General features: G+C 35.5%; 10 protein-coding genes, 2 long non-coding RNA genes and 2 pseudogenes across 15 annotated transcripts; 9 read left to right on the top strand and 5 right to left on the bottom strand.

Moving 5' to 3' along the window:
* Positions 1-918: 918 nt before the first annotated feature.
* Positions 919-27933, top strand: LOC113503213 (proline dehydrogenase 1, mitochondrial). 2 transcript variants are annotated; one of them, XM_026885098.1, is made up of 12 exons: positions 920-1246; positions 16260-16381; positions 16812-16898; positions 18614-18691; positions 22138-22319; positions 22510-22574; positions 22987-23165; positions 24339-24618; positions 24885-25022; positions 25386-25496; positions 25746-25908; positions 26375-27933. In XM_026885098.1, the coding sequence occupies exons 1-12, from the start codon at positions 1040-1042 to the stop codon at positions 26578-26580; spliced, it is 1818 nt and encodes a 605-aa protein (XP_026740899.1). In that variant the 5' UTR covers positions 920-1039; the 3' UTR covers positions 26581-27933. The 2 variants fall into 2 exon arrangements, with proteins under 2 accessions (XP_026740900.1, XP_026740899.1); XM_026885099.1 differs by lacking the exon at positions 18614-18691 and having other exon boundaries at positions 919-1246; positions 26375-26580.
* A 4423-nt stretch (positions 27934-32356) lies between these two features.
* LOC113503214 lies at positions 32357-35145 on the bottom strand. The gene is made up of 5 exons (XM_026885100.1): positions 35006-35145; positions 34069-34800; positions 33643-33909; positions 32967-33230; positions 32357-32708 (listed from the first exon to the last, which is right to left on the bottom strand). The coding sequence occupies exons 1-5, from the start codon at positions 35108-35110 to the stop codon at positions 32481-32483; spliced, it is 1596 nt and encodes a 531-aa protein (XP_026740901.1). The 5' UTR covers positions 35111-35145; the 3' UTR covers positions 32357-32480.
* An 8855-nt stretch (positions 35146-44000) lies between these two features.
* Positions 44001-58637, top strand: LOC113503080. Of its 2 annotated transcripts, none has more exons than XR_003401405.1 (3): positions 44001-44175; positions 45907-45995; positions 57187-58637. It is a non-coding gene; the product is annotated as an uncharacterized LOC113503080 (long non-coding RNA). The 2 variants fall into 2 exon arrangements; XR_003401404.1 differs by having other exon boundaries at positions 57204-58637.
* On the bottom strand, positions 47266-49552 carry LOC113503076 (cytochrome P450 6B2-like). The gene is made up of 2 exons (XM_026884881.1): positions 47964-49552; positions 47266-47725 (listed from the first exon to the last, which is right to left on the bottom strand). Exons 1-2 carry the CDS (start codon positions 49333-49335, stop codon positions 47532-47534), a joined length of 1566 nt encoding a protein of 521 aa, XP_026740682.1. The 5' UTR covers positions 49336-49552; the 3' UTR covers positions 47266-47531.
* On the bottom strand, positions 53638-56732 carry LOC113503075 (cytochrome P450 6B7-like). The gene is made up of 2 exons (XM_026884880.1): positions 55091-56732; positions 53638-54817 (listed from the first exon to the last, which is right to left on the bottom strand). The coding sequence occupies exons 1-2, from the start codon at positions 56460-56462 to the stop codon at positions 54624-54626; spliced, it is 1566 nt and encodes a 521-aa protein (XP_026740681.1). The 5' UTR covers positions 56463-56732; the 3' UTR covers positions 53638-54623.
* Positions 58638-61663: 3026 nt separating the features above from the next.
* Positions 61664-63953, bottom strand: LOC113503074 (cytochrome P450 6B5-like). Its single transcript, XM_026884879.1, has 2 exons — positions 62390-63953; positions 61664-62139 (listed from the first exon to the last, which is right to left on the bottom strand). The coding sequence occupies exons 1-2, from the start codon at positions 63762-63764 to the stop codon at positions 61946-61948; spliced, it is 1569 nt and encodes a 522-aa protein (XP_026740680.1). The 5' UTR covers positions 63765-63953; the 3' UTR covers positions 61664-61945.
* A 5605-nt stretch (positions 63954-69558) lies between these two features.
* On the bottom strand, positions 69559-70143 carry LOC113503079. The gene is made up of 2 exons (XR_003401403.1): positions 70078-70143; positions 69559-69815 (listed from the first exon to the last, which is right to left on the bottom strand). It is a non-coding gene; the product is annotated as an uncharacterized LOC113503079 (long non-coding RNA).
* A 3884-nt stretch (positions 70144-74027) lies between these two features.
* LOC113503126 lies at positions 74028-74988 on the top strand (annotated as a pseudogene).
* Positions 74989-79765: 4777 nt separating this feature from the next.
* Positions 79766-82425, top strand: LOC113503071 (cytochrome P450 6B5-like). Its single transcript, XM_026884875.1, has 2 exons — positions 79766-81367; positions 81601-82425. The coding sequence occupies exons 1-2, from the start codon at positions 79906-79908 to the stop codon at positions 81792-81794; spliced, it is 1656 nt and encodes a 551-aa protein (XP_026740676.1). The 5' UTR covers positions 79766-79905; the 3' UTR covers positions 81795-82425.
* Positions 82426-83297: 872 nt separating this feature from the next.
* Positions 83298-88233, top strand: LOC113503078 (cytochrome P450 6B6-like). 2 transcript variants are annotated; one of them, XM_026884884.1, is made up of 2 exons: positions 83298-85582; positions 88183-88233. In XM_026884884.1, exons 1-2 carry the CDS (start codon positions 84211-84213, stop codon positions 88197-88199), a joined length of 1389 nt encoding a protein of 462 aa, XP_026740685.1. In that variant the 5' UTR covers positions 83298-84210; the 3' UTR covers positions 88200-88233. The 2 variants fall into 2 exon arrangements, with proteins under 2 accessions (XP_026740685.1, XP_026740684.1); XM_026884883.1 differs by lacking the exon at positions 88183-88233 and adding an exon at positions 86018-86863.
* On the top strand, positions 88229-90113 carry LOC113503077 (cytochrome P450 6B4-like). The gene is made up of 2 exons (XM_026884882.1): positions 88229-89663; positions 89873-90113. The coding sequence occupies exons 1-2, from the start codon at positions 88292-88294 to the stop codon at positions 90064-90066; spliced, it is 1566 nt and encodes a 521-aa protein (XP_026740683.1). The 5' UTR covers positions 88229-88291; the 3' UTR covers positions 90067-90113.
* A 7471-nt stretch (positions 90114-97584) lies between these two features.
* Positions 97585-99666, top strand: LOC113503073 (cytochrome P450 6B2-like). The gene is made up of 2 exons (XM_026884877.1): positions 97585-99002; positions 99364-99666. The coding sequence occupies exons 1-2, from the start codon at positions 97625-97627 to the stop codon at positions 99561-99563; spliced, it is 1578 nt and encodes a 525-aa protein (XP_026740678.1). The 5' UTR covers positions 97585-97624; the 3' UTR covers positions 99564-99666.
* A 3754-nt stretch (positions 99667-103420) lies between these two features.
* On the top strand, positions 103421-106062 carry LOC113503072 (cytochrome P450 6B2-like). The gene is made up of 2 exons (XM_026884876.1): positions 103421-104829; positions 105068-106062. Exons 1-2 carry the CDS (start codon positions 103452-103454, stop codon positions 105265-105267), a joined length of 1578 nt encoding a protein of 525 aa, XP_026740677.1. The 5' UTR covers positions 103421-103451; the 3' UTR covers positions 105268-106062.
* Positions 106063-110026: 3964 nt separating this feature from the next.
* LOC113502853 lies at positions 110027-113083 on the top strand (annotated as a pseudogene).
* Positions 113084-113976: the final 893 nt, after the last annotated feature.

A 113976-nucleotide genomic window follows, 5' to 3' on the forward strand; every position in this document is an offset into this window, starting at 1 on the left:
GATAAAGTAGAAATTGATTGGATCAAAACGCCATAAATATGGTGTACAAGTTCAATAGGACCGTTTATTCCAAGAGAAAATATTATTTTTTAGGGTATTAATCTTTAATTTTTTCTGTTTTGTTTCAGTTTGGTTGTATCGATTAAAACATGTGCTCATTTTGATCTGTTATTTTTCAGTACGTAGGTATACCTAAATACAATGGAGTGGTGATCTGCTCTGTTTCAGATGAGCAAAGTCTTTTACCTTGTTTCGGATTTAGTTGCGTAAAAAGACGAGGAAAATAGAAGCAATGGTTCCAATCATCTCTTATTCTCTCATTAATAGCAAATCTTAAGATATTGTTGGAATTGAAGGCATAACTGTTGCAGTGAAAAATAATAGCCTAAAGGGGACATTGAATTCCCAGACTGCAAGACTGGCAGCAAGTTGTAACCGCCTGGCAACTAGTTATGGAGTTAATGTCGCTGCATGTCGGCGAAATAAAAGGCATGAGTAATAACTCAAGTGCGAATGCCGAGAGCCGGTGGGTCGCGCTAGGTTCTTGAACCCTGACTAGCGCCTTACGTAACCTCCCCCCGTACACGTTATATAAACCTTATTTTCATTTTTATAGGTTAGCTGAACATTCTGCACGCGATGGAATTATATTTAGGAATACTGTAAAGTGTTCGATAGTATCGGCGGTTGGTATGCGCATTTTCGCCTCTGTTAGTATCGCGGAGAGAGGCATCTGCGTTGCATCGAGTGTTGTTTATTGCGCTGCTGTGCCCTTGAGTTCCGGTCCTTGAGGTTACCGCACAATGCTGTTTATAATGTCGCACGTCACGTCAGGCCCGCGTGCTGGCCGGCGCAGACGTCCAATCGCGGCGCTCGTCCAAGACACACCTCCGCGACGCTCCGACGGATTTAAAATTGGATCGGCTGCGCGCGCAGCCGCCTCGGTATCGAGCGGTGGACGTCAGTGTCAGTTGTCAGTTGTCAGTCGCGGTCGACGGGCGCGTGTTGTGTACGTGTTGTATTTCGCGGAGCTCCGAACATGGCTCTGCTCAGACGGCTTGCGGTGAACGCGCCCCGGAGTGTACGCGTGCTGTCCTCCTCGCCATCGTCGCGGGTCGACGATCTCGACCTCAACTTCAACAGCCCCAAAGATGCGTTCAAAAGTAAGAAGACGAGCGAACTGGTGCGGGCGTACTTCGTGTACCAAATATGCTCGGTCAACTGGCTGGTCGAGAACAATGATATGGTGAGTAGATCGATACGCGAATACTTCAGCTGTTAGCTTACGTAAGATCTGCATAATGTTTACTCGCCGGCAACCGTTCGGAACAGCTCGAAATTAACTTCGGTTCGCGTCCTTGCGTCTGTGTTACATCTAGTGATTGACGAACGTGTATTAGATTTACGTGCCGAGTCTTTTCTTAGATCTTTTTGTGTATGGAAACGTTGCTAAATTTGTTGCAACGGTGTGTTTGAGCCGCATATGACAAGTTAGCAGGATGGCATGTGGGTCGAAGAGGGCGAATCGAAGCGTGTTACCTAATAGTTAGGGGAATGAATGGGTGGAATGGATTTTTGATCGGTAGTTGCCGCGCATGCGTGCCGGCCGGCGGCCAGTTCCGGTGGCCCGCAGACTGTGGGCAGACGTCTGCGCCTTCACGGTCGGCCGGCATGTTCCTCACAACGTGTAGCTACTAGCGAGACGATATTAACAAACTCGAGAATTGCCTGATTATCACCGCGACAATATCTAATTACACGCTCAATGAAATCGCAATCGTACCTTTTAATGTTGAATAGGCGTCTTTATGTTATCGAAACATTGAATACCCACACACTATGTCAAGATTAAAGATTTAACGGTAGGTATTACTGTTGCAATTAGCCCGAAAAGTAATTAACAGTATGTAACATGTTGTAGACACTATCTGCAGTATTTAAATAACTCTTACCAGCAGGTATTTGAGCAGGAAACACCTGTAAATTTATTACTTTCGGTATGCGTAAAGATCATTCGTTTTTTCTTGTAACCACACTGGCTTTTTACTTCTAGAAGTGTTAGATGTTAGTACACATAGACTATTCAATGGGTCGGATACTAAAAGCTGTCCTAAAATAAACACTTCAGAATATTCTGTGAGCTTAAGATTTAGTATTGACAGTTGACGACTGGAAAATTTTACGACGAAACTACAAAATACAAAATTTCTCGCCAAAACTGATAGTAACATAGAAACAAATATATACGAAATGGTATGCATTCTTCCCATTCTTACATAAATGTGATGACCTCTGAGGTAACTTACTTACACGAATGTTAGACATTGAAACAAGAATATTTTAAACGGATTTGTTGCCGGCTTTTAGATGTCCTTGCAGATGTCATTGTAACAGGTAGACTAGAACACACAGAGGCAGATATACTTTTAAAATTGTTTTATTTCAAACAAGATCTGGTAAACAGTATAGTAGATGGGATGGGCCAGGCACTTAATGGCAAGAAAGGAGTCAGGTCTTGAAAAAGATATTCCTATAGATCATTAAGTCGCATGAGCTTCCTTTTTTAAACAATTTTTTTTATTAATAAAAATGAATCGATAGTTAGGAGTTTACGAGTGCAAAAATCAATACCTATGTTCTGTATAATATGAAACACTGATAAATATTGTTTCTATTCACCCTGCAATAAATATCTATCCAGACCTTTTTACCTGCTGCATTTATAAAAGACTAACTTTTCTCTAACATACTCTACATATTCAAATGATTTTAAGAATAATACCTACAATCACTAAACTATATCACTAGCAAATACCCCTTAGTAGTCTTGTCTGGAGTCAAAAGACACCTTTTCCCAGCCAGGAACAAATTTAGTTACTTAAATAGGATCCCTGAAATCAGCTCCGAAACCTAATCTTTAAACTACTGCTTCATTAATCCATCTTTACGTTAACACCGAGGTTTGACCCTGCGGCAATCGGTCATGGTCGTTATAAAACATTATCTCTTAATAAAGTGAGCTATCTTGCGACAGTATAATCCTTTTTACAGCCTCTATAACATTCCGCGAGATCTGGCAGTACTCTGGTTACACACGTGTTCACATTTAAGCAGGCAATTGGGAATTTCACGAAGATCATCTGGATGTCACATAAAGCTTAGGTATTAAAAAGGAAGGCTGTTATTTATAATTTCTTTTTACATTGAACAGTTAAATTAAAATAAAGTAGAAAACCCGTAATTAACTTACATCCGGGTAGGCTTATGTCTGAGGAGAGAAAAATTGGATTCTTCCCTTAATAAATCTAATTAGATTCTAGACTAATTGAGGACAGAATAAAACTTGCTACAGATACCGTCTTTGCAAAAATCCAATTTTTGAACATCCCCTTTGCAATTAAACTTGGTACCTACTTTACTTTTCTGCCTCCGTTCCGCTTATTTGTTTTTTTTACAGAATCAAAAATCACATCTTCTAGGAAAATGAATTCAAGTAATCTCTAGTTTTTATAGGTAATAAAGTCATATTTATTGCCCGATGAGTGCCAAAAACATGCATTGGCGTTTTGTAGAGTAATGACTATTACTATGTTTGAAAATGGATGCACGCAACGTTAGCTAGGAATTTATGTGTCTGCATGCAAAAGTAAATAATATTCACAGTAGCTTTATCCTCATGGATATTAGGGAATTAGTAACAATGTTTGTTACAAATTCCAGTTTATTGATGACAATTACTAGAGTAAGTTGGTGAGTATTTAGAAGGAAGGAAGGAAGAAGATGAATCAATCAAATCATAATTAAAATGTCGTTAGAGGTATCGAAGATCAAGGTCAAGGTGAAAAAGTGACTTCAATTAGTCTCTCAAGTTACCAAAAATAACTATTTTCCTCAGACCAACTAACTATACAAGAAAAGTCTTTAATCCGATTCAGGTGAAATCACTTAACTCCAAACATACAAACAGCTTTATCAATTCCCGTAAATGATTACAACAGTTATGCCAGGTATTATTTAAATATTTGCGAATGTTAACACACGTTTAGGAAGTGATGGTAATCGTAAAGTCAGACTTACGACAGACGAACCATTATCTCAGTTTTATTGTGACTAAAGTTTATTTAGAGATAAAGTGTTACAGCTTTATTGGATGTCCTTGTCAGTTCTGAGATTTGGAGTAATGTCTGCACATTTCGATTGTAAAGATAATGCAGTATAGGCACACTTATTAGTTTACTTTTTTTTCTTAAGTTATCATTGCAAGCTTTAATAAAGATGTCGAATGATGGTGGGGAAAATAAATCAATACTTTCTTCTTTTGAGGTTTTCATGTTTTATGTGAATAAGTAAATGAAAAGAAAATCTTAAATAATAGATAATTTATGTACAAAATAAACCACAGTCCCGGTTTAAAGACGAATAATGGCAATTTACAAAATTACCAGGCAAAAATACTTATCTGGTTGAGGAAAAACAGTTCATTGAACTAAGTTATATTTGAAAGAGCTGATACGTTATTAAAATTTTATGGCAAATAATGTTTATTATATTTATATTTCAATAAATAATTAATTAAACATTTATTATCTCTTTCCGAAGCTGACATATCTCGAGGATAATAAAATCATTTTGCATAAAGCTACTGTGAATATTATTTACTTTTTAAATATCTAATTGGAAAAACATTTTCAGTATTTTTTTTACCTTCTCCTAATTTTCCTATTGATACGAGCAACGGGTAAACCGATGTGACATACTTTATTTGCTATTTGTAGTAAAACGCTGATATATTGATGATTTTCCCTGGAGAAAGAGTTAATGATGAGCTCATTTGTTTTTTTTTTACTATACTAAAGCCACGACCAAAGGCACGTGTTAAATATAGTAAGATTTATAATTTTGATATCTTATTGTGAGCAGTGACTAATAATGTGACTAATTTCCATCTGATGGCAGACTATTGTTAAATAAAATACAAACCTGAATGTAAAATGGTAGATTCAATTGTCTACAGAGCGTAGTTTATTTTCTGTCTAAGACCCATTAAAAATTAATGAATTTAAAGTGTTGGCCGCACAAAAAACGTGTCTCAAAACCATCTCGCACATTTTTAGTAGTTTACTGACAAATGACGTATGCGATAGGAATACAACTGCCATTAACTAGGTATGCACCACGACCTCGCTCGGGTCAAACATGTTTATATTTCAGTCATTGTGTCCAGTTTTACTTACAATAAAATCACTATTAAATGCGATCGTTACTCTCCGGACGTTTGCAAAATGTAATGATTTTGTAGTCTGTCTTACTCTGAATACTGTTCACTCTTCACGTTGTCTGTTATGTTGTACGTTGTCTCGAGGTATCCTGATTTTTTGCCTACACAAATCATCAAGATCTGGAAAATGTTATTATTTAGTAACCAATTCTCATCGATTCACAAAAATACAAATGTAATTAATTACCTATTTTACCTACAATGGTGTACAATGTAGTAATTGGAGAAAGTCATTGGTGGATTGTCACCAGGAAAGAAAAAATATAACAAATAAAAAAGCAAGAGTAACACGACGATAGTATTCAAGAAATCTGATTATTTCCGCCCGCATATATGACATGTTTATTGATAAGAAGAAACATGGTAATTTCAATGAGATTAGCACTAAACCGCAAATAATTGAACTAAAAAGTAGCCCATAACCAGCCGTGAGATGGTAAAACCGATGTATCATGACCAAGCAACCTATGTACAAATGTTGCTCATTGTAATGAATAACCAATAACCAAAGAAACCTACTGCCTAGGTGTATATTAAAAAACCGTGACGGATCAATAAGATCACGTGACGGTGGATGTTATAATTATGCGAATTGAATTCACCCATGCTTTGCGGTGAACTGCCGACGCTGTATAAAGTTTTGCATGAAATGCCTGGCAACACAGGCGTATAGCTACTGTAGTAGGTTTAACATAGTAACAGAGTCACTGCACGCTAACCGTAGCGACGAGAATTTGACAGCAAAAAACATTTGGATAAATATCATAATGTTAACAGATGATCTACTATACTAAAGCGATCTGCGTGTTTGATTTCTAAAGAAAATAGTCGACGCACTAAAATAAATACATCCTGTGTACCTAAATAATAAAAGAAACTGGCAAGCGATCATAATAAAAAAGATAAATTATGAAGGCTTACAACACAACTTGATTACAGTTTACAATGCAAATCCAATTGTAGATAATAAAAAAATCAGGTAAAATCCAGTAAAAACAGATGTTTGCTGTCTGGTTCTAACTCAAGCAGATAAAAACCAGATTAGGTATATAAATCGTGACTATACGTATAAGTGTATTTGTTAGCACTTTTTTGTGGCAGATTAAATTCGTGTATTGACTGGCTGATTAGACAGTTGTCTTTGTCTGGCTGACAACAACGCCTAAATCGCAAGGCGGGAAAAATAAGGTGTCAGGTGATTACATTCCGAAGCAATGACTGATCACATCAAATTAACAGCTAGGAATATATTTGGGCTCTTTTTTTTTAATAAGCGCGGGAAATTTTTTGTCATAACCTACCAGTTTGAACCAAGTTCTTTTCTACCTACAAAAATTTGATGAAAATAATCACGATTCAAATTTAAGCAAGTGTGACATTGAAAAAGTCCGTGCTAACAGTTCTTATAAACAGACCAATAAACTTGTTACTTTGTTCAATTTATATCTGCTAGTAATACTTAGCTAGGATTTACGTTTAAAATTAACAGTTCAGAAAAATGGGTTTATATCATCAATTTTGTATGGGATGAAGTATGAGGACAGCTGCCAGAAACAGACTGATATTTTTAGGGACAAAATTTACAAAATAAACATAGTAAGACCATTTTATCAACAATCTACCTAAGATACCTCCACTCCTTAAGTGGTGTTTCACAAAACCTAAGATGTTTAATAAAATAAAACGAACGAACGAAAAAGAGTACATTGAAGTGAAGTATCCTCTTTTCTAAGGTTCATATTAAGATCTAGGCTCATCATAACATTAGTATTATGGCATGGATCAAATATCCCTTTTTGTTTTTTCCGCATTCATAAATTCACTCCGGTCACAATTACCTCGCGGCGGAACTCGATCATTTGCTCTCGGTGATTCTAACGACATACCTGCTGAGCATTCGTGAATGCTTTGCTTTGTCAAATTCAGCTAAACCAATCAAATATACAATGTATGTCGAGTTGTAGTCATTACATAATTATAATGTTGTTGATGGCTATGGAAACCAGAGATCAACTTAAATACAAGTGCTGCTCGCCAGAAGGGTCATTGAGTGATAGCATCCTAGCCGATTTCGGCCATGGCTTTAACCCAAAAGCAAGATTAATAGCCCTGCATTTTATTTTAAAAGCAATGTTTTACAGTGGCATTTGGAAGATTTTATTAACAGTTTAATAGTTGTGTTGCTTAAACTATTTATTCTGATTTGGTTCTCAAAAGAAAAATCTCTGCGACATGCAGGGGTGGATAAAAACGTGGGTCAACCACATCTTACATAACGAGAGTGTAACAGGCAATGAACTTCGCAGTCCCGATAAAACGCCTGAAACTGGTTTGCGAATGAATGAAGAATGTTAACCATCCATCAATTTTTTCTTCACACTGAATTTTGAGCTTACGGCTTTCAAGATAGAGTACACAATCCTTTGCAATTTTGAGTCTGAGATTGGAGACTGACTGTAAAGAGTGTGATGAGACGTATAGAAATAAAAACGTCGATGTAAAACCAATCTTATTATTTTTCCAAGTAGATTCCTTTTAGCTTGATTACATGTAGGGTTGTCACTATTCGCAACATGCTATTGTAGTGTTTTATCCTGGTCTATCGAGTATTTCTGACCTAGATTTGAACCGGTTAGCGAACAGAGCGGCACACATCATACTGTGGGTTTTTATGACCGGTAAGTTGACGCATGCGCAGAGGTAACGGTTCGCCACATGGTTGTTGGTCCCAATTCATCGGCTGTATCATGAAATAATTAACCTGTTCCTTAAATCTAAAACACACAAATGTGAATTGAAAATTAAAGTTTATAATTTCTAGAATAATTTGGTTCTAACCTTTTACTTAGTTAAGCCTTTTATACCATTGCCACGGCAAATCTGAAAATCAATAAATCTTTAGGTCACAATAACTCTTTAGTTAGCGTTAGGGATTGCGAATGTACTTGTGGTGACCTGTCTCAACGTGAAACCAGTTAACCTTAAAACCATAATGGTCTAGGGTCACGCATGAGTGGAGATGAAGAATTGATCCGTTTAAAGGGGTCATTGCACTTATTAGTATTGTAATCAGTGCGTGGATAAGCACTGTTTCTATGTTTTATGCCCTTGTATTATTTTACTTAACTACCGACGAACTACTCCTTTTTTATAAAGAAAATATTGAAAATGAGAGGGATCACCACAGGTGTCTCTCATGGGTTATGCTTTGGTCCTATCACAATGACTAAAAAAGAAATTGTGAATAATTAAAGGAGGAAATAATCTCCGTTATCTAAAACGTTTTAAAATTATTATTTTAATTGAATACTGGAAACATAAATGCCATTTTTTTAAGCTTATTCGAACGGCCGTAACAACACAGCCCATAATTTCGCTTTTGAATACCCAATGTTAGATGACTATCAAATAACCGATACAGTTTACATTAGAAAGAATTCGCGAGCACCGCACCGGGTCCGTCTCAGGGCGCACAATAGATTCTGATCAAACACTCACATCGGACGACGGCCGAACAATGCTGATAGCAAAACATTCATAGCACCTGATGTTCCCATACTAACTAATTAATAGTTCGTACCACGATCATTATTAATTTATTCGGTTGTTACTAAATTTGGAAAGCAGTCATTGCTTCAGGATAATCCAGCTGAATAAATCTGTTAAGAAAATTGACATTTTACTTAATTTGATAGAAAAAAAACTATGATGCTTTATTAACGGATAAATTATATCTTAAATCAAAAATGAATACTACTTAAAAAGTATGCAAAGTTTCCTAAAATGTACAATCACGTTTTATGTCATTTGGCCCAACTAGTTTTATTGCATCTTAATTTGCAAAGAAGCTGTTACGGAAACTTCCAAAGCACGCCAAAAACTGGTTTTACTTTATACTATTATTTGAATAGAGCTGTCGCGTATGAAATAGTCCCCTCCGTATCAATAGTCGTGAATCAACGGAAACTAAAATCAAAACTGTGAAGACGCGTGAGGGACTGTATAGGCACTTGTGGTTCCATTTGATCGATTTCGATTTCTATTCCATTTGTATTGAATTCTTTATTTTTCTCAACATGACGTGCCTAACATTGTATAATCTTTAGGTACATATTTATACTTCTATCACCACTATAATAGTTTCCCATCTTACTAAATACTTATTTATTTCAATCAATTAAGTCAGCCTATGGAGGCCTCCCCAAGATACAATAAAACACCCGATATCCCTTAGTTTAATTTTTGGCTTGGCATTGAGCTTATTTTTTATTTTCAATTACAGAGAACATTTGACTGCTTTAAAAAAAAACTTAGATATATTGAATTCTCCTATACTACTACTACTACTTCTACTCATCTCTTCCAACGTTAGTCCAGTCTCCGGTTAGTAATTCTAATATTTTCAACTTAGAAAATAGATTTAGCATGATTATGTAATAGAGTAATTAAGTCGTTGCGTAAAAGTCTACATTTACTCGCATTTACCTCGGCAACGCATTCTCCTGTATGTTTTTTACGGCAGATGCATTGCTTGGCATGCATTCTGACTGAATCTCTCCGTAGTTTCGGAATGTTTCGTTTGTTATGCCTTACGTAAAGCGTGTAATGTTATTCTTGGATCCTTTTCAAGAGCAGAACATGAAATGGCGGGGAATTAGCTGAATCTAAGTCTTTCAGCTACTTAAGAGATTCTGTCAATGAATTTAGTTAATCTTTTTAAATTTATATTTGAGTGCCATTAGTCGTTACATTTTGATATTACCTCTCTTTAAATAAATCATCTTTCCGTGATGTTATCTGATTTATGTATTAGTACACTGATTTAATTTGATTGCAAAAACGGTCCTAGCAAACTTATTATGAAATAGGTAACCCAAACTAAGGAGACAATATTTTTAATTAAGTGCTTATACGGAATAGCAATTAGCACACATACAAAGAAGCGTGCAAAGGAAAAACCGTCGTCTAAGAAAGGAAAACACAATTCAATAAGACTATTGTACATACATACTTTTATAGCGTTGGCTTCGAGAATAGCTTTGATCCGTCTAAAAGATAAAACCTCCACAGTCTCGACTCCTCTGAAGTTCAAAGTGTTTCTATTTCTAAGGGGATTTACCGTTTCGTTCTGGAGAATTTCTTACGGATTTAGACCATTGTTAGAGTTTCCATTAAATCAGGTAGATGAAACAGTTTTATGGGTTTGCGGTTTATTTATTAGCTAGTGTGGTTGTCGTCACATTTGCGACTTTGTTTTCTGATTGGATTACAGTATTGTTGTGGGAAATTATGGGTTTTAATAGAAAATCTACACGTGATATCTAGCATTGCACTATTAGTATTGTAGTCTTTGTCTCTGAGTAAAACGTCTTGTTCGTTTCAAGTTGGTACCTGTATTATCTGTATATGGTATTACTCTATCAAATATCAGGCTTAGCTCATCATACTTATTGGCTCTTTTTGTCAACCGCTATTCGGTTACCTAAGTTGGGGTTGGATTCCAGTCTTACAGGATGCAGCTTAATACCAGTGTGTCCATGCAGTGACTCCTTACCTGAATTTTTCAATCCTTACCTGGGCAACACGACATCTCTTAGTAAAAAAAATTAAACTTAATTTGTTAAGCATGGCAAAATCTATAAGGCCACTTTCAGGCTCTAATATAACATCGTTATGGAAAAGAACTGGCAAAATATGAAATATTAACAATAAACTAGTTTCAATAAAACATTAATGTAAGTCTTTGTTGTTTTGAATGTATTACAGTCATTCGTTATAAATATCATTAATTTCGTGTCAATAGATAAATAAATGATACGAACACACAATTGACGTCAATTTGTAAAAATCAACAAAATATCCAATAGAATTGCAAATTTGGATGTCAAACCTCCAAGTAATTGTATTGCCATGTGATATGTTCAATGCAAACTGTTAACGAGACATATTATTATGTCTACTTATTTTCATTGATTAATATAACATAAACATATACCATAATATATACTTATGTATAATGTTTGCACATATTTATAAAATGTATGTGACTTGAATGTTTTTTAAAACCCCTCGTGGCATCAGGATTGAATTCGCTAACGAGAGTGGTGTAGAAAAAATCAATGGTTCTTTATATTTTTGGATAAAAGTAAAAAAAAAACTTTATACGCGACAAAGCTAACTAATGTTTATCATATTATGCTTAACCAATAAATGTTCTCAAGAAGTGACGAACATGTTAAAATTGCATTTAGTTCAAGGCACAAGTGTTTAATGTTGTTCTTATCATCATTTTTGTTATATAACTCTTTGCTACAAATACATATTATGATATTATATATACGAGTATATAGGTTATGGTCGAAGTTTCCTTAAAACAGGCTGCGTCACTAGATAACGTGATAAAAATAGAAACAAAAAAGTACATTTGGCATCGATTCAAAAAGTATTCAATAGACGATTGTGGGCGCATATTTCCAATATGTATATTTTTCTTTTCAAAATGTTTAGTAAATGAGTTGCTTTTATTGTTCAGTAAAGCTTTTAATTGCTGTAGTGAATTTTAGAACTAAATTGATTCTACCGAGATATGTAATAAGATCAGTGGATACGTTGACTTTGTAATTTAAAATAAGGTTTTAGGCTTTACAGATCTGGTCTAGTCTATCAACAATGAAAAGCCTAATTGTAATTTGTTTAAATATTGATAATGTTGTTGCCATGCGTATACGACATATTCTCAAAAAAAATATTTGAGTTACCTCATGAATAAATTAACTAAATATAAGTTGACAGTAGACATGTCATGTTGTCTATTGTCACGGCATATTCCGCGTCCCGTTAAATACCGTCTTTAATTTATGATTTATCTTGGCTAGTAATGTGAGAATACTAGCAGGATTTTTATATCTGTAAAAATATAATACAGTAATTATATCTAATTTTTTTTTATGGTAAAACTCATATGTAATGACATTAATGTGTATATGTTTGTCACCTCTTCAAACCCAAACGGGTAGACCAATTTCAATCAATTTCTTGGTTTTTAAATTCTTATCATAAATTACAGGACCGTAAAACAAGCAGTACACGAAATATTAATGCTGAGCTGAATATGCCTATTAGATTAATGATTAATCTGTAGATACAATACATAAAGCATGGCTTCTGGTACGAATCACTCCGAAAATAGGCTAGTTCTCTAAACATAATTGTAAATATTTGTGTAATTTAGTACTAGACTAAGAAACTTATTCGGCGAACTGATTAAAATTGTAATATGTGTCTAGGGGATGTCCCGGAATACTTGCATTGTGAGCTATTGATATTCTTGGATCAATGTTTTATGTGGTTTGGTATCGAGAAAATTTATAATTTAGGGCGTGGTGGAAGTTGATGAACGATAAAATCTCAGTCTCAATTTTTTTTAATCCTTATATCGAATCTGTAAGATATATTATTTAAAGCAAAAAGTTCTTAATCAACATAGGTATCACTAATTGTTAAAACATCTGAAAGGAAAATTTTAAAACTCTCCCTTTGTTTGAAGAGAGGCCATCAATCTTCCTCGGAACCTTGTTTACTACTAACTGATACAAACATTTCATCACCAATGCTTTTTACGTAATTAATTGTTTGAGACGACACCGCGTCGCTATGCAAACTGACAATATTATTATTTGAACTATCGTCCATCGACTTCGATTCCTATGCCTTTGTCTTAATAGCGGTTCCTGCCTTATCCAGATAAAAAAAATGTCACTAATTGCGGGCTAGGGCAGGGAGAAAATTTTAGTAATTCCCTTCTTGCCTTAGCCACGTTTTGCGTTATGGAAACAACAACCTATTCCTACTCAAAATATCATGTGACTTTGTATACTCTTCCAAATACATGTGTTAATTAATCAACGATACCGATTATTGTTGTTAGTACAAAGCCCAAAAAAAATGTTTGTTCAGTTAATTTGATGTCCTTGTTTGGAACAACAGGCATCGTGTATCATCAGCTCTATAAGTAAGGTTGTCGCAGTCAAAGATACGAGACAAAAAACTGCCCGCCGTAGAGCGGCATCTCACTTCCACGACTGACGTTGTCTTATTCGAAAAGCCGGTTTTAGACTATTGTAACTTACTAGCTGTTTTCAGCGACTACGCACGCTAAAAATCGAAAATAATCAGCATATATAATCATTATAAAAATCTTATTTGTAAATTTAGGTTATAATATAATATAATATTCCACAACTTTCACACAAATCCATCTAGTCTCAAACTAAGCAGAGTTTGTATTATGAGTACTAGAAAACTGATAAACATACTTATATACAGAACAAATGATCGTGCTCATCACATAAACATTTGCCCTGGGTGGGAATCGAACCCACGACCCCCGGTATAGCAGTCAGGGTCACTAACCACTAGACCAACAGGCCCGTCGATCTGTGTTTGGCATATAGATCGTTTATATTTTATTTTGTATAAGAGGAACAAACATCCATACATACTTACCAACTTTCGCGTTTCTAATATTAGTTGGACTGACTATTTACTTCAGACGAAGCACGAAAGTTGTGTATCATTTCAAGATGGTATTTATGTATTTTTTGTTCATCTTTAGGTAAAGAACTTGATAATATAACTAATATAAGTTTAGCTCTCGATGCGATAATTGTTTGTCCGTGTAGTGTGAGCTAGTCGCGGTTTTCGTCAATGTGACTTTGAAAGGTCGCACCAAGGCCGCTCGGTGTGAACGATCTATCCGATTGGACAAGTGAACTATAATTAACTCGTCTGCATTGCATAATGTTTATGATCGTATTTTGTATTAAACATTAACATTTATTAATTGTCTTTTTTTACTCAATAATTCAAAATATAAATATAAAAAAAAAATATGTGGTATTATATAACCAGATTTTTCCTTTACTTTTTTTACAGAATAACCTAATGAAAAGTAGTGTGCTAGGTTTTGTTCAGTGATAAGATAGAACTTTAGAAAAATGTCCTTAGTTACTTGACTCACATAATACGAGATAAATTTCATAGAGTCAGATTTTTAAAACCTTAAGATAAATATTAGCTTAATCCTACATTGTAGCTTAATCTTTAAGTTTTGTAATTACTAATTAGCAAACAGTAAAAAACAACATATTATAATGAGATATTTTAAATGTGTACACAAACTAAACATATTGTTTTGCTGAATAGGAAGGAACGAATCTACTTTTATATTTATCGCTATAGCAGCTGCTTAATTATGGCCTGTTAAGTAGCCAGAAGCATCAAAACTAGTTTTATTTTATATTTCACGTTATTTTCCATCCAATGAGTCATTTTTGAGAAATGTAAATTTCTGCTAAGTATTTTGACAATCTCGAATTTTATTATTCACAACTAGATAAGCCAACAGTATTTCTTAATTTGATTCGAATTGTTTTTTTAATATTGAACGACTTTTGATTTACGTAACTTTGAAAAAAATGAACGACTTTAAATTAAATAAATATAAACATAAAGCTGTAAAGAGTTTTTTGTTTTAACGCCCGATTTAACAAAATATTTCAGTTATAGATTGCGCATTTCTTATGGAAGGGTGCAGGATATAAACCACCACGCTATGAATAATAGGTACTTATCCCACTAATATTATAAAGGCGAAAGTTTGTGAGTGTGTATGTTTGTTAATCCTTCACGTCAAAACGGCTGAACCGATTTAAATGATTTTTTTTATGGACTTACCTGACACCCTGGATTAACACATAGGCTACGAGAAATATTTTTTTAATAATTATTACGAGAAAATATCTTATTTCCTAACCACGCGGACGAAGTCGCGGGTAACAGCTAGTATTTTCATAAGTCATGCGGACAAAGTCATATGTAACAGCTAGTGATAAAGAAAATAACAGTTAAATGTTTTTTCTTCAAGTTAGACATTATAGTTTACAGTTGTTATTTGTTACAAAATAGGGTTAAACCTTGAAGACGTCCGTCGCACAAGAATTTAAATAATTATCGTAAACCACTTGGAATGATTGTATGCTAAAGATGCATAGTGTAAAGCTTCCAATATCATGGACTAACAGCGTGAGAACTAGTTTTTTTTTTCTACAAAACGCGTCTTATTTTATGCAAACATTTGCTCAGCTGGTTTGGACCACGTGGTTGAAACAGAATTCAAATTATTGTAAATTTTCCATTGTCTCTATGTACCATACCTAACAAAATAACTGACATACCTATATTATTATAAGTACCTTTTTAAAAAACATAAACTTGATCTGTGCTCCAAATCTGCTTTTTACAAAGACCGATGAATAATTACTGGAAATTTGAATAATTTTGACAATATTCGTAATAATTCGTATGTTCCTAAGCATTTATTTTGGTTCGGAAAATAAGAATAGTTTCATTTTAATCCATTTTCCATTACGTCTTCGGCCATTGTAAATAGCAAAATTGGGGCTCAGGTACATTCATGATAATGACTAAAAATTCAGAGGAAAAACTCGCGACTATTTAAATAAACAATTCTTTTGTATCTATTTTTAAATACCTTTACCTTAGTTTTCTCTTTCAGTATCTCAAGAGTAGGTATAATGAAGCTATTTTTACTTCATCCTTGCTTATGAAAATGCGGGTTATAATTAACATTAAAGCGTCGTAAAATAGCGTTTAATTATTGTTATGATGGTATGGTACTTACGATAGTTATAACAAGATTATAATCATTGCTAAAGCCTATAATTTAAATAAGTATCTGGGTTACATGTACAAGAAGTTTCGGACTTGATAGTCCTAATATTTTCAAATCGCTATAATAACAACTGAGCATCGCACCTATTCCCACAATATATTGAAATTATTTTTACCAAGTTCAATAGTTGAACAATTAACTATTCTTCTTTTGTTTCACTTATTAAAATATTGAAGTCCATTCTAAGCTAATTCTGAAGATTAATTTGGTATTATCCATTGTCCTCAGTTGATGAAGAGGCTGCGCCAGGTGGTCGGGCAGCGTCTGTTCGAGATGTTCATGAAGGCCACATTCTACGGCCAGTTCGTCGCCGGCGAGGACCAGAACACCATCAAACCAACCATCGAGAGGTGAGCAGCATCCTTCTTCGTTATTTTAAAATACTCGTAGTATATCATTTACAATGGAACTTTTTAGATATGTTTTGGGATATTCTCTACATGGGAAGAAGTTGGATACTGTCCCAAAATCGATATCTCGCCGTTTGTTGTGTTGGCAGACTTGACGACGACATTGTTTGCTGTTGTCATCGACTTGTGATTCATTGGCATAATTTTAGAGTTCGCCAACAAAACGGAAAAGCAAAATTGAAAGTAATAATTTGCTTGGCAACCTTTGGGCCTCCTCGCGCGTTCCTCAAACGACGCGACATTGTACTTACCCACAATATGGGGGAGGTTACTACTCGTTTTAAGCCAACTTCTATCGTAACAGAGAAATTATTTGAAACAGAAAACAAGTATTATAAGTATAATATTAATGAGTTTTATGTAATTCCAGATTGCGCTCCTTCGGAGTCAAGTCAATCCTCGATTACTCCGTGGAGGAGGATCTGTCACAGGAGGAGGCTGAAAAGCGAGAAGTGAGGTAAATAGCCTGAAATATTACATGGAATCTACCTTGAAAATCTTGAAGTTCTCCTGAGGAGTAACGTTCTACACTCTGGTGGCGTAATGGGATTAATCATCAGCTCCCAAATATTTAGCCGTTTAAATATTTCGCGTTTATTTCAATGTTGTAGTTATTGAGATAATCTATTTGGGGGTTTCCATATTACGATCTTCATTTTCGTGTGATCATTATGCTAAATTATTTGCCGTACACTCCGTTCATAGCAACTCATTTGTTACGTGAAAACCCCTAAAGACCTGATTACCATGTCTAAAATTCTACAACCGCCATGCTAAAACGAAGAAAACAAAACAATACTCGTTTAATTAAGTCTTCAAATGTTGTTCTTTTAATAAAGGCAGACGGCCTGCTTTGAATTTGCCGGCAGGTCTCTAAATTACGTTCCCGTTAGGTACGAGAAGTTATGAAAAGAATTGGTCGTTTAAAATATTATGATAAGAATTTTAATTAAAGTTCAGTCCTAAGCTTGCGTGACGAAAAATATGTTTCAATTAACATTTTGATTCCTGGCAACTTATGAAACCTTTTTGCTAATTATTTGTTAGTTTCCGATGCCCTTTTTGCTTCCCCATGGGCAATATTAGAACATTTTATTTTATTTTATGAAGTTTTTACTTTGTATTTTTCAGTTTTGTTACAATGTGTAGTACTGTAGTTGATTGTCAAAGCTACGGAAAACCGTGTCCATGTGTTTGTAAATTGCCCATAAAACGACTTTGTGGATGTTACCCGTCTTAATTAGATGTTTTATAACTCATCAACTGCATTTTTATGGGTCGTGTAATCTCTCATGTCCTGTGTAGTGAAGATTTAAAAGTTATTGTTTTAATCTCCGCAAAACTATAAATGCTTACTATTCTTGGAGTCATTTCATAAAGAGAAGAGGAAGCATGACGTAGAAATGCAAAAAAGAATTGCATAGGGTTTGCAAAATGGAGACAATTGAATAGTTTCCTGAAATTAAATACTGGTTTTTTAATCATTAAAATAATGTAGGAACAAGGAATAGATCGTAACGACAACGATATGCCGCTATCAAGATATTAACAGAACATCTATACAAAACAAAACAGTTCTCACTTACTACATTTACACTAGAGCTCGGCTCTTAACGTATAAGTAGATTAGTTTTAATGAAATGCGTGTAGTAAGTATTGTAATTTGATAAGGTATTTAGTCAAAGGTATTCATGATACGAACAATTTCACAGGCGAAGCGGGATATCTCGGTTCTGCTCGCTTCGTGTTCTCATTGACAATGAGTATCATTGTTTCTCTTGTTGTGATAATCTGAAACAGCCTTCTGACACTTTGTAAATAGCTACGAAGATAAATCACGAGTCACCAATTATGTAATCGGTTGCTATGTGCTTCACGTGTCTTCGATGTTGTTTTGTCAATAGCTTGCATCTATTTTTAATTTTTTTATCTTTTTACTTCCTAATTTTCCGTATTTTCTTTTTAAGTTTTACCGTCGCATTTATAAAACTTGGCAGAAATGCGGTGTGGAATGAAAAGTAGCTAGTAGTAGCGACTTTGTATTTCTAATTTAATAATAATAATAAAAGGGACTAGTTTTTCAATTACACTTTTGCTTTTAATAAGTTTTTATTTTGTATTTTTTATACTTACTTAATATATTTTTATTAAATTGTTCCCACCTTATTTCAGTGGCAGTTTGAACAGTGAACAATTGACGGAATTGCTAAAACATGGCACAGGAAATTTCCAAGAATTTATCCTTACCGGGTTTTATTTTTTTTCTTTTATCATTTCACTAGTTTGTTGTAGCTTGACAACAATATTGGACCTTATTTGACGCACTTATCACTGTTTTAGTGATGGCTATCAGTCATGAATGTTAACGACAGGTCTGAATATATTTTTGTCATGTTATGGTTCATTATGTGTCATGTGACGTCACTGGCCATACTTATGACGTAGACGTTTCATTATGGTTGACCTTCGCGTTTTGTTTCCATGTTTCATGATTGCTCCATTATTTTCTTATTGCATTTTAGTTCGTTCATTGTTCTTGTAAATGGTTTCTATGAAGAGCCTTATGTTGGTTGACTTGAACATTTTATTATTGAGTATTAGACAAGAATTTGTCTTTAGCGTTAAAGTAAAACGATTTTGTTAGTCATTAGTATAATTAGAGTTTTTTGTTGCAATTTATTAGTCAAATTATTTTTTTACGTTTTCAAACCTTGTCCCATTTTTAAACAATGTCTTTGTTATTTATAAGGTTAGTTTTTTTTACCAAATGGACCGGTTTTATTTGGTAGGTATACCATGTACGACACATCACGTCAAGTAATTATGCTGAACCGTTCCGAGATAGGGCTTCATTCAATTCATGTCAGCAAATGAGAACAGTCGTATCGACGTACAATTTCTGTGTACATTTAAATGAATGGCGACTTAAATAGGTGTGCATCCATTAAGTACTATATTTATGACTGCATAATTATAACTTGATGTTAAGTTTTTTTCCCAGCTATGAAGTATAAATTCAGAAAAACTAGAATTAAATATTTCTTCAGTTAGTTTTCTGATGATAAAGTTTTCCCCTACATCGGTTTAACGATTCTTTTCTTACTTTTCCAGAATCTTCGTTTTCTTTAACTGCACTTTGCCAAAATATTACGAAGCTCATTGTCAGTTGCGCCCTTCAAACTATCTGAAGCTGTTAAACAGTTTAAAAAGGTGTTTAGTAGGTAGATTGATTTTACAGATTAACAGACCTTGGTCGCTAAGGCGATTAAATGGTATCAGCACAAATCTCAGATTATCCCTTTTCATTTGCTATAGTAGTTAAATCTGTCTGTGTTGTCTATGGATTCAATAGAACGCTATGAAATGATAAATACCTGAATATCTTCTCTTGTAATACAATTTTTTTATTCGTTTTCAGATTAAATTTAGTCGACAGATAGATGATAGGTAAATCAACTTAGAAAGTGTAACACAGTTAAGATGACCTAGATACGTCAAGAGTTTCAGCTGAGGATGCAAATATGAATTAGTCTTTTAAATCCAACCTATTTTGTACTTTATGCCGCAGAAAACTAGGTTGATATTGAACCGAACAAAAAAACGGTAACGGTGCCAATAATTTGACAGTGAAAGTGGATTTTCTAGAAGTTTATTTTTAAATAGATGATGTTAGTCATTTGTTGAAAAATGTAGGTTAACGAACGATGTGGCGTGATCGAACAATAGGCGACCATGTTTTAATAATAGGCCTGAGTAGTTATGTAATTATGTATGGAGCGATATTATTAGTACAGGATCCTTAAAATAAAATCCATTTAGAATATGTTTTGGAATTTTCGGGTCAATTATGGACTTATTCAGAGCCATTCTTTTTCCTTTTCCCTTGTGTCAAACAACTGAGTTAAGGCCGCCTCCAAATCCTTCCACGAATCTCCAACCCACGCCACCTTGAACGAGTAACAGATCAGCAGAAGATAAAATTAAATTTATGCGGCAACTTAGATATTTGATGTGGATTACTATCTTGGAAGAGCTGAAGTGTCTCAAGGGAAACACGAGTTTGTGTGTCCCATGAGACCATCTAACTCCTCCACTATCAGTCACTTCAAATGCCAATAAGACCGCGCAGATAATCCTAACTATTCTGATTGCGGTACTAGGAATTGTAAGCCCCAATCAATTAGTCATACCTACAGAGTGAGATCGAAAGTGGATCTAACGTGAGCGGTGATTAATAGGCAATGAAAGTGTCTGCGAGGTGATCCATGCCAATAGTTCTTGGCGAGGGCCATTGATAAATTGATAGGATATAATATTAATGGTAGTTTGGCTAAAGGGTAATGACACTGGATCAATTGGGAGCAGTATCATGCAGTTTTCTTAGATAACCAAGTCAATCAAAGGAAGTTATAATTAATGCCCAAAAGTCTGAACAAGTTGTGACAGTATAAAGGCAAAGTGTGTTACTTTTATGACGGATTTCATGAGAAATTATGGAGTATAAGCATCAGGTTATACTCATGTTAGGTTCAGGAGCCCTATCACCTCTGAGAGAAATAGAAATTGATGTAGTTATGAAAGCGAGAGGCTGCACTACACGGTGTAGATAGGTAGACCGATATCCCACTTCTTCTATTTACTTAAGATCTAGATTCGATGCGTGTGCCAGGTTCAAACATTTTTTCAGTTGTATTTTCTTAGATGTAGGTCCTTTGTGTAAGTGTTCTGAATAAAGTTGCCAAAATAAGAATTGGAACATTTTGAATAATGAATGGGCTTAGATGTTTTAGTAGATAAGATTGTTGATCAAAGTTGTTGTTGTTGTTGATTTTCAAAGAATAATAAATAATAGGACAAGTAATTATACCAAAATCACACAATTTCGCACTTAAACTTTTAGGCAATGACTTAATCCTGATCCAATGAATGAAAATACAGAATATTAAGAAATTTTTGAACAATTAGCGAGTTGGCATCTATACATCATATCCCTAATTAACTAAATTGTATGGTTGTGTGTGGTATGCCGTGTTCAAAGCATGTCCAGCAATTAGCATCCCTCGATACTAGATCTCCCTTCAAAGTGGCTTCTTGACTGGGTTTTGTGAAGTAGTTACTTTCATAAAACGACGTTATGAGGAAATCTCAACACTGTATATAGATATTTACAGTGTCGTTTTTACATTATTATAATGATTATCGGATTTCACATGTAGTTTTGAAATTTTTATCGACATGAATCATTTACCTTTACTTTAGAAAATATATTTTTTTACATTTGGTACTGTCATGTACTTAGAGCATGATGTGATATTTTTTTTTTTAAATGGATTTATGAAAACTATGATTGATAAATTGCGAACAAGATGGAACTATATTAGTTTATCTATTACCAATTCTGGATCAAATTATAAGTATACTTATACAGGGACAAAAATACAAACTCTTGGAACACCACACCTTTTTTTTCTAAATTGGACTTTATCAATGTATCTACGAGTAAATGGACAAAACAATCTTTAAGGACTTCCGAGATGATCGCACAACTGCTTCTCAAAATTTACGTGTTTACGGATGGAACTTATGACCGATGGAACTGGACTTAAATTTGATGGTCTTTCAAATAAAACTCCGTCCCGGGAGTCCTTTAGACCTTCTTACCAAGACATACTTAAAACCTTGTCGGGAATTTCCAGCGCCTCGATATCAGCGTGCGGTGACAAGCAGGAGGAGGGTCAGCTAAAGCAGTACCACGTGGAGCAGCGGTTCGCGGACCGGCGGTACAAGGTCACCAGCGCCAGGACTTACTTCTACCTCAATGAGGCCTCCTGCGAGAAGAACATGGAGGCCTTCCTCAAGAGTATCGATGCTGTGGCCGGTGAGAATGAAGTCATTATTTTTATATCTTGCCTGTCCTGCAGACAAAACGCTTTCTCTAATTTTCTATTAATCCCGATCCATTCTGTTGTATACTTAATACACAATTTTTAATACTCCTCTTTGATCATCAGAAAAGTGATATTAATATATTTTAACTGTTTTAATGTATGCTTTGTTTGTATTTCCAGGCATCACCAAGAGCACCGGATTGATGGCTATCAAGCTCACGGCTCTCGGAAGGCCGCAGTTACTTGTAAGTTTTTACACTTTTGATCCTTGTCAATATTTTTTAAGAGTCATTAAGTCGTCTAATGATACGATGTTCGATGATAGTTTTACGCAAATACACAATTCTAAATTTATTAAGATTTACTTCTATCCCTTATTGCATAGCTTGTATAAATAAGATGCCAAAAACTAAATGCAAGGACTACATTATCTTATAGCTTGAAAATTAAAAAAGCATATTTAGCATAAGCAAGCCTTATGACAAAATGAAGAAATCGAAAAAAATAAGATTACTGTTACGGACAAAATCTCTTCCTCCCTTAAAAAATCAAGTGTCTTTGTGCCAAAAGTTTACCGTATCTAATTAGTAATTTCGGACATGCTCGTAGCATCCTTCTTGCATAATTCACAAATTCACTCAACATTTATAATTCCAGCTGCAACTGTCAGAAGTGATCATGCGCGCCCGCAACTACATGCAGCAGATTGGCGGCGGCACCGGCAACGTCCTCACGCACCACAAGACCATCGAGGACTTCCAGCGCTACTTCGGAGACCACAGCAGCAAGCCGCAGGTGCAGGAGTTCATGAAGAAGATCACCTCGGATAAGGAGGGGTACGTACGTCCAGGATTACTGTTGTTACTTCTTTGTTAAGATGATTTGAGCGATTGTTTTTGATTTTGCATGTTAGGGTTTTATGAACAGTAGTGCCAAGTTTATAAGTTACTAACGGGAGTATTTAAATGATTGTTGTTTAAGTTATGTTGTAAAATGTAGTAATCTCTATATTGACGCTTGATGGCAACTTTTTGGCCATCGTCCTTGTTGAAAACGGCTGTGTGCCTCTTGATAGAAAAACAAATTTCGCTTGATGTTTCATAAAAATGTGCAACAGCAAGCAAGCTGATTTTGAAGCTTTGTTATCATTATATATAACCTTGTGACTAACAAATCACTTTGAATTAAAATAATTTGAGATTTGATCTTGTGAAATATGAGTACCGTAACTTATGAACTTATGATTCTACTGTTCTCCAATAGATGCACCTGTGCACAATAATCTTGACTTATTCTGTGCAAATACATGCAGTATACGAACTGAGCTATTTGGTAATTTCAGCGTGGTCCACATATTCCCGTGGGACCGGTCAGTGGGACGTCTTTTAACATTTGTAAGGGTTGTCTCGTAAATGTTGCTAGCACTGTATCGTCCGTGTGATCCTATGTCTATCGTTTTCAATCCTTCGCACTCTTTGCAAAGTAACAAGTGAAAACTGACTTTCCTTTCGTTGTACATAGCTCTGCTACCGCTTGATGGAGTGTTTTTGAAATGGTTGTTGTAACTCAAGAGTGCAAAAATATGCCATTTACGTTTTGGTAGGACCTGAAAAAAATATGTGTGCAAATATAATGATTTATTTTATATCAGTCTATTTACAAAGGTTTATTCATTAAGCTATTTTGAAAACATCTACGTTCCTCATTCCGTTGCAGCGTTTGTTGAATAAACGAGCGACTGTGATAGCTAAACTTAATTTAGCCAATTTTTATGATTCAAAATGTTTTTTTTTTCATCCCTGCTCAATCAATCAAAAGGATTAACAAAATCTACAAAAATGTAATTTCTTCAATATTCAATATTTTTCAATCTCATCCAGCATTCTATGAAAAAAGTTTTTGTTTGTAAATCCTGATAAAGCTATCAAACTTTTGCTGCTAAATACTAAAACCCTCGTGTGTCAAACCTTTAAAAGCTCTAAGACTAATAAACCTGCCTTCAATTCCAGTATCGTCCACCTGTTCCCGTGGTCGAACATTCTGGACGAGGACATGAACCTGTCGGACTCGTTCCGCGTGCCCGACCCCAAGACCGGTCAGATGCGGCGCCTGATCTCCCAGATCTCGCCCAAGGAGGAGGAGATGTTCCGGAACATGCTGCGTCGCCTCAACCACATCATCAGGATCGCGAACGACGCCGACGTGAGGATCATGATCGACGCCGAGCAGACGTACTTCCAGCCAGCTATTTCTAGGATCTGTTTGGAAATGATGAGGAGATATAACAAAGTGAGTGTTTTAAAGTTATTTCGTAAAACACAAGGACTTATATTTTGATTTTATGCGATTATGACTATTATGAGAGGCATTTAAGATGTTTAATAGAAAGATTTCAAAACGTAAATACGTCACTATATTTTATTTTCATCTTCAACAACATTCTTCTCACATGGATTGTGAAAATGTGGGCAGTCTTTAACAACATAGCTACAATGCGCCTTTTCTCAATTGGCGATTACTTTCACAAAGTTTTCAGACAAGGTTCTGGTTTCCAGGATAAATTCCTAGTGTTCAACACGTACCAGACGTACCTGAAGAACACGTACCAGGAGATCCTAACGGACCTGGAGCAGGCGCAGCGCCAGAACTTCTACTGGGGAGCCAAGCTCGTGCGAGGCGCATACATTGAACAGGTACAATCATTATAAAAATCAACAATATATATAGTTTATAGACTTGATGCTTTAAAGCATTTACATAAAAAATTGAACATCTGGATGAGGATCGTACAATACAGAAGAATATAACGGGAATAGTGGAGGCCTATACCCAGCAGCGGGTGATTCCAACGTCGACAAGTTGATATAGTTAGTCGTAGAAGTTCATTCTCTTCTCACCAAAAAGGGAACTTACAGCTAGTGTTTTTAATGGAATCTGATTGTGCTTTATACATCTGTACTCGTCATAGGTAATACTGATGCGAAAACAACCGCTTCCGAAATATGCTATTATTTTTGTTCGCTTTCTTCCCTTCATTGTATCCTCGTGTTTCGCAGGAGCGTGCCCGTGCGGCAGCGATGGGCTACGAGGACCCCACGTGCGAGTCTGTGGACGCGACCACCGTGTCCTTCCACAAGTGTCTCAAGGAGATCCTCAGCAGGGTCAAGGTATTAGTTAAATTTATTGTAGCGATAAGGTCTTTGGGCCTGTCATCTAAGCTTTAAGTAATGTTCAGTTTTGGAAGTAAGGCGGTACTCTACGACCTGTTGGGCACTTCCACGATTTCACAACTGCAATACTATTTTTAGGTAGTTTAAACTGACACTCAAGCAACAACAAGAATAGGCCTTAATATATATCCATGAAAATTCAGTACGTGACATGTAAGATTAATAATGTTCATTTTTCATCTCCAGGGCCCCAACAAGGAGCGCCTGGGTATCATGGTGGCCTCTCACAACGAGGACACGGTCCGGTACGCCATCCAGCTGATGAAGGAGCACGACATCAAGCCTGAGGACAAGGTGGTCTGCTTCGGCCAGCTGCTCGGCATGTGTGACCACATCACCTTCCCGCTAGGTAATAGGCCTTAACCTCGTCATTTCAAATTCAAATTCATGGATGACATGTTTATCTACGCGCCATAATGATTAATTATCATCTATACGACCTTTTTTTTGGATTTGGTGTGGTATACAGGGAGCCCATCACTATCAGTTTAACTGAGGCTGTTGGACTTGTTTATGCGAAATGGTGCACTACACGGCTATTTACTATTATTATTTTATTATATTTTTAGACTACTGCACAAATTCTGTGCAAAAGTCTTACTTTAAGGGGTGGTTGTAGGCACATCGGTACCTACTATTTCTCTTCTCGAAACTTTTTTTTACAGCTTGATTATTAGAAAATAAAGTATGTTTTTTCGGGGTGAGGCATAGATGCGATGTGGTTAACTTTTAACGATGTTAAGAATCCCACGTTACTTAGCTGCAAGCTAGTCTCTCTAATTGTCTTCCTTATATTATTGTTTGTTGGTCCTCAGGCCAGGCCGGCTACTCGGCCTACAAGTACGTCCCGTACGGGCCGGTGGTGGAGGTGCTGCCGTACCTGTCGCGGCGCGCCAACGAGAACCGCGGCTTCCTCAAGAAGATCAAGAAGGAGAAGAAACTCATCCTCAAGGAGATCGTCCGCCGCGTCGCCACCGGACAGATGTTCTACAAACCCGACGGGCACTACACGCCCGTGTAAATATACACCTTCATGCCCACGTGTTATAGTCTAATTTACTTTGCGGGATGTAAGAGATGCTATCGTATGCGGTGTGCGATCGTAGACTTCTAGTCGCAGGGTTCAGTTGTTGCGTTCTCAGTGCGGGGTGATTGTGCGGAGCGAGTCGATGCGATTTATCGATAGAGTGCGAGATTAGTTTTGACACCACATACGGAACTTAATCGATATAAAATCGATTCCGATTCGGTGTATCGATACAATCGCACCGAGTCGGCTCTTGTAGTAGACTGTGATTGATTGTTGGTAATTCGGTCGGCTAGGAAGTCCTTAATAAAACCTATTTCAAATAGATGTTTCTAATCAGAACACATCTCTGTGTATGTATTATTTTACTGTTAAAGGTAATTCAATCGAGTTTGGTAAATATAACTCTGGTATCGTAATCTCGTCTATGAATAATGTAATATTAACTCTTTTTATAAGTTTATTTATCATGCTCTTTGAATACCAAATCTTTAGGCCTAGAAACGATCATTTGAAAAAGGTTTTAAGTATCGGACGAAGTAAGAAGGTTGCAAGTAAATGGAAACTAAAATCGTAATTAAAATCAAGAATAAAACAAGGTTATGTTATAAATATGTACAAAGAGTCATAACTAAGCAATTAGTATGATATCGAATTGTTTAAAACACCCTTAAAATACGGAAAAAGGGTTTCCTATAAATAATATATCATCCAAATAATATTAACCAATCGTACTTAAATGTACCTACTCAATCTTGTATTTATTCACAAAAATGTTGTAAATATGTAACCTAAACTATAAAGTGAGCATTATTTGCCAGCCCTTTTTGAATCTGTAATCTCATAGCTATGTAATGGCAAACTGGTTTCTTTGACGAAAAGAGACAAAAAGTGGCCCTTAATGAAAGCGGGCCAAACTCCTGGCTGAGATATATCTGCCCCTTTCTCTTACACGGCAGACGTGTACGTGAACTTGTCAGGCTGTAATGCATGTTTATTTGTCCCAACACAACTAGCTCAACAACACCTGAAATTTTGACATATAGCAACACTGACATCAATATCAAAAATCGAATGAGGAAGTCAAAATGTTGTGAACAGTATTGATTGTTTATGCTTCAGTATTTTATTTAAATATCGTATAATTATTTATCAACGCTTACTTTTAGAATAAAATCGAACTTAGAATCGCTGTTAAAATGTAGAATGTTAATATATTTAAAGATAATGATAATACCGAGATGTGTTGCGTTCGTCCTTTAAATTTAAATTATGTAATAAATATCTGTAGGACAGGAATTTGTAATTACAATAGAATAGTTATGAATTAAAGGAAACAAAAATTAATATTTTTTTTCTGTTTTAGGAGGGATCCGTAAATTCCAATGACGCAAATAACTGGAATAAGGACTCTTTCCCTTTTTTACTTTTTTATGCATTATGGATATCTCATACTGATAATGGCCTATTCGTCATGGAATGGCAATCTTTGAAGGCATTTACAAACAACACATCCACTTTGAAAATTGTAAGTTTTTCAGGTGGACTGATTCCTGGTGAAATCATTATTCATATAAAACTAGTCAGAACAAACTAGTTTACTATGAAAGCTAAAATGCTTAAATATACTAAGGCGATAAAATAATGCATTTTCATAGTTCCACGCGTAATTGTCTTAAGATGTAATCGAGTTTTATGTTATTTATTGTGTATTATAGGTAGCCCCCTGTTTTGTCCAACGCTGGGTTTTGCAGTCAAACCAACAAAAAATAAATTATGTTATGAACATGTACCACTGAATGTACTGTAAATAACCCGTTTTATAAGTTAGCTGCGGTATTATTGTACGTGTTCTGTCTATGATTTCGCAAGTATTTTGTCGTTTAAAAATTTACAAGTTTCATGGAGCAATAATAATAAAAATTGTGAATAAATGACTCCTATCGTGTTCGTTGCAATTTTTATGAGTTATTTGAAATAATACCGTGGCATAGATCAGTTCCTACAACTTAGTTAGGTACTTAAAATCAAGTCCTATGTTTTACACAAGTCGACGCCAAGTTTAAAAGGTAGCAGAGTTGTGACGTCACTCGTCTGCGCCGCGTAATAAAAAGCAAATGTTTTCTTTTGTTAAATTAGTGTTATGTAACAATCTCATGCAGCCATTTTAAAAATGGAATGCATTTAGAGTTTAGTTCTGAAATTGTGTTTTGTTTTTTTAAACGTTTATTTCGTCCATGGTTTATTTATTAATTTGTAAGCTGTTTATAATTTTCCTTGCGCTAATTAATTATTATTGTGATGCTATTTTTAGATTATTTTACGGATAGACTTTTAATAAAGACAAAACTTGTTTTGATATTTTTCTTTTATTTTTATGTTCTCCTCTTGGTACCTTTTTCGTTATTTTAAATTTTAATATGGCGGAATTAACTTACCTATATCACCGTGACGACTTAAGATAAAATATATGTGCCTACAGTTAAACTCTTAATCTAGGTATGAACTTTACATGACTCTACCGTAAATGCATCGGTTAGGCTGTTATCCTATCTATCTACCTACCCAACGAAAAACGAAAGTTCCAATAAAACTTATTTGTTCCAATGATAATAGAATTACTTTATGTCAATTACCTATAATTATAAGTACCTAATTAATGTTTTTAAAAAAGTCGTGTAAACCGATTGCTTGCCGTCAACTGAACGACTGAATTAGACTGATCGAAACCTTTTCGGAACTGTTGACATCATGGTCACGGACTAAAAGACAATCGACAATTTTAGAAAATCTTTTCTTGTGTTACTTTTTTATTATATTTATTGTATCTACTTTTTAACAGCTAGTTATTAATCGAAAATTATCGCAGACAATAATAATAGTGTGTTGTTAGTATTTTATCCTTATTATTAAAGGATGGCAAAGATGATTTCTACAACTTTGCTATTGTATTTCACAAGGCGCTTAACTTGCGGCTTCTAGGTCTCGTGCGTCTGTATCATCGTTACGAGTTGTGATAATACTTATCGTAATTTTGTAAGAAAAAAATGTAACGAAATAAAGCAGCCCCTGAAGAAAAATCAGTGTATATCTGAGTATAATTCATATGTTGGGTGTAATTTCCTGTTTTTATGCATCAATCTTTTCAGAATAAATTTTCTTGGTAAAAACCTCATTAATTTATTGTAGGAATTATCTTTGTCGTTAGTGCTATTATAAATCGTACTTGTATCGAGTTTAATGTGCCCTATTTCGTGGTCGTCAACAGCTAATAAATTGTTTCCTAAATGCCGCCATTTTCAAAAATTGTCGTCAAATTGCTTTGCAACAATTAATTATTTTAGTTGCAATCCGCTTCCTTGACAATTTTATTGAAACAGATTAAGTTTTAAAGTCTTTTTTTAATGTCTTATAATTTTGTGACGACTTGTAATGGGGATCCTAGTATTAGATCAATGGAAAATAAAATAATGTGTTAATGTTGAAATGATGTTTTATTTTATCCCTTAATCCAAGAGTTTTATTGCATAACAACCAGCTTCTAATGATAAATAGCTTCTTGTTTAAGTATTTCTCGGATTGAATTAATTAAGCGGGCGCGCCGTATGTGTCGTAGGTGAAAGTCAAAGTTGAAGAGGTAGGTATATTTAGTGTATCTCCTACAAATAATTAATTGTAACTGATACTTCGTGCATTCCCAGTCTTTGGTGGTTTGCCTGTGCGTATTCCACTACTTTTAAGGGTTTATTCAACAATGGGAAAACTTAAACTGTTGAAAAATGAATAGAAAAAGTCAAAATATTTTCAGTCAACAATGATTTATTCTCATATTCGTCATCAATACATCTTTATTCTAACACTCACATCCAACATCGTAATTAGTGCATACCCAACTAATATTGTCACATTCATATTATATGACATTTAGCCCTTCGTAATTCAGGTAACTCCAGTCTTCCATACCACACATAATAAGACTAAGACATAAGTTTGTATAGCCTTAGTTGGATATCGAAGACCTAAGTTGCCTAGTGTACAAAGAGGCATTTTAACAAATATTGTTTACAATATTTGCTTTTTACAACCACTTAGTATGCTAAAGTAATGCTTCGTTTACACAACGATACTCTATGCTGATGGATTCTGCTTGTTAGCTTGTGGATCCATGACGGTGAAATATATGATATTGGAGGTCTGCTCAGCCAGGGTTTTTTAACAGAATCGTAGGTGTATTTTTACAAGTCCACACGCTCTCGCTAAGCAGTTCAGTAGCAATTATTTGGAGAAATAATACGGTTATATAGAGCACTTATTAGAAAACACTAAATAGATGCAGTGTCGATGTGTAAACGAAGCAAAGCCAGTGCAATTTCAAGAGTACTGGCGCGTCATCTGAACAGACTTTCTGATAAATAACAGCGTCTTGGAATTAAACTTTAAGACTCTGCTATTAATAATCATATCTACCAATAGTCTGAATTTTCTGTCAAAAATCTTCATTGGATTTCATCAAACAAATAATATTTTCTTTTTGTGATTTTCGTAGCTTATAGAAATGAGTTTATTTTGGGCTTTTATTGAATAATATTTTACTATATATACTGTTTCAATTTCTGAAATATTTATACAACCAGATATCAAGACGAAACGTGCTCCATAATCCATTTCCGAGCCATCAGTCTAACACCTTCCAACGATATCCTAACACTTATAAAACATTGACTTGTGAAGTCAGTCGAGTATCAATAGGTATTAAAATAAATATATTTGATTATAAAACAGGTTGGTAGACAGTAGATAGGTATATTGGTACTTTGGCTACAACCAGACATTGTAAAGCTTTCAATGGGTTCAACATTTTGGGAACAATACCTTTTCTCTTTTGTTTTTTCTTTGCTCATGACTGAAGAATTAGCGTGAATCAAAATGACGCAATCAAATCCTTCTTGGTTCAAATACTGTTTGTAGTTTCTAAAGTCTGTTTTATGGCAAGTGTTGGTGTAACTAACAGTTTTGTTGTGTTCCCAATGCCTGGCTGCGCCACATTTATTAAGACGATCATGGGATGGAAACGAGGGGGGATCAGGGGTAAATCTACCTAACAGGTCAGTTTTAGGTAAGAGTGTAGTAACATTATATTATTATAATTATTTTCAAATATTATCATTATTTTCAGTATGTCTAAGAGATAAAGGCTCGTTTCTCATGCCCATGACCGAGTACAATGACGCAGGCTATCATTTAAAGGTTTAGTACAAGTTGGAAAATATTATATAAGGGGCACATTAAACATTATCCTGCGCCAAAAATACAAAAGAGTTATCAAGAAGTGTCACTTAGTTTAGAACAACGGCAACGTGCTGATGTAGACAAAGTCTTTGAACGTGAATGTCAATTACACACTTATGACGTCACTAGTGGTTTGATTAGTGAGAGCGACGTTAACTGATGACGTGGCACGCGACGTCAGGCACGTCGGGGTCGTCGACCGGGTCTGACGCGGGTGCCAGCGCTGACAGCTGCGTCGCTGTAGGTCTTCGCTAGGACCTTTGGCGGTTCGCGTCACCTGAAACGATCATAATATGTATATTTAGAATTTAGTGCTTCTCTTTAAGACTGAAGTGGTCTCGAAGGATATCAGTGTGCTAGTGAAATTATAGGAATAGATATTCCAGAGAATATCGAGATAAAAACTATTGGCGTAGCTTGTCTTTTCAACGGAAAAGACAAGCTACGCCAATAGTTTTTATTCACCATGAATGAAAAAGCAATACATTTGCGGTCTTCTGGTATTCCAGTTATCGTTAATGTTAGTAAAAATGCAGAAGGTTCAGTCCGGTCGCGTAGAAAACTAGTCGTTCGAATTGACCTCTGAGATACAAGAATGTAAACCGTTACATAACATAATGAAGAGCATAGTGGAAGCTACCTCTCCTCATTCTAAGCTCGAGCATGGTGTGTGCCGCCAGCGCGGTCACAAGCGCGGCGGCCAGGCCGGCGAGCTGCTCGCGCACGCACAGCAGCTGCCGCGCTGCGCACGCCAGCGCCAGCCCCACGTGCCGCGCGCACAGCGTCACCGCCCACGGCCCGCGCCAGCCCGGACCGCCGATACATGTGCCAGCCTGGAGACCAACGTACACGAAGTAAGATAAAATTACTAAGTTAAAATAAAAACATATTTTGAGCTAGCTTTAATTCTTTGGATTTAAATCCATTCGTAAGGAGTAATCGGCAGCATAAAATTGTAACCAACTGCTGCATACATATGTTTGTTGATCGATCTACCTTATACTTGATGACCACGACTTATTTGAATGGGGATTTTTAATATCAATGCATCTGAACTCTACCTTTTACTTATAAGAAAATAAACAATTCACCTGAAGAACATCCCAGAGTGCGGAGCAGGATCCCCAGGCGGCAGCCGCTAGCGCAGGTAGAGCTAGGTCCGTTTTGGCGGCCCTCCAGCGCAGCAGCGCCAGCACGAGGGACGCGTGTGCCGCCCCGCCGCCAGCCGCCAGCGCCCCGCGCCGGCCCCGGGCCGCGGCCATGGAGAGCGTGCCCGCCGCCAGCGCCTGCAGCGCGCCCGCCCCGCACAGCGAGCGCCACGCACACCACCAGCCGTCCACGCACACGCCGTACCACTAAGATGCAAAGTTAGTTACGTTGTAAACACTATAGAATTTCATCTAATGTGTGAAGTTTTCTGAGACTACAAAATGCGAGTATTTTGGAAAATTTAACTACTATGTAGTATTGCTTAAAAAAGATTTTCTCTCTAAATGCACTTAGGGTAGCTTCAAACGGTCTGATGCCGATTGGCACGTGCTCAATAACAACATTTTTAAAACTTATTTGTTATACGATTGAATTTTTTCACTACCCGAGTGTATATGTATATTCCGTATTTCAATATACGGACCCCATGATTCCCATCCGAAACTCCCAAACCCACTGTTTTGTGCATGTGATTTAAAGTATTGTGGAACCAACGCGACAATAGGATTGAATAACTTATTGTGGAAGCAGTTTTTTTTTTTAAATAACGGTAGGTACCTTAATATATGATGTATAAATAAAGCCCTGTTGAAGTCCTATGAATAGCCCCATGGGTGCGCCGAGCAGCGCCCGCGGATCTCTGATGATGGAGCGCGCGTCGGGCGGCGGCGCCGGCGCTGACGACGCCCCGTACACGCCCAGCCCCACTGACAGCAGAGCCAGGAAGGCCCACACTGCGACCAGCAACCTTCTGCCTTCAGCGTTCAGGACTGTACCTGAGAGGGTTTGCATGTCTGGACAACCGGCAGCCCCACATGTGCGCTCCTGCAAAAAAGTTACTACGTTTTTAATCGTTACTTGCAAAATACGACACTAAAATGGTTTAGAAAAAAATGCTTAGATTAGGGTACTGTAATTTACCGTTTTTATTATTATACCACTACGTTGGCAACGGCGTAGTTGTCTGATAACGCTCATGCTTACCTCATAATCATCTTCTAAAAAGTATTCTTCAGGTGGCGGCCACCGCGGCACTGAGACATTAGTTGGTGCCGGTGTGGAGGGGCGGGCGATCTCTTCTGACCAAATCGTCAACGCTATACCTAAGAGCAGCGACCCGGCTACTAATCCCAGGTCTTGGGCCGCTCGTAATGCTCTCAAAGCTCGTCGTAGGGCTACTTTTCTTCTAGCCTCATCGCCAGCTGCCTGCGCTAATGACGTCGCTGATGCCGAAAGAGCTAACGACATTGGAGACAAAGTAACTCCACAAATGCCGTACAAAGCCAGTAAAACTGGAAGTGGGGTTTCTACTGTATGAGCAGTGAGTAGCACACAGACGAGAGTGTGTGCGATTGCGATAACTAGTCTCGTTCCTGTTTTTTGCAGAATGAGAGGAGAGAAAGGAGCTACGATGGCAGCGAGGCTGTGCATGATGGCAAGGGGCATGGCCCCAGCTTCTGCGCCAGCGAACGCTGTAAAGGGGAGTAGTCCTGTCGCGCACAGCCCACTTGAAAGGCATAGGAGGGTAAATCTTGTGACTAGGGGTTTCGGCAGCTTTGGCGGTTGTCTGGCCAGGAGGCGCCGGACTGATGCAGCCCCCACTGATGAGGCAGCAGAGTCGCGGCGACGTGGACCGATGCAGGAGCCGGTCACACGGATCGGAGTTTTCGGCTTCTTCCATGGCCATTCTTTCTTATATATTGTGCTCACTGGTATCTGAAAACGGTAGCTTCCACTATAATAACAATATATACATTTTAATGGTGAAAGTATAAAATGAACTGATAACCCAAAAAACATTAAATACAAAGTTAAAGGAGCCTACTGCTCTTTTACATAACTGAATGAAATATTTTTTAAAGCTTAATTAGCATACTTATAGGGGCAGATTTATATAGTAACTGTTAGATTCATCATCTACCTGTGTGATAATAGTCCGGTGTCGGTGCGGATCGGACACGGTCCGCACTGCGGCCCGGACCGGCGTGGGCCGCGAGCGCTCCGTCAGGTCCGGTAGGCTGCCCATGCGCAGGCGCCGGCTACACACCGGCAGACGGCCGCTCCGCTCTCATACCTAGCAAATATTTACACTACAATTTTATGGCAGGTCACCTGGACTCCTTTGCAAAATAGGATGATGGCAGGTTATTTTTGTCCTTATGTAGCAAATTAATGAAGCTTTGATAGTGGACATCCGATTAATTACTATCATACTACACTGCTATACATATCGCACTATTAAGTCGTTAAGACGGCCTCAACATAGATTAGGAAATAGCTAGGCAAATTTAGTTGAAAAACGAAGCCAGTATGAACATGAGACTATTGAAAACAATAAGGTAGGTCTAGCAAGAAGTGAGTGATTTTGGGCTGTAAATACCTAAGAATAATAAAATGTGATCTTTAACATCTACATTTTAAGTCCTGATTCGCATGGCACTTGCTTTGAGGCTTTAATTTAGTACGTAACTGTTTCATAACGTGGGCGAAATGATTGTCGTTTATGGGCTGAAAATGGTGTTTCATTGCCGCTTTACGAACTTAATTGGCTACAAATAAAGTTATTTATAGTCACATAATTGAAGATAACTAACTCATACGTTCAAAAATTTTACATGTAACCGAAGCTAATGGAGGTTTAAATCCGTATCCGTATATAAGAGTTCAAATAAACGTGTTTTCTTTTTGCTACTTTTCGTAGCGAGGAACACAAAGACAAGTGCGTAATCAACAAATATCTTGCCTCGCCTCAGCTTTTTAAATATTGTTTGTACATGAAAATATGTATCTAGAAATACGTCAAGTAGAATTAATGCTTTTTTGTTTGATGATAACACCGAATAAATTCTTTCTATGGATATAACATTAAAAATGGCTGTGAACTTAAAGTAAATATGTGTTTCACTAATTCATAACTAAAATTAGGATTCCTTCTAAAGCTTACTGACTGGTCGTACTGAAACGCCATACAGTTTCACGTCGCAAGAGACTTGCTAGAGCGGGCAAATGAAGCAATTGTCTTCGTTCTTAAAAACAGATTTAGATAGCAGTTACTAAGTACCCCTAGTAGCATGGAATTTAAGGGAGTCCAAATGTCACGTGTCACACAACTGACGATGTCTAAAAAAGTATAGGCCTTTTGAAGAATATAAGCGTTGTTTTTTTATCAAAATACTGATGTGTGATCAATTTTAACAACCAATCGGTATGATGTTTAAAATATTCAAAGGCGTTATTCGGAAGTGATCAAATTTTCCACAGTCGAGTTAGTTTTGATTCACATCGGGGAAATTTGCCGATCCAATAAAGGCAATTTAGCTTGTTTGTTTCTGCCCACTACACATTTCGTTGAGTACGAGCCCTGTCCCTGAAATATCGACCTATACCGGCCTATTGCACAATGCACATGCAGTCACTTTACAGCTATGTCGACCGGATTTGATAAAAAGGATTTTTTTCGAAAAACTTGGTAAGTAACTATTGAAAAAAAAAAATTGAACAATAATATATTTTTTTAACAACTTATATAATTAACCACATGATGGATGGATGAAACACGTATTTATTTATTTTTGTAGGATTCTTGAATTAAGAAATATGTAATAGCTATGGAAATACATTTTTCTGAATTACGTTTATAAAAGTTACAGGTCTAATGTTCGAGATCACCTTTTCGTATATATTATCATACTAGCTCAGAAAGTAGCAACTCTGAAAAGTATTAAAAACGTTTTTAAATGAAAGTAGATTTATTCCCAACTTTAGCTTGGCTTAAACGAGCCTCAACAGTTTAGTTGGCTTACGAGCGCGATCAGCCGAAGCGAACTAATCGGTGTGCATGAGTGGACGAGGGGCGCCAATGGTTGGCCAAACATTGGCGATCTAATAATCCCGATATGCCAAGTTTTCGGCTGCAGCATAAACCGACGGCAATTTTCTGCTATTTGATTAATTTGATAATTCAATATGCATTAATTTGGCTGCTATATTGGATGCACATTTTGGATGTTATATTTATTACACTCTTTAAAATGTAAGTGGTTCTTTTTAGGTAATCATTCGTGGATAATATAAAAAAACGCTTTTCAGGGAGGGGAGTGACCACGCAAAATCCGCAATTTTCAGATCCGGTATCAAATCAGCTCCTTTTCCATACAATACACATAGCCTTGCAAAATTTTAGGCTTATCTGAAACCGGCAAGTGGGTCATATTGAACATGCAAGATTTGATTCAATATTAAAATAGAGAGTCAAGTGGAAGTAAACAAAAATATGTGTTAGAACTAATCAAATCAGACAAATACGTTAAAATGATGCGAAGTTCATTTCAATAGAGCTTTCATTGGTCATTATAAAACTGTTTGTACTGGAAGTTGTGGAACGATGAAGAGGAGTAGATACTCTCTTCTATACATTTGGCTATTGCTTGTGAATTGCATTGAAATTGAATGGCGTTATTATTGACTCTCAATCCTTATAGAAAACGCTCAAATGTAGAAAAATTACGTGAATTAACCAAAGATATGTGATCTTCATACATTACATTATTTCTGTTAAAGCCAGCGACTTTAGAAATGTGAAGGTGTGTTTCGATGTGACACTAGCCCTTGTATGCCTCATTCGAAACACTGTTGCCTAAATTAAGACACGACATAAGTGTGTACAAGCTGTTTTAGATCGTGCAGGGTAAGTTAATGTTACTCATACTAACGTACCCTGCACGATCGACCTGACCATATCTATTTATTCTATTAATTAATTCGGTGACAAGCGTCTCCTAGAATTCCTAGTAGTCATAAAAAAAAATTACGTCGGTAATCAAGTAATTCTGAAGGGTGTTGCACAATATGGAGCAATAACGATGAGTTGTCGATTAAATACACGATATGTGGTGGCAAGAGGTATATTTGGGGGATTAATTACTACCTACGGAATGAAAGAGCGAAATTTCAGCGATAAGCATAATATTATTGAGGATCTTGCTGAAATTAGTCGTCGGGCCTAAAGTCGGTAGTTATAATATAAGTTAATTGATAAACTTAAATAATAAGTGCGAATATATTGATTTTAAACTTTCTCACCCATCAAGTGTATAAATTCATTTTTATATTTTTAATAGCTTTTCTAAATTGGACATACTTTGCATGAATGGTACAGTGTATACTAGGTGTCATAGATAACGCTATAATAAGAAAAAATATGCCTTTAATAGGTGTTAAAAAGCTTTATATTAGGACATTGTTACAGATTAATATTTAATTAAAAAATGCGGATTATAAAATATTTACAATGTAATAATCCATGTAATCTCACAAGTCTACCAAGAGGTGGCGCAGTGAAACAAGAAGTCATCAAAGAGGGATGATACGTAAAATTGTTATCAAAATAAGTAATACCAAGGAATTAATAAGGTCATCCATGTCTGTTCTTACTTAGAGCAGGGGCGGTAGATCCCTATCACATCTTAGATTAATCTTAACAGACCTTTACTGCGGAGAGAGAGCTGGGTTTGTCATTATGAAGTTATCACGTAAAATAAAAAAGGAGTTTATAATATATGTACATGTACTTTAATCTATACTCTATATACTAATATATAAAGCTGAAGAGTTTGTTTGTTTGAACGCGCTAATCTCAGGACTACTGGTCCAAATTGAAAATTTTCTTTTTGTGTTGAATAGACCGTTCATCGAGGAAGGCTTTAGGCTATAAACCATCATGCTGCGACTAATAGGAGCGAAGATACAATGGAAAATGTAAAAAAACAGGGCATGTATAAATCGTAACTTATATCTTCTACCCACGGGGACGAAGTCGCGGGCATCAGCTAGTAAAATAAAAAAGTATATTAACTTTTTCCTGTTGTGTTTATAGATACTCTGACCTTTACGATATTAAATGGTCTCTCCATTTAATGTTTAACGCATCTTCTATGCGACATAAAGTGGTTATAGTAGTAACTTTGCCCTTAGATCAGCCTTTACGACCCCCATGGGAACAAAGAGGCATAGTTACAGAGCCCCATAAACCGCGGTTGTCAAAATATTATACCGCGAACATTTTAATGAAGATCGGACACATTTTAACAGATATGTGAAACTGTTTCTTGACTTTTGTAAGGCCTAATATAAATCTTGATGATATTCGACGTAAATTTCATAGACGTCAATCAGTTAAATGAGATCACGTGTTAAAGTTACCGATTGGTAAGGTAATCGGGAACACATTAAGTCCTAAGCTGCCACATTGAACATTTTACTTTACCTGCTTATTTATCCTTAGCGCAAATGTTTTCCTGTTGATGATATCGACTCTGTTGATGTTGATGATATTGCTTTTATCATAACGATGATGATTAACGAACCTTTTTCACAGGTGACATTGAGTGCGTACTTAATTATGTATACTTGTAAATCATGACTAGCAGTGTTTTGTCTGGGGCCTTATCTACGTAGTAACAGACAGCCAAACGCGTAGCTGGCTGCATGACAGACAATTTTCATAGCAATATAAATTTTAATCAACATTCTAATATCTAATTTCATCGTCGACATTCCAAGTCGGAGCATGATGGGCGTATGAACGTTCCCTGAACCCCAGAGTACCTCGGGGAGCCCCGGAGTACAACGAACACCGTGCAAAAACAAATTTCAAAAACTTAATTAAGACGAAGCAAGTAATTCTGTTGATTAACTTAAATGTTGAGAATGTACGTTGTCAAGACTTTGTTTTGTAATTACGTTTAATTTTGTATTAGATTGTTATAAGGCTTCGGGGTGGGTACTGTTTATTGACGTTGTCTGGGACTCTATGTTCACGTATTCTATTACAAATTTGAAGATATGAACGATATTTTTTAACAATAAAAACATACAACGAATTTTATTTTAAGACATAAAAAGTGCTGAACAAAAATTGGCAATTTTTTTAAGGGAACAAATGACATTATTCACGATTCACTTTAAATGAAAAATCAACAAATCGGTAGATCCATATAAAAGTTCAGGGGAGTACCAATGCTATATTCTGTGCCAGAGGTAAGAAATCAACAAAAATACAGATACAGATTGCGAACCTCCTCCCTTTTTAAGGTGAAGAATAATTTGAGCACTACTAAAAAAATATGTATTCGTATTGATAGTCCTTAAATATATTGCATTAACAGGCCTCCTTTGCCTAAACCTATTTTCTACTGTGTACCTAATAATTAATTTATCCGCTCAAACTTGTTTACCGTTTGATAGTAACTGAAAGACAACTCAATACACGTTCCCCTTGATCGGTGAGGCGGCACGTGCGACCTCGCGTGGGGTGCACTCACAAATGATAATATATTGCACCCCATTGTTCGCAATTACCTTCTCACCCAGCTTTAATGAATATTCCTTCTTTCCTTATTGACTTTAGACTGTTTTTATATGTTTTTAGAGTGGGTATTTCTTGGACTCTAAAGACCGATAAGGGTCAGATAAGAAGTATCTGCAGATTCCTTGGTGGTGTGGAGTTTTAAGCTGGCACCTGAGGGTCTACCACCACGTCTTACTGTATCTAATATTATTATGGTTGTGAAAGCGGGACATCGCAATACATAGAATTATAGCGGCATCTCTCTTCTTAATGTGAATTAAGACGTGGCGGTAAGTCCCCTAACTAGTTTGGTAGTGAGTTTATTGATCTGAAATTATTTTCAGCATTCCCAACGCTGTACCCAAAGAGTAAAAATGGAATTAACTTTCTAGTTGCCTCTTGCTATTAATTATCTTGATTAGAGCTTAAACGAAGATTAGAATTTAGAAACGAAAACAAAAACATTCTTGAAAAACTATACGGCCTGTATCTACGACAGAAACTCATTCGGAAAGCGGTAATTGTCTTATTTAAATTTATTTAAATAAATACTCATTTATCTTATCAAGTTAAGACATTGTTGTTGTTGAAGTGGACACATGTGTGATAGCAATCAGTGTTAATTACCTACCTTTATTATTATTAGTAGGCATAATTATCGTAGATACTCTTATGCAAGTCATCATGACTATAAATCCATACTAATATTGTAAATGCGAAATTGCCTGTCTATTTGTCCATCTTTCAAGCCAAAATCAAATCTATTTATACACGGTGATTTTTTAGTCGTCTTACAAAAGGAGCCCAATTCATGTATCCGACGTAAAATACCCTTAGGCGCGATTTTTTTTTTATCATCAACTAAGACAATAAGTACGAAGAAAAATTAAACAAGAGAAATCTGAAAATACTTTTAAAAATGACAAAAACGCCGCCGCCCGCGCCCCTCACCATTGTTACAAGGCTCGGACCGCACTCGCAACAGAGCTGTGTTTCGAAAAAACTACGAATTGCATCATAATATTGAATAAAAATTGCATTTAAAATTTATTCAAATCTCATAAATACCTGTTTTTTTATCATGAATGTGTTCTATATAGTCATTGTATACATGAACGGGGCTGTCAAAAGTTTTTGTTTTGTTCTAAGTCTTAACGGTTATCAAATACCGTTATATGCCTAATGCCTATTTCAGTTATAAGTTCCAGACCGATCATAAGGCATTATAAATCAGATGCAAGTTGCTTTAAAGTGTAAATAAATATATTATATTTCTTCTAAATAGGCCACGGGTCTGCGAATAAACATTGCGCGGTACTCAAATATTTATCACTTGAGCGGATCGAATTCCCAACCCCAGTCGTGGAAGGAAAATTTATTTAGACGCTGCGGCATTCCAATTGTTTTGGTTTTATATGAAATTGTTCGTTTATAAAGGGATTTTGTTTTTGATAACAGTTATGTTATTTAAAGTAGGGAAAGATAATTTCGACTTGAGTACCTTGAAAGTATTTCACTTAATTATTGCAAGTTAATAACTCACGATTACTTGCTATTTTTCAAGTAGATCTTGAAAATAATCAACTGGTGGAGAACCAATTTTCTTATCATGAAACACCGTTTGACTGCAGTGGCGAATATAGTGGTAAAATGAATCCCCTTAGCCAGTAAAATTCATTAGTGCATAGCATTTTATTGTGATGGAAAATGAACAAGAAAAACTTGTCTTGAATAACATTGAAGTGAAAATAAGTACTTAGTTAGGTGCGTTGACCGTAGAAGATCCGGAATTTTGGAATGACTAAGGTCAGAGAGAGAGGCACAAATTAAAATGCTTTTTTGAAAACCGCATCCAAATCGCTTCAGCTAAACGCGAGATAATCGTGGACAAACAAACTGAGAACCTAATTTTTTTGAAGTAGCTTAAAAAGTGGGGGATAAAATTTTTAGCCTTATTCATGAGGGAAACTAAAAGGGTTTGCTCAAATGTGTAGACAACTAAACAAGATGAAGAAGAGAGAAGTCTCAGGCACAATCAGGCATTCTGTAGATGTCAAAAATAATAAGCGATCGAAGCTCGCACGTCGCGTATTGCTACTTCATAGTCGTCGGGAGCGAGCACGTACCAAGATATTGATATTCAGTCCCTGCTATACGGCGCTATAGCTGTAGGGAGCTTTGCAAAATGCTTCGTAGTACCGGGTCAGGGTCAATTCCAACTAGGGCCGAGTTGCACCGACGAGAGGTAACCAACAATATTCTAACATTGTTTTAACATGTTCTTATATGGGCTTGCTGAAGCTAGGATAGGAACTATAGGAACTGCGAAACACTTTAGGCTAAAAAAGCTTTTGAATGGTAATCAGAAGAATCAGTGAAAAATATTTGACTGTTCGCAAAATATACTTCATAAATCATTTATACCCTATTTGTCCTGAATTCTTAGATTCGCTTGGAAGACTCGTGCTTGACCGGTTTTTATTTTTCTTAATTCGCGGGCACTATTCTGACGATTATTTTTTTAAGCAATAGAATTAATAGTTTTATGGAGAATATAAGAATATGAATAGAATCAATAAAAATAAAATCAACTGTTCGAACAGCCTAGAACATCGCTTGGTATACACCTAAAATTGGAAAGAATTGGACTATACCTGGGCCATTTTCTCCCCTGTTCACATTTTCATACGTTCAAAAATTGATTTTTACAATTGAGCACAGTAAATATCCCAATACAAATTATAATATCTACAGGGAAAGTTGTACAGAAGGAGAAGGGGGGGGGGGAGGGAGGAGACAAACACAGTACATGAAGGTTTTCGAAGTGATTCGAAGAACTGATTAAGACTGGTATACTGGTATGAAGGTACGTATAATATAATTATGTATGTATCTCGTTCCTTTACATTTCCTAACAATGTATACCCAAAAGTTTATGTGTGAGGTTGTTTCGAGGTATTGTTTGATACAATCAATCTCCTGACAATTGAATGAGCTCGTTGTGTACTTAGTTTACGTACGTGGGTTTCTTAATGGGTGTTAACGGCAAGTTTTATGTATGTTTGTTTAGTAGGTAAACTGCATTTAGTCAGAAGGAAAACATCGCACGCATATTACCACAGATTACTAAATAGTGATATTAAATTGTGGTAGTTAATGAAAGCGTTTTTTTTTAATTTTAGTGATCTGTACTCCCGTCATTTTCTCTTAAAAAAAGATGTTCATTTAAAAAGAACCTACAAGTCTCATAATATATATTTTGTATGTGTAAGTGTAGGCATAATATATATCTTAAAGCTTTAGTACCTACTTATGATGGAAAAATATTAAACTCCATCTCAGTTTATAAATACAATTATCTAGTTGCAAACACTTTACATCAACTAATGTAAACATTTAAGACATAAATAAAATCACAACCGATGGTTTCAGTCATTAACATTATTTAAGCATATAATAATGGCATTAAAAACTTCTTGGACGCGCCCCGTGCATGGCGCGCAGAGACACGCAATGCGGGCTGGTAACACGCCATTTTTGAAATTAAAAAAGGAACGACATTCTTCTTTTGTTTTTTCGAAACAAAATGACGCGGGTATAACAATGTTTTAGTGTTTAAATGTAATTATGCATAGTTTTAACGTTTTTATCCATGATTTTAATGTAAATCCTGTGCTTGTGTAATTTAAATAATTTTGTGCGTTTGACTAAATATGTGCAAGCTAAGAAATCTTTTGTTATCTGTAAGTCGTTACCTTTTAAATGAAGACTAGATTTTTTATGTTTCAAAACGTTTGTTTTATCAAATAGAATTGAATAAGTTTTTATCCTCTAAACAACTATAGATAATAATATAAACAACGTCGAGATTATGTCTGAGTTTCTGACGACCTACGAATCGAGTGAATCGATTTTCAAAATGATTTCTCCGATTAAAATCAATGTTTATTTCGATCCATTTTTATTTAACTAGTCAATCACTTGCGAGTCAGCCATCGACGAAGATAGGCTTTTGCCCAGCAGTGGGACATTTAAGGTTGGTAGAAGTAGAAGCACTTAATGTTTATATAATACAAAGGCAATTAAAGTGATCCTATGTATAAACGAACGTTTGCCGTTTTGTTTGCTGACCTAAGCCGCTGAACCAACTAATTAAAACTCGATAGCTCTATTTAACTTTCCCAAATTGAGTGAAAAACTGGTAAACGTAGACGTATTGATCCGAATTTTGATAAACGGTTAATTCTACATTCAGATTAACTTAAATTGCTTACAATTGTAACAATGTTATACATAATAGATGTGTACAAATAGTTTTCTAGTTTAACACGGTTTAAGCCGTGCCCTGCGGTATCAGTCGCAATTTTTTTCCTTCTGGCAAATTGAAAGGGGTAACTTTCACAAACAATGTCTTAAAAATCAAACAATGACTTGATTTACACAGATAATTTTGATTGTTAAACAATATCTGTTCTATCTAGTCTGCTCTATCTAAATAAATAGCACAGCTTATGCCCAGTATTTTTGCGTTACTAAATCGATATTATTAGACTATTATGCCAGCTAACGAATTCTTACACGAGGAACCTTACCTGATTTAAAAGCTTTTTAGCAATTCGTGTTCAGATAAGACAGAGATAATTGCAAGCGATAAGCATTCAATTCGCGCGTATTCATACGACTCTTCTTGTACAATATAATTAAGAAGGGTAATGGGTTTTAGGATTGTATACTGTATATTAATGAGGTAGGGGTGATTTTACTTCATTAGCTTTGAAGTTTACGTCTTAAAGTTTCAATACACTTCAACTTTATTGTGATCCAGGCTCACGATATTGTATTAACATGGATTAACACCCAACGCCTCATTCCAATCTATGTGTAGGTAGGTACAACTGTTGATTCAATGTTCGCAATTTTTGCATCAGGATTGCTCTCGACACCAACGTTTTAATATTGATTTTGGTTCAAACTCAAATGTGGATATTTTATAGGAATTGGGTAAAAGAAAAACGTTTTCTTTTGTTTTATCTATCAACAATACATTTTGACATTGATGTTTTAAAACAGAACAAGAGTATCAAGAAAAATGTTTCTTTTTTTCATAACATATTAGACTTTGAATCGATGTTACCATTTTCGTGAGAATACAAGACTAACAAGTTTATATTAAAAAAAAGTATTTATCTATAAACACAGATAGTACAAAAAAGGGCACTATTCTTACGATACCCACCAGTTATCTCGATCCCTGTTACACCAGCGAAACACAAAATGATAACTGAATGGAACCTTGACAGCTACTCACTGTTAAACACGTAAGCGTAAAGCCTTCTCAAACACAACACTTTAACCACTAATATCACTGTATTTGAACAACTGTAGGTAAAATGTTTAGAAAATAGTTCCTTTTTCTATTGATATGAAGGTGTGTGGATATGTTATTGTCTGGTGATGTTATATTCTGCTTGTAGGGGACGCTTGGAGCGCGTCAGAACACTGGGCACGCGGCCTGGAGTGGGATAAGTAGGGTGACCATGGGAGCGGAGGCTGCGGATACGAGGTAAGTACTAGACGATTTTGCAGGACATGTGTTTTAAAAAAAAATCTTGGTTTCAGTAGTTGTAGATAATTTGGGTTTGGTTTTGTTAAGATTTTTTATTTTACGGTTTTAAGTTTTTTGTTTGTTTTAACATATGGTCTCAATGAAGTCCAGTGTCAAAACTTTTTGTAGCCTATATTTTTTATTATTTAATGCCTAAATATCAATTGCTGTCTGTCATTTCCTGTTTTGATAATAAGCGGATGCAGCCTGGGTACTTACTCTATATAATACTACTTAAATGGAATCATATTTATGAATAATATTTATATTATTTCACACATCATTAAATTATTTCACAACGAACATAGTTGGTAAGAATGATAGTAATAATTGTCCTTTGAATAAAAACTCTTAAGCACAAATTAATTAACACGGATTAAAGATGTTTTTAAAATGTACACATATCATAAATTACCATATATTTTTTACGCTCAATTAACGAGCACTCAACCTGTTGATACGTAAATTATCCGCACAATTTCCTAACATGTTGTCACACTACGTGTCAGGGTGAGTCGGGCGAAGGGAGCTGCTGCCAGGCGCGCATGCGCGAAACCCCGGCCCGTCTGTCTGTACCTTGAAAGAGCATATTAGCTTATATACCTATATTTATCTATGAATACACCTAATAAGTGAATCCAAAAGGTCTAATAATGTATTTGTTTCGACGCATCTGCAGTGTTGTTGACCTATCGGATCGATATTCTGTTTTTCGTCACTAAAAATGCTTCACATGGCTTCGGAGGTCTATGACCTGAAATATACGCATTTATTTGGCATGGGTTCAGGAAAGTATCTCACTATTTGAGACGCTCTACATTATAATATTACCATCTCAGTAATTTTTATTTCCCTGCTGATAATTTCGTACAACTATTGCCACTGAAGTGTTTTTTTACTTTGAATTCTTCGATTACACCATGTGATTTCTAATAATTTTTTTTCGAATTAACACTTATATTTGTAACCATGACCAGCTTAAAACCTTTTTATGTCGAATATAATTTCACTAGACTAGACTAGACTCCACTAGATTCTAGATATGTACGGAAAATACGCTTGAAGTGAAATACAGCTTTTGTGTTCAGCTGGAAAATATCGCAATGTTATTACTAACCGATATGTGTACTTCTATTGATATCAACTTAAGTATTCAATAGGCCCAAATCACTTAGTTTGTGTTTTTTAAATTGTTTATTCGTAATATTGCAAAGTATTTACATTATTTTTTTATTACAATATTTTTTATTCAGATAGAAAATATATATTAAACCAAACATAATTAATACACCAAAAACAATATCCAAAACCTGTACCTCTATCCAAACCTAAGGTATAATTTGTATGAGTAATTTATTATTTTGAATTTTATCTTACAAAACGGACTCAGATTTTGTATATTGGAGGAACGATAATATTTTTTAATACCCTGAATAACGATATAGCAGGGTATAAAAAAAAATCCGTTGATATTGCCATAACAGTTTTTAGCTATCACTTTGCAAGGATTCTGGTTTGCCATCCTTCTCGTTCAATTAATTTCAGTCTGATATCCTCGGTCGGCTTGGTGACGATCGATTTAGGCTCAAACTCTAGATCCGTCTTCATTCCTGGCGCTAGCTCCACTCTATATTTCTTTAAAAGGGTTATGAGTCCAGCCGTCATCTGCATTCTAGCGAATCTCATTCCTGGAAACAAAAAAAAAATTAGATAGCTTTTTGTCATTTTTTAAGTTTTTTTTTAATAACTCAACCAACGCCGGGAATCTAGAGGACAATTCAATTATATTTAATGAAAACAAAAAATAATTACTGACACATAAGGACTACAACTATAAGACGTAAATTTTATAGCATTCACTAATTAAAATGAGATGTTATCTTCTAATGTCATAAATGGTTGGAATAAGAATTAGACATGACTTACCTAAACAGATCCTCGGACCTTCACCGAATGGCATGTACGTGTAGGGCTTGATGTTGCGCTTCTCCTCGCCGTAGAACCTCTCCGGTCGGTACTCCTTCGGGTCCGGGAAGTAATCTGGGTTGTAATGTAACTTGTACAGTGGTAGGTGCACTCGGAGACCCTTCTCAATTTTGAGGCCATTGGGGAACACGTAGTCAACTGAGGTCTCTCGCAGCAACACGCCCGTTACTGGATACAGACGCAGCGCCTCATCTACACACGCTTCCAAGTATGACATCTCGGCGACGCACTCGTATTTAAGTTTATTCTCATGACGACGCAAGTATGCATCCACTTCTTCGATAGCCTTATCTTGCTTTTCAGGGTTCTTTGCCAATTCAAACAATGTAAACGACAATGCAGTCGATGACGTTTCAAAACCGGCGACGAAAAACAGAACACATTGTGCTATCAAAAACTTTTCGTCGATCTCCAAAGTCATTTTTGATCCTGCCACTGATTTTAAATTCATAATACCATCACCAGCCAGATTGTTTTTCTGTAGGTTCAGCATGTAATCAATGAAGTCATTTCGAGATGTTGGTTGATAATTTCGATTTTCAAATATATCGGTTAACAATTTATTAAAGAAATCATCGACATCTGTCGAAATTGTCCTAAATCCCAAACCGTAGAAGATTGATGGCCACATACTTCTGGCGATGTTTTTTAGAGCCGGTAACACTGTTGAAAACATCGTTAGATCGCCCATTCTCTTAAAAACGTTGTTCTCTGGTTTTTCCATGGTTTGCGTTTCCACGCCAAATGCACAAGAGCAGATGCAATCCATTGTGTACCGCGCCAGTATTGTTCTCACATCGAGGACGCTTGAATTTCCAATTTCCCGGTCTAACATGTCCTCAAATACAAAGGAACACTTATTGATTAAGGGGAACATGTTCTTCATTTTGGAGGAAGAAAAAATAGGTGATAAATTTTGACGTAGGGCCTTCCACTTGTCGCCGTAATTAAAGAAAAGGTTACGTGTGAACATTTCCTTGTGGACATAGTTTGAGATTTCACGGCCACTGAAGTAGTAGAAGTCCTTTGTGGTGACCAGTTTGATCAGCTCCGGGTCCTGGACGATGAGAGAGGGTTCTGTTCCATAGTAAGCGCCGATGAGCGGTGCGTCAGGGAATGTTTCACACAGCTCCAGAGTATTGTCCCCCATGTTTTGTTTTAGTAACATAAAGTTTGAATAGTTACCAAAGATCGTTGTTGGTGGTAGATGCGGAATATTTTTCTTCTCCCAATATGAAAACTTTCTTCTGGTAAAGAGATACACAGAATACGCTATTAAAAATAGCGTGATTGGTAGAAGTGTCGCGATCATCTTTTGACAGTTCCAAGATAACTAACTGTATCGAAGTTATGTTACAGTATTTATACACAACCTAATCTTCGTTTGTTTACATACGTTGGCTGTTACTGATAATTTTTCATCAAATTCTCATTGGTGATATGATTATTACAAAGTTTATCATCAAATTTTAGGGCTGTAATAGTTTTTTTGTTATTCACTTGGCGATAGTTGCTGTACAATTAATTATATGGACCGATTACTTATTTTCAAATAATTTCGGATTTTACTTTGAAATTTAGTTTTCCTTATCGATTGCGGACAATCTCTGTCTAGTGGACTATCTATCAGTAGTATTGAAAGTTTAGACTATTGTTAAGTGAAAAATGCCCGGTCAAATAGCCCACTTCTATTTCTACTATTTGTATGTTAATGAGTTTTAGCTCAATAAAGCCGTGAGACAGCATTGGGACCTCCTTTTAAGACTTTCAGCAGATCAGCATGATGATAGCGATCGTTTTGATTAAAGATTGCAACCCATCATGTTTTTAACTGGTCGGATTGTTGTGTTAGGATGATTATTTAATGAAAATTGATTCAAGGTTACGCAATAATATTTATTTCAGAAAAATAGTAGTCTTTATAATTTTGAAAATCGCATGCATAATGCAAAATCAGTTACTTTCGCTTGAGAAGGGAATAGTAAGATTAGTGTTACCAAATAACTTTGTGCCAGCAATAGTATTCAGTAATTAACTTTAAGATAGAAATGATCTTCCATGCGCTGGTGAGATACCTGGATTAAAAGGATTCCGAGAAAATGTTTCAAAAGAAGTCAGATAATTTAAGAAAAACTTAAAATAGAAAAGAGAAAGCCCTGCTTGTTTCAAGCTAATTAGTAATACTAATGTAACTATATTTTGTTGAGGTCTCCCGCACTAACTCAACTAAAATCCTCGCGATCCAACTAGGTCGTGAGGGTTTTACAAATATTCAAGTCCCATGCACAAGGCACCCATCTCAGGACAAGCTTTCGTGGGTCGCTCAAACGCTCGTTCTTTGAAGGGATCGAACCCGTATCACGCCTACACTGATTTTGGAGTCATGAAGTTAACCACTCGCCTATCGTTGCAGTCAAGATCGGCAAATTGTGGCCGAAAATATAATTTTCGGATCCGCTTTTAGCTTCTAATGTGACCTTTTATCCATTATAGTACCTTTCTATTGCTCAAGGCGATGCAAGCGAGGGCTAGATGTCGTACGTTACGTATAGCTACTTTATATTTTAAGCTGGTCACGATGATTAAGGATTTCCAAATAAAATGTTTGTTTGCCTTTTTAGTAGTTATTATCTTATCGGCATTAATTAAAGCAATTGTCCAAGCAAGGCCATTTGTACATGTTAGGAAATGTCAAAGTGAGACCGATCCAAGTCCTTATATTCTCGACAAGATTTTGTGCGATCTAAAGCAGCGCACCGCTGCAACACTCTCGCGTCTACTTTTAGGGGCAGAGATTCGTATATTGCGATTCATATATACGCAGCTTTGCCCGGTCTTTCTATTTTTTGAAGTAATGGTAGTCGCGTCTTTTCAGTGACGCGCATTCGAATTTGGTATTCGTGTAATACTTAATAATCGGCCATGTTGCATCCCGCAAAACAAATACGCGTATGGCGATACTTAGAAGTTTTGCTCTTCCAACAGTTCCAACTGGTTCTTTGCGTACTAAGTTACTAGCTTATTATACGTCGAAGTGTGTTCTTCAAACTACAGGTTTACGGTTATTAAGTATTTTTGCTACCTCTGTAAATCGTTTCCAGAATCCGCCATAACTACTTCTTTCAAATTCTTGCATGCTATTTTAACATGTGTAACTAGCCTAAGTGGTTTTGCAATTCACGGTGTTCCAGCATGTAAGCGATGTTTAGGTATTGTATAATTTCCACTACGTAAATAATATGGTTTCATTTATTTTATTGCATAGGTATAGTTTAATTATGGTTTATGCTAATGGTAAGTCTATATTATCTTCTCATGTTTTTGCCAAGCGATTCCCATGGATTGATTTATTGACATGGGAAAGCGTTATTTTCTCATTTAATCTTATTTTGTTGTTTAGGTGTTCACTTCAAACAGGTGCTGCAGCCGTATCGAGCAGTTTTAAGTTGGTAAAAAGCTTAAAACTGCTCGGTTTTGATGTAAACGACTTTTATGATTTCTTTAGCTTAGAACTTTGATTTCACACAGCTTTTACGAACATTACCTACCTAGATTTGAGTATTTGATCAATTTTAGCATATTATACTCGCTCGTACTTAAGTAATACAAAGTGATTCTATGGTTCTGTTTTTTCCTTTCGAGGTACGGAACCTCACTTCTTTATGCTGGCCTTAAGTCGGGCAGAACATGAAAGTTGTCATTATACTTCTCTTAATATCAGCCAAGTGTATAACCTTTATTCTTTTTAAACGTAGGCAGAGACTTCATACTTTGGTCGTTCTAAATTGTAAGCATAATTTCTACTAACGGACGTTACATTTGCTGTGTTAGGCATATAACCACTCTCCACAAAAACGTAATTGTCGTCTCTTAAAGAAAAGGAAGTCAAGTGAAAGAGATCATTTTCTACATTCGAATAAAATAATACAAATTATGTTTGTAACAATATAGCGGTCGGCGTCTGCGTCGCTATCAACTTTATTTATCGTCGTTAGTCTTTAGTGTGAAGCAAAATATAAGCTTTATCGTGAAGTCCTAACATCTAAGCTTAATATTTACCTATATATTTACAGAACGGCAAACAGCAAGCTTGCACAATGTTTTTTTTTAATTATGTAACCTTATTGCTAATTGATAAATGTCACAAAATCTCATAAGGAAACTAGTTCGCGCTATCCCTTGACTCTTGCTTAAGCAAAAGGAGGGATCCAGGTTGTCAGTAAAATCCGACGTATCGAAGTGACGTTTTTAATTAGTGACTTCCTTCTGTTAGATAGCGAAACAGACTGAAGTCAAAAAATATTACCAAAGCTTCCAACGATTTAGAGCGACGTATTCTTTCGATATAATTTGTACCTAGGCTAGGTAGGCTATCAGGTCAGTAACTTTTACAGACGGTGAACATAAGTAAAGGTCTAAGAGTGGTTGAAGATTGGAACCTTTCTTAGCGAAGCTCTCGATTATTAGGAGTCTGTAAAAGCCTCACATAAACTGGAAAACTGGTTCGGACGACCTAGTGAAAGAACTGCATTGTACGAATTAAACATGACGAGAATAACGCCTGACGTTTAGTCGATATCAAATTCAATTTAAGATAATTGCTGAAACACAATAAATTAAAGTACTTAAATTGCTGTTTTAAATTATTCACATATTATGTATAATTCCGCCTCATGCCTTGTATTATAATTATGTAATTTAGTTAACAACGCAAAAGTAAGTCAAACCATTATTTAATGTAGTTTGCACAGGTACCTAATAAAACAGCAACCGAGTTTGTGCCAGGATTATTCATCAAGTAACTTGCATCTCATTTTTTTTGTAAATGCATCAAGCGCTTATTTTACAGTCACTCTTGACAATGACTGGTTATTGAACAAAAACCGGTCAAGTGCAAGTTAGACTCGTGACACTGAGGATTCCGTACAAATAGGCTAAACTTAAACAATCGTTCATTAACCTCGGTCTTTAATTTTAGTGTTTTTGTTATAGCGGCAACAGAAATACATTATAATTGAAATTTAAACAGTCTCGCTTTTATAGTTCCTAAGATACAATCTGGTCGCAGATGAACGAGTATACGAACATACAACGGTGTCTCAGTAATAGGATTCAATTCTTACCCTCTTCGTTAGAAATTCTATAAACGACAGTTCATCGCGCATTTATGATTATAATTACCTATTTATGGTTATTTAAAGGCTGTATTATTATTTATGCTTATATGCTTAACAGCCAAGAGTATGCAAAGGCTACCTATTGTGAATCAGTGTGTTTTACTCGAATGGACTATTTCTCGTTGAGAGGAGTTTCCCGTAGCGCGGGAAACGGATGACAGCGCGCGGTGTCAAGATAATGTGTGATGTCCCCAGCCTTGCAATGTATGGCTACGTTTGTTATCTATATTTATGTTCTAGGTATGTCTTCTTCAGTACAAAATAAAATTTCAATAGATAGCTCAGATAATTTGACGCCTTCATAACTTCGCATTGAAATAGGACGGCAGGTGGTCGCGTCACGCTGGTACACCGTGGCTTTGAGAAATAAATAAACACGTGCTAAACGATGTTTCCTATCAAAAATACAGTTGTAACGATATTATAACAGTTTCAACTTAAGGAAAACAAGTGTATTTGTCAGTTCATCATTTAAATGTAAATAATAATTGAACTATTTACTATCATTAGACGCAACGTGTTATCAACAGCAGATAGTTCTAAACGCGACCTTGGGCTGATTATTGATTTGTGTTATTGTAGTAGTACTCGTACTTTATATTGAACTACATTTAAGTTACGTCATTAGACATATTAGTAAGCTATTACGAGTAAGTTCAAACATTATTCCATACTCTAAGACCTGTTTTGCGAGGCTTGCAACTAGAAATCGAAATGAATAAATTGCAAGTATATGTTATATACAATGCGTTCAGTACTTTTAAAAGAGAGACGATTGTTGTAGGTAAGACGAGACTGCACACTACAATACATGTATTCCTTTGCTTCAAGATTTATCTTGGGACCCTCACTCCCTCTGTTAAATAAAATAAATCATTGCTATGTTTTACTAACATATAGCGCAGGAAAAGAGCAGAGGTAGATATAAAACATAACATGGATACGTCAAATAAGTTTTCACCTTGAACATCGTAAGCATCAGAATATTTTCATAAAAACAATAGTTCTATGTCTTCTATTCACAGTCTGTATTATATCAAACGAATTCATTAAAGTAATTAAAATAATATCACATTATTTATTCTTATCAATCGGTTCAAAATATTAAATTATTTTATAAAATTAATTATATATATACACATTTTACTTAAAACTTAGGTCCTAATTAATTTTTAACTCTACTAATATGATCAAGCTCTACCTGGAACATTTTATCTAAATATTGTATCAAAGAAATAACACAGGCCTCTACTGAGGTATACAATTTGTGTGAGCTAACTGCTCACACAAATTGTACATATTATATAAGTGATTGTGATTGAGTTTTGATCTTACAAAACGGACTTAAGCTTTTAGATATTGAAAGAACGCTGGCAGACACTGGGTATAAGAATATTCCGTTAACATTGCCAGTTTTAGGCTATTACTTTGCCAGGAGCCTGGTTTGCCATCCTGCTCGTTCAACGAACTTCAATCTGATGGCCTCGGTCGGCTGGGTGACGATCGACTTAGGCTCAAAGTTTAGATCCCTCTTCATACCAGGCGCTAACTCCACTTTATATTTTTTCAAAATCGTTATGAGGCCAGCTGCCATCTGCATTCTTGCGAATCTCATTCCTGCAAACAAAAAAAGTACATAAATGTTATTGAAGTTCGAAGGGTTTTTAATAAATCAACAACGCTGAGTCATAGCAAGCAAAATAACTGGTTTTAAAACAAAATTAAAGTTGTGTGACATACCAAGGCCATGTTTTTAGAAAAAAAAAATACCGAAACATAGGGCTACGTTATGAAACAACTTTATTCACATGCATTTTTTATCTGCTAATATTAGACGTTATCATCTATGTTCATAAAAAAAATGGTAAACAATAATTGGTAATGACTTACCTAAACAAATCCTCGGACCTTCACCGAATGGCATGTACGTGTAGGGCTTGATGTTGCGCTTCTCCTCGCCGTAGAACCTCTCCGGTCGGTACTCCTTCGGGTCCGGGAAGTAATCTGGGTTGTAATGTAACTTGTACAGCGGCAGGTGCACCCGGATACCCTTCTCAATCTTTAGGCCGGAGGGGAACACGTAGTCCTCTGATGTTTCGCGGCCCACTACTCCTAGCACTGGATACAGGCGCAGCGCCTCATCTACACACGCTTCCAAGTATGACATCTCGGCGACACACTCGTATTTAAGTTTATTCTCATGACGACGCAAGTATGCATCCACTTCTTCAATAGCCTTGGCTTGCTTTTCAGGGTTCTTTGCCAATTCAAACAAAGTAAAAGTCAATGTAGTCGATGACGTTTCGAAGCCGGCGACAAAAAATAGAACACATTGTGATAACAAGAACTCTTGGTCGATCTCTAGATTTACTTTTGATCCTGCTTCTGATTTCAAATTCATTATACTATCTCCAACAAGGTTGTTATTTTTCAGCTTCAACATGTAATCGATGAAGTCGTTTCGAGATGTGGGTTTATAGTTCCGATTTTCAAAAATATCGGTTAACAGTTTATTAAAGAAATTATCAACATCTGTCGACATTACCTTGAACCCTAAACCGTAGAAAATTGATGGCCACATAGTTCTGACCATGTTCTTTATAGCCGGTAGCGGTCTGAAGTCGACCGTAAGATCGCCCATTGTCTTGAAAACGTTATTCTCTGTTTTCTCCATGGTTTGCGTTTCCACACCAAATGCACAAGAGCAGATGCAATCCATTGTGTACCGCGCCAGTATTGTTCTCACATCGAGGACGCTAGAATTTCCAATTTCTCGGTCTAACATGTCCTCAAATACAAAGGAACACTTATTGATTAAGGGGAACATGTTCTTCATTTTGGAGGAAGAAAAAATAGGTGATAAATTTTGACGTAGGGCCTTCCACTTGTCGCCGTAATTAAAGAAAAGGTTACGTGTGAACATTTCCTTGTGGACATAGTTTGAGATTTCACGGCCACTGAAGTAGTAGAAGTCCTTTGTGGTGACCAGTTTGATCAGCTCCGGGTCCTGGACGATGAGAGAGGGTTCTGTTCCATAGTAAGCGCCGATGAGCGGTGCGTCAGGGAATGTTTTACACAGCTCCAGAGTATTGTCCCCCAAGTTTTGTTTTTGTAACATGAAGTTTGAATAGTTACCAAAGATTGTTGTTGGTGGTAGATGCGGAATATTTTTCTTCTCCCAATATGAAAACTTTCTTCTGGTAAAGAGATACACAGAATACGCTATTAAAAATAGCGTGATTGGTAGAAGTGTCGCGATCATCTTTTGACAGTTCCGAGGCAACTAATTGTATCGAAACTAAATTGTGCTATATATACACAACCTAATCATACTACGATTCGTAGATTGACCACACGTTCGATGATTTTTCGATACATTCTCATTGGCGGTATCATGATTACCAATTTTATTATGGCCTCCTAATAGATTATACATTTCTTTGTTTACTATTGTGTTGTCGATGGTAAATACAGCTATGCTTGTTAATGACCGAGTTGTTTCTGATTCTATTTTGGAATCTAGTTTTTCTCAACGATTGCTAGCTGTACATTTTACATTTCTCATTTCATTTCGAATCATTGTTTTGTGGACCAATGTACTAACATAAGTTTAATATTTCATGTATTTAATAATTAATTACAAATAAATAAATAAATTGAAACATATTGCATTAAATGACCCTCACCTTAGTTACTCATAATTTGATTACGGTCTCGCAAAGTACGCAACTTGTATCCACTTTGTTGCAAGCTGGTCACGATGATTGAACAATTCAAGAAAAAAAAACTTGTTTGTTTTTCTTTGTAGTAGTCGTTATCTTATCACGCATTTGTTTGTATATATAGTAAGACCATTTATACACGTTAAGAAATTTAAATGTGGCTACGACAACAGTGTCGTTTAGTGTCGCAATTAAATAGCAATGTTACGCGTCAAGTAGAATTATGTATTAAAAAAAGGTTCTTAAAATGTTTTCAAAATCCAGGATTATCTACCGGACAGGTAGGAGGCGCAATAATGACCGCAACCACTACCGCCTGCCTGATACCCCAGACTAACCGAAGGAGCAAAGAAGGACGACATATCACAAAATCAGCTGACCCGAAATTCTTACTTTACAAACGTTGCTATCTCCTGTGCAATTTTTTTTAATTCAAGACAAAGTTTTTGCTATCTGAGAGGAGGAACGTTCTTAGAGGAGGATTGCTCACAAATTAAATTAAATTTTGCTAATTTAACTAGATCTTTACTTAGTACTTTACTTCAATTACCCGAAGGTAGGAATTAGTTTCATTTATAATTTCGTTGTGCCTGAAGTAGTCGATTCAATTATTTGTTAAAATTGGTTTTTTTTTTATAAAAATAGTTTGATAGCAATTGAAGACATAGAGCAGCCAACGTATTAAGTCGTTCCCTGATTTTACTGAGGTATAATCTGTTCAGCGCCAGAATAGTGTATACAGTTTATGTATAGGGAACGACATGAGTTGTTTCAGAGGTTACGCTAAACAAGCGTGTATAAGGGGCCTTAGTAGTTTTGAGATTCATGCATACATTGTAAGTGATGTTTAGTACTATTTTTTATATCCACTATGCAGAATAATGGTTTATTAATAACACCCTTGAAACCCCATTCTCGTTGTTTTTTTCTTTACAAACCAAAGATTGTCGTTTTTGCCTGTTACTGTGAGGTACATGTTTCTCATTTTATTTTGTTACCACATTTTTTTAAATATTTACTGAAAAGTTTATGGGCCGCCCTGTAATGTCTAATTTGATTACTATTTTGATGGATCACCAATCATAGATAGTACGCACTTTATCTATATGATATAGGTTGGTGTTATAATATTTGTACGATAGATAGATTTAGATAACGAGATTTAGATTTTTAAGCTCTCTGAAAAAAAAATATTTTTCATAGATTTGCATTCCCTGCGGTTTCGCCGTGCGAGTCATGCGAAACATATCGGCCGGCGGCGGCTATCATTCATTTTAATACTAATTGTAGGTAATTTTAAATTCGTAATATCTTTTGAATGGATTGTCCGGTTGGAATGAAATAAAAAGTAATTTATAGCTATTGAAACAATCTTGCTCAATAGATAGTGTATTTGGATAAGGATTAGTTTTTGACGATGATATGATCAATCAACATAGGCTTATAATTACTTTTATGCTTTGGAAAAGTAGTTATAATGGCTAAAATAATATATAAATGTTTGGTTTATACTACCGCAGACTTTTTTGTAAGCATTATTTAGTTCTACAACATTTCTATAGAAGTCAACCATACATCTCTTACCATTTAGGCAGCGTTCGCGAGAATCGTTAACGTACGGTAGTTTTTTCGACGACTTACTCCACAATTTTCACTAACACGAAAAATCCTATCTATTTTCAGGGATAAAATATAGCCTGTACGGATTCGGAAGAATCCTTTTAAGTCATGGTAAAAGAAATTTTGAAATCGGTACAGTAGTTTTTGCGCCTATTCAATACAAATATACAAAGGTTTCCTCTTTATATATTAATATAAATTACCTAAAATCATATAATATATTCAATCAATCATATATATAGGTATTTTAATGTTTTACTTCACGGAGTTAAAAATATGTTTTTATCATCAATTGTGATCTCTAAGAGGAAACAGCAACGCATTGTGTTTTTGTGGGTACAGTTCTGCCATGTTCTAATTAATACCAAGCGGATAAATTGAGCGGTAGAAACGAGATACCACCACCACGCATTGTAGTGCTTTGCGGCACAGCGGCAATAGTCCTATTGTACGAACACTAATTAATCTACGCTTTCCTAATGAAATAAGGCATTTTTTTTGCCGTCTGCAATCTGACTGGATACGTTACCACTCCTGTGGTGACACTCCGTGGTATCACTCCTCCGTTTCCACACTAAAGTATATGAAAATGTGAACATAACTAAGCTTGTCTCAAATATCTGCAAAATATTTAAAGTATCTCCTTATTTCTAGGCAGTGCTTTTTCTTTTTGATCATTTTATATTTATTTCATTACTCGTTCTTATTTAACTTACCGGAATAATTTCAACTAACTAACATATGTTTAATTTATTGTTATGGAAATTCAACCAAAATGTCAATCTCAACAAAACCTTAATCATCAACTCAGAAGAGTTCTCACATTTATTATGAAACGTTTGTATTCTCCACTTTAAAGCCACGCAGACAAAGTCGTGGGCGACAGCTAGTAATAACAATGTTATTGTCTGCATGCGTCTGCGTTACTTTGGTTATCGACTTCCTTTATAGTCGTCATGTAAAGCAAAAGATAAGCTTATCGTGAAGTCCTGTAATCTAAACTTGATATTTACCTACATATATTTTCAGAATGGCCAATAACAAGCTTGCACAATGTTTATCTATGGAATGACATTTTGATTGGTGATTCCTGTTTACCCAAATGCGAAATGCTCAAAGGAGGGTTATGGTTGTCCTATTTAAAGTACAGTTCAGCATCTACAGTTGAAATTTGTTGAATGTAAGAAAGGCGAGGTAAAATCATTTTTTTGATAATATTAACTTCGTACTGATAACTGTCACATATGTAAGCACATGCACTGCATACTTGCACACATCCAAACATTTAATTATAATTATTTGTTCATTATCCTTATTTATCCTAGGTTGAGATTATAAAAAAAAGTTTATTTTATTTGTTCTTTTTTTTAATATTTGGTTGCTTTTGCACAAAATTTGACTGTACTAAGTAAGAATAATGTCTTCAGCAATCCCACCACTCAGGCCCCCAAGATCAGCTTAGTTTGCCGACCACAGTCGATGTATTTATCTGAGAGAACAATTTACGAAGAAATTGATATTATTCTTATTTAATGACTTTCTATTCGATTGCGCGAGGGATCAAGTCAAAACTTACCACCAGCTGGCAACTACTATTATTGCAATTGTAAAAAAAATCAACAGTCATTAAATTCTAATTAAGCGACAAAGAAACACTTTTATATATCAAATTACAATGGATATCACTCTGATTCACCCACTCTGTCAAAAATACTTATCGCCTCGTTACCTAAGGATTTTGCAGCAAAAAAAGAAATGGCAAAATAAACCCCCTCGAACTCGGAAACTTGCCATGCACAGCTCTCCTTCTATGAGTCTTAAAACCTTCCTCAAAGGGAGTGCCGAGGCTTATGAAACAAACGGATAAAACAGATGACGCCAATAACGCCTGATGTTTTGCCGATATCAAATTTACATGACGGTGATAAAGTATATGTAAAAATCTAATTACACCGACAGTTATTTGTGTTGTGACTTATTGGGCACGAATCTTTAAGTAACAAGGGATTTAGAAGAAAAACAGGCTTCTAATTGGCGACTTGCCTGAAATAAAGCGACAGGTGACCTTACGCGAAAAGCTGCTGTTGCATATTGGACCTCTTTTGAATACATTTTATGTGATTGTACCGTATCTTTTTGAATAACATAAACTGCTCCTGTGTTTTACTGGAATGGACCCTGTCTCGTTGAGGAGAGTTCAGGGAAAAGAGAATAGCGTGCGATGTGAAGATAACGTGTGATTTCCAACGTCATACAATTTATGGCTGCTTATAATATCTTTCAAGTAAAAACCTTAATTTCAAGGTAACTAGTACAGCCCACCTGTACTTCTTCAAATGTCGTGTTTGCTAATTTTTCTATTATGGTTTGAAAATAATTATTAAATTAACATTATTAGAATTAATTTATAATCATAATCAGCACTTCAATCATGAATACAAACGCATAATACATATTGTAACGCATGTTTAATTTACACTTTTATATTGAAATAAATAACATTAAAACCAAATAAATACCCTGTCTGAACAAGCCAATCATACTTAATGCCTACTGATAAGGGTTGCACACGGTGCTGATGTGTAATGCTTTGTTTTAAATAAAGGCGATTGATTTCTGGAATACTGGAACTGTTGCAATATTTTGCAAAATTCCCTTTATAAAATACTTCAGTTTGTTCTACGATAGACCAACGATTACTTACAAGAGCCAAGCGCAAGTTGTTATTGAAGTAAATTTGCACTAAAAAACATTGTCACTATGTGCTGTCAAAGTTGCAAAATCGACGCTTCTAATGCAATGGATTTTAGGAATGGCGACACCTGTAAATATTCCGTGGACTCAAAAATGGTCTGACGTATAACACTAGGCTAGTCTTTACGCTACCAAAAACTAGAAATAAAAGTTTTGATGGCATCGATTGCTTATTAATTATAAAAACATGACTCATTTGCAATGTTTCTTAACCTTGGTGTTTACGAAATATTTTAACATTCATGCTTCGCAATCTATAAGATAGCGAAACATAAAAATGGCAATATGAAAATGAGTCATATCGGTAATTAAGGTTCTAGTTGAGAGCGCGTCTGGTCTTTTTAGACAGGGAAAGAAGACTCGCGCGAGGCCTACCAACAATTTAATACGATTTAGAGCAATTTAGAACAATGTAATACAATTTGTATACAATAATTTAAATCGAAAGCTTAAAACACATTTTTTCTATTAATAACCTTTTAAGCAATCTGATTTTACACCTTATCCAAGGTGGATCAAAAACTTATTGCAAAGAATAGTTTGGTAAAAAAGACACATTTAGTAAATTTTAGTTTGAATATTCTGTTGATCTTGCCATTTAAAGCATTTTAATTCTTTTTATTTTTAGTTTTTTCTTAGTCATTATTTTTTACTTTGCTAAAAGTCTAGATTGCCATCCTTCTCGTTCGACAAAGTTCAATCTGATTCCCTCAGTCGGCTGTGTGATGTCGGATCTAGGATTAAACTCTAGAACCGTCTTCATTCCTGGCGCTAGCTCCACTCTATATTTCTTTAAAAGGGTTATGAGTCCAGCCGCCATCTGCATTCTAGCGAATCTCATTCCTGGAAACAAAAAGAAAATTAATGATTACTTAATGATATTGTTAACTCGATAGTTTGCTGAAAATATTTAACGAAAATATTTAAATTTTAAATATTTTTCGATATTTAAATTTGGTAGGACAGCCATAACATCACTTTTCAGTCACAAATTAGATCACGTGAAATAAGTTTATGCAGTCAAGTAACAAGTTTAAAAGTTTTATCACTATTGTACGTTTGTAAATGGTTTCTTTTAAGGAAAGTAACATACCCAAGCAAGTTCTAGGACCTTCACCGAATGGCATGTAGGTGTGGGGTTTAATTTTTCGTTTCTCTTCGCCGTAGAACCTCTCTGGGCGGTATTCTTTTGGGTCGGGAAAGTAGTCAGGGTTGTTATGTAACATACATAGTGGCAGATGCACTCGGATTCCCTTTTCGATCTTCATGCCTGACGGGAACACATAGTCCTCCAACGGCTCACGCGTTAACACGCCCAGCACCGGGTATAGGCGCAGTGCCTCGTCCACGCACGCCTCTAGGTAAGGTACTTCCGCGACACACTCGTACTCCAATTTGTTCTGATGACGACGCAAGTATGCATCCACGTCTTCGATAGCCTTAGCCTGCTTTTCAGGGTGCTTTGCCAATTCAAACAATGTAAAAGTCAACGTAGTCGATGACGTTTCAAAGCCGGCGACGAAAAACAAAATACATTGTGCTAGTAAAAAGTCGTCGTCTACCTCCAGAATTACTTTTGATCCTGTCTCTGATTTTGAGTTCTTCAGACCATCTCCAACCAAATTGGTTTTCCTCATCTTCAATAAGTAATCAATGAAGTCATTTCTGGTTGTAGGCTCATAATTACGATTTTTAAAAATGTTGGTAAGTAAATTATTAAAGAAAATATCAACATCCTTCGAAAATATCTTAAATCCCAAGCCGTAGAAGATTGACGGCCAAATCGTTCTAAGGACGTTCTTTGCAGCATTGAACGTAGAGGAAGCTAGAATAAGGTCACCCATTGTTTTGAATACATTATTTTCCGTTTTTTCCATTGTCTGAGTTTCCACGCCAAAGGCACAAGAACAAATACAATCCATTGTGTACCTTGCCAGAATAGTTCTAACATCCAGGACACTTGATTTCTGAATTTCCCGGTCCAGCATGTCTTCGAATACGAAAGAACACTTACCGATCAAGGGGAACATGCTCTTCATTTTAGAGGAAGAGAAAATAGGAGATAGATTTTGACGTAGAGCCTTCCATCTGTCGCCGTAGCTAGAGAACACGTTGCGCATTATCATTTCTTTGTCAGAAAATTCTGACAATTCACGGCCACTGAATATGTGAAAGTCTTTTGTGCCGACCAGCTTGATCAGTTCCGGGTCTTGAACGATGAGAGCAGGTTCCGTTCCAAAGTAAGTGCCGATGAGGGGCGCATCCGGGAATTGTTCACATAGCTTCCGAGTATTTTCTGCTAAGTTCTCCTTTTGTGTAATGAATTTTAAATAATTCCCCACGATCGCTGTCGGCGGAAGGTGCGGAATTTTTCTTTTCTCCCAATACGTGAACTTTCTTCTGGTGAAAAGATATAACGAGTACGCTATTAAAAATAGCGTGAAAGGTAGTAGAAGTGTAGCGATCATCTTTTAGGAGTACCAAGATTTCTGATCATTTTGAGAGTATGTTACAGTTTTTATACACATTCATGATGAAACGCTTAAGTTGACCATCTATCGGTTGAAAATTTTCAGGACTTTTTCATGAAGATAACAACACTTGAATACAAGTGATGTTATTAAATGATGTAACGGTTTACTCACGCGTATTTATCGAGGTAGCCGCGGCGGGATCGCGAGTCGAACTGTCAGTGCCAGTTCGACTCGCGATCCCGCCGCATCTGCTCATGATTAAGGACTCCGGTTGGGTCCGAAACTAGTCGGGCTACCCCGATAAATACGCGTGAGTAAACCGTTACATCATTTAATAAAGAATCAGTCTCACGATAGTTATTATAAAAACAAGTGATGTTGTTGTTTGAACCTAATAATTGAATTATTTTCTATAGTAATTTATAACAAATACATTAATATTTAAACCTGAGGTGTTCTATAAAATCTTGCATTCTTGTATAATTATTTGAATATTACTGTTTTTAATTTTCCTCAGGTTAGAATATATTATTTATTTACAGTCTCATATTGTACAAAAAGTGTGGTCATTATTTAAAGCGAATTTCTATTTCTGATGATAAAGTACTTTGTTACTATCTTATCAGCTTTATTATTTTATTACGTTACGTAGTACATCATAGTGGTCCCGCCTGTTCAATAAATGGGTTCATCTACAAATAATAACACATTCAAATCCAGATGAGTATATCTTTTCAAAGTTACAGGTGCTCAGCCCCCGAGATCCCATCGTTTGAAAAATGGTTAAATATTATAATTACAATTACAAGTATTATGCGGAGGAATGAAAGTCATGTGGTGATGGATAGGGGTAGAGGACGTCCAAAGAAACGATGGATGGATTGTGTGAAAGAGGATATATATGGCGGCAAAGATGTTTCCTGTGAGATGACGGCTGATAGAAAGATATGGAAGAAGAGAGAGAGAGGTCTTTAAATACACACTTGGTTATATTTATTTAAAAATGCTCGATCTCATGGGAACATTAAATCGGTATAAAATGTATTCTACCCTATGTGTTCAGTGGTTTTGTGTGGAAAAGGGCCAAACATCCATAAACACAAACTTTCGCTTTTATAATAATAGTGGGATTCATTTATTCTAGGGGGTTATGAGAAAAAACTATTTTTCACAATATGACATGTCATTAAAATATCCTTTATTTATTTATTTAAAGTTTCAACTTTCATGTAGAATTGTGGTACATATCTTTCAAAATGTGTGACATGTGGTACAGTCATAATTTTATCCAGAAGTCTAAATTACAAACAACGATGGATGTATCGGCAACCTGCAGGTCTGCAAAGTCTGAGTTGAGGAATCTATGAAGCATTACATGTAGAACCTCAAAAATCCGTCAGTTCGGGCACTTGTATTCCCCATGTAGTGGTAAAGCTGCAGAAGCTTGGAACCTTGCTTTGAGAACTCTTCATTGAACACCGCTTATCATCTTGGTACGAGGAAGATCGCTTATGAGATGTACTGACCAAATAAAAGCGGTAGCAAATGACTCATCACTACTTGAATGAGAAATGAATCACGAGTTGGGGGCACGGAGAAGAATGTCGTGTGCTATAGGACTTGACACCAGCACCTAAAGAGATGACTATGACCATGCTGTGAGGAACCCACACAGGAAGTCATTCACAAGATGAATACATTGTAAAAGATTTTAATTTAGTATTTTTAGCGGCCATTTGTCTCACGATTATTATAAGTATCAAAACACACGCTTTTGAGTAAAAAGTGTAAAATAAAACAGACATAAACACGGGTCAACATATTTAAATAATTTGATCTTTTTATAATTTACTGCTAATTGATGAATCATTTTTATCCGGGCGAGAAAAGTCAAGTCACCGTGACTTGTTTTACGTGCAAGTAGTAGTAGTATTACGTTTTTTTCGATATTAGATAGGATTATGATCATTATAAAACGTTATGTCAACATTTTTGTGCTCTTTTTTATCGCTGGCTTGAAACAAGCAACAAGTTTGCTGCGAAAATATGTTTAATTTTTATTTTTATTGCTATTTATAAAGTTGCATCATTCAGGTAAGTTTTTTTTTTGGGATTTATTTGTTTTTTAACCTATTCAGAAAATGAGGAGGAACACTAATTTTGTCGCTTTCGTCGAAATATCCGATTGAAGTCGTTCTTCTTTGTTCATTGCGGAATAGCTGCCATTTGGTTCCGCCAAAAGTGGAAAAGCAAAGGATGCAAACTTTTATTTTTGCTTTTTAGTGCTGGTTGTTTGAAGTCGGTTAATTCTAGGAATTCGTACCTTGAAAGAAAAATTGTTGCCTTACAGGATCACTTTCTGTTGTCCACCCGTCTGCCAAGAACCTTTTTTCAGCAACGCGTGAGGTATCCAGCTGAAATAAAAATCTAAGCCAACGCAAATGAAAGGTTTTGCCGGAGACTTTCGACACTCGCAAGAGAATCAAAACCTACAGGATACTTCAGTAAAAAATTTGAAATTTGGTGTAAGGCAACATTTATAGCACAGATAAATCAAAAATTGCAAAAACAGAATATTTTTTTCAGAATGCGGAAAGTTAGAGTCACACTTGGTCGGTTTTCTCCACAACTCTCTGTTCTTTTTGCAGATTGGTGAAATAATCCCATTCAGAAAGGCTGATCAATTTGTTCTAATATCTAATATCGTAACCAACTCAGATGAATATCATATTTATTATGTATAGTTCTAGTCCTTTCAGCTGCCCGAAACTCTTTGCCTTTTCCTATCAATTTAGCGCCGACCTCAAAAGAAAAAGCAGTTTAGTTTAGTTGAGTTTTATTTTTTCATATCTGATTATTACACTTTGTTATTCGTAACTTTTCTTACCACATACGGAAAAGTTTGTTATGTAATTAATTTTCCCCGTATATTTAATCATTTTTGTTAGTTAATATCTATTGATAAAATAATCTAAATTTCAGTCAGATTCGTGATGAATTGGCATATACAAGCGACCTAACATTTTTACATGTATAATAAAATGCACAAAGACGATAAAACTATTTGCGCAGGCGTGGAAACTCATAGCAGCCAGTAAAACTGAATGATATAGATCAGACCACCAGGGAGGCCACATGAACGGAGGTAATATTTACGCGGGCTTATCATCTACATAGACACTAATTTATTATAAGCTTCATTTATCAGCTTCGATTTTACGGTCCTTTGAAACTTTCTTTAATGCGGAAAGCGAAAAGCACTTGTGTAATGGAATTCAGATACAACGAAGGTACCACAAACATCCAGACCCGAGATAATGTAGAAATGTGAATTTTTACATTGACCCAACCGGAAATCGAACCCGAGACCTCAGAACGAATTACTTTTATTTCTCGTGTTTAAATTATGAAAATCATTATTCACATTAAAATTAACAATATGGTTTTTTCGAACGTACATTATATTCTCCATAATATGAAATAGATGGTCCACTTCTTGACTCCCCCCCCCCCCCCCAAGGAGGTGGAATACCCATGATTCCATGATCCACCGCCTCACCAAAAAAAGGAGTTTACCTAAAAATGTCTAGAATTATCGAATACACAATATTAATTTGATTCACGTTGGTATCACAGTGTAGCTACAAGTATTGTGTATGATATGGTAGCATTACAAGGCAGATACTATATCTCAAATGTCGTTGTTGATGTACTTATCTATACTCTATATATTACTAATATATAAAGCTGAAGAGTTTGTTTGTTTGAACGCGCTAATCTCAGGAACTACTTTTTCAAATTGAAAAATATTTTTGTGTTAAATAGATCATTCATCGAGGAAGGTTTTAGGTTATAAACCATCATGCTGCGACTAATAGGAGCGAAGATACAATGGAAAATGTGGAAAAAACAGGGCAGATATAAATCATAACTTATATCTTCTAACCACGCGGACGAATTCGCGGGCAACAGCTAGTTTTATATATTAGATATCATTTTAAATTACCTATTCTCAAGACATTGTGATATTAATAATTATATCGATATTGATTTTACGTTTTTTTCTATTAAAAAATGGACATAACTTCTTGAAAACTATAGGTTAAATGGAGCTTAACAGACCTCTGGAACCCATGTCGTCAATTTTATAAAGATAAATGTTTTTGGTGTGGATTAAGCTGATACCTTGCATTTTACAAACAGAACTTCCTATAACCGATTGGCCCAGGTAGATGCTAATATTTTGTAAGTACCTAACTAACAGCCAGGTGATATCTAGTTAATTGATATGACTGAATCCGCGCAATGTTGCGATTTGAAAAATAAGGGGTAGGTAGATAGAAATTAAAAAAATATGTTACGTTTCTGAATGTGTGAAGTGGTTGTATAATATGACCGTTAATTATCCAAATTGTATAGAATTTATTATATTTAGTGGTTGTCGGTTGGAACCCCCCTCATTAAAATGGATTTATGGATCGGCTTTTAAAATAAAATTCTAAAATGCATAGTAGCCACAGAAAAGTGTCAGGTGTTATTACTGTGCAATAATATATATAATCAGCTTCTAACAACATATTTAGATATCGTCATATCTGTACATAAAAATGTAAGACATTTTGTTTTATGCAATTCATAGTAATTTTAATGATTATATTAAGTGATTTTATCAACTGCTTATGTAAGGGTGATCAGTGAGTATAAGGAAATATATGATTAATGTTTTTTTTGTTTTTTTTTTGCATACCTACTACAGATATTGATTTTTAAATTATTCTATTTATTTTTCCCCTAAATACGTATTAATTACTTTCTAATATAATATACATAGTGAAAGAATCGGTCAAATGCGAATCGGACTCATACAGAAGGCGCGTAGGCTAAAGACAAGCAAATCGGTTGGATGACATAATTTGTGATTACCTTGCCTTTTATTTGTCACTCACCACCTTTATGACCGTCCCAACAATTGCTTAAGCTCGCTCTGTATTATTAATTGATGTGATAGTGGCATCAGAAATACATCTGTGAAAATCCTTTGGAGTTTTACAGTTCTCAAACTGACAGAAGCACGGCCGGAGAAACAGAGCGACGGGACAGCAAAGCTTGCGTAACATTGTGCCGTTAATTAGCGTTTTAATAGGGACCTTTAAAAAAATCATGTGTTAGTGCCGCGCAGAGCGTGCGCGAGCGATCACTGGCTTAAGCAGTAGAAGGGGACCGGGGTGTTTTTTTACAAACTGCAACAAAACCCAATTTCCCCAGAGCTGTGAAATAAAAGTTTGATCATCCGTTCAATTAATTTATTAAATACTGGGCAAAATATTTTCGCAAATCTGAATAAGTTATATTAAAAATAATTTCGAATCAATAATTAGAGGTATGGTAAGGTCGCCTTAGTCGTACCAGCTCAAAGAAAATAGCTATAATTTCTATTGTAATATAAATAAAAGAAAAATCTTTGCATATATAGATTCTTCATTTATTAACGAATCAACAAAGAGTAATAAGACATATAAAAATCTTTTAATAAAATGTTTTTATAGGTTTTACAAAAACCTTGCTTTGGTACGACTTAGGCAACCGGTTGCCTTAATCGTACCACCCACGGCCTAAGTCGTACTTAGAGTAATAGTCGTACATATATCTTTCCAACTAGAATTCTAAGGACAATAAAAAAACTGCGTAGACTTATATGCTACGAGATCAATTTCAGTCTTACTTATAATAATAATAATAAAAAAATGTTTAATTTATTTCGTAATAATGAGTACCTTAATATCACAAATGTAATTTTTTGTTTTAATTTTAAGACCTGCACATAAATCATGTACCCATCCTTTGCATTTAATACATTGGGTCATATATTCTTTGCGATCTTCGTTGCATAGTTTGCACAACCTGTTTTCTTTAGCGTCTAGTTTTTTATCTTTGTTAGATTTCCTGTCTATCTTTCTTTTTTTATTAGTGACTTGTGTTCCTTTTTGTGTTCATCCATTTCATCTTGCTTCCAGAGTTATACATTATCTTTGCCATATTGGTTACCTAAAAGAAAAAAATTGAAATTAGCAAAGAATATCTCGGTAACACCTAAGTCGTACCGGTACAAATTAGGAAGTTTATGCAGGTACGAGTTAGGCAGCGTGATGTACAAAGTTAAAAGTTAACGTTTTACCTAGCTCATATCAACCAAAAAACACTATGAAAACAGACATGAATCAAAAAAATATTCGCTTCAACACAATCTTTTGTGAAGTTGCTTATGAATGACGTAAAAATGTTAGTGAAAATTGTGCAAAAAACTTACTTTTTCATTATTTTTTGATTGCGAATTCCGGCAAGCCGCCGCGTGTTGCTGTTTACCCGTGGTAGGTACTGAGTAGAACCATATTGCACTGCTAGATGTCACCTTTTCATGACGGATCAGATATCGACGTTGTACGACTTAAGCGCTGGTACGACTAAAGGTACTTTACTCTAATACTTATTAATCGCATAGCAAACACGTGATCATTTTGTCGCCTATGGAAAATTTTATAATTAAATGTTTGATAACAATCAATTAAATGTCATGTCATTGTTTAACCGCATGCGCATAAAATAGTGATTAGATAATAAAAACCAATCGCAGTCGAGCATGACCCAGCGGTCCAATACTCAGATTATGTAGTCAATGTACAAGAGTGCAGACGTTCGAAGACAGGTGTTTGTAGACGTTGCAACTCGAATGTATAGTCCTAACATTATGTCGTTAGTGTAGCTGCAAGCTACACTAACGACTTTTCTTAAGCTTTTTTCACTCCATGACAAACCGGTCAAGTGCGAGTCAGACTTGCAACCCTGATGACTCCTGATGGTTGCTAATAAAAACACCAGCTGTCAAGTGCTAGGCACAGGACTCCTCTCGTATAGAGAAGGTTTGAGCATTGATCAATGCGAGTTATCGTTTTCCGATTTCAGTATTTGGAATCCAGGCTTCCTTGTTTCGATGTTTTCTGGGGACTTGACCAGACCCGCAGTGGTCGAGGCACCTGTGGCTGACGACTCCGATTCGTTTCTTTTAATTTAAAGCAACATTTTGATCATATTGTACTGTAAGGCACAAAAATGATAATACGTACTACTACTTGTCGTTTGTTAGCAGTAGATGTGAATAATTAAGACGTACATAGAACGCTTAGGTATATAATATGTATAATAACACCCAGATTTATTAATTTCTGGCACATTTTGTATCAAATAAATTATGCATTGCAAGTAGGTAACAGTTTTACAAAACCTGTGCCAGAAATGTACCTACAGTTTATTTTATTTTTCCTTCAATAGATACCTTTTTTAGTGTAGGAAATTGTGTTTTAAAAACCCAACGTATTAGTAAATATCGGTCAATAATTTAGTTAGGGCTATGGTCATTGACGCGCGAAGGCGAGCTAGCGAGGCGAGCGTAATCTGTAAACAAAATATGAATTTATTTAGATAAAGTGCAAGAAACGGTAAAAAAATAAACGTAAGCCTCAAACAAAATGATCTAATATATTCATTGTGCCCCAGTTATTATTGGATTGGATTTGTGAATAAGCTCCACTTAAAAATGAATAGCAATGTGTCATGAATAAATTATTGCTTAGATTGAGACACAGGGAGTTTAGTGCGTCGTTTGTCTATTTGCGTTGCGCCATCTTTTCATGTACCATATTTGATTTCGCCGTTTTTATTTTATAATCAAAATACCAAAACTATAAGGTTTACATTAATTTCGATTTAGTATTACTTATTTTACAATGTTGTATGGTTCTGACCAATTCAAAATTACGTAAGTACTAGAAACACACAGCTCGATTAAAACATCTCAAAGTGGTAGATGAGTCGTGGATATTAAGTTGCTTAATTATGATCTCGTGTGTTTTCCAGACCCAGTTTACCAAGTTATCTTAATTCTATTTGTTCAAACAAGCAATTTTGGACACCTATAATGGTCAACTATTTGGCCATAATTTCAGGGAAACCCTATGAAAAGAAAAAAAATGAATTCATTTACCTGCGATAGTGATTGGTAGGACGTCTACCTATAAAAACATTATTTGCGAATTAAGTAAAACATGTTTAAACATTGACGAAGCTACATACGATAATCATCATCTAGAACAATATAATCTTACTAGCTCTTGCTTGCGACTTCGCCCGGTTAAATTAGGATTTTTGATGCCTTAATACTCCCTGGATAAATAGGCTTCATAAGTCTAAACACTAAAAGTAATTCTCGAAATCACTCTGAATCGTTGTGGAGTTGAGGCGCGGCCGCAGCTTAGGCCGTAGCCCGTAGCGTTGGAAGCGTAGACAGAGATTATGTGCTACTGACTAGTCTTATTAGACTAGCCACTAAAAAGTACTAAAAAAATACATAGTCTTCAATACATTGCATTTGTCTAAGGTAAAGCAACGACATAATGGATACTTGAAATCACCTTGACGTAAAGATGCGTTTCAGTATTCGGGAATAAAGTGTTATCATAATGATATTGTATGTTGTTTACAATATTTTATCGTTGAGCGTCTCGCTTCAATTCTTACAATCACTTATTTCCTTCCACGTGCTTTTTAGTCTGCAACGTCATCCATATCCTAAATTTTATAAAGAGATTGTTTTCATTATTTCAGTCAGAATTAATATCTTTTCCATAAATAAATAACGTTTGATAAGTTTAATTTATTGAACCTGTAATCGACTATACAACATTATAATCTTTTTTATATTAAGGTTAATTGATTTGAATTATAATTGTGATACTCCGGGTTAGAGTATCACAATATTAGAGTATCACAACTGTCTTTTATTATACCCAAAGGTTGACTGGTAGATAATGCCTCGCGGCATTAAGTCCGCCTTATGTACCACAATTGTACGTAAAAAATTAAATAAATAAATATTAGTTGAATTCAATATGTATTCTGCAAAAGAATCTACGATTATATTACGCTGTCCTGTTATGATAGAAAGTCCTTATTAATAACGAATATCAAATCAGAACGGCTTAGGATTGCGTCTCCACAGGGCAAAGGTGATTCCACACATAGATGCTTGTATCTTGCAACCCTCTAAAATCATTAGTGCAGGATTTGTTAATTCATCTTTTAACCTTATCAAATAACAGATACATTCGTATCCTATGTCTCCTATATAATATTCTTCAAAACCTACTTTATCCCTACTACTTGCGTGACCGCTTTTCCTATATCCGCCCTCCTGATGCCCTTTGCAGATCACACCTTAAATCTTATCTCAAAATTCAACCTTACTCCACCGACTTCTATTCTTTCTCCTAACATTCACGACTCCCGATCTATAACCGTGGTATATTTAAACGTCGTGTCAAAGAACACGTATCTTGCATCACTAAGATCGCTTAATGTCCTTGTTTTATGTAATATTATATATTTATACAAGTACATATTTTATAAATACTGTATTATGTCGTGTATTCGTTATTTTTTTATTGTCCTATATTTGTCTACACACTGTGTCTATGTTTCTGCTGGCTTGAGAAATAAGCAGTATCTTTGTTAGTACCTTTGGTGCTTTTCTTTTTATACGTGTTTTACTCTGTGTTTGTTGTGTGTACATAAATGAATAAATAATTACATCTTATCGACAATAGACTAAAACCTATGTGTATGTAGTATATGCAGAATTCCATAATATAATATATATCTTGCACTTTGTAACAGGACCATGAAAGCATTTAACACTAACTTTAGAAAGTCGTATAATGCCTGCACTCCATAATGTTTTTATGTGCCTTGATGAATGAATACCTTAGATTAATATACTTATATCTTCTTTACCTTACGATCTTAATCATTACTTATATCTTCTACCCACGGGGACGAAGTCGCGGGCAACAGCTAGTTTAAAAATAAGAGAAGAAATACCATGCATAAATGTTAATTGGTTGAGGTGCAAATTTTCTTTCGATATAATTAGTTATCTCTGCACAGTCTAAGATGATCGCTACACTTCTACCAATCACGCTATTTTTCACTTATGGCGACAGGTGGAAGGCTTTGCGACAAAAATTTTCTCCTATTTTCTCCTCTTCAAAGATGAAAATTATGTTCCCATTGATCAAAAATGTTTCTTTGTCTTTGAGGAAATGTTGAGAGATCGGGAATTCTAACGTTATCGCTGTGAAGACAATACTGACACGGTTCACAATGTATTGTATTTGTACCTACGCATTTGGAGTGGAAGCACAAACAATGATGAAAACGGAAAACAACGTTTCCAAACACATGGGCGACGTCATCATGGATTCTTCAACTTCTGCTGCTGTGAAAAACATTTTCAGAACCACCCACGATTTTCTACGGTTCTGGATTCCGAGCATTTTCGAAAGACATTGATGATTTCTTCAGTAAATTGTTAATCAACGTGTTTGAAAATCGGAATTACCAGCCTTCAACTCGAAATGATTTTATCGATTTCATGCTGAAGATAAAGAAAAATAATTTGGTCGGAGACAGTTTGAAGAACCCGGAGACAGTATCCAAAGTAACTATAGAGATAGACGATGAGTTTTTGGTAGCCAATTGTGTCCTCTTCTTTGTCGCGGGCTTTGACACGTCATCGACTGAATTGTCGTTTACATTCTTCGAATTAGCAAAGAACCTTGAAAAGCAAGCTAAGGTAATCGAAGAAGTAGATGCCTACTTGCGTCGTCATGATAACAAGCTGGAGTACGAATGTGTCGCGGAAGTCCCGTACCTAGAAGCATGTGTGGACGAAGCGATGCGCCTGTACCCGGTACTGGGTGTGGTAAGCCGCGAGGCTCAGGAGAACTACATGTTTCCTTCGGGACTGACAAAAGAGAAGGGCATGCGTGTACATATACCGCTATATCGTCTACACACCAACCCTGATTTCTTCCCCAACCCAATTTAATACCGACCGGAGCGGTTTTACGGTGAAGAGAAGCGCAACATCAAGCCCTACACGGTCATGCCATTCGGTGAAGGGCCCAGGACTTGTTTAGGTATGCTTTGATGAAATTTTATTTTTGATAAAAATAAACGACTTTTTGTAGGTTAAAATGATTACTAAACTTTATTTTTCAAACATTGATAGATGCATAAGATAATACCTACCATTAAAAAAATCTTGAGTACCTAAAAAAAGTGCTAAGTAAAGATTTTAGAATATTGGCACATTAAAGTTAGTCAAACTCCTAATAGAAATTTATACATTTTGCATGTAGGCATCGAAAGTCTTACTGAAGTTAGCAGTTTAAAACCAGCCGATAGGGTAAAACAGGGATTGGGTTTACCACAGAGGGAGCTACAAATTTAAAGTTCTGTTACTGATTAGAAGAAATTTGAGAATAACATGCTTTAGGATTTTTTAACCTGAAGCTCAATGGAAATAAAAAGGGAGTAGCATGTTCGGATATTTATAAAAAATGCAAAAGCCCGTTTAATTGTATAGTTTTTCATTTCAGTCCTACTAATAATTTAATTTTAAACTGTTCAGCAAAAAATAGATAATCACACGTATCAGTCTTTTTTTGGGTAATTTAACCAAGATGTTAGGAAAATCAGTTTCAGTATGAAGGCGCACCGAGATGATAAAATAACGGACTACTGCAATAGTGCAAGTAATTTATTTAGTAAATAAAAACCCAACTGCTAAATGTAAATTGTATATTTTTGTGAAAGAAATTCACTGGTTTTTATACATTATTAAAAGGTAAGTCTAAAAACAAGATGATAGCTTAAATATCAAAACCCGAACCAGCCGAACTATATTGTCCGTATTCAATATCGTAAACGATCAATAATGTTTGTGTTCAACATGTCTTATTATATCTGGGACCCCGTAAACATTCCGTGAACAATTAATTTTAGCAAGTCCAGGTTTTATGAGAGGGTTACTAAGTTATCATTTAGAATAAAGCTAGACTACAGAACTTGTTTTGACCATTTTATTGTTCTCCATATATCTAAAATCACGAAGACGTGGACCAAGACGAAGTCGCGGCCAACAGCTAGTGAAATTGAAATTAAAAACAGCTTTCGTATGGTTTAGTTTTATCTCGAGGGCGATCAGGCTTGATTGATTCCTACATATTATAGTTTTATGACTGAACGTAACACTTTTAATCGTTTTCGCCGCTGGTTTGAAAGGGTTCTCCAAAGTTCACAAATTCAAAGTTCATTTCCTTTGTCGTTAGAAACAAGGCTTTAAACCGTTTCAATATATATATATATATCTAAACATATTTTGTTTCTCCTTTTTACGGAGATACTCGTAGCTAAGTTTATGGTTTATGCAAAACGTTCTTTTGTGAATGATTTTCTGCGTGGTTTTAGAGGGACGAATACGTAATTTTGATTGTTCTCAAGACGTTTTTTTGGGAAAGTGATCGAATAGATTGATAATGAATTTAATTGATATATTATTCACTCATAGATATATAAACACGTTTATATAGGATTTTCATGTTTTATATGTACTTACTTTCTCCATTAATTTATTTCTTTTAGGTAGATACATATACCTTGTAGGTAGGATACATCTTTCTTTGTGCTTTGAATAAAAACATAATCATAGTCGAATCATCCCAAAATAAAATTATAGGTATATCTGGGAATGAAGAAGACATGTCTATTTATTATGCAGTCAATAATTTTGGAATAAGAAGCACTTTTCAAAGGTTTCCTGTCGGGAAAAGATAAAAACTATATTTTTTAACTATCATGCTATTTTTGTAATGTTTACTCAACATGACAAACTAATAGAAAACACGAAATTGTTGATAGTGTTTTATCGTAATAACTTGTGAACTCATCGTCGGCTGCGTAGTTCGTATCGAAACTGTTATACGAATCACAGTGACTGGGCGTCTGTCACACGCAGACAGCAAAAAGAGTAGGTACACAAACACCGTCAATTTGCACGATACACAACACAAATGTTTATCTATCTTTTACCTTCAAACTTTCATACAAGACTTAACTTATTGTAGGAACTTCCTTTAAATAATATAACTATGCTAAAAGGCTTCACTATTATACTCAATTAAATTTATAATAATAATTAAATATGGTTCTACTTGCATAGAATAACACACTTTAAAATTATAATGAAAACAAAACTTAAGTTTAGTTTTATATACTACTAGCTGTTGCCCGCGACTTCGTCTGCGTGGTTAGAATGTATAAGTTATGACTTTTTCTTCGCTCCTATTGGTCGCAGCGTGATGATATATAGCTAAAACCTCCCACGATTAATGGTATATTCAACACAAAATTTTTTTTTCAATTTGAACCAGTAGTTCCTGAGATTAGCGCGTTCAAACAAACAAACAAACAATTAGTATACACATAGTACATACATAGTATATACATAGTAATTAGTATATATATAGTACAATTAGTATATAGATCCCAACGATATCTTCGCTACGTTTCATCGATTTTTAATTTCTCGCGCGGAGATTTTAATATTACGATAACTCATTACCTATTAACATTTTTGGCGTAGTGTGAAAGGCAATTTTGTTCTATATTACATGCATAATATATCTAACTTATTTATTTGGATAAGGATTAATACTGTATTGTTAAAAAGAGGTTTGTAAATAACCAATAATTTTACTGTATTAAGAAAACACATAAAAATGGTTATTGTGGGTTATCCTTGGAAGATAGACATATACCACCACGGACTTTTTTGTAGATCTATTAAAGAGGTACAAACCCGCCATACATTGTTTTGTTGTTACTCAAAAGTTTTTGGCAGCGTTCTCGATGAAAGCTCTCGAATGGCTTAATTTTTTCCGACATGTTTAACTAATATCGCTGTAATATCGTCAGTTTACACAAAACCTAAACTTATTATACACTAAAACCTTCCTCAAGAATTGCTCTATCTATTCTTGAAAACCGCATAAAAATCCGTTCAGTACTTTTCTAGTTTATCGCGAACAGACAGACAGACAGACAGACAGACGCGGCGGGGGACTTTGTTTTATAATATGTAAGGATACACGGAAGACTCGTATATTGTAGAGCCCGTATTGATCTATAACAAATGTTTCGCAATTAGTAAGTGCATTGAGCGTATAACAATGTGCGGGCTCAATCCGAAGTCTGCAATCTTTTACAGACCAATATTACAGGAGTGACTCCGAGGTATCGTCTCGTCCCTACTAATATTATAAATGCTAAAGTAACTCTCTCTGTCTGTCTGTCTGTTACGCTTTCACGTCCAAACCACTGAACTGATTTTAATGATATTTGGTACAGACATAGAGTTGACCTCGAAAAAGAACATAGGTTAGTTTTTAACCCGGACTTTTGAAGAGTTCTCTAGGAAATGCGATATAACCGACCTCGACACGGGCGGAGCCGCGGGCGTAAAGCTAGTTGAAATATAAAACTAAAATAGTACCTACCACAGCTGTAGCTTTGATCGCTACACCTGCGTAAAGCAAGCGGGTGGGCAATTAAAATTTAATTGAATATTCATATTCATATGACGTTGCGTTTCCTGTAAACTTTCCTATATGATCTGTGAAATTAGATTGCGATTGACAACTTTGCTATGTAATTTAATAAAGATACTCTAATATATATCATCATGACAAGCCCACTGTCCAGTGACCATGCGTTCCTTTCTTGTGAGACTGTCCATACAATATTGCTTATAATAAATGTATTTTTCTTCATTTTCACATAAGAATCTACACTTAGCGGCACGGATAGTAGCCCATGTTCATTATAGACTACATTATCCAAATAAAACGGAAAAGAATAGAAACAAGTGAATTTTAGGAAGTTTTTAAACGTTATAAACGCCTGTTTATTGCAAATAATAAATATATAGTAAAATAAACCTGGCCTCATTTCCTTGAAGAAAGATCGGAGAGAAACAAACAAGACAATTCTTAATTTAAAAGAGTAACCTGATTAAGGTTACTCTTTTAAATAAAAAATTGATGCAAAATTGAACAAGTTTATAGATACGTGTCAAAATCACCACAGGATATCCAATGGTTTGAATATGAAATTTAAAGAAAAAAAGAAAAATTGGTTTAAAGGTGTTAAATATTAACAAAATCTATGCTGTTGAACTAGATGAATCATTTATAGATTGATTTATAATAATTTTTATCATAAAATAAATTTGAATTTAATTATTAATAGATTTAACAACTCTAAAACCCACGTTTTCAAATATCACTCCATTCAAATTTTATCAAAATCGGCCCAGCCATTTTTTAAATATTGCATTGTCATTGGGTTTGAACCCACATTATAAGTTTTACCCTGCTAGCTTATCGGGACGTGCCTCAATATTGAGTTTCAAAAATTCCAATTGGAACAACAAACAAACAAAGCAATAAGAAAAGTGAATGTATAAAAAAACGTGGGACAAAGTCACATCAGTAAAGTTAACATACAAGTTCTGAACTACGAGTACTTAACACAACAAAACAAACGAATTGATGAATGGCTAGCTACTTGAAATACGCTATTCCTATATAGACAGTGTAGGCTTGAGTTGAATAGGTGAGACTTTTGTCCATTAGTGGTACACCTATTATATATTTTCTGCTATCACCTGCCTTGAAAAAGCCACTTCTAGCTGCAGGCTTCCCTTACGAAAAGTTGACACAAGATAAAGAAAATACAACATCATTAAAATTTGCAAGTACAAGAAATATACATATTTAAAATGGTATTTTTCGACATCAAACTTGGACATCGCATGCAGTAACCTATAACATAATTGCATCGAAAACGACAGCTCAACACATTTATTGTTCTTTGTTGAATTAACAAAAAAACTTATATTCTTAGGTGAACATCAGGTGGACAAAATTTAAAAACATCTATTTAATAAGTTACAAGGTTGTTACGGTCATATGTTTGGTGACCAACAGGTTTTTTTTTTAATTTGTAGATTATTTTTACTAGCTTGTCAGTGTCACGAATCCGACTCGCACTTGACCGGTCTTATTCATTAATCTATCTGAATAACATGAAATAATCCTTATTATTAAAATGTAGGTAAACATTAACATAATAAAACATTAGGAATGAAAATTAATTGTGAGTATCCTAAAACTTTTTCGACATGATAGGCAACCTACAACAGACACGATACGGTGTGTATATATACTGCAAATTTATTTCGATACAATCAGTTATCTCTGAACTGTCAAAGATGATCGCCACACTTCTACCGATCACGCTATTTTTAATAGCGTATTCTTTATACCTCTTTACCAGAAGAAAATTCTCATATTGGGAGAAGAAAAATATTCCGCATCTACCACCAACAACGATCTTTGGTAACTATTCAAGTTTTATGTTGCTGAAGGAAAACTTGGGAGAAAGTACCAGAAAATTATGTGCGAAATTCCCAAATGCACCGCTCATCGGCGCTTACTATGGAACGGAACCTTCTCTCATCGTCCAGGACCCGGAGCTGATCAAACTGATTACCACAAAAGACTTCCACATCTTCAATGGCCGTGAAGTTTCAGAACACACTCACAAGGAAATGTTAACACGCAACCTCTTCTTTACTTATGGCGACAGGTGGAAGGCTCTGCGACAAAATCTTTCTCCTATTTTCTCCTCTTCCAAGATGAAAAGTATGTTCTCCTTGATCGGAAAATGTTCCTTTGTATTTGAAGACATGCTGGACCGAGAAATTGGGAGCTCGAGCGTTATCGATGTGAGGACAATACTGGCTCGTTTTACAATGGATTGTATTTGTACCTGCGCATTTGGAGTGGACGCACAAACTATGGTGAAAACGGAAAACAACGTTTTCAAACACATGGGCGACGTCATCATGGATGCTTCATCGACTGCTGCATTGAAAAATATTTTCAGAGCTATTTGGCCCTCGATTTTCTACGGTTCAGGATTTCGAGTATTTTCGAAAGATATTGATAATTTCTTCAGTAAATTGTTAACCAATATTTTTGAAACTCGAAATTATCAGCCTTCAAACCGAAATGATTTCATCGATTTCATGCTGAAGATGAAGAAAAATAATTTAGTTGGAGACAGTTTGAAGAACTCGAACCCAGAGACAGTATCCAAAGTAACTGTAGAGATAGACGATGAGTTTTTGGTAGCCAATTGTGTCCTTTTCTTCGTCGCAGGCTATGATACGTCATCGACTGAATTATCATTTACATTGTTTGAATTAGCAAAGAACCCTGAAAAGCAAGCTAAGGTAATCGAAGAAGTAGATGCCTACTTGCGTCGTCACGATAACAAGTTGGAGTATGAATGCGTTGCGGAAGTCCCGTACCTAGAAGCATGTGTGGACGAAGCGATGCGCCTGTACCCGGTACTGGGTGTGGTAAGCCGCGAGGCTCAGGAGAACTACATGTTTCCTTCGGGACTGACAATAGAGAAGGGCATGCGTGTACATATACCGCTATATCGTCTACACACCAACCCTGATTTCTTCCCCGACCCACTGGAATACCGACCGGAGCGGTTTTACGGCGAAGAGAAGCGCAACATCAAGCCCTACACGTATATGCCATTCGGTGAAGGTCCCAGGACTTGTTTAGGTAAGCTTTTATGATTTATTGTAGGCAAATCCGTTTCTTATTTGACCTAATATATTATTTAAAGCAAATATGAAAAACAACCTAAGATTTTTTTAAAACATAGCCAGAAAATTATTTCTTGTTGCAAAAAACCACAGCCATTTATTTCTATGATAGGTACTAGAACAAAACTTATACTGGCTAGTTGCCGTCTGAAAATAAATTGGACTAAATTTTGAGTTTTTTCTTTGCAGGAATGAGATTCGCTAGAATGCAGATGGCGGCTGGGCTCATAACGATTTTTAAGAAATATAGAGTGGAATTAGCACCGGGTATGAAAACACATCTAGACTTCAATCCAACATCATTGATCACAGCGTCAACTAAAGATATCAGACTGAAGTTCATTGAACGGGAAGGATGGCAAACTAGGCTCTTAGCAAAGTAAATAAAATACTTGAATAGATATAGTAATGGAATGTTCGATACTAAGTGAGCATTTCGTTTTTATTTTAGTTTACTATTTACATGTTTTACTTTGATGTTTATAAAAGCACGTTTTGCAGTAGCAGTGAATAAATTTGTGGCTTTGGATACTACCTAAATATTCTACGAAATTGCAATTAGTTAAATTAATTGGCCCGAGCAAAGGTAAACAAGTGCTCTCGCAAGCTGCGAAGTTTTAGTTGAACATTTAGATAGGAGTCTTGAGCAGCATTCAGGGCCCCGATTCTGCTATTTTACAATGGCCGATGAATGAATAGCAATTGGATTAAATGTGAAATGATTCCTATTCTCTTAAGCATTTTGCCAATACAATAATTGGAAGTTTACTCGGGTGTACCGTCCGGTATTGAATAATTTATAACTATTGTGCAGCAAAAGCTTTAAGAGAATACGAAATTGTCATTTTAATCCAAATTTCATTTATTCATCGGCTATTGTAAATAGCAGAATTAGGGCCCAGATGTATGGTAGGGTGCAACTTACGACTCTACAATCTAGGTGTAATAGATTTTTGCTACTTATGTGTTATTTAGAATTACGTTTTTTCATGGAAATAAACAGATTTAATTTTTTTTTTGATTATGGATTCAACTAAGCTATTGGTCAACTATACAATGATCTTGCAAACCCAGATGATTATTATTCTTATTTAAAATAAAAAAGTATTAGAGCTTCAAATTAAGTGATTACATGTTTCCTTAAGCCGTATTTCGAAGACTTTTTAACGGATATTGTGGCTGATAATGAAGACTTTTACATAGATTAAGACAGCTTTTAACTATAAACTAAAGAAATACACGATAAGGGAAAAATCAAATCCCAAGGCTTGTCCAAATTACGCCAATAAGTTTCAGACCCAACCGGCGACGACGCAAATCGAATTTCATGTTCCGTTTTAGCAAATAATTATAATAAATTATGAACATCAACAGTTTTATTCTTATCTACAAAACTTCCTACTACTTCTTATTGTTAACTGATCATCTCAATTGTTCTCATCATTTGAAGAGAAACAAATCATCTCAATGTTTTAAACAGGAGTTGCTGCCACAATATACTCAGCTATTTACTGGAAATTACTAAATAACATAAAAATAAAAGTACGTCAGAAATATTTTTATAAGGCGCATCAAAGGGAAGTCTTTGGCGGCATTATTTACAACCGATTTATTGTAAGTTATGCAAAAATTCTATATCTTCCTATATTTATAGGAATTTCACCTAGACAAATATCATAAAAACCCATTGAAACGTTTGCTCAAAAATCTCTCCGTGTTGTTGTTTATAAGGTTTCGGTAGGCGCTAGTATAAAATTACGCGAAGGCGATATCTAAATATTTGCTCGTTATAAATACTGCACTTTTAAAGAAAATTCCACCAGTGTTCTAATAGTGACCAGAAAGTAGAAAAAATAATATTCATAAAAAAAAAATATTATTTTTAAGAAAAAATTGTAAGATTTAAGGACCAGCTTCAGCACCCAGGCACGATTGCCAATATAAAATCTTGTCATTTTTTTGCCGTTTAAAAATTCCTTTTCTCAAAAAAATCGTTGGGTACTGCGGTCTAAGCGAAACTTGGCTAAACTGCTGACAACATAATTATGTTTATTATATACGGAGTTACCAGAAACTCAACGAATTACTGCCGTTAAATTTCTTTGAAAAAAGAGCATTACTTCAAGTTTTAAATACTATTTAGCTTAAAAATCACTATGACAGTATGCATTCAAATTGCAGCGAAACGTTTATCATCAAATGGGTATCTTAATAAGTATAACTATCGAGATTTTATAGAATAAGAATTATAAAGTTATTGTTGTTGTAGGTGAAGCGTAGCCATTGCTAATTCTTTGCGGCCACTATATTATTGATCGTTCTGTGAAACATTTACGGCTTAGTTATTTCACTTTTAATAAGAATCTTTAATATTTAAGCTACTAGTACTAAACATCTATGCCTACATGTTACTTAGAAATACTGATTATTTTAACCGATTTCTGTTGCTGACTGTATATCAGTTCTTCAAGAACTACAGATACACATTGAAATTGCGGCAAGTACCATCGGCGTTTGGATGAATTATAACATCAAAAAACCTGCACTTTTATAAGTGTAAATGAATTCCTTGTAGAATTAAAAGTGTATTAATTTTTGGCCTAAGTTTACACATTGCTATAATCATTCGTGATACGAAGTTCACAGGGTAATCTAGCATATTAGTATTAAATAGAAATCTTTATTGAAATGTCCTGAAAATGATCCAAACTTTTGGCCAGCCTACTCAATATACAACGAGGAGTGTATAAATACTTTACCGTAATTGAGAAACAATTAAACATCTCGGTCTCTTTAAGGATGATCGGCACACTTCTGACGATCACACTATTTATTTTAGCGTACTCTCTGTATCTCTTCACCAGAAGAAAGTTTACATATTGGAAGAAAAAGAATATTCCACATGTACCACCAACAACGATATTTGGTAACTATTCGAAGGTTTTGTTACTACAGCAAACCTTCGGAGACAATACTCGGAAGCTATGTGAAACATTCCCTGAAGCGCCCCTTATCGGTGCTTACTATGGAACAGAACCCTCTCTCATCGTCCAGGACCCGGAGCTGATCAAACTGGTCACCACAAGGGACTTCTACTACTTCAGTGGCCGTGAAATCTCCAACCATGCCGAGGACGAGCCGTTATTACGTAACCTCTTCTCCTCCTATGGTGACAAATGGAAGGCTCTGCGTCAATTTCTTTCTCCTATTTTCTCTTCGTCAAAGATGAAATCCATGTTTCCCTTAATCGTAAAATGTTCTCTCCAATTCGAAGATATGCTGGAGCGAGAATTCGAGACTTCAAGCGTACTCGATATGAAATCAATAATGTCGCGCTTTACAATGGATTGCATCTCCTCTTGCTCGTTCGGCATCGAAACGCTTACTATGGTCAAAACGGAGAATAACATTTTTAGAACACTAGGTGACCTCATGTCTGCACCTTCAGCAGTCCTTGCTATGAAAAACCTTATCAGAACTATTTGGCCCTCGATCTTTTATGGACTGGGATTTAAGGTATTTCCCACGAAACTTGAGGATTTCTTTAAAAAACTGTTAATTGATGTTTTTGAAAGTCGGAATTATGAGCCCACAAGCCGAAGCGACTTCATTGATTTTTTATTGAAGCTGAAGAAAAACAACTTGGTCGGAGATGGTTTCAAAAACTCGGAATCGAGCGCAGGATCAAAATTCAATTTAGAAGTAGATGACGAGTTCTTGATAGCACAATGTGCTCTATTCTTCGGCGCTGGCTATGAATCATCTTCTATTACTTTGTCTTGGACATTGTTTGAATTGGCAAAGAATCCAGAGAAACAGGCCAAGGCAATCCAAGAAGTGGATGCATACTTGCACCGTCACGACAACAAGCTGGAGTATGAGTGCGTCGCCGAGACGTCGTACCTACAGGCATGTGTCGATGAAGCGATGCGCCTATACCCCGTGGCGGGCGTATTGCACCGCGAGGTGACGGAGGACTACGTGTTCCCCTCCGGCCTAAAGATCGAGAAGGGCCTTCGAGTGCACTTGCCTCTTTACAAGTTACATTACAACCCTGAATACTTTCCCGAACCAAAGAAGTACCGCCCGGAGAGGTTCTATGGCGACGAGAAGCGTAATATCAAATCCTTCACGTACATGCCCTTCGGTGAAGGTCCAAGGATTTGTATAGGTATGTATGATGTTATTAATAATATAACTGCTGTAATTAACAAAAAACTCACTCTTTTAAATGTCACTCCATTCAAATTTATCAAAATCGGTCCAGCCGTTTTTATTGTTGTAAGTTGCAATGTCACCGAGTTTGAAGCTACCCTGAAAATAACAGCCTAATAGCTTATTGGGAAGTGCGTCAAAATTTAGTTGCAAAATTCTAACGGAAACGACAAACAAACAAGATAAGTGAGTGTATAAAAAAGGTGGGAAAATAAATAAACTTTACGTAGATTTATTAAGGCAATTAGATTAAATTCAATGAATTAATGATAATTAAATAAAACTCAAAACATATGTGCTTGAATACATTTCTCATAGCATTTTTATCAAATTACTTATTTTTCGTTCGTAAAATAAGTAAGTAAAAATATGGGTTTGTCTTCATTTACAGGAATGAGATTCGCAAGAATGCAAATGACAGCTGGCCTCATAACGTTATTGAAGAAATATAGAGTGGAGCTAGCACCAGGGATGAAGAGGGATGTAGAATTTGAGCCTAAAACGCAATTCACGCAGCCGACTCAGAGTATAAGACTGAAATTCGTTGAAAGAGAGGGATGGCAAACTAGAGTCTTTACAAAGTAAAAAGAAAACAAAGTAACAGCATCATAAATGATCTGCTGTATGTGCAAGGGATAATGAAGGACAAAGAAGAGTGCAATAGTTGCAATTTTGTATTCAATGATCTCTTATTGCATATTAGTTTAAAACCGGATGTTATGAATTACTTAGATATAAAAATACGCCATCTGTAAAAATGTCAACTGCTTTGTTATCAGAGACAATGATATGCCTGATAATGTACGGACGGGTATTTTAATTTGTTTTGATAAATGCGAATTACTTATTAGCCTGGTCTTAGGGTGCCTGTAAAACGATAACAAATCATTCGTCTTTAAAATATTGACTGAGATGACTCTTGATCAATCAACCCACCTATACATTGTACTGTTCATGGCTGGGAAGATATGTTTTCAAGGTTTTATTGCACTTGGGTCAAGTACGGAACAGCGCTGAAGCATCGTTAACCGAAATATATATTTAAATCTTCTATTTCATATAAACCTACTTGGTTGTTGTTTAATTAAACTTTCATCTTTAAAATATTTGTATGGATTACAATTATATTTTTTTTGCCCGTAGCTTTTTTTAGTCGTAAGTGTTTTAGCTCGTACCTAACTTATCATTATTTGCCGTTTTAGTATGATTTTCTAAAATTATCGTATGATTACAAATATCATTTTAAGGAACTTTCGAATTAATTAAGTCATTATTAAATAAAAAAAATACAAGATCTAACAAATGTAAGTATTGATTTATTCGTGATGGAGATCTTTATTTAGATTACGTTTTAAGCGAGTTAACGATGAACGCTGCCCATTTTAAAGTCAACTAGAACAAATGTAATAAGTAATATTTACAATGAAATGTTGCTCTTTATGAATGACATATACAATTTTATTCAAAACGTAATCAAACACGGCAGACGTTGCAAATCAATTTTTCGCTTCATGATGACGATATTAAAATAGCTCAGTAACATAGATACTAATTTCTGTATAGTAAACTCGTACAGCTAGCGCGTGGCGACAAAACGCAACACGACATTTCTAACGTCCACCATTGTTGTCATTAGTCATTTAAAATAAATTGAATTGTCATGTTGATTTTTTAAGAAATCTGTTTCCGCAACAAGTAGTATAATCCTTACGTCAATGTTATTATTCGAAAGCATGCAAAGGGACTTTGGCGTGGGTACCGTGAGGGTATCTGTGTAGGCAAACTTCCTTTTATTTTGTTAATATTTTGGTGTTATTTTGTTATTAGTATATGTACCAGGATTATGAATTCTATTTTCTTTGAAATAGTTGAAAATAAAATATAAATATACCGTGATTTTTTAGTCGTCTTACAAAAGCAGCCCAGTTCATGTATCCAATGACTAAAACACGTTCATGATAAAAAAATAGGTATTTATGAGATTTAAAAAAAATTTAATGCAATTTTTATTCAATATTATGATGTAATTCGTAGTTTTTTTAGAAACACAGCTCTGTTGCGAGCGCGGTCCGAGCCTTGTAACAATGGTGAGGGGCGCGGGCGGCGGCGTTTTTATCATTTTTAAGAGTATATTTTAGATTTCTCATGTTTTATTTTCTTCGTAATTATTATCTTAGTTGATGATAAAAAATAATAATCGTGCCTGGGGGTATTTTATGTCGGATACATGAACTGGGCTGCTTTTGTAAGACGATTAAAAAATCACAATGTGCAAAAGTATTGATGAGACATATTTTCCGACTGATCGGAATCGAAACTTGTCTTTTTTGTCATTGGTTAATTATACGTTAATTAATGCATATCTTAATTTGATCCAAAACTCAGGTTATCTCGTCTAAAAAGTGAACGTAAAGGACATATTGAAAAACGAGAATACGTTAAATAGCGCCCTCGGCTTTGGTACCATCAAATGGAATGTAGAGACTGCATCCATTTAAGTGTTTGTTTTGACTATCTTGATGACTACAATTTTCAAGTCACGCACTTACTTTCTAGGTGACTCGGGCTTCTGATAAGATTATAAGAGCTAAATTGACATGATGTTTTGTCTATAAATATGGAAAGATAATTGGAAATCAATTAGTTATCTCGGAAATCTCTAAAGATGATTGCTACACTTCTATCGATCACGCTGCTCTTAATAGCGTATTCTGTGTATCTTTTTACCAGAAGAAAGTTTTCATATTGGGAGAAGAAGAATATTCCGCATCTACCACCGACAACGATCTTTGGTAACTATTCAAACTTTATGTTACTAAAACAAAACTTGGGGGACAATACTCTGGAGCTGTGTGAAACATTCCCTGACGCACCGCTCATCGGCGCTTACTATGGAACAGAACCCTCTCTCATCGTCCAGGACCCGGAGCTGATCAAACTGGTCACCACAAAGGACTTCTACTACTTCAGTGGCCGTGAAATATCCAACCATTCTGAGGACGAGCCCTTACTACGCAACCTCTTCTCCACCTATGGCGACAAATGGAAAGCTATACGTCAAAACCTATCTCCTATTTTCTCCTCTTCTAAAATAAAGACCATGTTTCCCTTGATTGGCAAATGTTCTCTTGTTTTCGAGGACATGTTGGACCGAGAAATCGAAAAATCGAGCGTACTTGAAGTTAGAACAATAATGTCGCGATTTACAATGGGTTGTATCTGCTCTTGCGCGTTTGGCGTTGAAACACTAACCATGGTGAAAACGGAGAATAACGTTTTTAAAATCATAGGCGATGTCATAATGGACTTCTCAGCAAAACAAGCTACAAAAATGACGGTCAGAGCTATTTGGCCATCGATCTTTTACGGTTTGGGATTCAGGCTATTACCGAAAGATGTTGAAAACTTCTTTAAAAAACTATTGACGGATATTTTTGAAAGTCGTAATTACCAGCCTACAAGTCGAAACGACTTTGTTGATTACTTGTTGAAGTTGCAGAAAAACGACTTGGTTGGTGAAGGCATGAAGGACTTGAACTCCGACTCAGGACCAAAACTAACTGTGAAGGTTGACGAGGAGTTTTTGTTAGCACATTGTGTTTTGTTCTTTTCCGCCGGCTTTGAAACATCGTCGACATCATTGACGTTTGCATTATTTGAATTAGCGAAGAACCCTGAAAAGCAAGATAGAGCAATTGAAGATGTGGATGCATATTTGCGTCGTCACGAGAACAAGCTGGAGTACGAGTGCGTCGCGGAAGTCCCGTACCTAGAAGCGTGTGTGGACGAAGCGATGCGCCTGTACCCGGTGCTGGGTGTGGTGACACGCGAGACTTCGGCGGACTACGTTTTTCCGTCTGGTCTAAAGATTGAGAAGGGTATCAGGGTGCACCTGCCGCTGTACAAGTTACATTACAACCCGGATTACTTCCCGGATCCGAAGAAGTACCGACCGGAGAGGTTCTACGGCGACGAGAAGCGCAACATCAAGCCCTACACGTACATGCCATTCGGTGAAGGTCCGAGGATTTGTTTAGGTATTTAACCATCATTTTTTTATCAGAACATTTTAAAATTTGTATGATACTTGTTACATATGTAGTTATGTAGCTCTAGTCATCAACGCATGTACCTTCGATTCAGAAATGAAAAAGTTTAATATTCTTCTGTTTTTGCACAACTAATTGGTTTGCATTTATAAGTTTGAATAGGTACTTGTTATTATACTATACTTTTTTGCCATCAGGAATGAGATTTGCTAAGATGCAAATGACGGCTGGCCTCATAACGATTTTGAAAAAGTATAGACTGGAACTAGCATCAAACCAGAAGAGGGATCTAGACTTTAATCCTAAGTCTATCATCACTCAGCCGACCGAGGGTATCAGACTGAACTTCATTGAACGGAACGGGTGGCAAACCCGAGTTTTTGTAAAATAGTAACACGACTATAATACTCCTAATAAAAAGTTTAGTATTGACTAAAATGATTATTTTTTTTGGTCGCACCATACTGCCTAATTTTTATTACTGTCTGTTTTTACACATGATATGATTGTGTATGTATTACAAGACACGGTTAAGTTTGGCTTTACCCTAAGCCAGTTCACATCAACCGTTGCGTTCGATGTTCTCCCGCTACCGTCACCGAGGTCTGACTCAACCTCGTCACGGAACAAACTTCGTATTGCTTAATAACACTGGGTCTCCTCATCTGTTTTTATTATCAATTAAATATAAAGAACGCCTAGCTTAATTATGAGTATGGAACTGTATTTAAACACTTGAAACTTTTGCAGTCATAGGGGTAATAATAGAAAATTATACAGGTACCTATTATATCGATAATTTATGTGAATTGTCGCTATGACGTTAGTATCTGTAGATAAGTTTCTACGAATAAGCAAAAAAAACAGTAGGTACTTGCGACAGTACGCGATAAAGCTACCTCTACACTATGTAGCAAATTGTCTGCAAGCTTGCCAGCTTAAATCCTGTAGACGTAGGCAAAGATGACGCACAGTCGCGAGACGTTGGTTGCCAGGTGGCGCTCCACATGACGTGCAGATTGTCAGACACACATTAGGAGACACAGTTAATGACACGTTGTTGTACTTACAAATTTTTAATCTTGAATAGTATTGCTAAGTGCCTTTAAAATAATTCAACAATGATCAGGGACAGCATGCGGATATCAAACTCAGCTGGTGTCTGCGCTGTTTATATGCTAATTAGTTTAGCAAAAACGGTCACATTTACATTTTTGCAAGGCGCTGATATATATTTTGTAAAAATCTAAAATTTTATTGCTAATAGATTTTGGTAGGTGCTGGTACACACTCAGGCGCAGGCCTTTTAGTATTTCTTTTTATTTCCTTATCTCTACCCTCGGCTTCGCTTGCGTTTTTAGTAATCGCTGCAAGGTGTACCTACTCTAGGTATTATTCCAGCTGTAGTTTTTACGATTTTATCAAATTAATTATAAGGCTAGTGAAAAATATAGTAAGAAGTGCCGTACAACGTAATCCATTACAAATAATTTTTAAATTTGCCAAAGATATGAAACTACTTTTACGGATTTTATCGCGGTTTAATTTTTGATTTTAGTTCCCGACGTTTCGACACCTTTGCAGGTATCATGGTCAAAGTAGTTTCATTTCAATTCAATATCTAACATTCGCGTAAACCTAAGAAACCACTACCATAAAATTATAAAATTTTATAAAATCTAAAAACCCACGTTTCATGTGTCCAATCTATTCAAAAATTTTCAGTTAGTTTTTATAGTTGTAAATGACATTGTCATCGGGTTTATAACATTTTAATATATCTCGTACTTAAAACACGTGTCATATAGGTGCCGTGGCTTAGCAATAGAATCTTTTTTGAATTAGAAATAGTAAGATGAAAGAATTACAATATTTTTTTACTTATTTCGGAGCCCACGAATGCATCTGGCGAGTAAATCACCACAGCAACTAGCTTAGTTTAATTACAAACACAGCACGGAAAACCACATGGAAAAACAGCCGTTCTCATAAAAAGATGAAACAACGGATTGATTTGTATGCAATTCATTAAGCTGACTTAATTTTTCGTCGCTTCTTTAGGACGTCAGTTTTTATTAAATGTCGTGGTGACTTTGCGGTTCTATGCATGGATTTGTATGTAAGAGCTGTTACGGGTTCGACCCTATAGCAAGCAAAACTCCCATATTAAAAACTAGCTTTTCGCCCTCGAGGTCGAGGTCGGTTATATCGCGTTTCCAAGAAAACTCTTTAAAAGTCCGGGCTAAAAACTATCCTACGTTCTTTCTCAAGGTCAACTCTATCTCTGTACCAAATTTCATTAAAATCAGTTCAGTGGTTTAGACGTGAAAGCGTAACAGACAGACAGACAGACAGAGTTACTTTCGCATTTATAATATTAGTAGGCAGTAGGCATTAAATGTACTTTCTTAATTATTGACAAACTGTGAAATACATCGTGAGCATGCAAGGCAAAGTCTTCAGCTTCATAGCATTAGTATAAATTGTTCTATTTTTGGTGAATAAAAAATGACATCGGAATGTAATTTAGACATTCTTTAACTGTTTTTAAAATGACACGTTTAAGTAAATTAGATCTTCTTTAGATCCCTCTATTTTCCTGCAGGGTTAGCGGGATTGTCCAGAAGGGAAACGGGTCCGGTACACGAAGGGCAAAGGAAGGTACGTGCGTGGGTTTTAGTTAGTAGAAGTCTGACACTCTCCTTCGCTCAACCCAAAGCGGAAGGAGAGACTTGATGATTTCCCATCCGAAGAATAAAAATTAAAAATCCTCTGTTATGTATTTTTTGTAATTAATTTAAATTGAAGCGATTTTTATTCATGTTTACCTTGTCTTAGCAAGACTGCAAAACAAGGACTGCTGGACTTGTTTTAAAAAGACTGTTCCACTGCAAGGGACAACCGTGTCGCCTCCCTCTTTCCATTAGTATCTACGGGTGTCAATAAGGCTGTAATACAATGAAAGACAAGCATAAAAGTGCCAAGTTTCTCCTGCTCCTTATAAGCCATCCTAGTGGTTGTTTTCTTTCTGACACTGTTTGTAGATTATTTCATAACTCGGTCTTATCACTTTACGTAAGAGATTACAGTTACTATCCGATTAAAACGACACAATACTAGCTTTTTCTTATCTATTCAATTACACAACATATATTGTATTCAGTTAATATCCAATTTCTAAAGATTATTTCCTCAGATATCCATTATATAATATTCGTCATAATTACTCAGCCTATCTACATATACAGGGTGTTCGACACAGTTCAGATTGCTGGGAACCCAGTGGCCACTTAGAGATACCCTCATGTGCTCGATCATAATGCAGAAAATACATGGAATGCTAAGGCACCCAGATTCAAAATTATTTATTTTATAATGGTTAAAAAACGCGTATTTACGAAGATTGTTCGACTTGCCTCGGACCTTACCAATAAAATAGACCATCCCTTGCAACAGTAACTGCATTAGCATAGCAGTGCAAATATTTAATGTACTTAAATCTAAATATTGCTGGCGGCGTTAGTTGTCCAATAACTATCATCCATCCGTATTTTGTCAAACACTCTGTACATTTACGTAATAAAGATCGATTAATGGAAATTTTACAATCCTTTCAAATGGAGGAAAATCAAAGGTTTGTTTGAACAATCAAGGCCTGAGTAATATCGATATTATATTTAGTTGTTTCAATACTTACCTAGTCGTTTAATGAGTTTCTGATTGACGTATGAGTTACAATAGTAGTTCCTTTTGCTACGTGGCTAACATACTCCTGCACTCTTTAGATTATTTTAGCTCCTTAAATATTAAAATATTCTGATTCAGCTGTCCAAAGACTGTGCAGTTTTTAGCGCCACTCAGCACTTAATTGGAATCGTTCTAGCTATTCTGCAGTTTCTAGGATCGCGGATCTCAAAACGTTCTATGATTTGGTTTGTAGTCAAACTTTTCCTTTTAAAACAAATATTTTTATAGACCATAAAGGTACACCTGTAAGGCTTGCAAGCGTTGTAATCCACAAGGATCTGCTTCTACTAATGCTGTCTGTTTTCAGCTGTTGAGTTTACTACAACACCTTCCACAAGGATGTTCCCTTTTTAGAAACTAAATCATTACTTATTGCACAATAATTATCTTAATTAAATTACGTAAAAGATTGCAGTCTACTTTAATCGAGTTAATACTAGATTTTTCTTATCCATTTCATAACAAAAATTAAATATAACGTAATTTGACCAATGACAAATGATTATGGCCTTCGATATAGCACATTAAATATAGTCATCATTACTCAGCGTGTCCAGGTCTAATATTTTTAGTTTGATAAACTGAGAACTTTGTTTCGACTGGAATCAAACTTTATTCGGGGCAGAGGCGTGGCATAACATATTTAGTTGTATTTTAGATGTTTGTCTCCTTGCTTCTCCAAGCCTAACCTCCAATTGGCATTCCAGTTCACTACTCTGACTAGGTAGTTTTCCATCACTATGAATTCGGACTAAGTGCTTGAGTAGCCAAGCACTTAGTCCGAATGCCTTTTTGAAGATTTTTTGAAGATTTCTAAAGTTATACAAGGTTGTGCTTAGCCAAATAGTGGGTAGTGGTATTAGCGTTTTCAAGGTTTCGGTTCTAAGCCTTTTTTAGGCTGGGGAATCCTCATGAACACCCACTCCTTTGGGGGAGGAAATGGGTAGTGTCAGACTCTTACTGACTAAACCTGATCCACCGTGCTACGTTATCCGCGTTTTTGTGTCGGTGTACGGCAATGCGTTAAAAGCCTAACGCCAAAGTAAAAGCAATCGTCACAACGCACCACACTATGAGGAGCAGCATCTCTCTTCTACTTTATTCTACACAGAATACTACTTTAAGACTTGGCAGGCTGTGGTAGTTTTTCTAAGAAGTGTGCAAACAGAGAAAAATATCTTTGAAAGGCGTAAAACTTTACTTTCAAAGAATTTTCTCTTTTTATTCCATTTCTTCTGAGTATGTTTTGGTTTCTTTCGTTTCATCTTTTTAGTAGGACACCAAATTACAAATTAGGTAGGTAAACAGTATGTCACCATGCCAATAAATATTTGAAAACTATTTGACAGTTATAGTAATGTTCTAAAATTCGTTTTGACTAGCATTTACATGCAGCTTTTATAGCATGTTTCATTGTCTGGTTCTTTATATTCTTTTTTTTTAGTTTAATTTAGTGTAAATCGAAAATGCTGCAATAAGTTTTCGCAATAAATAAATGACGTACGACGTATTGACTTGTGGAGATAAGTGTAGGATTAATTTATTTATGTTCGAAATTTTATTTTAATGTTTCTTTATTTTAAAACGTGAAATTTTAGACAAAACTTAGGTATTCAGAGTATCCTCTTGGAGTTGGAACTTTGTACTGAACCATATACTAACTATTACTAACTTTTGTTCACTTGTAACCGTGACCGAACAACAGAACGACGCGCAGTTTTTATTTATATTGCCCACTTGATGATCATGCATCACGTCTACAAAGAATTGTACAGGTACACTCACATACTCTTTGAAATACTGATTTCGTCAATTTACAATTTCCAAATTGTAAAATGTTATCACACTAATGGCCGTGTAACGGCTAGACCGATGACATTTAGTGTGGATGTAGCTGATCACTTAGATTGATAGAGGCTACCCTTAAACTTTGTCGGGTGGTTTACAGCTACAACCGTCATCCAGCCGGGAGGCGAAGCGAGCAACAGCTAGTATTTAATAAGTCTTTATCGTGTCAAATCCAACAATCATGATATTATTTAAAGATTACAGCTGGCAATTATATCTAATATTAACTTATCTTAAATACCTATTGCACTTGGTGGCGTAACAGAAAGAGGAAAACGAATTGTTAAAATATTTTAAAGACTTAAATACACACCAGAAACAATAACCTAATGTCAAATCTCAATATTCCTAACCTTCCCAAAATTAGCTAAATTGGTTCAGCCGTTCTCGACTTTTAGCGAGACTAAAGAACAGCAGCTGGGATTCAAAATATCCATCTTCGTTTATCTAATAAAAAAAACTTGGGTACATTTAAGACACTAATATGATTTTGTATTTTTCCAATTTTACCTAATATTTATGTGAAAAAAACGTCCCCATTTCATTTAGTTTATGTATTTTATTGATTTATTAATTTATATTATTTATTTGTTACAGGTAAGCACTAAAGCAGTAGTGCTATGCATGCATAATTTTACCTTATTTTGATATTCACACCAAAGAATAGTCAAGTCAGTGCTGACTTATTGAAATATGTTTAGTAGTTTCTAGATACAAATACTAAATTATCCTATTTACTGAATTAAGAAAAGTATGTTTCCGATTGAAATTAAAAAAAAATCGACTGAAAAATGAAAATTTAACCGTCTGGAAAATGGTAATTTATTCAAGTTCATTAAAAATTTGCCTAAAAACTATTATTATTGTTGTTTAAAAATCAAATTAAATGATAGAATAGTTACTTTTAAGGTCGGTGCCAGCTTAAATCTGAATGATAAGTAATTATTGCCTGAAAAACAACCTGTTATGTTGTTGTTTAGCTATGTTGTTTTACAAGCTTTATTGCGGTTTAATTTATAATTTAATTAACGTCGAATAAATTTTCGCTCCCTTGGAACTAAAAAAAACACCATATAACAAGAAATTGCTTTACAAACTGATTTCAGAAACACATTCTGATATTAGTAAATGTCGAAAATATTTTTTTAATGCAAAAAGAACTTACTATACCACTCAAAACTTTGTTCAAATTAAAATAATTACCATCTTCATTGAAAAACGACTAGAAGTTACCCGTGCACGCGGGGTGGACTAGCAAGTATGACTTTTCGAGGGTGGGTCACACAAGGATCTTCGTAATCTCTCATTATCAGCATTATCAAAGGTGACATGATTCAATATGTTTTTTTCAAGTATAAGCGAAATGCGTAATTATATAATGTTATATATTAATTCCAGCTATAAATGGACCTTTGTTTCGGAAAGGTCACTTCTGCCAAATTAATAATTAATTAATCCCTTTGATAACATTTTTACACTCTGGGTTATTTCGAATTCTTTGGACAAAGGCCTTGTCAGTAATAAATATCGTAAAAAAGAAATATGAAAAGATTAGAAATATCTTGTATGCTAGTGAGTAACATTTTTTGGCAAGTAACTTGAATTTTACATGCCCGGTGAATACATTTTAGCAATTTCTCGGCGTTAGCGCTCGGAGAAATTTAAATAGCCTGCAGTTCCAGGTTTCATGTTTTCTTCGCAGTTTCTCAGTGTAGTCCTAGAATAAGGAAGGAAATATTTCTGTTACGCAATGTAGGTATAATTATTAAGGAGAGTGACTTAGCATGCTAGTTCTAGCAGACCCAGCAATTTCATAGGTACCTACACCGTGAAACGAAAATTTTATATGTATACAGGATATTAGTGAACAAGACACCGGCGTGCCATCTGCAAAGTTTTCCAGTCCCAAAAACTAAATTACGTAATAAAAATATAAATTTCCTAGAAAACACTGATTATACAATAATTGATGCTTAGTATCTTTTAAATTAACGCCTTGCATGTATGTGAGCGGGAAATTAACGCAAACATGTGATGGGTTGACGTTACTACCAGGTTCAACCTTAGTCACAAGAAGACTTACGTAGGTACCTACAGATTATATATTTTAATTATACAAACTATGTATATTCAAGACTATATTCGCATTCTTAAAAAGTGAGAGGGGACTTAGATTGGTTCGAATAAGTTTTATCAATGAAAGTTTTTTTCGTAGACCAAGTCGGGGCATATCTGCAAGTCTAAGTAAAAATTGATAACGCAGTCCAGAGTCACGGCCGGCAAGTGTAAGCACATCTCTTTAAATACAGCGTGATACGCATTTATTTTCAGTCACCGGTTCGGCGCTCACAAACATGGCCGCGCTACTCGTATTCGTGTCTCTGTTAACAGTATTAATTTCTTTACTGTACTATATTTCTCAAAGAAAGTTCGGCTACTGGGAGAAAAGAAATGTGCCTTACGTGAAGCCTCTGCCGCTCTTGGGCAACTATGCAAAGTACATGCTTCAGAAACAGTATCCTGGTCAAATGCTGCAGGAGCTTTGCAAACGGTTTCCTGATCGATCGTACTTCGGAGCTTTCTTCGGAACCGAGCCTGTGCTGGTGGTGAATAGCCCTGAAGTCGTGAAAGATGTCTTCACAAAGGATTTTTATTATTTTAACGGCAGGGAAATTTCGGACTACGTTGAAAACGAAATAACAACTCGGAATCTTTTCTTTGCCAGTGGTGACCAATGGAAAGTTGTACGTCAAAATCTCACAGCATTATTCTCTTCTTCTAAGATGAAGAAAATGTTTTACTTGCTGGAGAAATGCAACCACAGCTTGGAAGACATGCTGACATACGAGACATCTAAGAATAACGTTATAGAAGCCAGGGACCTCGGCGCGAGGTACACCATGGACTGCATCTGCTCGTGTGCTTTTGGCGTTGATTCAATGGCTATGGGCAAGGAACCAAACAATGTGTTCAAAACTATGGCTGAACAGATTTTCGAAGCTTCAAATACCCGAGGACTGAAACTGATTCTAAGAGCAGCATGGCCAAGCCTTTTTTACGGAATGAAGATGCAAGTTTTCCCGGCCACAATCGATATATTCTTTTCAAAATTGTTAAAAGGAGTTTTCGAAAGTAGGAATCACAAACCATCACCAAGAAACGATTTTGTAGATTTAGTTTTGACATTCAAAAACGAGGAAAACTTAATAGGTGACAGTATCAGTAACTCGAAAACTGGTAAAGATACTAAAATTAAACTAAAAGTGGATGATGACTTGCTAGTGGCTCAGTGTATTTTGTTCTTTGCGGCTGGATTCGAGACATCAGCGACTACCATAAGTTTCACTTTGTATGAGCTTGCAAAGCATCCTGCTGTACAAGAAAAAGTAATCGCGGAAATAGATGAATACGTTGCGCGCCAGAAAAATAAGTTAGAATATGAATGTGTGAACGACTTACCGTACCTTGACGCAGCTGTTTACGAAACACTTCGCATGTACCCCATATTTGGAATACTTACCCGTGAAGTTATGGACGACTATCAATTTGCGGATGGCGTGAAAGTAGAAAAGGGACTTCGAGTGCACATTCCAGTGTACCACTTCCACTTTAACCCTGATTATTTCCGTGACCCGGAGGAGTACAAACCTGAACGATTTTTACCTGAAAACAAGAAAGACCTAAAACCCTACACTTTCTTCCCGTACGGAGAAGGACCCAGGCTCTGTATAGGTAATTATTTCTTTGTCTATTAAATTCGGTTTAATACGGTAAATCTTTCCTGATTCAGAACACAGAAGAGAACTCAGAACGAAATATTATAATAACTAACCCAGTCACATTTATGCGAAATTCTTCGTGTCACACAGCTTGGCAACAATTTCATTAGCGCCACTACCTTAACCTTAATAGGAAAGGGTGAAACTGTAATGATCCCAAAAATCCCACAGATCTCTCGTTCCTCTTTAAACGGCTTCAATTTTCTGTTAAGCTTAGTAGTTTCGTTAACAAGGAGCAAGGACAATTTTCTTCTTATTGCCAAATAAATCATGATTTTTTTTTTATAATAACCATGCATTTGTCTCCTTTTCAGGAAGTCGTTTTGCTAAAATGCAAGTTATGGCGGGCCTTATTACCATCTTGAAAGAATACAGAGTGGAGCTGGCTGAGGGCATGCCGAAGTCTCTGAACCTGGATGCTCGAACCTTTTTGATTGCACCTCGTGAACAAGGATTAAATATTAAGTTTATAAGACGTGAAGGTTCTGAGCGAAGGAAATGGGTTCGAACATGAGACGACCCTGAACCTACAAAAAGTGCTTGATATGTGACCCGGACCCCTATAGTAATTATAACTGAAAATTTGTGTCATACATAAAGTTTTTAATTAATTTTAATGTTTTCTTATTTTTTTTTCAATTACTAACCAAATTTCATAATCCTATATTCAAAACAAAAATCATAATGTGTTGACCGATTTCTGGACAAGGCATCTAGTATTGCGAGTCACCGGCCAGCTGCGTGGGGCATATTATAGTGCATTAGGGTGTTCGCCTATTTATTTCCAAAACGCACACAAGACTCGGTGCGTGCCTAGGGGTCTAACTCAATCGAATCCTGGGCGTTCTAATCATTAAAATACCATATCTTCTAAAATAACTACAAAGAAAGAAAAAATTACGGGTTATAGCTGTTTTTCAGGACATTATATAATCAATGTAAAAGCATTAGTATCAGTTATGAAATCGGATAAAAATGATGAACACCGATCAGTTTGGGACCAATCTGATATTCAATACACTTTTTTCCCCAAACTACCCGTATCTCTCGAAGTACTATGACAATTAAATGTAATAAAAATAAAACTAGGTGTTCGGAGGGGTTCGTGAATGTAATGCGGAAGAAAAAACAAAACATCCTTAAGTCTCGAAGTGTTTCAAAAACATTCAAGTTACATGCGCCAGCTAGACAACCAGACTTGATATCAGTTCATCCAGTATGTGTTATATCGGATCACAGTCCATTTTTAGACTACATAAGTAATATGAGTTATAGTTGAAGTGAAACTACAGTATGAAAGAAATGAAACTACAAGTAGTTTCATTGAAATGTCTAATATTCGCGTAAACCTAAGAAACTAAGTCTAGTGGTTGTGACCCTGATGAGCACGGTCATTTGTTCTGTGTCTGGATGTAATTTATCTATAATATGTATGTATTTAGAACGATATACTTAAGTATGTTTATCAGTTGTCTAGTACTACATAAGCTCTGCTTAATTTGAGACTAGATGGCGTTGTGTGAATGTTGTCCAATATTATATTATACATATCATATTATTATAATTCCGTTTGACTATAGCAGATAAATCATAAATCGAGCGTTGAAAACAACTCTGCACTCTTGTCTTCAGAATTCTAGATTATTGTTTGGGAAGAAATTAGTATCTACACTATCATCAACTGACTGAGCTGAGATTTTGTATCGTATAAGTTTAGAAGCTACACTCACTTTCAGCAAATTCTTTGAGATACAAATTATCGCTGCCTGTAAGCGTTGCTTCTCTTGCAAGATAGTCGTTTAACCTGTCCACCAGCTAAACGGTTACGTGTCCCAATCTTGTGTAAATAAGATTTGTTTGATAAGAAGAATAAGATTCAATCCTGAATCAAACAACGAGCCAGGCGTCATTGGTGTCTCCTATGATTCATAAAGAGCCATGGCAATTTCGTGTGAAGTAACAAAACGCCTAGCCTTGCTCTTTATGGTTTTGTAGAGTATGGAGGACGGAGAAGAAGGAGGAGGAGAAGAAGGAGGAGGAGAAAGGGAAGGAAGGATTTAATTTAAGAAATGTGGGAAGCCAATGTTGGGGGAAATCCGCTACTTTACCGTGAAAAAGGGTGGGGTTTTGCGTAACAATAAATCAATAATATTTCCACTGCACGACAAAAGTAACTTTGGTTTGAAGAATGCCGAGGGGAGCAAACATATAGAAAATTATTTTTTCTGCTCACCCTTTCAATTTTGTCGTAAAATCAAAAATTATGGAATTATCAATCTTTTACCGCCGCGTGCCACCGGCCAGGCGCCTTGTACTTCATTATAATTTTACGCTGAAACATTACTTTGCTGCGATGTTTTTAAATTGTCATAACTTTTAAGATAGTTATTGCAATGAAATAGCGTAAAGGGCTGATATTTTTCAATAAAATACTTTAATGATTAACGTATTTTATTTGGACATGGATTAATATTTCTTTTATTAATATGTAAATTTTAATGATGAACATTTTATTTAATTGTTAAATATTATGAAACGGATTAATCATCAGCTGACGCGGCAGCTTGCGACAGACAGACATAAATTGTCACCCAAGAAACCAATGGTAACAAAACCTACCCTAAAATTTATTTCACAAAGAAAAATGAGCAAATCGCGGAAGAAATGGTAGTGCTTTGGAGCAAGGTCTGGGGAATACGGAGGATGAAGAATGAATTTCAGTTCAGTTCTTGTACAGTTAAAACGGTGTCTCGAGCTTAATGAGGTCCTTTCTTATCATAGAGCAATAATAGGGATGATTGATTTAAGAGTCGGTCTGTTTTCAGTAAGTTTTATAGAAATTGTTCGAAGTTTGGCACAGTAAATATGTGCCGTTATTACCTGACCAGATTGGAGCAAGCTATGATGAATAATACCTTAGACCAAAAAATATGTCTTGGTGAGCTTTACTTTAGGAATCTTACGGTTATCGTAAAGAATCCGCTTTTCATAACATGTTGCAATTAAATCTACTATCTGATCCTTCATATTTGTATCTATGCAAAAAGACATTAATAGTATTTTTTTAAGATAAGGACATTCTTTGAAACTGCAAATAAATCCGCATACGATGCTTGGTAGTAACGAGAAATAAACATTGATTGTAACCATGGCAACTATCAAAATGCTGTTGCTAATTTTAACGTTATAATATGTACAGGTTTTTTGTCTCTCTAACAAGTAACTGAAATAGCCAGTTGAGAGGATTCACTGGCTCGTATTTCAAGCGCCCACTTTTTTAATCTTTTTACTAATCAATTATTTAGTTATTAAATCTCAATCTCCTACTTCTTATTACTATTTTTTATTTGAATGTTTTATATGGTATTTTTGAAATAATATACAAAATAATTTTGTCTTACATTACAAAATAACACCTAAAACATCTAGTATGTCTGAATGCATTCAGCACAGTAAATAAATAAATAAATCTCGATAGGTAAATTATTCAGTCTCATCGTTTTCATTTTTAGGACACTAACACTGGGTTATGCAAAATAGTACAAAATAAAAAAAAAATGTTGTTGTTAGAACAGTAGATAGTGTTGTTGTCACCCAAATTCGGTACTTCTTACTCTTTATACTCTCCTTTTGGTTCGTCGTTCATATCTGAACATTATGCTTTCTCCAGAATTGCTGACTGGTCAATACCTCAATACACAGGTTTGGACTTCGTTTTGAGCGATAAGTCAGTATTGATCGTAAATAGGTACATGTACCTTAGATCGTATATACTTTCGTATTAATTTTATTAAACACAGAATTAATAGTGCTCAATTTAGTAAAATTATCCCCTAAAATGGATAAACACAGGTAAGAAAAAAAAATCATATGATTTGAAGTTAACATATTTACTCTTAACTGCAGACTTATTATTAGCTCTATGATAAAGACCGAAAAAATATTATGCCTCTGTGGTTTATACTACCGTAGTCTTCATGCAAGTAAGATAAGATTATAATTAATTTTTTGTCATTTTTGTCTCTCTGACTATTGTCCACTGTATTCCACTGACTGTATTCCACAAAAAAATATGTACTTTGAAAAATAACTTATCAAGGGCAAATTATATATTGTTTGAATTAAGGAGTTTACGTTTTAAACACTTATAAGTACTTTTTCTTAATTAATTACGAGTACAAAGTTGCCTATACTTCGTTTATTATTTTTCCAAAATATTCTTTCATGTTTTTCTGATTCAGTATTTTTTCCGACTTTGTCTGGCAAAGTCGGAAATATCGAAAGCTTAGCTACAATCCTAAGTAAATATTCATATCGCAGTTCGGTCGCATGGATCGCCACATATCTTTAAATACAGCGTGATGTGCATTTATCTTCAGTCACCGGTTCGGCGCTCACAAACATGGCTGCGCTACTCTTATTCGTGTCTCTGTTAACAGTATTAATTTCTTTACTGTACTATATTTCTCAAAGAAAGTTCGGCTACTGGGAGAAAAGAAATGTGCCTTACGTGAAGCCTCTGCCGCTCTTGGGCAACTATGCAAAGTACATGCTTCAGAAACAGTATCCTGGTCAAATGCTGCAGGAGCTTTGCAAACGGTTTCCTGATCGATCTTACTTCGGAGCTTTCTTCGGAACCGAGCCTGTGCTGGTGGTGAATAGCCCTGAAGTCGTGAAAGATGTCTTTACAAAGGATTTTTATTATTTTAACGGCAGGGAAATTTCGGACCATGTCGAAAACGAAATAATAACTCGGAATCTTTTCTTTGCCAGTGGCGATAAATGGAAAGTTGTACGTCAAAATCTCACAGCATTATTCTCTTCTTCTAAGATGAAGAAAATGTTTTACTTGCTTGAGAAATGCAACCACAGCTTGGAAGACATGCTGACATACGAGACATCTAAGAATAATGTTATAGAAGCCAGGGACCTCGGCGCGAGGTACACCATGGACTGCATCTGCTCGTGTGCTTTTGGCGTTGATTCAATGGTTATGGGCAAGGAGACGAATAATGTTTTCAAAACTATGGCTGAACAGATTTTCGAAGCTTCAAATACCCGAGGACTGAAAATGATTCTTAGAGCAGCATGGCCAAGCCTTTTCTACGGAATGAAAATGCAACTTTTTCCTTCAACAATCGATGAATTCTTTTCAAAATTGTTGAAAGGAGTTTTCGAAAGTAGGAATCACAAACCATCACCAAGAAACGATTTTGTAGATTTAGTTTTGACATTCAAAAACGAGGAAAACTTAATAGGTGACAGTATCAGTAACTCGAAAACTGGTAAAGATACTAAAATTAAACTAAAAGTGGATGATGACTTGCTAGTGGCTCAGTGTATTTTGTTCTTTGCGGCTGGATTCGAGACATCAGCGACTACCATAAGTTTCACTTTGTTTGAGCTTGCAAAGAATCCTGCCGTACAAGAAAAAGTAATCGCGGAAATAGATGAATACGTTGCGCGCCAGAAAAATAAGTTAGAATATGAATGTGTGAATGACTTGCCGTACCTTGACGCAGCTGTTTACGAAACACTTCGCATGTACCCCATATTTGGAATACTTACCCGTGAAGTTATGGACGACTATCAATTTGCGGATGGCGTGAAAGTAGAAAAGGGACTTCGAGTGCACATTCCAGTGTACCACTTCCACTTTAACCCTGATTACTTCCGTGACCCTGAGGAGTACAAACCTGAACGATTTTTACCTGAAAACAAGAAAGACCTAAAACCCTACACTTTCTTCCCGTACGGAGAAGGACCCAGGATCTGCATAGGTAATTATTTCTCCACACTTGAAGTAAGTGTTCCCAATTGTACGTTTATGTTTTGTTTAGATAAAAGAAAAAGATTTTTGTCACACTATCTATTTTTATCTCCAAAGTGATAACCGTTGCCCACCCCTGCTTTATTAACATTTTTTTTAATAATTCTTATGATAGGAAAACTTAGACTAAATATCCATTAATTCTTGATGTTTTCTCAAAGTAACCATGCTCTGCGTCTCTTTTCCAGGAAGTCGTTTTGCTAAAATGCAAGTTATGGCGGGCCTTATTACCATCTTGAAGGAATACAGAGTCGAGCTTGGAGAGGACATGCCCAAATCACTGAACCTGGATGCGCGAACAATTCTGATTGCTCCTCGTGAACAAGGTCTTAATATTAAGTTCATCAGACGTGAAGGTTCTGAGCAAAGGAAATGGGTTCGTACGTGAGACGACCCTGAACCTACAAAAGTGCTTGATATGTGACCCGGACTATATTAATAAAACAGAAAAGGTGAGAACAAAATGTTTTTTTTTGTATAATTTACGCCATTTATAACTAGGAACAAACTGTTGCATTTTCAATATTGATAAATAGTTGCGATGAAATGATAATGGTGGTTTAAGACAAGATTTTTAGGATATTACACAGCCAAATTTATAAGCAGTCTCCAATAAGAGTCGTACAGAATAACACTATCATCAGTTATTTATTATTCAGACATGATTAATCGCGATAAACACCAATCGGGTCGAGAATTTATAAGATTATTATTGAACACGTTAAGTTAATAGTTGAGACAGAAAACACCTGCAACAATCGACGCCATATGAGAAATTCCCCCCGCAGCTAGCAACAACAAAAACAATCCATGTGTTGGAGCATCATGATAACTATTATGATATAATAAATAATATTAGATGATAGTCAGAGTAGGTTGAAGAAGGGTATGGAGGCCGTTGCCCAGCTGTAGGATACTCTGCTAGTAACAATAATTAATATGACCTTATCTACCCTGGCTGCTAAAGACCATTCACAATTGGACGTAGTGTCATAACTAAATGATATACGAATAAAACTGTTTGATTAAATGTATACAAAAACTTGTATACACGAAAATTCATTTTTAGGTTCACAAACACTCAAACCAGTTCTTTAAGAAATTCAAAACGTAAGTTGTATTTATAATCTTAAAAAAACTGTATGTATTCTGTTATCGATAAAACATGAATTGATAATAGTAGTTCACGTGTTTTTTTTGATATCCACTTGTTTTGAATTTGTTAAACAAAATATATGACGGTTCATTAATTGTTTCATTTTGTTATTACTAGTATAGATGGAGATGGACATGAGAATTTGTTGCTTCCTATATCTGCTTAACGGGCAATGCTGGGGTTCTTTTTGCGCCGCCTGTTCTCTACAAGGGCACTCTTAGTACTTCAAAACCAGCAGGTGGATAGGTAGACTTCTAAATAAAAATATGGGACATGAATGAAATCAATAATAATACCATGTTCTACAAAGAGCGACTGCTATTTTCATTGAACATGAACTCATTTCACTGGAGCAATAATAATGGTTTAGCGTTCGGATTTACGAAAGTTGAGAAACGGACTGTTATAGAATCTTAGTAAGCTGTACCTTTAGGTAGTCATTTCCATAAATCTGGTTTTGATTTTCCGGACTCATTTTCCCTATAGATTGTTTAAATCAGTATCTAATATGTGATCAGACTCGTAATATAACTATGAAAATATTTGACTCCGATAAGAGTAATAAGTAACTCAGTGTTATCTGCTGATAACCAACTGCATAATGAGCAATATGGCAACAAAAGTTGTGTACAATGTCATGTCATTCTATTATCCTTAACAATCTCATATGTTCAGTGAATACTGTGTTTGAAATCCAAGTCCCTTCAATTCGTTTGAAAACTTTACTGAAGTTTCACGAAAATTATTTTTTTGGTGTACAAAAGGAAAACTTGACATAATTACAATATTTCATTATTTAGAAGTTGAATGATGGTCAAAGGAGATCCGCTATAAAACGCACCCCATAGAGTTTGGGGTCATTTGATTTACATTGACAAGTATTTTAATCCAAGCTAAGTAAAATAAGCTTACTGTCATCATTTACAAAATTAAAAGTCATTACACAATACAAACTGATTTGTTAAATACCAGGTATCAGACGTAGAAGAAATTCACAGTCATCAAAATAAGTTGCAAAAATTAAAAATATGAAATCCCAAATAGAATTAAAGATACCAAAGATAAGCGCAAATATTTATAACATATGAAAAATACGTCATAAATTATATGTAACTAATGATCGATATCGTTTAAAACAAAGAATCTTTGTCCTAATAAAATACCTTAATATGTCTTACTGAATTTAGAAACCTTATACAAGCTAGATTACAATAAAATTATGCCTACCGAGGGGAAAGGCGCGGGGATGTAGTATCTTGTCTGCACATGTGGGTGGGGAGACCCCCTTTTTTTTTTTTTTGACTCCCTCGGGGAGGAAATTTGTAGTGTCAGACTTTTACTGACTAAACCTGAACCGCCGTGCTACGTCATCCGCGTTTTTGTGTCGGTGTATGGCAATGCGTTGCAATCCTTCATACACCGACCGCGGGCTTCCACCGGCCAGTAATGTGGGCTGGTAGGTCACTTTCTTGTGTTGTGTGGAGGCCGACGTGTAAAGAGCGTCGGCCTCCTCGCCTCATATTGGGACCGCATCCATAGCACCGAATGTGGCCCCCCGCCGTGGGTAATATACTCGGAGGGAGGGGAGACCCCTGGTGGTCGGCTAGATAGTTTTCGTTTTGTTTTCGTATTTCTTGACTGTACAAACTTCTTGAAGAGCCTTTTCTTCAAGAAGCTGGTACATGACTCGACATTCCCGTTACTGATTTGATCAGGACTACTATTTATTTATGTAATATTTTTACGTTCCAGTATTTTCTACCATATTTTTTGTATATTAAAGAAATGTGTAAATTATTTGTGATAGAAACTCATATAGGTAACATATAATACTGCATTATTATTGCTGTCTTATCTAGAGTGTAATTCAGCGAACTGATTAAAAAGTATACAATTTGTGTAGATCTCAGACTCGTATTGACATTTATATTATACCCCTTTATATGCAGATAGCACTGTCAAGGGGCAATAATTACTTTTTTGGAGGTTCGTATAGTCAAAGTCTATCATAATTAAGGTTTATTGTACACGTATCGTCCGTCGTAACGCCATAACGTCCGACTCACGCTTGACTTATTTGTAGATGATGTCTCAGTATCTCTATTTAGGTGCGGTAAGTAGATACAAAATTATTTAAGATAGCTAGATTAGATAAAGCATAATAAAATGAAATATATTTTTTTCGTTTTATTCCTAAGTATGTATTAATTACCTAGATAACTTTTAAATCTACGATAACAACTGATCGATGGCTAAAATCTTGAGCTAAACTAAAAACAGAAATAAGTATACTGGGCAAAATGTATGGGATTGACCCACGGCAGTTAGAAGTAAAATTGCGAGGATGTATTAAAGCAGGAATTTGGCTGAGCTTTCCGAGTGCATTCAGCACTAGACTTTATCCTATAAGAAACTTAAATTAGAGGCTATTCTGACTAACAATTTCCGTGATCAACTAATCACGCAAAAAACAGTAGATTTCTAATTTACCTGTAGCTTTTTACATCTTTGGCTATCTAATTGTTACTGTTCACCGAGTTTTGTAACTTTCTGTTTAAGAGATAGTTAACCCTCAAATTGAGTTTCTAAAAACACTCCGGAATTCTTCTTCTGCCTGAGCCAGAGTCAGGGGCGGCAGGTGGGAGTCCTGTTGGCCTCCATCTCGAGCATAGCTGCTACAGAGAATACGGATTACTCACCTAAAAAATGGATGCATAAGACTTAGTACTTAGCCTCTTAGCTTTTCGGGTCACAGGGTGCCCTCAGCTCCATTCGCAAGAATGACCTTACGGCGCTCGTGGCTTCGTACTATGCTAGATAAATACCGTTGTTAAATAGACCCAATCAGAGTATATATACTACAACCATGTTTTCACTATCAGTTTGTTGACGTAAATGCTTTTTATCTGTAATACAAAAATACTAACAAAGAGATTGGTCTCGACCATCCCAGACTACTAGATACACTGGCCGATAAAGCTGTTCAGGGATCAGTCGACCAGTCATCGATGTTTTCCATTATGGTGGAATAAAATGTTTGTGTTATGTTCCCACATCGATAAAATATACAGCGATCCATAGTGGTTTTAGCTATGAACTATATTTAGATAAAATATTTAGTATAATAGAACTGTGATTGAAATATTTAGATAAGTGTACGAAATGCATTCGTTTTTATAAGTTACAAGGTTCGTTCATTGCTCGTTATCTTGTATTCAGACACTCTCTGTATGCGATATAGCACAGCTATAGCCAGTAAAAAATATTATTTACATAATTATATTTGTTGTAATGACTTTGGTAGGAATCAGGCTTGTGGGAGAAAGAGGTTTGATCAAAGTTGGACGTTTTTGTATAATTGCAGTATTCGACGAAAAACAAATGGAATGAATATCAGACTCATAATTTATAAAGATCTAAAAAGGAGGCCAGATAAATAAAGTGACATAACAGAAAAATCTATTTTAGTGAAGATAACATTGTTAAATAACTCATTTCACTGGCCATTGTAAATAGGAGCCTTGGTCACGGACAGTGCAATCTCGGAAATAATAGTAATATTCACCATTTGAGTACGGAACCTTCAAAAATGGCTTGAATGATTGTAATATTTTGTTTTCCGGCGAGTCACTACCATTTTTGTTTATCTATGATGAGCTCCATGAATCCTCGTGTCTATGGAAGCTAATTTGATCAAGATCAATTACTAGAGATAGAGATCAATTACTAAAGAATTAAAGTTACTTTATGTTTGTTCAGAATATTTACTATATCATAACACTTTAAAGTTTTTACTTTATTCATTGACATTTATGGTTAAATACTACTAATTAAGATTAAATATAACTGGAAGATAACTGTGTCAGTAGTAAGTTACATAATTATTTACTCGAAAATTCTAGTAGAAACAGTAGACACAACTAGAAACAGTATCTTAATATTATGTTATATATACTTAGGTATAGGACAAATTAAAACAAGATTAATCCATTTTTATGACTGAAATAAACTTTCATAAATTTCAACCGTCTACCTATCACGGTTCATGAGATATCACGGGTCTCTACTTTTTCGTTTCGTACTCAAAGGTTTACCTTAGAAAAATAACTGTTGTCGAAATTTTTTTTCAGATGCATATCGGTAGATACTTTACCTAGTTTTTGTTAATCATCAATTTAAAAGATTCGGTCAGTTTTTTAATCTCGTTATATACATATAAGTGTACGTCAAGGTCGAAACAAACAGTAATCAGTAACGTGTTTTCACGATGGGCGCACTGCTTGTGATCGCGACTTTATTATCAACTATATGTTTTTTGATTTATTTAATATCAATTAAAAAATTTAATTACTGGAAAAATAAAAATGTTCCACACGTTAAACCTTGGCCCATATTCGGAAACTACGCCAATTATCTCCTACTGAAAGAATATCCTGGTCAACTCCTACAGAAGCTCTGCCTAAAGTTTCCTGGTCAGCCTTACTTCGGAGCTTACTACGGTACAGAACCAACACTCATCGTGCACAGCCCGGAAATCATCAAAGATGTCTTCACCAAAGACTATTACTATTTCAACGGCAGAGAAATATCAAACTACGTGAAATGCGAAGTCATGACACAGAACTTATTTTTCTCCAGTGGGGACCGATGGAAGGTAATGCGACAGAGTTTAACTCCATTGTTCTCTTCCGCTAAGATGAAAGCCATGTTCTACTTACTGGAAAAGTGTAATCACTGCTTGGAAGACTGCTCGACCTCGAGACCAGCATGTCTAATGTAATTGAGATCAGAGGACTTAGCGCCAGGTACACAATGGACTGTATAGCTCTTGTGCATTTGGAATCGAAGCAAATGCTATGGGAAGTGACAAAAATAATGTCTTTAAGGTTATGGCCGGCCAAATATTTGAAGCTTCGAATTGGAGAGTTTTAAAATGGTTTTCAGGTTCATTTGGCCGAAAATATTCTACGGTTTAGGATTCCAATTTTTCCCACCCACAATCGACGCGTTCTTCTCTAAGCTATTGAAAGGAGTGTTCGAAAGCCGCAACTTTCAGCCTTCACCGAGAAATGATTTTGTAGATTTAGTCTTGGTCTTGAAGAAAGAACAAAATTTAATAGGTGACAGTATGAGCAACTTAAAAAGCGAAAAAGGTACAAAGGTCACAATTCCAGTTGATGATGATCTGTTGGTGGCTCAGTGCATAATGTTCTTCGCAGCGGGTTTTGATACATCGTCGGCTACGATAAGTTATACTTTATATGAGTTGGCCAAGAACCAAAAGGCGCAGGTGAAGGCTCAACAAGAGGTCGATGAATTTCTTCGACGTCATAAGAACAAGCTCAACTATGAATGTGTGAATGAGTTGCCGTATCTAGATGCCTGCCTCTACGAAGCTCTCCGATTGTATCCGCTTTTTGGAATATTAACTCGCGAAGTTATGGAAGACTACGAATTCTCTACAGGCTTACGTGTCGACAAAGGCGTTCGTGTCCATATTCCAATTTACCATATGCATTACAACCCAGATTTTCTTCCCTGAACCTCAAAAATATAAACCTGAAAGATTTTTAGCTGAAAATAAACAAAACATTAAGCAGTACACCTTTTTCCCCTACGGAGAGGGACCCAGGATTTGTATTGGTGAGTAGTACCAAATAATACCAATACCAAATAATTGTTTTGGCACATCAGAATAATATCATATATGTCTATCATTTAATCCTTCATAATTCATTAGGGAAGCGGTTCGCAAGAATGCAAGTATTATCAGGGCTGATAACGATACTGAAGAAGTACAAGGTGGAGCTGGCTGACGGCATGCCGAAAACTCTTAAATTCGACCCCAGGACGCTTCTGACACAACCTTCGGGCCACGGCATAGACTTGAAGTTTACAGTACGGGAGGGCTGGGAAGACAGGAAGTTAGTTCGAGTGTAAGTGAAGGGCGTAATGTACTATTTATTAGATACTAAATATATAGTTGTACTACTTAGACTTTACTCGTTGAACATTTAATCGTCGCATTATTTCCTGTTTAAAAACCGCTAAGATTACCAGTGACCTTATGTTATAGAGTGCCTCTTTAGGTTTTAAACAAAAAGTTTTAAACCTAAAGTTGAAAAAAAAGCTAGCAAACAAATGGCATGGCTTAATTCTCATTATGTATGTACCTAGTATAAGATACTTTTTAAAATCTAATCTTATTGTTTGAATAGATGAGTCTAAGTAAGTACTTGACAAATTTTGAGTTTCATTACAGTGCAGCAATGGTTCAAATAATAAAGGTATTGGGAAATCAGTAACTTTAATAGACTTTGCCAAAAGCGAAGAACATGGAGATTAATGGTTTTTAATTTGTTTTGATATTCAAATCACGCACATACACCGTCCTTGTCACGCAGTCGGGTAAAAAATAAATTGAGACACAGAGATTTATCCTCTGGCAGACGCATATCAACAAGCCGGTGTTACATATAAAACAACACTACTTATCAAATATTTATCCAAAGTCAAACTAAAATTGCTTATTATTTATTTTATATTTTTTTTATCGCCGTCCGCACATGTTGTTATGATTTTATAATACCTATATTCTACCAACAAGCAAGGTCAACAATTCAAACAAAAAAATCTTTTTGTCCGTTAATACATGTTCATATTTAGAGTTGAATGTCGTCTCGGTAAAAATATTTTCTCATTAATTAGTGTATTTTATTAAAGTAATGATATCGATCTATCAACTTTAGTTATGCTTTGTTTGATAGAATCAGGTTTTTTTTTATTATTATTAAAGCTTTAATTTGTGTAAAAATGACACATAGGATTGGTGTATTACATTTCACAACGTGAAAGAATTACCCATACATGGGTTTGTGCGAAGAGATGAGTTAAATTCACTATATTTAACGGAATGTATTGATATACTACGGTGCACAAAAAATATTCAGCCATTCATCGCATATTGATCGCCATTATTCTTACATTCTACAGGTGACGGGTGACATGGTGTTTGAGAGAGTGAACGACGGCAATGTCTTCAGATACAAAACTACAAGTTAGGTGCCAATTTCTCAAGACTTAATAAAAAACGAGGCGGGTCGTGCATACTGGTAAAAAAAGGTATTGATTTTATTCCATTGTCGGTAGTAAATAATTTTGCGACTACATTTTGTTTTGAATGTTGTGGTATAGAAGTACCAAACTATAATCTTTTTGTGATTTGTATTTATAGGAAACCAGATTCCGATGCACATCTATTTTTAAAAAAGTTGGAACTGTTACTATCCATTTTGACTCATAATAGCAAAAACCAAGTAGTCATAAGTGGCGATTGGAATATAAATGTACTAAAAGAAACCACACAGAAGAAGGATTTAATGTCAGTGCTCAAGAACTTTAATTTATCGGCTCACATAAACTTGCCGACTAGAAAAAAATCTAGTATTGATCAAATAGCCAGCAATATTTCATCTAAGGACGTAAATGCTAATATACACAACCTTGCTCTCTCAGATCACGATACTGGTCAATCACTTACATTCTACCTTCCAAGTAATAAAAAAAAGGTTGAAACGGTAAAGTTTTGGTATGAAACTGTCAGAGATTTTAACAAAAGTAACATCAATAAATTCTTAGAATGTATATCAGCTTTAAACTTTGATGAAGTGTACAATGAAATTTGCTGCAATAAGTCATTTAACGTTTTTCACGACCTTTTCACTCTTTTTTTCAAATTATGTTTTCCCGAAATACGCGTTAAAAAAGGCAATAAGCCAGTAAAGAATAAATGGATAAGTAAAGGATTGAAATTATCATGCATTAAAAAACGAATATTATATTATAATTATCAACATGATGCTATAAGTAAAAATTATTATAAAAAACGCTACCAAACATACTCTAAAATACTAAAAAATGTATATTAAAATCTCAACAAAT

The sequence above is a fragment of the Trichoplusia ni genome, chromosome 18 (assembly GCF_003590095.1).
Source record: "Trichoplusia ni isolate ovarian cell line Hi5 chromosome 18, tn1, whole genome shotgun sequence".
NCBI lineage: Eukaryota > Metazoa > Arthropoda > Insecta > Lepidoptera > Noctuidae > Trichoplusia > Trichoplusia ni.

Coding starts and splice junctions, on each gene's coding strand:
- LOC113503213 (XM_026885098.1), top strand. CDS start 1,040: ATGGCTCTGCTCAGACGGCTTGCGGTGAACGCGCCCCGGAGTGTACGC. Junction 22,320..22,509: donor GAGTATCGATGCTGTGGCCG/GTGAGAATGAAG, acceptor TTGTATTTCCAG/GCATCACCAAGAGCACCGGA. Junction 24,619..24,884: donor TGATGAGGAGATATAACAAA/GTGAGTGTTTTA, acceptor TCTGGTTTCCAG/GATAAATTCCTAGTGTTCAA.
- LOC113503214 (XM_026885100.1), bottom strand. CDS start 35,110: ATGGGCAGCCTACCGGACCTGACGGAGCGCTCGCGGCCCACGCCGGTC. Junction 33,231..33,642: donor TTTATACATCATATATTAAG/GTACCTACCGTT, acceptor TTTGCATCTTAG/TGGTACGGCGTGTGCGTGGA. Junction 32,709..32,966: donor CACTCTGGGATGTTCTTCAG/GTGAATTGTTTA, acceptor GTTGGTCTCCAG/GCTGGCACATGTATCGGCGG.
- LOC113503076 (XM_026884881.1), bottom strand. CDS start 49,335: ATGATCGCGACACTTCTACCAATCACGCTATTTTTAATAGCGTATTCT. Junction 47,726..47,963: donor AGGTCCGAGGATCTGTTTAG/GTAAGTCATGTC, acceptor TTTTGTTTCCAG/GAATGAGATTCGCTAGAATG.
- LOC113503075 (XM_026884880.1), bottom strand. CDS start 56,462: ATGATCGCGACACTTCTACCAATCACGCTATTTTTAATAGCGTATTCT. Junction 54,818..55,090: donor AGGTCCGAGGATTTGTTTAG/GTAAGTCATTAC, acceptor TTTTGTTTGCAG/GAATGAGATTCGCAAGAATG.
- LOC113503074 (XM_026884879.1), bottom strand. CDS start 63,764: ATGATCGCTACACTTCTACTACCTTTCACGCTATTTTTAATAGCGTAC. Junction 62,140..62,389: donor AGGTCCTAGAACTTGCTTGG/GTATGTTACTTT, acceptor TTTTGTTTCCAG/GAATGAGATTCGCTAGAATG.
- LOC113503071 (XM_026884875.1), top strand. CDS start 79,906: ATGATAGGCAACCTACAACAGACACGATACGGTGTGTATATATACTGC. Junction 81,368..81,600: donor AGGTCCCAGGACTTGTTTAG/GTAAGCTTTTAT, acceptor TTTTCTTTGCAG/GAATGAGATTCGCTAGAATG.
- LOC113503078 (XM_026884883.1), top strand. CDS start 84,211: ATGATCGGCACACTTCTGACGATCACACTATTTATTTTAGCGTACTCT. Junction 85,583..86,017: donor AGGTCCAAGGATTTGTATAG/GTATGTATGATG, acceptor CTTCATTTACAG/GAATGAGATTCGCAAGAATG.
- LOC113503077 (XM_026884882.1), top strand. CDS start 88,292: ATGATTGCTACACTTCTATCGATCACGCTGCTCTTAATAGCGTATTCT. Junction 89,664..89,872: donor AGGTCCGAGGATTTGTTTAG/GTATTTAACCAT, acceptor TTTTGCCATCAG/GAATGAGATTTGCTAAGATG.
- LOC113503073 (XM_026884877.1), top strand. CDS start 97,625: ATGGCCGCGCTACTCGTATTCGTGTCTCTGTTAACAGTATTAATTTCT. Junction 99,003..99,363: donor AGGACCCAGGCTCTGTATAG/GTAATTATTTCT, acceptor TCTCCTTTTCAG/GAAGTCGTTTTGCTAAAATG.
- LOC113503072 (XM_026884876.1), top strand. CDS start 103,452: ATGGCTGCGCTACTCTTATTCGTGTCTCTGTTAACAGTATTAATTTCT. Junction 104,830..105,067: donor AGGACCCAGGATCTGCATAG/GTAATTATTTCT, acceptor TCTCTTTTCCAG/GAAGTCGTTTTGCTAAAATG.